Source organism: Cryptomeria japonica, chromosome 2 (assembly GCF_030272615.1).
Source record: "Cryptomeria japonica chromosome 2, Sugi_1.0, whole genome shotgun sequence".
Lineage (NCBI taxonomy): Eukaryota > Viridiplantae > Streptophyta > Pinopsida > Cupressales > Cupressaceae > Cryptomeria > Cryptomeria japonica.
In genome coordinates, this window is record NC_081406.1 from 243,266,969 (window position 1) to 243,411,147 (window position 144,179).

Here is a 144,179-nt window from a genome sequence, read left to right on the forward strand (position 1 = left end):
ATCATTTTGCTATTTCCTTAAGGGGTCTAAAAAAAATCTTAGGGGATTGAAACATTATGAAAACTAGATTGAAATCATTAGATTTGAAAAACTATCAACTGAGATATTAATGCCCATGTTGGGTGCTAACATCCAATCAAGGTAGGACATGAGTACCTCTATTGGGTGTTGGCAATATGTGTTGTCATTGATGTCAACTTGATGTTTGACAATATGTATTGCCACTAAGGAGATAATTGGAGTATGTGTGGAGGTCATTGATGCATTTAATAGTATGTGTGTATATGTTAAAGATGTTTGAGAGAAGTTGTGCTATTGATTAGAGATGTAGAAGATAGTCTAGAGAATCATCATATGACATTATATTGGTTCAAAGCATATGGTATATATTGGTTCACTTTACTCTTGACTTGATTATATATTGCAATCATTATAGTCAAAGTTCACAAGTTCAAGAAGTTTGTACTATGGTGTTTGAGTTTAATTTTATGTTCGGTTGCTTGAGGAAATTTATCTAAGTAGAGAATACCTTGTTTCCCTATTACAGTGTGTTAGTATTTTGCTCTGCATTCTTACACCCTACATATCTTGTGTGTGTGTCTCTACAATCATGCTATGAGGTGTGTCAAGCACCATTCTACCAATTTTTAGGATGCAACCATTTGCATAGAAAAAGTTTTGGAACTCCAGGTCACATGCTCTTTATTCTATCACAATGATTGTTTTATCTATGAGGTTTTGAAAGGATGTTGACAAAATATTGGTCAAGTGATATTATTTTTAGGGTTGTTGGTGCATCGGTTCATGGTATTCCTCATGATGACTTCATGTAGTTAGTTTGATCTGTACAATGCTTAATAGTTCAATAAACGTTCATCTGCCCTAACACTTAATGATTGATCTCTTTAGGAGAAGTTGTAGGAAGGTAGTAGATGGTATTCAATGCATTGATCTTGGTCTGCATGGTGTTTTGAGTTTCTCCCTAATGGTAAAAATGTAGCAGTGAGATATCTTGACAATACTTGTGATATTTGGTTGATCGGGTATGTTCCTTCAATTGCGATTGATCCAGACCTATTTCATTTGTGTTGAAGGATGTGTTATCATATGGTTAAGGTTTAGTTATGTGATAGGTTATTTTTTGGTTGATGTATATGCTTGGAGTTGACCTATTCTAGGTCATATGTTTCATTTTGTTGGGTCCTAATTGAGCCAACCTAGGCGATATTTTTGATAATATCAAGGATATATATAGAAGAAAAGACCATTTGTGGAAGTGTGCAATTTGATGTGAATTCTTATGATGTGTGAAATATATTAGTGATATCTCAAATGATTATAAAGTGTGTTTAATTTGTGCGACAAAATATTTTGGGCTCCAAACAGGAATGCACTATTGGCATTTGTTAGATACATCTTTTTCAATAGTTCATATTATGTACATTACTATAATCTCATTATACCTTGCTTTGGAGAAGTGATCTCAGACTGCAAGTATTATATCTTTCCCTAGGTAAATGCACCTTATCCCGCAAGTCCATTAAGGGAGCATTGAGCCTAAAACAAACTTTGTAACCAAGTTTTACTTTGATGTTGAAAGATAAGATTCTTCTGGAAGCAGATCTTGAGGTAATGGAACATGTTGAATGGGATATTGATATGTTTGATTGTGAGATAGATTTAGAAGGAGAAATTTGGCTTCTCTTGATGATTTGGATAATTCTAGAGTACAAAGTGAAGAGTACGAAAACAAATTCAATAAGATTGAAAGGATAATCATCAAGTTAAAAGCTCATATTTCAGAAAACAAGGAATGCAAGGACAAAATCAAGATGGCAGAACAAGAAATTACCAAGCTGAAGGATGAAGGAAGTAGAATCTATAATGATAATTTCAAAAAGGTAGAAAATGACATAGTAAATCTAAAGATTCAGGTTGAAGAAGGAAATAAGACTACAAATTGTATGGAAACCAAACTTAATGATAAGACAATAGAATGTACAAAACTTGAAGAAGAAATTGTAGCTCTGAAAAGGAATTGAAGGATGTAAAAGAACAAGTGGAGAAAAGTTTGAAACTCAAAGGAGGTAGTGACATGATTGATGGGATGCTCAGTTATCCGAAACCACAGAAGAAGAAGGGTGGCCTTTGCTTTGAAAAGGGAGAATGTTCTAAGGATAAGAAAGAAAAAGAAAAGTTTCAAGATGAACTAAGGAAACAAAGTATACATCCCTGTATGATTAATTGATTATTTGTTTAGTGCTTTATTTTTTAAGAGAATTGCATGGTAAAAAGAATATCCTTTGGAGAAAAGATGTTTTTGTTGGTTCTCAGATTAGGGAACATATGTATAATTTCTTGGATATAAAGACTAGTGATGTGACCTATGGGTTTTTTCAAAGTTTTTCAAAATGAGATGAGTAATAGATACAAAATATTGACATAGGTTGTAGAAACAAACAAAAAAGTAGTCACATTTATGGTAGACAAGGATAATTTCTATATGGAGGTTGTTGAGCCTAGAACTTCATGTATCCCCAAGTTACCATATGAGGTCCTCGAGCCTAAATGTATTGCATATTCAAACATACGAATTAAAACCCCAAAAGATCCCAGTGCATAAAGGTTTAGTTTCAATGATGAAATAACCAATAATTTGATGAAAAAGATAATAGATGAGAGAGTTGTGAAGATGAAGAGTGATCTAGAGAAGAAATTTGGCATTGGTGAGGCATCTGATGCCACACAATCTCTACCTTCACTTGGATAAACTGGAAGGTCTTCCACTACCACTACTACACTATCAACACCTTTCACAACCACACAAACACCTCCTAGTAGGAAGAGGTCTACCATGACTATTTTGGAGAAACCTATGACTCCTACTAAATAGAAGAAACCAAGGAAGAAGCAACAAACTAAGAGGGAAAATATATATTTTGATTAATATTGATGAAGAAGAAGTGGCCGAAGTAGAAGAAGTAAAAGACTCTGAACTAAAGAAGGAAAGAGAACAAGACCAAATTGAATGAATCAAAAGAAAATCAAGGAAGAAGGATAAGGGCAAAGGAAAATTGAAGTGTGAGCCAAAGAAATCTTACAAGACACCTCTAGGGTCCCTTGAGGAAGAAACTTATAAAGTAAATTAAATTTTGAATGCAATTGAATGTCATGGGGCACTACAAGAAACATCTTTGTTAGACTCGAATGCACTTATGTACAATTAAGAAATTATTGAGCATGCATTTATAATGTATACGATGAAGTGCATTATAACCTTAAGTGACATTATAGACAAACTTTTGGAGACCTTGACTGATGCATTAATAGAAAAGAGAGAGGATGTACTCAAGTTAGAGGCTAAGATAGGAAAAGAACCCATCAAATAGGTTGGCCCTACTTTGTCTGAATAAAAAATTGCAAAAATTACACAAAGATATGCACAAGAACTAAGAACAAAACAAAGGATACATAATCTAATAAGTGAAGAAGATAAAGAAAGAATCCAAAAGGTAACAAAAGAATACTACCAAGATTTTAAAGGAGATGAAGGAAGGAGAAGCATTTGTAGAAGAACAATCTCATCATGACTACAATGACTTGGAAGAAATTCCAATCATACAAGATATTGACATATTTGTTTTTGATCATCCTGTGATAGAGTGATGATAATATTGAACAGACCAAGGAGACTCATCCTCTGAAAAATTCCGATATTGATTCTCTTGTTGCTAAGAAAAGAAATGAGGAGCGTGTTCCTCCTTCAACTAATACGGATCAAAGTATAGAGAAAAACTCTCCAAAGACCACAAAAAATGCAAAGGATACATTTCTTGAAGTGAATCCTGATGTTGAAAGGAACATGGATGCCGAAGGAGAAGAAGAAAAGAAGAACATTGATGTAATAAACATTGGTGAAAAAGAAAAAGAAGAAAGCAATCCTGAGAGTGCTACTATAGAGAATGATCAAAATGTGATTGTAGAGAAAGACAAGAAGCAAGAAGATTCCTCTAGTAACACAAAATATGGAAAGGGATAGATTATGATTCCTTTAAAGACATGTTAGGTATTCAGATGCAATTTGAGCCTATGATAACCCCACAATTACTACATATACCAACTCGTGAGGGGCATATTGATTTGTCAAACATTTCTCCTCTTCATAAATTTTAGTTAGGAGATAGTGCATGCATCAACTAGGAAGGAGTTTTTGAATGAGCATGTAAAGAAAGTTAGTCTCATTGATGATGTAATTAAGATTATCCATGAAGGCTTACGAAAGTTGATAATGATGAATCTTGAGCTTAATACATTCATTTAACGACCATTTAGCAAATATTGAGAAGAAAGCAAAAGAGGAAGCCCTAAGGAGGTTCAATGATAAGAGGATGGTTGAGGTCTTTGACCAGTGTATTAATGCAGACATTTCATTGTAAAACAACTTGAAAAGGTTTAAGGACAATATTGAGGAGGTTGCAACATTATACCAATTTTCTCTAAGGTGGTCAAACCACACAAAAAGCATAAAGTTACAAATTAACTCAATTGAGTCACAAACTTTTCATTTTGTCAACACATATGATTTAGGAAAGGATAAAGATGGCTCCACCGAAGCCCAAATAGATCAACTTCATGTACAATTATTTTTTGCTACAATAGCAAAGAGATCAGATCAAAAAGCAATTTCATTTGCTAAGGGATGCAATAGAGATAAGGTTGGCTCCTTTGGTCAATGTTTTGGGGGATGCAGAGTAGGGAAAACATAAAATGAAAACTTTGGATAATATTGATATTGTTGAGGATTTACACATACAGTTTGAATGTCAACACCAAATACTCTCATTTGCACAGGCTACATGGGATAATGCTTTGGCTGAGCTCAAGATAAAATATAAAAGCATCCTACCTTCCAAGAAGGGCATAGTTAAGGTATGTCTTGGTTGTATAGATTTACAGTTATAGATATACTGTTGAACATCTTTGCATATAATATCAATTTTGGTAAGGGATCTCCATCTAAGGGGGAAGAATTTTCAGTTGATGCACATTGATTGGAGGACTATGTACAGTATCATTTTTGGTCAGGTAGATATTATGCCCTTTGTCCTTGATGTCAAAAGGGGAGAGATTGTGATTGTTCATATAGAAGAGATACTAGTGAAAGGGGGAGAGTTTGTAAATATATTTATTGTGTTGCCATCGATGACAAAAGGGGAGATTGTTGGAAATATGTGTTATCATTGATGCCAACCCGATGTTTGACAATATGTATTATTACTAAGGAGATAATTGTTGTATGTGCGAAGGTCATTGATGCATTTGATAGTGTGTGTATGTGTTGAAGATGTTTGAGAGTAGTTGTGCCACTGATAAAAAATGTAAAAGACAGTCTGGAGAATCATCTGATGACATGAAAGTTATATTAGTCTAGAGAAAATGGTACATATTGGTTCACTTGACTTGATTATATATTACTATGGTCAAAATTCACAGGTTTAGGAAGGTTGCACTGTGGTGTTTGAGTTAAGTTTTATGTCTGGTTGCCTGAGGAAATTTATCTAAGTAGAGAACAAATTGTTTTCCTATAACGATGTGCTAGTATTTTTCTTTGCATTCTTCCACCCTGCATGTCTTATGTGTGCGGTTTGCAATCATGCTATGAAGTGTATTAGGCACCATTCTACCAATTTTCAAGATGCAACCATTTGTATAGAAAAGGTTATAAGTGTTCCTGATTACAGTCTATTAGTTTAAGGTGCTTTAGTTGGCTCACCAAAATGCTCTACATTTTGCCGCAATGATGGTTTTGGCTATGCTATTTTGGGAGGATGCGGAGGACATCATTACTGGACAAGTGATATGAGTTTGAGGATTGTTGGTGCATTGGTGCATGGTATTCCTCACGATGGCTTCATGCAATCAATCCAGTTTGCACAATGCTTACCAATTTAATAATGATGTTCCTTTGCACTAACACTCAATGATTGATCTCTTTAAGAGATGTTGTAGGAAGGTAGGAGATAGTCTTCAGTGCATTGATCTTGGTCCGTATGATGTTTTGAGTTTCTCCCTAATGGTAAAAATGTAACATTGAGCTATGTTAACAATGGTTGTGATATTTGACCTACCAGATATGTTCCTTCAATTTTGGTTGCTCCAAACCTATTTCATTTGTGTTGAAGGAGTGTTATGATATGGTTAAGGTTCACTTATATGTTAGATTGATCCGCAACCTAATTTTATGGTTGATGTATATGCTTGGAGATAACCTAGTTTAGGTCACATGTTTCATTTTGTTAGGTCCTAATTGAGCCAACCTAAGTGATGTTTTTGATAATGCAAAGAACATAAATGGAAGAACAAATCATTTGTGGAAGCATGTGAGTTAATGTGAAGTTTTATGGTGCAAATTATATTAATGATATCTCAAACGATTAGACATTTCATTTGTGTTGGAGGATGTGTTATGATGTGGTTAAGGTTCACTTATGTTCTAGATTAATCCACAACCTAGTTTTGTAGTTGATGTATATGCTTGGAGCCGACCTATTTTGGGTCACATGTTTCATTTTGTTAGGTCCTAATTGAGCTGACCTAAGTGATGATTTCGATATGTGAAGGGCATATATGGAAGAACAAATCATTTGTGGAAGCGTGTGAGTTGATGTGAAGTCTTATGGTGCGAAATATGTCAATGATATCTCAAATGATTATGGTGTGTTGAATATGTATGACAAAATATTTTGAGCTACAAAGAGAACTGCACTACTAGCATTTGTCATATGCTTCTTCTTCAACAATTCACATTATGTATGTTATTGTAATTTCATTCTGCCTTGCTCTGGAGAAGTCCTTAGACTACAAGTATTGTATCTTGCCCTAGGGCAGTGTGCCTTAGCTTGCAAATCCATTCAGGGAGCAATGAGCTTCCTTGTCAGTGAGCCTAAAACAACTTTGAAACAACTTGTTTCATATATTGTGAGTTGATCCTCATTGTGGTTTTTCCCTCAGGTTTTTCACATAAAAATCTTGGTGTTCTTGTGTGGTGCATGCTATGTTTTATTCTACAGTTTTGGTTTAAAGGTTCCAAAATTAATGAATGGTTAAAAATTTGATTTATGTTGATTCACCCCCCCACACACTGCCCCCGCCCCCCTTGCCCACCCCTCCATGATTTGGTTGTGTTCAGCATTGGCTCTAGTGTCCAAAATCCAAACACTAGTGCCCTCGTTGGGAATTAGCGCTCTTTAAAACAAATGCCAAAATTCAAGATGGTGACTAATATCCCTCTAGCAAGTTATTGAGTTCTATTTCCGTAGCTTTTGTATTTTTGTATTATCTAATTTATGAAAAAATACAAGAAGTTTATTTAAAACAAGTACTTCTTTTCATGCACTACTTTCCTTCATGCACTTTACTAGAAAATAAACTTCTTGTATCTAAGAAGGACAATAGTTGTTTTTCTTTAGATTTAGCACCTATTTTAAGTGGATCAATAGGTTAATAGAAATGAGAACCATGAACTTTGATTGTCATATAAATTCAAATCACGCCATCAAACCTAATGTGAGAACTTTATGTAATCTTGACCTTGCTGACACAAATATGTTTGTAAGCACTTGGATAAATTATATCTAGAGGAATCAAATCAATACACATTATAACAGGATTAATCATCATATGTTGTTTAGATTTTCAAAATCATTTATGAATACAAGTGGTTTTGAAAACAATCAAACTAAGATTATAAACAAAATAGAGTCGTGTTAGACGTGAGTTAAAATTCACTATCATATCTACTTAATAAATAAAATGGAATGATTTTAAAATATGCTATTATAAAATGATTTTAATTATTTCCAGTTTGAATTATTTCATATAATGCTTTGAGAATACAAATGTACATACGATGGTTACTTAACTTCTAAAGTTAAATACATTGTACTAATAGTTGTATCTAGATAATGTCCAAGTAGTCATTTAAGATGGGATCCTATTGTATTCCCTTCCATTGTATAAGTAAAGCCATTGCCATAGGTGTTCCAATTCTAAATTACATTTTCCCACATGGACGTTTATCTCTTCCTTCAAAGTTCAAATCCCATTAAGGATTAAAGTATGATGCCTCATTTGTAGCACAGTTAAATGCCTCTTGCAAGGAGTACGTGGTAGTCCCATATTGCTATAAGCCACATAGACCAGTTAAGTGCCTTCCACAAGGAGTATGAGGTAGTTGCATATTGTTGTAAGCCATATAGCCTTGCATATAGACTGCATGGTATTGTAGGATATAAAAGATTTTTTCTTTCTTTTAGAAATCTTTGTCCAACTCCGAGCGGCTAATGATGGCAAAAAAAAGAAAGAAAGAAAAAAAAGAAAAAGAAGGAAAATAAAGAAGAAAGAAAATGTTTCAAACATTTCCCCACCCAACATTCATCTCTTAATAAACCATAGCCCAACTTCCCAATGGTTAATGATAGAAAAAATGTTTAAAAGGGAAAAACCTAAATGCAAAAAATTAACATTCAAAAATGTGCACATGCATCACCTGCACACACAACTCTACGGTTCTCGAATGCAAGTGCAATCTCAATTGTCACATTTCATTTACTTCATTAAATCTAAAACAAAATTATTGCTTATTATTATTAAATTTAAAAATTAGATTGTTAAGTTTATGAATACAAATTTAGTAATTTCTGTTAAATTTTAGTGATCAGATTAGATAGACAAGAATTCACACAATTGCATAGAGATTACCCTGGGAAAGCCTTCCTCTTGAAGGTGAAAAACCCAACAAAGAAGTTCCTTATTATTTTATTGATATCAAAGATGTCTTTACAATGAATTTGCTTCACTCCTTGAAGCTAACATCAACTCAGTTCAATCTACAACCTGTAAGGAATAAGTTCGATCTGCTATGAGTGCATTCCACTCAATGTCTATGATGCCACTGTTGTGTGACTATGAGATCTGTAGAAGATATATATATCATGACACAAGAAGGAACATGATCTGTATGTTGTATGTAAGATTCAAACTATTGAAGCTAATAGATTATTCGCTGAACAAGGAACACGATCTGCTTGAATGAGTTGAATCAATGCCTTTGAGAGAGAAATGCAACCCATAAATATACCGAACATAGGTTCCTTCAATCAACACGACTCCTCAAGAAAGTCGGCTTTTCTTTAGCAACATACCTCTTCACAAGTAGCGATTATATACTAATCAACACATTTATTTGTTAAGTATTAGTTACATCATAATGAACACGTTTTGTTCAAAGGTGGCGAGATATATGTGATATACACAATCAGTATATTAACAAATCGATACAACTAAATTGTCTAAGGCCAATAGGCCACTTAGACAATTTAGTTGTCTATGTTGGCCATGAAGGATACGACCGACGCTATTACATCAACACTCCCTCTTAGCTAGGGAGGAATCCTTCTCAATTATTGAGTCACATAGTGACATCCACCATGGCCACTCCCAGAGGGTGGGTCCATCATAGCTACTCCCATGAATGAAAACAAATAAACACAATTGAAATGTGATGTTGTCATCTCAACATGATGTTCACCGTAACTACTCCCAGAGGGTGAATAAACACAAGTGCTAAATCATGGAATTTCTCCCATGACATCCACCATGGCTACTCCCAGAGGGTGGATCCACCATATCTACTCATAGAGGGTGGAACAAGGGCTTTCACCTCAAACTTCTCTCTCACAGAGAATAATGCATTAACAAGGGATTGCACCTCAAATTTCTCTCATAGAGAAGAATGCATTAACAAGAGCTTGCACCTCAAACTTCTATCACAGAGAAGAATGCATTAAATACATCTCAATAAATCACTGATGCTGAGACTCCCTCTCAGCAAGGGCTTTAATCTCTACAACTCCATGCTTGTCTCGAAAAATGCACAAAATTCACTTTGGCAAGGGGCTTGGTGAGAATGTCAGTCGTCTGCTCCTCAGTACAAATGTATTTCAACTGAACAACATTCCTCTGTACCATATCTTTGATGTAGTTCAACTAAACAACATTCCTCTGTACCATATCTCTGATGTAGTGGTATTGGATATCAACATGCTTTGTTCTGTCATGGAACATAGGATTGATCGAAAGCTTCACACAACTTTGGTTATCACAATGAATGGTAATAGGCTCCAACGATTGTCCAAACAATTTTGCAAGGTGCTTCCAAAGCCACACTACTTCACGAGTTGCCAGACATGCTGCAATGTATTCTGCTTTTGCGATGCTCAATGCCATTGAAGACTACTTCCTGCTACACCAAGAAATCATAGCACATCCCAAACTAAAGCAACAACTAGAGGTGCTCTTCCGATCAGTAACACTCCCTGCCCAATCAAAATCAGAATAGCCTTCAAGAATCAGGTCCACACTGGAAGAACATTTCAAGTCATATCCAACTATGCCATGCAAGTATCTCAAGATATGCTTGGTTGCAACTAGATGTATCTGTCTCAATTCACACATGAACTGACTAAGTGCACTCACTGCATAGAAAATATCTGGTCTAGTGTTAACTAGATACATCAAGGATCCAATCAATTGCCTGAACATAGTATAATGCACAAGATCTAAACTGGTTGCAGCTTCCTTCAATTTCTTCAAGTTTGTTTCCATCGGTGTGGACATAGATTTGCAATCTAACATTCCAAATCTCTTCAAGATGTCAATGGTGTATTTTCCTTGACTTAGGATAATCTCATTGGGCCTCTGCCATACTTCCAAACCCAGAAAGAAGTGCATGAGTCCTAAGTCCTTCATCTCAAATTCTAAAGTCAACTCCTTCTTGCATCCATGGATGAGGTGATCTTCCTCGGTAACAAATAGGTCATCAACATATAGTACCAAGATCAACATTTCACCATTGAATACCTTGAAGTAAAGATTCGGGTTAGCATCATTCTTGCAGAAACCCAAACCCACTAAGTATTTGTCAATTCTTTCATACCAAGCACAAGGCACCTGCTTAAGACCATTTAGGATTTCTTCAGTTTGCATACATGAAACTCTTTCCCATGAATCACAAACCCCTCAGGTTGCTCGATGTAGACCTCTTCCTCAATCACACCATTGAGAAAAGTTGTCTTCACATCCATTTCATGTAATTTCCATCCCTTAGTTGTTGCAATGACAATGATGGTCCTGATGGAAGTATAGTGAACAACAGGAGAAAATTTTTCTTCATAGTCTATTCCCTCTTTCTGAGAGAAACCACGAGCCACAAATCTAGCCTTATACTTCTCAATGCTTCCATCAACTACATGCTTAATCTTGTATAACCACTTGGAAGATACAACAGACTTCCCTTCAAGTCTAGGAACAATGTCCCACACATCATTCTTGATAATGGATTGATACTCTTCATCCATTGCATCTTTCCATACTTGTTGTTTTGAGGCTTCCTTAACACTGGAAGGTTTTGTCTCAATAATATTACACATCAATGCAACATAGCTAGAGAATCTTTGTGGTCTTTTACTTTCTCTAAATGTGCCTCTAGGAGCTGCAAACTTTTCTGCCTCCTACATAGTGTCTCTTGCCCAAAGAGGTTTCTTTCGAGTCACAACAATATCTCTAGGCCCATCAGTAGGATCCAAAGGTTCAATTGGATCATCATCTGCTATAGGTTCAGTGGACTCCCTCTGAATCTTAGGAGCATGATCAACATCCATGTCTTGAGGAGTTTCATGATTTTCTTCATCTATATCCATGCAAGGCCCCTTTGAATTTCTGAAAGCAACATCTTCCTCAAATGTGACATCTCTGCTCACCTCTACATGCTTCTGACCAGGAATGTAAATTCAGTAGGCTTTGGAGGTTTCACTGTAGCCCACAAATATTCCTCTCTTGCCATAAGGTTCCAATTTGGTCCTCTTGTCCTTGGGAATATGAACATACACAGGACAACAAAAGATTCTCAAGTGACTGATATCAGGCTTAATCCCTGAAAAGGCTTCTTCTAGAGTCATATCCTGTAATATCCGATAAGGACATTTGTTCTGAACATAAACTGTTGTTCTAGAAGCTTCTGCCCATAGAAAAGTTTGAAGGTCTTGATCATGAATCATAGCTTTTGCCGCTTCAACAATGGATCTGTTCTTTCTTTCTACAACCCCATTTTGTTGAGGGTTGTAAGGGACACAAAACTCCCTCTTGATCCCTACCTCAATATAGAAATCATGAAAGCTACCAGAGGTGTATTCACCTCCATTATCAGACCTTAAAACTTTAATTCTTTTCCTAGATAAGTTTTCTACTTGAGCCTTAAAACTCTTTAAATCTACCTAGGACTTCATCAGACTCTTAAGACCTTGAGAAATAAATCCAAGTCTTCCTAGAGTAGTCATCTATGAAAGTTACATAATACAAAAATGCACTTAGGAATGGAATTGACACTGGAGCACATAAATCTGAATGTACAAGATCTAGAATTTCTTTAGACCTACTTTCACTGCTATGAAAAAGACACTTACTATTTTTACCCATAGCACAACCTCTACAAGTACCATCATGTACACGATTAAGTTTAGGAATACCTTTCACCATCTTTTCTAGTGATGGAAGAGCGTTGAAATGAAGATGCCCAAGTTTTCTATGCCAAAGTTCACTGGAACTGGAAGAATCATGAAGAAGAGCTTGGACTGGAAGAGTGGAGAGCTTATACAAACTCTCATGTCGATTCCTGATCACACGAGAAATCTTGATGCTGGAGTTCTTTGGCCATGCAAGAACTCTTCCTTCAGAAAATGCAATTTGATAGCCCTTATCCTCCAAGGCTAAAATAGACACAAGGTTTCTCTTGATTCCCGGTACAAACAAAACATCACTTAGATGAAGAGAGACTCCAGATTCTAGATTGAGTGATGTAGCACCAAACCTTCTTACTGCATAGCATGCATCATCTTCGATAATCACTTGGAGACTAGACTCCTTCTCCACCAAATCTGAAAGATGTTCCTGATAGCCGGTGATGTGTCTAGAGGCTCCACTATCAATCAACCAAGTATCACTATCTGTAGGAACATTGCTAGATAATGTTGATATGAATAGAAATCCATTACAGTTATCTTTTGCCTCCTCTTGAGATGAGACTTCGTTGATGTTAGCTGACTGTTGCTTAGGCCTTGTCAAACAATCCCTTGCATAGTGACCAAACTTGTCACATCTAAAACACTGAATGCGAGAGAGATGTTTCTTCTTCTTTGAATCCGGTGTGGAATCTGATCTCTGATCCCTATTCCTTTTGAAATTGCCCTTCTTCCAATTCTTTCCTTTCTTGGTAGATTGGGTGGCAAGAACATGAGTGTCTTCATTTTGAGAACCTTTGACAATACCCCTAGTTGTCAATCTTAATTCTTCTTGAATGCAATACGCACAAAGTCGATCAAACTTAGGTAATTTGGATCTCCCACTTATACTCTGAATAAATGGCTCCTATGAATCAGAGAGACCATTTAATGCCAACATGACAAGGTCTTTATCAATCACTAGGTCTCCAATTGCGCTTAGTTAATCTCTCAATTCTAAAATCTTCATGAAGAATAACATAACTGAGTCTCCTTTTGCTATTTTCACTTGATGAAGTTGTTGCCTCAAGGTGAGAGTCCTACTTGCATTGTTAATCTTATATAGACCTTCCAAGGTCTTTAACATGTCTCTCGCAGTTGTCATCTTGGAAATGAGAGGAACTAAGTGCCCTCATGAAGTCGATTAATATCTTCTTTGCCTTTATGGCATTCTTCTTGAATTGAAGCTTCTCCTCTTGATCTTCTGGCTTGGTTTAATCCTTTTCTTCCACAAACTGAAGAAGATCATTTTCTTCAAGTGCAATATGCACTGTAAACTTCCATGAGGTGAAGTTAGATGCACCTTCAAGCCTATCCTCGACTTTAAGACTCTTCAACATTTTCGAGACTTGAAGTTTCTTGCTGAGAGTGAGAGAGGAGAGGAAAACTTCCTAGTTGCAGGGAAATCTGATCACGATCTTTCTTTTCCATGCCTCTGATACCATGTTAAATTTTAGTGATCAGATTAGATAGACAAGAATTCACACAATTGCACAGAGATTACCCTGGGAAAACCTTCCTCTTGAAGGTGAAAAACCCAGCAAAGAAGTTCCTTATTATTTTATTGATATCCAAGATGTCTTTAAAATGAATTTGCTTCACTCTTTGAAGCTAGCATCAACTCAGTTCAATCTACAACCTGTAAGGAAAAAGTTCAATCTGCTATGAGTGCATTCCACTCGCTGTCTGTGATGCCACTGCTCCACTGCTGTGTGACTATGAGATCTGCAGAAGATAGATATACCACGACACAAGAAGGAACATGATCTATATGTTGTATGTAAGATTCGAACTGCTGAAGGTAATAGATTATTCACTAACAAGGAACACGATCTGCTTGAATGAATTGAATCGATGCCTTTGAGAGAGAAATGCAACCCATACATATACCGAACATAGGTTCCTTCAATCAGCACGACTCCTCAAGAAAGTCGGCTTTTCTTTAGCAACATACCTCTTAACAAGTAAAAGATTATATACTAATCAACACTTTTATCTGTTCAAGTGTTAGTTACATCATAATGAACACGTCTTGTTCAAAGGTGGCAGGATATATGTGATATACACAATCGATATATTAGCAAATCAATACAACTAAATTGTCTAAGGCCGATAGGCCACTTAGGCAATTTAGTTGTCTATGTTGGCCATGAAGGATACGACCGACGCTATTACATTAACAATTTCAAAGTACCATTTTAATCTTAACAAGTGTATTTTTAGTTACAATATGAACCACATTCTCTTTATGGGCGAAAATGTCAATTTAGTATATGTGAACTTAATTAGTTAATATCAATATTCTCATTTAAGTGGGAAATGCTATAACGTTAAAATTTGAAAACTATAAAGATCAAAGGAACCTTGCATTTCACTGTATCTTATTATTTTCTTAACGTTCATTTTAGGTGCATTGTGAATGCAGCCAATGTTTGCCTATAGCAATATCCAGCTACAATGTTTGAGCAAACCAATTGTGTCCACCATCTTAAGCTGAAAATCCTCCTAATGCTGAAAAGGATGTCGGCCAAATTACAGCAGATGCATAACAGTTTCTGCAATTCTGGCATGTAAATGAAATTGTAGAAAAGGTTACATTTGGACTGGCTAACATCTTGTGAAGGTATAAACAGACTAACCAACTTCAGTCTTTTTGTACCAGTAATTATACAGTAGAATGACCAGAGACAGATCACTGGAAAGGGATGTTCTGAAATTGGGTACAATAACACATCAAGAAGGTTATGAGTAAATTACACCATGAAAGATAAGTCACCCAGGAATGTGGGTAAGTGTATTGGCACAGGGTTCCCCCAACCAGAACTTTCCTAGTGACTAAACAGTACAACCAGTAACATAAGGCAAAAATGAGTAAATGCCCGATAAAACCTAAGAATAAGAATCAACAGAAGTGAGAAAAAACACACTGATGTCACATATTTTGGCTTCTAAAGGATTCTAAGGTGAGAGTTGTTAAGAACTGAAATTTATTGTCCAAAAAGCCTTCTCCCTAACCCTTGTATCAGTTCTGCCTTGCACAAAAGTATCACTGTGAGCTGCTCATTCTTGTGTGGATAGACAATTCTGGATCTTAGAACAAATCTATTTTTTTGTAGACATACTTCCAGCTTAAATCAAGCATGCAGCTTCTGCTCATCTATTCATGAATAAACTAGCCATTCCCTGCATATATTCTAACCTTTATTTCCCAAGAACTCCTTTGGAAATACTTGCTTATTGTTGAATGTCTGCAATTTTTGTGCTTCTGGATTTCCGTTCCATGGATAAAGGAGTACAGCTAAGATTGCTATAAAACCAAAACCTATAGCTCCAGCAAATGGATGCCCTGCGTATGCTCCTGTAAGCAAGCTAGGTGCATTCAAATTGAACTTAACAAAACCACCAGACTCGATGAAAAACATTGCAGCACTTAAGCCTGCATGCAAACCAATTGATGCAGAAAGGTTCCCATTACTTTTTGCCCTAGCTCCTGATAAAGCTACAGACAACATCCACAAACCAGGCATAACAGGCAGAGACCTGCAGGAAAACGAGAAATTTTATCAGAACAAAATACTTAAGAAGACAAGTGAATCTTCAATAACAACTCTATTAGCTAAAAGACTGCACATGGGAACAAGAAAATTCACTCATTTCCTTAAAGCATTTGCAGTGAAATAGTTATATAAGCCAGAACTATTTGGAAAGTTTGTAAGTGTCTTCCATTTAAGTAAATTATATTTATCTCCATAGCCAGAACTGGCAATTAATGGAATAGTTTTATATCTCTAAATCCAATAGCATGCAATCTACATGTCTTAGTAGTATAGAGGATATTAACTGTGTAAATGTTCATAAATGGAACAGTATTATCAAGTGCTAGAAAATAATATACCAGTGGACAGACGAAAACACAATGCCTGAAAGTATGACAGCTTTGTGAAACCCAAGGTCGCTTGCTATTTCTTCATGCAGCCATGACCTAAAAAGTAGTTCCTCAACTGTAGCCGTTGCCAAGCCCATTCCAAAGGCATGGACAACCAATCTTAAAACTCTGAAGCATGTTTTGATTGTAGAGATAAAACCCGTGGACATAAAGAACATAAATTCTGGTTTTAAAGCAAACACAGCATAGCCAAGGAAGATATGCGCTGAATATAGTGATATGACAAGTGTTAGACCAATTATCATACCCTTAATCAAATTGAGTATCTGCAAAACAATCACAAAATGATGTAACAAAAATAATAGTCAGTAATTATTGGAAAAAGAGAAAAAATTAGTCAGTAATACACAATAATTTATTCAAGTTTGAAATGTTAATGTATATTGCAGCCTAAATTAGCAATAAGCATTTCATATGAAATCACTCTTCATAAGGTTCAAAATCTCAAATGAATCATTTGATCTATGAAAAGTGAACCACATTCACAAAATAAGATACGTAAATCATAGAATTAAAATTCATAAATAGATAAATATATCTTTTACTTTAGTCTTTGAACCTTTTAATAGTAGAAGTAAACTTAAATTGCTAGGGAATGTAAAGCAGATTAAATAATAAAAAATCAATATATATAATTCAATATCACAGGAACCAATTAACCATCCGATTCAGAGCATTTAAAATTAGAAAACATTTATCTTTTAATCGCTGTGTTACAACTTGATACATTTGTTAAATGCTTCCTACCTCAAGGCAAAAATAATGGAATGCATGAAGCTTAGAGTAGGTGTTAACGTGTTAATCTTCTGGATTAAGAGCATTTAAAATTAGAAAACATTTAGCGTTTAGTCGCTATGTTACAACTTGATACATTTGTTAAAATGCTCCCTACCTCAAGGCATAAACAATGGAATGCATAAATTTCTCAGTTTAGTAGTTATGGCAGTTAAACTGATTTTCTCCCTATAATATAAGGATGTAAACATTTTCTTCAAATGTACTTCTGATATGCAATAATGTATCTGTTCTGCTCATCTTGGCCCTAACGAGAAGGTAGGGATATACATAATAGTCTAGTTATTATTGTTCCCGTGGTAATAAGATAAATACACAATTTTGGGAGAGTGTAATGGTAATCCCGTGGACATGATGGTTTCAGGCACTAACAATGGACATTATAAAATTGCATAATATGTTGGTTTTTTCAACAAATTAGGTTGGATTTAACAAGGAATTGATTATAGAATTTAATGACACACCTCTGAATTTGAAAAGATGGAAAGCCCGTACTGCTCTAATGGTTTCTCATAACCTCGAATCCTCTTGCCCCAAATTGTTACAAGTATGAAATGTGCTCCATAGAGTCCTATCGTAGAAGCAATTCCTGTAGCACCAAGAGAGGTGTGCAAGGACCAATGTTGTAGAAGTGTGGGAAGCAGAGGTACAACCACTGGAGACCAGAGCAGCAAGGCCATACAAGCAAATCCAAGAATCCTACAGTTTAAATTAATCATTAATATCTTTCATTGAACGAAAACATAAAAAACAATTGAGTTATTCATTGTATAGCAATTAAAACTGCAAACAAATACTCTACAATTGCATATAAAGATAAGAAAACTTATACATATTACTAAATGAAAGAAAACACAATCACAGACTCATCTCTCACCTCTGGTGCAAAGGCCGTTCAGCAATACGAAAGAACATTAAAAGCCTATCAGTTAAGCTCATAGCACCGCGCAAACCTCCCCAAAGCAGAGCCAATTTACCAACAAGCCTTAATGCACCACCTTTTTGCCCCAAATCAGCCAAAAAGGCAACAAGCCTGCTCCAAACAAAGACAATAAGCAAACAGCCAGCAAGACATCAAAGAATGCATACAAAATGAGAAGATATAAAAAGAATGAAAAGAAATGAGAATCCTAAATAAGGAAAGAAGCATTGTGCTTTTACCTTTCATGGTCCACTTCTCCATCTTTTTTGGTAGGAACCACAGGGGCAGCTACAGATATTGCTTTCTCTGCAAGACTGCTTACAATGTTTGGCTTTCCCTTTTCATGTTCAATTTCATCACAGTTCCTATCATCACATATAGGTTCTTGTCTTTGGCTCTTACTCTCAAGACTGGAATCAGTAGTAGGATTCATGTCTTTATTATCTTTTATTTTTAATAAGCCAGTAGTTTTCATCTGATGACTTGCAAGGGCTGCTGTTGCACCAAGAGCAACTGTCATTGCTCCCATCATGACTCTCCCATCATTTTCTCTCTCGTTCTCAGAATTGTTTACTTCTATATTTTGGTTTCTTTCATTGGGCAATGGTTTGTGTTGTTTCTCAATCTCCGTTGGATCAACTTTTCTATTAGAACTTTCTCTTGCATTGCTTTCTCTATATTCCCAACCTGGTGCTGTTTGAAAAACATCATTTCTAGTCTCAAAGAAGTCCTCATCTCCTGTAACCACAATGAAAATTGGCCGTAAAGCTACCAGGCTGGCACCAACAACAACCCCAAGTGGAAGAAGCCTATCCAATATGTAAGTCTCCCCCAAAACAGAAGAGATGGCACTCACAATAACCTCACCATGCAGAGGGCCAAACTTACCCACTTCTACCTCTCTACAATGTTTCAAGTGCTTGATATTTTCAGAGTCATTTGTCATAGCTTTACCAGACCTCTCAAGATCTTGTTTTACTGCTAGTGCTACTGCATTTGCCACATTTGACAGTTCTTTCTCTAGATTAAGCTGCACTGCCTTCATACGAGACATCCCCAGTCTTCTATTAACCTCTATCCTAAGACTATCAAAAACCAGGTTTTTGACCAAATTCAACATACCCTCTGCTTTTTGTGTTTTTTCTTCAATTTCCTGCACAGGACTGTTCTGCAGAATTCTCTCTTCCCAGGGGTCATCATAATCAATTGGTGTGTTCAGAATTACATATGACGGTTCAACAACATCCATTGAAATACCTTTTCCAGAACGTATATGATTCTTTGGTTCATTGATTTTCATTGTATCATGTATTGACTCATCCTCCAAAGAATCAGAAGTACTCTCCATTTTTTCCAAAAGCTTCCACTGACCTTCCTCTGGAACATATTCAAGAAAAAGATCATTTAGAGTTTCAGTATTTTCAAAGCCAGTTTCTGACTTGGTCAAAGTAGAATTTTTTACTGGGGGGTATCCTTCAAATGAAAGTCTTCCCAAATCTTTTAATGGAAACTTATCTCTGTACTTGATCCTGTTTGGGCTTACTGAAATAACTCCAGGATACTTTTCATCCTCTTTAGCATTAATATTTTGATTTTGCACATCTTGTGCATGAACACCATCTTCCACCTTGGATGTACTATGCTTTACCTTATCCATATCCTGCTGCTGCATTCGATTTGAGTTGAGAATGAGCTTCTCTTTGCTTTCAGCAACATTTGATTTCTGAGCAATGTCATAACATTCTCCAGAATTTGTTGAACTAGCGTTGATGTTAGTTGCAACAGCTGGAACTTGTTCCTGTTTTTCTGATCTATTTTCATCACCGCAATCTGGAGAGCTTTCCTGAGGTGGCAAAGGGTTCGAATCTTGGTTCTCATTTGCACTGGGCTTTATGTCTTCTGGCCTCTGCTGTTTTTCTTTCTCAAATTGATTAATCATATTTTCTATCACCCCAAACACATTTGTCACTGCCATTTGTGTCGAATCATCAAAACCAGCCAATGCATCGAATGCTTGTGTCATGCTAATTGAAGGAGACTGAATAGGAGATGAAGCATCTTGAGGAGGTAATGCACCTGCTTTGATGTCAGAACTTTGCCTGTTTTGTTCTTCTTGATTACCCACACTCATTTCATCATATTTCTTGTCACCTGTAGATTTTACATCAGATTCAACACTGGTTTCTTCTCCCTTGTTCTGCTCATCTGAATCCATACCAACTTGAAGAGACAGATCATCAATTTTAGCTCCAGAATTTTGCTTACCCTGATCTCCCTGACTATTGATACTTGTGCCATCATTTTTCTGATCAGGAGCTGAATCATTTTTTGGTGGCTGCTCAGATACAGATTTTATATCAGCTTCAGTAATGCTTTCTTTTCTTTTCTTCTGTTCATCTGCACATGCTTCATTTGCAGTCAAATTCTCACTATTTTGTTGATCATATTTTTTATCAGTACCTTCATTATCTTTACCTGCTTTCTCTTGTTCTAACTCGTTTTTCAGAGGAATCTGCTTCATGTCCTCTTTTGCCCTCTTACCCAGCGAGGAACTTCCAACAGCTTGTTCATTGATATTAGAATCCATGTGAGGAATCTGTAATTCTTCTACATCTTCTGACCTAACTCCTGTAAAATTCAAGACCATAAGAAATTGAGTTAGAAGGTTTCTCTTCAGTCTCTATTTTGATACCTATATTATGTAGTGTTTCCTGGCTTTGATACACACCTGAACCTTCTCCACTGGAGCTAGAATCCACCATTTCTTGCTGCTTTGTTTCTCTTTGAGAGGCTTTACCTTCAAGACTGGATGAACCGAAAAAATTATCTGTGGCAACGCCATTTACATTTCCCTTGGAAACTTCAGCAATCTTTTCTTGGATGTTCATATCCATTGGTAGGCTTGAGCTTGGTGAACCCTTTCTAAGTCCAGCTAGTTTTATATTTAATCCCCCAGTCTGAACTGCTCCAGTAACAGCGGCAGTTATCTTTCCACGGACTTCTTCAGGCACTGCACTTTGCAATGCTGTGATAAGCGTCTCTCCCCGTCCAACTGCATTTAACACCTGGAATTAAAGAAAGATAGCTATCAAAAGAAAATCAGGCTAGTGAGATACTATAGCATTTTGATCTCTCACGACATTCATGGTGAGCAAAGTGGTCACTCTTAGATCCAAAGACAAAGGACATGGTATGAAAAAGGATTGGAGCAGCTTATCCATTCATTGAGATGGAAAAAAAATTGTATTAAATAAAAGAACAATATTGATGAAAAGGCAATTATATTATATTAGAGAAGTGGTAATTATATACAGATGCTTGTGAGAAACACTGGGATCTGAGACAGCCTGTCTGCTGAAATAAGGCTACTTGATTACACAACAGTCAATAGAAAAAAATATATTTGAGCAGTGTCACAACCAGAAAAAATCATCTAACATTTAGAACATCATATTTACAGACAAAAAAAACTATAAGACATACCATCAACCAAAATATAAAAGTTGTTGGCTTTAGTGCAGCAGCATACACTATGAGTGAAGCGCAAGATCACTATTTTTGTGGACTGATTGTGGCGGTTACTCAGCTTCAGAAAGTGTGATTGTGTTTGTCTAGCAAAAATTTAGAACTGGAGAATCTCACCACATTTTCATGGGTTTTTTTTAAATGTCACCCTTTTATGCATGCAGAAAACAGGTAATCTTCATCTAGTGATATCTTTGATTATATCTGCTGTCAGATTTAAAGAACCAATGTTTAAAATGGTAATCTAACTTCTTGTTATATATTTCTCATGAATTTCCATAAAGTTTCAACACAAGAACAAAATTCCTCATGAAGAAATAGAACTATTGGCACATGGGAATTGGATGCTCCATTTCGTGGAAAAAAACTCATTCTTTTCAGTCCACTTGCTCTTATGGTTGTGATCTTTACAAAATAGTGTATAATTGTATAAGCATATTTAAATAGTCTTACCCTCCAAGAAAGACTCGGATTATACCACATTTACTTATCATTTGCACATAATTTATGCATGTACAAATTTATCCACTGGTTTAAATGAACCGTACAAGTTGATCTAACATAATGAATTTTTCCATTATATTTATGTGCAAATGATGTTTCATTTTGTGAATTAGGAACTATAAAGACAGTCATCGAAAGCAGTCTTGAACATGCTCTACATGATCAAGGCAAATTTGCTGTAACTCCAGAAGCACATTAAATGATTGAACTGGCACCCATATATTTTGGCTGGCATTGAGTGGCCTATGACAATATAAGTGTGAAATCAAGCCAAATTATACAAAATAAGTCATACAAAATTTTATAAAAATATTGCATTATTTCAGCGCAATTTTTATGTTTTGAGAATTAATTGGCCGTCTTTGATATGGCTTAAAATTGTAAAATTGTCTATTAAGTTCTGATCTTGGTGATACTACTTGTATTGAGAGTTAAAACAGCCTCTTCATGGGTATTAGAAATAATATAATTTGCTCAAGTTGTGCCTCAGAATATTTCACAACAAAGTCTTAGTTTCCTATCTTGATCTGATAGAAAATTCTTAAATCCAACACTCTTAACCTGAAAATTGATGTGTTACAGCTGCAAACAGCAATCTACAAATATTTGGATTCAATGTGTTCTTAACCCCCATCAAAAATGAAATCAAATAAGATTCCTTAAACAAGATTGATGTCCATAATTTGATTCTCTCTCTCTCTCTCTCAAAATGAATTGAAGTCCATGTGAACATTAATTTTTGGTCATAGTTTCACAGTTTCCCAATGAGAGTTGGGGGATAGTGGGGTGAGTATCAAGGATTGGGAAACTAAGGGCTTAAGCTTGGGGACGGCGTTAGGGAACAGCACAAATATACATATAGTACTTGAAAAATTAGTTATAAAAAGATGTGAAAAGAATAAGTATACGAATTACAAATTAAACTTTAGCATGCTAAGTAAACTAAATTCTAAATAGTAAAGTTAAAAACATTGCAATGATTGAATTGAACATTTTAACTTTTGAAGTGAACATCATCAATGAAAATGCCAAATTCAAAATTTATATTATATTCAAAACTTCATATGATGATTACAAATATAATGTTCAAAATGACAAAATGGCCTAAAGTGATGCCTCTAATTATCCCCAAACTCCTCATACTAGAACCACTAGACTCCACATGCTCGAGCTCTTCCAAACCAATACCAAGAAGCCTGTCTATGTAGCATCATCATCAACTTATATTGGGTCCTTTGGCTCTACATCCCATTGAGATGTTGGACTTTCCTTGTATTTATGTGTTGCAGTCATGAGATGCAAGGCCTATGTATAGCCACAAGCTTCTCTGCTCTCTTGGAGGTAAGCTTGTTCCTCTTAATGGAATGGATGAAGCTATAAGTAGAACAATTCAACTTAGTAGTAGAAGAACTAGAAACCTAGGATAACAAACGAATGGCTAAATAGGTGGTCAAAGAAGTAGGTCCATGCATAGTCCACCACAAAATTGGGTCCTCCTATGACAAAGTCTCTCTATCTATCTTGGCCTCTTCCGAATATACCCTAAGAGTGGCAAATTTTGTCCACTACATATGTATGATGCTAGCCATTGTAGAATCACGCATCATTTGAATGGCCTTCGTGAACCCTACCTTCACCCTAGCATCTTGTACAAGTGTAATTTTGCTAGGCCTTTGCATGTACCACTTTGAGTTCAATGCATAGGCAGCTAGGTCAGGGAAACGGGTTTCCAGGACTTTTTTTTTTGCCACTTTTGGGGAGGCGGGACAGTTATATAAAAAATAGGGAAAATTTCAAATATATAGTTAAATTTCAAATTTTCATATGATAACATTGATAAATCATACATCACATACATCATAGCAATTGAGTTGAATTGAGAGTTCAAATGAGAGTTGAAATTCATAAGTTCATATACATAATGTAATGTAATAGTTAATACATGAGAAGGCGTCCCCTACTGTCCCGCTGTCCTTGAGACGTTTCTGTTTCCAAGATGCCAGATTTTTTCGAGGAAACACACCCTCGGGTAACACTGATAGGCAACCATGTGCAAAGGATTGTTGGGCTTCTCTCATTTGTGATTGTAAACACCTAAAATTGTCCTAGTCTAATTAAATAAATATTTTATTCTAAGCCTTCTATTAATTAAATAGATTTTTATTTATTTAATTAATTCATTTATCCTTTTTTAGCATTTTCCTATTTAAATAAATATTTTATTTATTGAAAATTATCCTTTCCCTAAATTAAATATGTATTTTATTTATTTAATTGGTCCCACTTCCTCTATTAATTAAATAGATCTTCATTTATTTAATTAATTCATTAGCTTTTTCCCTCCATGACACTTGTCATTTATCTTTTCACTTATCCTAACTACCCCCTTCATATTTTAATTTTCCCTACCTACCCTTTAATCCTAGTCAACCATTTATCCATTTACCACTTAATCTTATCCCTCCATTTTCTAAGGTGTTCTCTATATAAGGGGATCCTTTTATCCTTTCACAACCCTAACTAATGTGTCTATCATTGTAATATTCCCCTTAATTTTTTTTTATTTTCAATAGCAAGATTACAATCACACCAATCACCCGTTAGGGTTAGAATAATGAAATCCAAACTGCTGAAAGGGAAACCTGCCACCTTTTGTTCACCGAGAGCCCAATCTGGGAGGGTGAGAGCATACGTGTGTTGGGGATCGTTAGCACCATAAATCAAACTGAAATTACAATGCACGGGCGACAAGTCAACCCCTTCTGCTTATCCAATAGGATAGAAACTAAACTCTTGGCGGTAAACCAGCCAAGGGAAATAACAAGAAACTGAAACTCAATCACTCTACCGCGTATTTCAGCGGGAGGACATTAAATTTAAGCTATCACTCTACCGCGTATTTCAGCGGGAGGACATTAAATTTAAGCTATCACTCTACCACATATTTCAGCGGGAGGACAATTGCATAAAACTTATCACTCGACCACTTATTTAGTGGGAGGACTGAGAACATAAACTGAATTACAAAGCAAGAAGGCAGCTAAGCCAGCCTCTTCCACTTATGCAGTGGGAATTACAAATAAGAACAGCAAGAATGATTGATTAGTACTACTGAAAAAATCTTACAAAATAGAGATATGAGATAAGATAAGAAGCTTAATGCCGATCTCAAACAATCCACTATCAAAATCACACCACGCTTGAACACTACTGCTATTCTAATTTTGCAAGCTAGAAAACACACTATCCAGCCACTACCGAAAACACCAAAACACTCATAACTTTCTCAAAACTAACCAGAATCACACCAAATAAAATGCGACTGACTAATATAACATAGGCAACCAATCCATTACCTCAAACTCGCAACTTGGAATCCCCAAATGTGTTGCATGCATCCCAAGGTAAGTCTGAAAATGGTGCTACAGCAGCAAACTTCGATTTGCAACCAGAAATTGTGATGACCACCAAAATCCACACCAAGATAGGAGAATGATTGTCTTTTCCCAATACGTTTCCAAAGAGCCGATACCCAGAACGATGCAATCTCTTGATCAAGATGTATGAGCAAAATATGATTTCAGCAACTCCGCGACCAGCAACAAGGAAACACCCCAAAATCCACACAAAACTCTCCACAATTTACAGAACACTCACGGACAGCACTAGAATTATAGGAACACAGCTAGGTACTATCTTCCAAGTACGAAACTGAGACTTAGTTAGGAAGCCACACTTCGAAGCTCAGATTTTCAATCGCCAAACCGGTAGCATAACAATGCAATTTCATAAGATATCCAAATGGGAGGCCAAGCACCTGTATTTATAGTTTTTTCCCTCTGAAATTCAAATGTAAATGCTCTCAAATTCACCTCCAAATTTCGTTTCATTTCACTATCATATGGCATCCAAATGACATTTCATTTCGTTTCCCAAGGTGGGTGCCCAAGTTGCATTTTTACCAATAATTTAAACAAGTTCGAACTTTCCTGAGTCTTCAATAATAACATAATGCATTCTTCAAATTTCAATGCCTAACTTAGGAGAATATAACATTGATATTAGATATAAAAATGTCTTTTCCTAAGTTGCCCAATATATCATTAATCAATAATAAAACAATTAAATACTAAACCTTAGGATAAGGAAATAATATTTAATTAAATCACTTATGACTCCAATACTGATTATCAACAAAATCCAGGATGAAGCTGAGCAATGAAGACCACTGAACTGCTACAGGATCAGGACCCTGTCCAAATTGCTAAAAATAGAATTGTTCAATACTGCCACTTACTAAAAATAGTAAGTCATGAAATACTTCTCCGAAAATCATGATCTTCGCACCCAGTGGAAGATCTTGGAAAGCTCAGTAAGACAACATCATCCAAATAGCCAAACCCTAACTTACTAGAAATAGTAAGTTCTCACTTCACCAAAGAATCCAATGCATGTTATGCTACCCTAGGGCTCATGAAAAACCCAAAAGGAAACCATAGATAGAACTGAAAAATTCCCTCTTGGTAAACCCTAAGAAGCTTGAGCAGAACTCCACAAAATTTGGAAACCCTAATTCTCCTTTCCAAATAGCCTACAGGTCTCCAGAATAGGCTAATGGACCACTGAACTAATCACTGCAAAGAAGGGGACATTACAATCAAGCCTACAAGCAATCAAGCGACTTCACAACCACAATTCGTTCTTTGTTGAGCTCTTGTGCACATAAAAAATCTGAGAGCAAATATATCAAACAAGATCAATGGAGATAGGAAACAATGGGGATAAAACCCTACCAAGCATGTGAATGGTATAATCTTTCTATTTTGTTGTGATTTACATGTTTTAGGTTCATCATTGGTGTATGGTGGATTCTTGATTATCATTTATGGTTTTACAATAGTTTTAATCTTCAAATTTCACCATATACAGTGATAAATGATTGGTTGGATATGTTTGTTGTAGAATTGCAATGTGGGGTCGTATTACACAACAACCTTCATTTGGTCAAGCATAATATTAATATGCTCATACACCTCTCCAAGGATAGGTGTATTGGCATCCCCATATCTAATCAATTTAAAGGTTGAAGTAATGATGGAGACTATGTTTTGCATCAACCCAAAGAACATCACTCTTCACCACATCTTTCACCCTCTTCCCTTGCTCTATTCTGAACTTGGACCACCAATTCCATTATCCTATCATAAACAGGATTCACAACGTCTTTTGCAACTAAAGAATCCTCTCCAGGAATAAAATATCATGCACATCTAATCTTTACAGGTTTCAAAAAATCCTTCTTGAGAAGATCTCGAAGAGTGCATGTAAAGTATGGTGGTTGTAAATAAACGTATGCATTTGTCTAACATCATTAACAATTGGTTTGATCCGACCAATTTTTCCTATGTCCTTGAGTGCGTTATTCATTGCATGCACACAACGAGTCCTCCAAATATGTCTATAGGCTATCTCAATTAACTTCCCTACAACTTTGCACACATGAGTCACATCTATCATTACTTGCACCACATTTTGTCACTCAACCTCCTCTATATCATCTATAAGAGTTTGAAATTGACGAACAAGATCCTTATGATGCCCTAAACAATCAATAGCCTAAGGAAATAAAGGTCCTCTGTACTTGTGTTGTGATGTTTTCACACATCGCCCCATTGCAAATGGGGACCCCCTCTTTTCGCTTTTGTTGTGCCTGTTCTTCTCTCTGCTTTTAGGGTTTTGAGTGAGTGAGTGAGTTGTCTGGGCTAGGGCTAAGCCTTAGGGGTTTCTTTTGGATATTTTTCAAGCTGAGTCCAGTCAAATTTTGAAAGTTATTAAGCGTCCTTTCGAGGGTTGATTATTGAAGTAAGATAAGTCTGTCAGGAAGTCAGATATGTCTCAGGTTAGGTCTAGTCACGGTTTTTTGAGGGAAAATTCAAATTTTGTTTAAGTGTTAGTATTTTGAAGATGAAATTGTATATTCTTGCCTAGGTAAATTTTGATCAAATTTTGGAGGCAAGATGATGCCTGAAACAGAGAAAGTGCTCCTGTCCTTCACTAGAGGCCCAAGGCGAATTTCATTCTAAGTGCAATTTCTTGTTTTGCGAGAGCTTGCTAACTGATTCCTGGCCTTGAAGATGGCCTAACTCTGCCTTGTGAAATGATTGGAGACCTAAATTTTGAATATTTTAGCCAAAAAGGACGAAAGTGCTCCCGTCCCTCACCAAGGGACCAGAGCACAAATGTTATTTTATGCATATTTGTCACTGACTTTTCTATTTTGTTTTGTGCAAGGTCTTCCGGAATGATAATTGGACATGACTTGATACTTTTGAAGATTTTGAAGGCACAAAAATGGTGAATTTTGAAGGTTGAAGGAAAAAGTGGTCCCGTCCCTCTCCAAGGGACCAAGGCAAAGTGCTCCCGTCCCTAACTAAAGGACAAAGGCGAAAAGACTTATTGGAGCCATTCCTGGCCTTGTTTGGTCAAATTGAAACATCAAAGGCATAGTGAAGGACGAAATGAACATGATAAAGCATCCAGACTTGATTGAAAGCAAAGAAATGATGAAGTTTTTGCCTAGAAGGTAAAAAGTGCTCCCGTCCCTCACTGAAGGACCAGAGCACTTTTCTTTATATGCACAATTTTAGACCTCTTTTGGACATTAACTTCTATTCATAGCATGAAGTAAGATGAAATCTTCCCCAGCAAAGAAATTTCGAGGTGAAAAGTGAGACAATTTGGCTTAGAATGCAAAAAAGTGCTCCCGTCCCTCACTGAAGGATCGTGCCACTTTTTTCAAATTTGCACTATCTTTGCAAGGTTAAGGTGATTTTATGATTTGAAGAGGTTAAGGGAAGCATGTTTTGTCCATTGAATATAATTTAAGCAGTCTACAAAGGAGAAAATCAACCCAAATGACAAAAAGTGCTCCCGTCCCTCACTGAAGGATCGTGCCACTTTTTCAAGTTTCTCTTCATTGTTCGATATTTTATGATAAAACTTGACTTGGATGGGAAAGACGAATGATGTTTTATGCCTTGGACGCAATTGAGAGGCTTAAAGAGCAAAAAGTATGCCAAAATGACAAAAAGTGCTCTCGTCCCTCACCAAGGGACCAAGACAAAGTGCTCCTGTCCCTCACTGAAGGACCATCCCACTTTTCTAAAAAAAAACGAATTTCTTGCAAAGGCAAGGCAAGTTGTGTGATTGAAATGAATGAGAGAAGGCAAGATTCATCCATTGAAGATAATTTCGAAGGCTAGCAAAGGGACAGATAAGCTTGTAATTGCAAAAGTGCTCCCGTCCCTCACTGAAGGACCATGCCACTTTTTCAAAGTGCTCCCGTCCCTCACTGAAGGACCATGCCACTTAATATGTTATCTTCCCTTTCTCACCAATTTTGGACAAATTGAGACCAAGGCGCAAGTTTGAAAAAGTGTTTAAAATGCCTTGAAGTTGAATTGAGATGCGAGAGTTGCAAATTTTGACGACAACTGGCAAAAGTGCTCCCGTCCCTCACTGAAGGACCGTGCCACTTTTTCCAAATATGACCTTTTACCTTGCATTTTGAAATAATATTTTTATTACCAAGGCTCAAGATGGTGTGAAATGTGATATTCTACGCCTTGATGGTAAATTGAAGATTAATATGATCAAGAATTCATGCAATGGACTCAAAAGTGCTCCCGTCCCTCACTGAAGGACCGTCCCACTTTTTTTTGAAAACAACAAATTCCCTCCGAGATTATGCTAAGGCAACGTTGTATGAGATGGGAAGAATCTTCTAAAGCATGGTGAACAAAGGTTTGACTCCAAACAATTGAGAATCCTAGCCTTATTCATCTTGACACCCTTATTCAAGGTTTGATTTTTTTAGACATTTTTTGGAAAAATCTAAGTATTACATGGTTAAATAGGAAATGATAACTAAGATTTATCATGAAGTTTCCTAATTAAAATCTTGAATCTTCCTTTTAAAGTTTAATTTTAGATTTCAAGATATATTACTAATTTTGAAATGTTGTGTAGGTATCAAGATGGCGACTCCCAAGCTCGAAAGATCTACAAGTCGGAAGACTCTCCTCAAGGAAAATCAAGCCAGATCAAGGATGGTCTCCTCCAAGAAGATCAAGCAAGGGCAAGGGCGATCTCCTCCAGCCTAACATCGACAAGGACGACCTTCTTTGATCCAGTATCATCAGGATAAGGGCGACCTCTTCCACTTCAGCATGTCCAGATTCAATGTACCTAACTCATGGAAGGTGGCACAAACTTCGATGTACCTACCTCGGCTATCCATTGGTTGAATTTTCCAGAGAGGACATGTGTCCAAGCAATACAATTTTATCATTGGTCAAGCATTAAATGTTATGTAATGGTTGTAACAAACCCTAATTAGGGTTTTCATTGTAAAATCTTGGCCATTGATCTCGTATTGATCTTAGCCATCGAATTGTATTGAGGGCACTATATAAGCCCTGGCATTTCATTTGTAAAGGCATATAGAAGCAGTTAATAGAAGATAGATAGAGAGTAGTTAGAAGGTGATTAGCTAGTTGATAGAATAGCAATTAGAGTAGAGTAGAGAGAGAAGGCAAAGATTGTTGCCAAGATGTTGTTGTAAAAGACTTGTAACTTCATTGAAGAAATGGTGAAATTTATGGGTCGATTCGACAATTTGCATGGTCTTTATACTTCTCATATTTGATTTCATGTTATTAAATGAGTGGAAGAAATGTGCTTGATTGATGGTGGAATTCGTATATCCAGACTACTAGCAATTTGTTGATTGCAGACTTGCCTTGCGTAGTCAACTGGAATCATTCAGCTTAAGCTTAACTTCAATTGTCGCTTCTTCATTGATATGCATCAACCTGATGGTGTCTATGCCTGCAGTGATGATTTGAACATCATAAAGCTTTCCTTCGAAGATCGCACTAACCTTGTGGAGATGGTCCTGGGATGTCAAAACAAGACTTAGTTAGAATTTCATCAAAGATCATCCATTGCTCTTACATTCTTAGTGTTAGGATTAGATCCTTTCCTCGCCCTCATCTTTTTTCCTTTTTCCAAATCTTAGGCAGTGAAATCCTGTGTTCCAGCAATATTCAAAGCAGATCAGACGTTCAATCATCAAATGTAAGTCCCCTTGTGATTCCAGCAAATCACATCATACCACAGAGAGCTTATCCACACGTAGAGACCCTAAATACAAGAACCTTGAAGTCATCCCGACTGATCCTTTTCGCGACATCTTTAGCATTCGGAGGCTTTATTCAAGAGAGGATAAGGTACCCTTGGGTATTTTATTCTGTGTTTAATAGTGTACAAAATACACGTCAACAACTTGTAAGCATGATATTGGTGAGTTGACAATGCCTATGTTTTGTCAAAAAATCCATGACTATACTACATCCACTTGTGATGTACGATTCCTTCATTTTCTCCATTTAAATATTAATCTTGGAATAGTTCTTATCTAAGATTGTTGTCCCCAATTTAGTCTCTCTTGGTGGCACATATGATGGTCCTAGTCTAATTATCTTCGCACCTCCTTATAATAAGGAGAGTGAGCCAAATGGAATAGAATGGTATTGGCAAAGAAGAATTTGCCAATAGCATCATTTGCTTCATCCTTCGATTGCACGTTGAGTAAATCTGCTAGTAGGTTTGAAGCATCACTAGTCACCCTTCCTTTCCCCTTACTTTGTTGCTCTTGAACTAGAGGAAATTGAATATGTGCATGTGACCTTTGCAAAGTAGAAGTAGAACTTTGATGACCCCTACCCCTTGGTGGCAAAGAAGCAGATGTAGATGCATTTTCTTCACTATCACCCTACAATTTAGTTATCTCAGCCCTATATTCGAGGTTTTATGTCAACTTTTTGCATACTTCTACACCTTTGCCTTGGATATGAAGGGGGTGGGCATCAACTTTGATGATGCTTCCCTCAAATTCAAACCTACAAAAATGATACTTGCACAACCTAATGCCCTAGATTCCCTATGCTTTGTATGTAACTTAATTGCAAATTGTTTTAAAGGGGGTTTAGGATTGAAGGGACCCTTAGCATATTTTTGTAACATTTTTAAAGGCCAACTAACACTTGCATTCCCAATGGAAGTAATGCCTTCACCACTATATGTTTTTGTACTTTCATCAGATACATAATCAGACTCAATTTCAACTTCTTCAACCTCTTGAGGCTCAATCTCATCCTCAACCCTATTGAAGAACTCAGTGACATTGCAATAAATGATATTAAATTTTGTAAGTTTTCAATTTAAACATTAAAATTATGCATAATACAAAGGATTAAGACACAAGGATTTTGTTTTTGTTTTTCTTACTGTAGGTTGTACGAAGTGCAGAAAAGAGGATACATAATTAGGAATCCTTGTTCTTAACCTTTGTCAAACAAAGATTTCACTTTTGTTACTCTTACTTTAGGTCACATGAAGTGCAAAAGCAGAGAATCCTAATTTGACAAAAAATTGAACATCTAACAAATAAAATATGGCTGTTATAAAAGTAATCAATTTAAAATTTGACCATTATTTATTTCTAAAACTAAAATAATAATTTGCAGTAATATAAATTGTGAACCTCTAAGCTAATAACTAAATTTATCAACTAAAATTAGGAAAGATGATTAGTTAATAAATTGAACCATGAAAAAAGAAGTAAAAAAATTCACAAAGAAAGCCTAACTTGAGGCTTGAATAAAGCTTTGAATCATTTGATTCAATGGTGGATCAGCATCAATCTTCATCTTGCTCTTCCTCTCACTAATCATCAATCCTTAAGCCTCCACTAGCATTTTTTTTCACTCCCATAGCTTATTGTTGCAACTTCCAACTTTGTTGATAAAATTTTGGTGTGAGATGTAATGAGGCTTAGAAGCCTATTTGGAATTTTTTTGTGATTGTTTAGGGTTTGGGTGTGAGGGCCTATGGCACACATTTCAAAAAAAGTGATTTAAAAAAAATTATTATGTTCTGCAGTCCTTTGCCACACGGGATGCTTGAGTCTCTCCAAGACGTTTGAGAGAATCTTGGGAATCCCTTGGATGTTCCAAAGTCCCCCACAAGTCTCCAGAGAAAGGGAATATCCTAAAAATGTCCCATCTACAAGAGGACATCCTAGAAACATCCTTGAAACTTAGGTGGTAGTGGTGAGATAACAAGGGGGCATCCTTGTCCCCAAAATAGGAGGATTTTGGCGGGGGAAGGCATCCCGTGGACACTGGTCAATTTCTTCACTATGTATTTCCTCATTAAGGATCCAAGCAAAGTATATGTATTTGCAAATATTTCTACCATGGTCCAGAATTGTCTTAATATGAGAGTTTGCCATGATCCTACAATATAAGTTGAAGATAATTAGCAAAACAAGGATTCTAAAATATATATAGGTGCTTCTCCAAGAGAAGTTTAACTACAACAACATAATTTTTTGCATTAATTGAAACAATCTAAACATTGTTTGCCTCACCCCCATTGGACATAACATCTTCAAAAAATCTGAGGAAATTTGCATTTTTTTACCTTCCCAAATGTATCAATGGATTTAAGAAAAATTGTACCACCTAACGAAGAGAAGGAAATTCAACAATGCCATGTTTCCCTTATCTATCCAACCATCAAACATGATGGTGCAACCTTTATTCAATTCTATCACATTGCTCACTAATAATGATCTTCACACTTGCCACCTTTTCACTTAGTATTGAACTCTTTATCTCTTCATCATGCTGAGCTTTGAACCACTCCCCAACCATAGAAATAGCATCTACTAGCTTTTGCTAGTAAGGAGACCTAAACAAAACAAAAAGAAATGTTCTAAAATTTCAAAAACACTTAAATTTTAAAATTCAAAAGACATAAAGATATCGAAAAAATGTATTTTAAAACAAAAAGGAACTAATTACTTGGTTGCATAAAATAAAATCGAACAATAGAATAAAAAATCTCCAACTAAACTTCTTGTTGCTTCGTGTCTATCTCTATACCAACCTATGCTCTCAAGAGATGGATGGGAAGTTGTAGAGTGCATGGTATAATATACGAATCCATTCTGATCCACAAACTCTAGGCCCAAATTGCCACTAATACTTGAAGTCAAAGGGAATGGCAAACTCACAAAAATATAGGAGTCTTCTTGACCTTGTCTTATGGCTACCATCTCTTTTCTTTGCCTATATTATAGGCCTAATATCTCCTCAAATAACTCTAACTAAGTTTTGACCTAGCACATATCATCAATTGGCACTTCTTACACAAATAAACATCTTAGCAAGGTATGTGTACAAATTGAAAATTGAAGCGATTAATGCCTCCCCTACAAATTTTAATTTGCTATAATTATAAATCAATTCCTTTTTCTTAGATCCTAGGGTGATATGTCTCTAACAAGGGTTCTTTGTAATTTGTGTTGACATTAACAATTCATCAATTGCAAGTACATCGCAAAAGCAAATTAAAGAAAAAATGATTAAAGATTTGGGTTTGCGGATAAAAAGGGAAAAAAAGAAAAAAAGATTGATTATGGAAACAAAATAGGAGAGAAAAATGAAAGAGAACTAGTTCTTTCCATTTCCCCCTCTTTGTTTCTAGTTCCATGAATCAAAATGGAGAAGAATAAAACAAATGTAGAAAACATACCAAATGAAAAGATTCAAAAGAAAACATACCTCTTAAAATTCGATGCTCGAAATAGACCACTGGCTGCTCCAGATTGATGCTGGTCTCCTCCAAATGCATCATGGGCTCCTTTAAATGCATTGTGAGCTACTACAAACTGCATGCACTCAATTTAATCAATGTTTGCTGCCCAACCCACTTGTTGCATTTTTGCTTCAATGGCAATATGAATGTTCTTGATGTGTTTTAGTTACTTCTATAATTTTACTTTTTTTAGCTTTTTCAAGTCATTTGTGCTGGTTGAGTCTTGGCATTGGGACTCAGAGAGCCCAGCCAGATTTATCACGTCTTGCCCTTGATTTCCCTAGCCTTGGGAGACCAAGCTAGCTTCAGGACTGAGTCTTTCCAGTACCCAGTGAGTCTTGGTACTGTGATTAGTACCAAAGGATATAACTTCAATAGTTGCAATGGCTGGACAAAACCATTTGCATAAACTAACCCTCTACAATAGTCATTTTAGAAGTCAAGTTCTCTTTCAAAAATGCACACAAAAATGTTTTTGTTTGTACACACATACGCGCATATGCACAAGCGTGTCTATATCTATGACATACACATGCATGTTCATATGCCCTGTTCAAAAACCTGACGAATTCACACCTAGCTAGTTTTAAAATAATCTACACCAAGAAATGACAAATCATACTAAACAAGGCATCCCACAATTTCAGAAAAACAAGCACTGTTGTAAGCATTGCAGCAAAAAATGTGTTTGCAGTAGAGAATTAAACTTAGGAAACTCAATTGCACAAAAGTAAACTACATCTCTCCAAACAAGAAGCAAAACCCATGCCTATAACAATAGCTCACAAACCTGTGCTTTTTGTTCATCTTCCAGAGTACCAGGCATGGTTACATCAAGCACTTTCATAATAGTTTCTGCTGTTTGCAAAACTTGACCCCTTTCAACTTCTTCCTCACTGCTCTCAGAATCTTCAACTTCATTCACTGTGTCTATTGAGGATCCTGTTTCTTGGGACAAATCCATGGGCTTTGCCTTTTGGACTTCTGCATCTGTAAACTGTTTGTGTCGTGGAACCATTTTATGACTAGTTGATTTGTTGTTCAACAAAAATCTATGACCCCCATCTTCATTTTTTGCATACAATCCACTACTATTATCAAATGCATTCATGTCTCTAGAACCAAGTGACTGTTCCGCACCAGCTGCAATTGTGTGCTTGGAAGAATTGATAATATATGAATCCATAACATGTTTCTGTGTTCCTCGTGAATTGATTATGACTGGATCATTTGCAGGCTTGACTGCAATATCAACATCTTTCAGAAGAGGATGACGGCCCTTTAAGAGGGCAAGCTCAACTGCTTCAAGCCACTGCATCCAAAAACAAAGACCATAAGGTAGTTTACAAATAATTCACCTGAAATTCAAGAAGAAAACACCGTTATGTGACCATCAAATAAAAATACTAAATTTGAGAAAAACCCACATGTCATGCATTAAAACCACCTAGTTCAAAATTTTCCATTCAGTATCTCAAGTTATAAATTACTTCTTATGTAGCATCAACCATGCATGTTAGAAGAATGAAATGTAATTTTGAAGCGTCTTGACAATTTGAAATCTTTTAAGATTGAACATGCGTTAAATACACATGATAAACAAGAAAACATGTTACTACAAGAGGTATACTATTATCCCCACACTATATGGTTAGGCATGGATCTAGGGGCAGTGAAGTGTCTGATCAGTGTGATACATCAATCACATTAATGGACACAGATGGAGAGTCCAAATTATTAGCCATCCTCTAGACCCTAACCATGGATGGTGGATCAAAGATCACTAACAATAATTTTGGTAGAACTATGACTGTATGAATGTTTTCCATAAAGATCATTGCTACTGACAACTGCACTAGCACTGAAAGGAAATTAAAACCCCAAAAAATGTGTACATTTATTTCACTTGTTCACCAGCACTTCTATAACAATCTTATCTTTAGCTTGAGAAGCACTGCAATAAAAAGGAGATTTATTCCCGATGCTATATATATATGGTTTCATGGCATTTGAAAGCAAGTGAAAAAGACTAGGATGGAGTAAAGGCATAGAAGGTAAGTGCTGCAACGAGGAAGCGAGGACTGGGAAACAAGGAGAGATAACAAGAGCATAATGTGAGGTATCATCTGAGAAACGAAAGCATGTAGAAATGAAGTTTGATACTGAATTAAAAGTAATTGTACTTGGGTTGTGGTGTGACCCATGTGTTAGGTCAGTGTGACCAATCTGTGTTGTTTTGTGTTGGAAATCATGATGTGGCTACTTTGCAGCAGATTGTAATGTGTTTTAAGGATTTAATATAAGTGGAAGAATCTTTAGGAGGCTAGGTTTTTCCCTCTAGTGGGTTTTCCCAAGATAACGAAGTTGTTCTTTGTAGAGTTTATTTCTGTTGCATGTTTCTATTGTGTGGGTCCATATTTAGACTATAGGTCTGTATCACAAAATATCTATTCTAAGATATGGGAAAAAACTCGCCAAATCTTTTGAGGATTCAGAATCTTAGCAAAAGACCATTCAAGGGATTTATAGACTCTATACTTCACCATATAAGTGTGATTTGGGGCATTACTCTAGCTATGGGTATGGGGGGCTAGTGGCATCCCTTGTAATGTGTTTAGGGGTGTAAGCCCCTAAGGATTTTCATGGGCCTTTATAGGTGGTTTTCTGGCCCATGCTTTTATACCCATTACATTGGAATACCATTTAATGGTTTCCTATACTGATGTGCCTATACCAGCACATGGATTAGGGTTAAGCACTAGTGTGAGATATTTTATTTTATTGTGAATGGATGAACGAATACAAGGAGATTTGTTTTTGCTGGGGATTTACACAAAAGGGTTTCCAAGAGTAAATTATCGTGTTATGCTGTGTGAACCATTATTCCTTTGTACTACATTTAAAAATTTGTTATCATTGCTTCTCTTGGCATAGGATATAAGCATTCTCTTCACAAACAAAGTAGGTTTGTGCTCACTTAATATCAAGCATACCCTAACAGAAAACTATAAATGGGTAAGGTTGTGTCATGTATTGTATACAAGCAATGGTGCAGTATGTGAAAGTGGCAATACCCATTGATCATACCAAAGCTTATGTCTAGCTTATTTCACTCTATGATATTGGTCTATTGTGATGCTTATGGTGAATGCTATGAAATGGAGTAGAGTGGATGAAGCAATTTCCTCAATTACCTTCAGTATAGCTAACTTGATCATGCACATTATCAGTTCTACATGTGCATGTGAATAATAGTTGCATCTTTGATCATAAGCATTGCTGTTTTCGAGAGTTGCAGTCAACTTTCCAATCCTATTGAACAACTGTGGTTTTCTGTTTATAAAGAAAGGAAACAACCCCAAACTGGGCACAATCCAAATTCCACATATAAAATCTTTACCTAAATCATTCTTTGAAATGCTAAACCTACATCTAACATCATTCCATCATGTTCCACACATCTAGACTCAGTTTAACTACTAACTAAATAAACAAAATGATTTTCTTGGATCTTAATAAAAACAAAATTCTATGTCAAATTTCAACGAACATGGATAACTCCAAGTAATACTTGTTTCTTAGAATTTCCAAAAAGAGTTCGATATATTCAAAATGGCACCAAATAAAAATTTGGATTAAATTGCTTACAGAGAAGTTGATTAATCACCTCTATTACAAGATTGTCACACCACTGTATAGTTGGATTCTGTCCATTTGCAGTGGTATACCCAGCTGACATTAAAGAACAAAGCAGAAGGCTTGTAAATGGATTATCTTCTATGGACTTCCGGGGAACAGAGAAGATTGGTGCAACAACATGATCATTCTGCATATCATATTTAACACTGTCAGAAACTGAAGCTTAACGAAGCCATACAATAATTTTGTATGTGGGCTCATATAAATCGATATCATAGCTTGAATAAACATAAGAAACATGCATGAATTTTTAATGGTACCATGTGCCATAAAATGTCCAAAAATATAAAGTGGGACCAGTTAATGGTTGATTCAGAACTCCTAGTCAAGATAATGGAATACAGACTTCAGCAGCCAAGGAAACCTTCATATGGTCCAGAGTCCAAACCTATTGTATCTTTAGGTGTTATTTTGGCACTTCAGCCTGAATTAAGGAGAGATTATTGTAACAATAAAAACAATTACTGGTCCAAGTTTCATGTAAAAGAACGTTATACCAGATTTGTGGATAAAAACCTATAGTAAGGAAGAAGCAAAGTAACCCAACTGATAAAACAAATAATCTAAATACCCTTAATCTAACCAAAATGCTTGTTGTAATTCTATTTTCAGTTTGAATTTTTTAATTGAACAAACCTTATACTTGACCAAAATATATGAGAATCAGTTCAGCTAAGTCGCCAAGTTGCAAGGAAAATGGTCACCTATGAAAGCTACCGTATGCATTGATTAAGGCTTAAATTAGGTCCTTCAAGTATTATTAATGAATAAAAATGTTAAGGTTTAACAGATGGTTGTGATCAACCCTATTAGGTTTTCCTTGTTTTTCAAACTTACATCTGGCTCCCCTTCCCCACCAATTGTGATCATTTCTTGTCAACTTCCTTTACTGCAATCCTATTGTCTCCATGTCATGGCTTTAACCTACTCACGCATCCCACTGTCCCTACTGCAATCATTGCTCTCATCTTTTTAATTGATGTCTAGCTTCTGTCTTGTGAATGCAATCAATAGACGACATATTTGGAAAGATTTCTATCTTTCTAAGCTCCCATGGCTGTTTTTGTGACATTTACCTCTATGTTGTTGATGGCTCAATGACAAAAAGAGGTTTTGGTGACAATGGCCCTATTCTAGCAAGCTCATTGACAAAGAGGAAGACTCTATGTGACTAGGCCGGCCATTCTTACAGTTTAACAAGGGCAGTTGCCTGTGGTTTCCCCTGCTTCAATGCTTTGTCAGATCTCCCGCTATTTCTTATAGAGTTTCCCTGCAGATGTTTCTTCCTACCTTTCTCTGTATATTACCTGTAAAGGAGTTCTCAACTCCAATTTCTAGTCTTTGATGGTGGATAAAAACTCTCTTCATTTTGTCAAAAACTCAGCCTCTAATCATTCTAGCAAAAGTATTGCTCAAATTGTGTTGTAAATTCTAAAAACTACCCCTAAATGACATGCCAAGGATTATTGTTAGAATATTTAATCTTTACTTGGAATCCCTACATGTAATTTGTCCTCTAGTACATGTGTGAGGACAAGTCATTTCTTTTATTTTCCTTTATTAAGGAATTTTAGATTTCCTCCTTAAGAGGATGTGGACACATGGCACACACATTTTATGAATTGTGGCATTCATAGATTTGGGAGTTACAAAGTAACTCCCCTCCTCATCTCTATTTAAGAGATGTCTTCTTAATAACAATATTGTAAAGAGCTTCTTGCTCCCTCTCTCTCTCATTTTAGGCATCGTCTCATTCATAATAACACAAGGGTTTTTTTTTGGCTTTTCCCCTTTCAAAGTTCTTGTGCCTCCTCCTTCACATTTGGGTGATTGCTCCAAGGTTTTTGCATTTCTCTTGGTAACATCTATTTCATCAATAAACTTACTTGGATTTTGTTTTTTTTTCCTTGCTCTTGTATTTCCTTTCATGGTATCAGAGCAGGTCCTAATCCTTGTTTCAAGTTGAGATTGATGAAGGTTACCATTCTGTGGAGTTCACCCTCTTGGAGGCATTCTTGAAAGGAGAAGAAGTTCTTTCTCTAATATTTTCTACTGTGCAGGTTTTTTGCTTTAAATCTGTATTTTTTTAATTTTTTTTTTGCTAACGTGCTTTGGAAGGCATGCCACCAAAGTTATTTCTTTGGTTTAAGTTTTTTGTGACTAGTTTGGAAGGTTTACTGCCAAACTCAGCCTCCTTAATCTGTTTGGTCGGCTTGCCGCCAAACCCATTTTATCTAACTTGTTTTGGAAGGCTTGCCGCCAAAACTGAATTATTATTAAATTCCATCTCTAATTTGCTTGCAAGTTCTAACATCTCGTGTTTGCAGGATTTTTTTTTAAATAAGTTTCATATTGTTCTCTAGTTTTACGTATTGCAAATTTTTGTTCCAGAAGTTTAAAATTATATCGTCTTTTGTTTGTATTGTTATCTCTACAAATTTAACCTCTGTGTCTATATCTCTGTGTTGATAGCACCTCGCCTTTGCTCTGTTTGACTCATTCTTGAGTATACCATTTTCTTCTTAAACCTATTTGAACCTACTGAAGTATCTTCCCTTGCATGGTCACTGCATCAACACCTGCATGGGCACTGCCTTTTCTACATTAAACGTTTTTTTGTAAGTGTTCATCCTCTGTGTATTGTCTCTGGTTTATTCTGCCCATATTTAGAAACCGTCAGGACTGAGGCCCATATTCTCTTTGAACATAACGTTGTTTTCCTACTATAACGTTTCATTTCCTTACCTTCCACGCTATCCAAGTTCATTTAGTTTATACGAGTAAAAGTTTATAAAGTTCCAAATTAAAAGCTCTTACTTCTGTTCTTTTCTTACGTATATTTCTTATATAAAAGTTTCAAACTTTTAAAAAGTTTATAAAGTTTTTTTTTAATCAAAAAGTTTATAATATTTATAGTCTTTTAATTAAGTTTCTTTAATTTAAAAATATATTTCATATATTAATAAGTTTTAAAAAAAGTATGTAAATTATTTTATAATAGAACTTTTTAAATATATGTTTTCAAAGAATCATTTTATTTTTATTATTAATAAAGTTTAAAAAATATATATATAAATATCTATGGAGCGTAGGAGGAGGTTAGGGTTTGCAGGTGGCGGTGGATTTCGAACGCGAGAGATGGAGAATGGCTCACGGTGTCTTGACAACCATCGGCCTTGGTTTCCACCTCATGCTACCCAGTTCCAACGTTATGGTTCAGATCAAAGAAGGGGGGATAGGGGCAGTTTTGACGATGCCTGAATTTCCTTTGAGCTAGACAAGAATAAATGGGGCCATTCCAGGATCTTGAACTTCCCTAAGTGGAGTTAAAAGAAGACTGAGGAGCGGTTTTGGAAGAAAAAACTAGCAGCTACCAAGAAACCCATCACTGTGGAGGCACTGGCGACGACGGAGAAGAGAACCATTAGCATCTGTATTGATTCACCGACTTGGAAGGAATCGGTTCAAGTTTTGTGCACTAGAGCCTTCTTCATGAAGTGGGGAGGAGATTGGCCTGCTTTTCCAAAGATAAGGAAATGGGTTGATGAGGAATGGGGGAGCCATTTCGAGATCAAAACCCTAACTAACGGCTTTTTCCTAATCATTGCTGGGTCAGAAGTGGAAAAAACCAGAATCATGTATAATGGGCCTTTTATGATGAAGGGAGTAGGGTTCTACATTAAAGATTGGATCCCCAACTTTGATCCCCGACAAGCCTCCATTGAGGAAATCCCAATATGGATTAGGTTATAGAACTTACCGCATGAGTATTGGAAGGAAGAAGTTTTCAAGACAATCGGTGAGAAGCTAGGGAGATTCATCAAATCGGATGAAGCCATTGATAAACTGGACTCATGCATGTATGCTCGAATCTGCATAATGTGGAAATCCCATCCCTTGCTCCCCAAGGCCGTTGAAATCCGCTCCCCTAAGGGCTTCTGGTGGCAAGAGTTAGAAGTTGAAGAGATCATGGTGAAATGTAAGTCCTGTAAAGAGTGGGGGCATGAGGAATTTGAATGTATGGCAGGTCAGAAAGGCAAAGGCAGGGCTGACAGAGCACTAGAGGACCAGTTGGTGGCATCAACGAAATCTGCAAAGGACGTGCCGGATGTCACGCTCACACAATCGACTCCTGCCACCGATTCTGCTGTTTGTCCGGGCGCAGCAAGCCTGAAATACGATGCTAGAAAGGATCAGCTGGTAGTGTCCACGGAAGTCACCAAAGATGCAATGGAGACTAAGTTGGCTGACCAATCTCCAGTCACTGTTTCTGCAGTAGGTTTAGATGCCGCATATCTGAAAGGCGTTGAAGGGGAGGCTACTTCGGCATGTGGATCGCTCCTAGCAGGATATGATGGGGGAGACCCACGTGGTTTCAACAAGTGGTGAAGCGCTTAGGGGCGGTCTCACTCCAACGATTGGATCGATCTTGGTGTCAGACCCAGTTTTTAAACCCCAGGCTGGGGTAGGCGGTGTGGGATTTCCTTTTCCTCCCCCGAGGCCTCCTCCCCTTAGGACTGGAAGGGAGGTACCTTTGGTTGGAATCATGGGGAGGCTACCAGCGACCCTAAATTCTGACACTCCTGTAGAGTTTGAAGAGTTAAAGGCGATCAGGCTCAAAGATATTCATGTCTCCATGGCCAAGGAGGACTATGAGAAATCCATGGAGATGGAATCTGGAGATGAAGATGACTTGAGTGATGATTCGTTGGGGATGTCTACGGAGTTAGGGGACACAGACACAAGGACCATCAAACAAACCAAATCAAAGCCCAATAAGGAGACTAAAGGGAGTATGAGGGGAAGGAAAAATAGACAGAAGTTGCTGGAGGAAGCAGGCAACATGAAGGGACGGACCAGACTTCTTAGATCCGAGAGAGACCTGTTCTCTCTTGGGCAGCAATGAAGTTCCTAAAGTGGAATGCTAGGGGCTGCAATGCTCCTGACAAGCGTCGCATGATCAAAAGAGGGTTTGATCAGGCGAAACCAGAGGTAATTTGCATTCTGGAAACAAAGTTAGGTAGTGAAGAGGCGGCTAGGATACTTGGTGTTAGACAGAGGTGGTCTGATTTTTTTGTTGGTCCGGAGGGGGCTTCAGGTGGCCTGGGAATCTTGTGGAACCCCCAATTAGTGAAAGTGGAAGCAGTCTCAAGCTCTAGATATTGGCAGATGGCAAAGGTAAGCTCACGGACTATTAATTTCTCAGGTTTCTTAATCAATGTTTATGGCCCTATTAAAACAACAGATAAATGCTAGCTCTGGGAGGAAATTACAGATGGCAAAGGTAAGATTGAAAGAGGAGTTTTTGGTTGTGATCCCACAATTAGTTACTAGGGAGGACAATCAGATGCTTGAGGAGCCAGTTTCTCTGAAGGAACTGAAAGCAGCTATTTTTGGTCTTGGTGGGGAGAAAGCGTCGAGCCCGGACGGCTTTCAAGCTTTCTTTTACCAGTATTTTTGGGATTTGTTAGGCAGTGAGTTGTTGGTGGTGGTTGAAGAGTCCAGGACTAGGGGATTTATCCTGAAAGAATTCAATAGTACTATGGTGGCGCTTATCCCAAAGAAAGATAAACCGGTGTGCTTTGAGGAATTCCAATCATTCTCGCTGTGCAATACTATTTACAAAATCATTTCAAAAGTTGCTGCCAATAGACTCAAATTGATCCTGGAAAAACTTATATCCTGTGAACAGAGCGGCTTCGCCCCTGGGAGGAACATTGTTGATGGGATTATTGTGGCTCATGAGGCGATACACACGGCCATGAAGAGCAGACAGAGAAGAATGATGCTGAAGCTCGACATCCGGAAAGCCTATGACAGAGTTGACAAGTCTTTTCTATTGGCTGTGCTTGCTAAGTTTGGTTTCAGTAATGGTTGGATTAAGTGGATTTCTAGTATGATTATGCAGTTCAATGTTTCGATATTAGTCAATGGCAGCCCCCAAGGTTTTTTTCCTACCTCGCGGGGTATTCGCCAGGGGGATCCCATCTCCCCCTTTCTATTCATCTTGTTGGCGAAAGTATTAGGCCGATCGATAGCAAGAAAGCGTTCTCAGAGGATGTGGAAAGGCATTGAGATTGCTAGAGGGGTGGAACCGACTACACATTCTCAGTTTGTTGATGATACTTGCCTTTTCGGAGTGGCTTCCATGCAAGAAGCAACGGTGATGAAACAAGTTCTTGACAAATTTAACTGGGCCACTGGACAAGAGGTCAATTGGCAAAAGTCGGAGATATTCTTTTTTCATACTGAGGTAGGCACTCAAAGGGTCATTGCCAGACTCTTTGGCATTAGAATTGGACATCTCCCGAGGAAGTTTCTTGGTACGCCACTCTTTGCTGGAGCTGGTACGACAAAGATTTGGAAAGGGCTAATTGACAGTTGTAAAGCAAAAATGGAGGGTTGGAAAAGCAAATGGCTCATGTTGGCCGGTCGCATTTTACTGTTGAAATCAGTAATCTCGGCAATGCCAATTTTTTCCATGGCTTGCTTCAAACTTCCAAGTATGATCATCAAGAACATTCAATAGAAAATGAGGAAACTCATGTGGAATAGTAACTAGGATCAGGACAAAATTCCTTTAATGGCTTGGGAAAGAGTTTGCAAACCGAAAGGGGGTGGTGGTGCGGGGCTCTGTGACTGAAAGTTAATCAATGAAGCTATGGGGGCGAAGTTGGTGTGGCAGATGTATAGTAAGCCGGAGCAAAGATGGGTACAAATTCTTCGGGCCAAGTACCTGGACAATGAAGATAGGGAGAGAATACTCACGGTTGAAAATCCCACTAGAGGATCTACCCTTTGGAACTTTCTAATGAATTGTAGAAGCCTGGTTACCAATCACCTGACATGGCGAATAGGAGATGGCCATAAGGCTAGTTTTTGGCAGGATTCTTGGGATGGTCGCCCAGCCTTGGATGTCAGGGTTCCTTAGCGGATTGTTCAAAAGACCATCCAACATTGGGGAGACAAAGTGAGCGATTTTCTGGTCCCAGAATCATTCGATCTGCGACAGAGAATGACTTGGAAGGATCCTAGCGATCTAGATTTGGGGGAGGATGATCAAAGGACGTTGAGGAATATCCTAGAAAAGTAGAGAGGTGACGGGTTCCAAGGAGCAAGATGAAATCATTTGGTGTGGTGCGAAGAGTGGAATTTATTTTGTCAAGCTGGGGTACACCTTGGAGGAAGATGTCAGGAACGTGGATTGGGAAGCAAAGATATGTTGGAACAACGCTTGTCTGCCCAAAGCAGGTGCGTTCTCATGGCTGGCGGGTAACAGTTGTATTTTGACAGGGGATAGACTTAAAAGAATGGGGTTTGCGGGTCCCTTTCATTGTGTGCTATGTAAGGAGGAGGAGGAAGATGTGGACCATCTTCTTCTGGGATGCGAGTTTGCCTAGGAAGCATGGCGATTCAGGTTGCAGAGGCTGAGTTGGAAGGGTCTGTTGGTAGGGAACCTCAAAGACTGGCTGGAATCGTGGCCGGTTTTGAACATTTCATCAACCTTCGCTGCAATTTGGAAGGTCATGCCATCAACAGTAATGTGGGAAGTTTGGAAAGAACGGAATCGACGGCTCTTTGAGGATAAAAAGAACCCATGGAGCGATTTTTGATCAGATTGGAGAGGGCGATTTCGGAATTAGTCTCTAATGCTGCGTCCTAGGTAAATCTGGCGAAGACCCCATTCACTCAATTTGATGCTGGTATCCTAGTGGGCTGGCCTTTGATCAAGTTCAGGCCTGCTAATGGGCTTTTGAGGGCTTATCCTCCTAGGGTTGTTGAAAAAAGTCATGTGTGGATGGCGCCAGACAGGGGATGGATCAAAATCAACTTTGATGGGGCATCCATGCGGAATCTCAGGACCTCCGGTGCCAGGGTCATTGCTCAAGATGAGAAAGGTAGTATTTTAGCATTTAGAGCAAAGAGATTGGTGGATGGCACTAACAATGAAGCTGAGTATCAGGCGGCAATCGAAGCAATTCTTATGGCGAAAAATTGGAGGTGAAAAAACTACACCTTGAAGGGGACTCCCAAATAGTGGTGAATGGCATAGCTAGGGGTAGGATGGATGCTTGGCACCTGGATAAACATATCAGAAGAATACATGACCTTCTAATTGGGTTCAAGGACTTTAAAGTATCACAAGTTCTAAGGGAAGTGAATGCAGAAGCTAATGTGCTCTCGAACGTAGGTGCAAATGGTTCCTTGGCTGAACATTTTAATATTTTTGAAGACTTAAGGGATTTGGATCCCTTAGAATTTGTATGAAGAAGCACTGAGTATGAAAGGTGAACCCAAGAAGTTGTGAAAAACTATGTGTGAACCCATTTTAGATATGAATGTTGAGGGGTGAGGAAGGCTTATGTGGATTGAGTACACTACAATGGCAGCAAGTTGAGAATGGCGGCATAGGTGCAATTATGACAGTGACTGGTACTTTGGTTTTGCTGGCGATGTGCGTTGTGAGGTGGTGCATGAGGAGTAATAAATGTAAGGGGTGGCAGCGTTTTGTGACATTATGGTCGGTTTTTGGCATCTCGAAGAGGGATTGCAATTTCCTTTGCAAGCGTTGTTTCTAGGCTGTGTGGCAGGGGAACGATGGAAGCGAATTTCTCGTTGTTCACTCCGAGCCAAATGTCTGCCTTTTGAGGCCCTATTTCAAGCCATCGTCTGAAGAATGTATTTAGGGTGGACGAGGAAGAATTTTGAAAGGCTGTTCATTTGATGTTTGGAGATGAATTCCTGAATAGTGACTATCGCCCATGAACTAATTTGGCCGTATCGTCCTTGTTTGTGGCACTGGCGCTGATGGTGGGAAGTTCAAGGGAGGAGGTGACGTGGGTGGGGTCTCTCGTTCTGAGACCAAAATGGTCGATTGGCCTGATGGAGTTGGTGGAACGTGCAGAGATTGGTGTGGGTTTGCGAATGGTGCAAGGGTCGTGGAGGCGCTTAGGCGGGCAGAATGATGCAGTGCAGCCTCTAGTGGTGTGGTCGGCCTCTCGCTCGGTTGAAGATCAGTTGGAAGATGCAAGGAAAGGGTGGCGGGATCTACTGGACTTTGTGCGGAAGATGGGTCCGACGGAGCGGGCGAAACTGTGCAGCAAGCAGACCCCAATGAAGTCGCAGGCTCCGATTGGTGAGGATGGGCGGCCGATGGTGCAACATCAAATCCCATGGAAGATTGCGAAGATCGTGGATCGCAGCGAGTTGCGAGGAGGTCAGTCGGGAACAATGACCAGTGTTGGGATGGTGCAGTCTAATGTAGGACCCAGTCATGCCACTCCCAATTCTCCAAGGAGGAGGCCCTTGGCTGGCTCCGGTAGGATGGTTTCGTGAGGAATTTTCTGTTAGTAGGCCGTTGGTTTTTTTGGTGGTTTTTCACTGATGTAAGGAATGTAACCTTAGTGGTTGGCATAGCTGGTGTTGTTTTTCTGTCTCAGGTTTCATTTGAGTTTTGTAGGGGCGAGACCTCATATAGTCTTATGATAGTGGAAAAGCTGCAGAGTACCTAAAAGCATGTAATTTTCTCCTTTCAATCAATACAAATTTTAAACCTGTTATCGATCAAAATATATATATATAATTTGTTTACTAAAAGTTAAGTTTGTTAAATTTAAATTTTTTTTTCAAACTTTGAAAGTAACATTTCTTCTTAAATTTTTTTTTTTTAAATTTGTTATTTTTAATTATTATTGAAATTCGGTTTATTATTTCAATCAAGGAGGTTAGTTTTCATTTTTTAATCAAAGGGGTAATTTTTCATAATTTGTCTTTTATTTTGTTATCATGTCTACTTTAATTCCAGAAATTAAATTAAATAGTTCTAATTATCATTCATGGAAAACACATATTTCCTTTATTTTTCGTTTCAAGCACCTTTTGGATGTTGCTACTGATAAAAGTTCAGAACCTGCTACAACTGCTCCTCAAGCCAACCAAGACAGGTGGAAGGCTCAAAATGAGGAAGCACTTGGTTTGATTGGAATTTCAATGGTTCCTGATTTGTATGTTCTGATTGGAAATTGTACAAAAGCATATGAGGCATGGGAAATTTTAAAAACAACTTATGATAGTTCAAACAAATCCAGAAAAATTCAGCTTCAAGATCAACTCGAAGATCTCAAGTATACGGATTTTAAAACCATGGATGAATTCTTGTTAAAGTTTGATTCTATTAATGGTCAATTAATTGGTTTAGGAGTTACACTAGCTGATATACGTTTAATTCATCTTATTCTTAAAAAATGTCTTCCTTGTCAATTTCAGCAATTTATTACTAATATTCATGCTCAGCTTGCTATTCTTAGTTTAGCTAGTCAATTAACTTATGATATTTTTCGTAATTTATTATGTCAAGAGGAAGCTAAATTAATTCAGTTTGGTACTCTTAAAAGTAGTGAACATGCTTTTATGTCTAAAAATCAAAATTATAATAACCATTTTATATCCAATAATAATAATCATAATAAATATTATTCTAATAATAAATTTCATTCTAAATCCTATAATAACAATTCTAATAATAATCCAAAGAATAATTATTCTAAGAGGCCCCATTGTACATATTGTGGTAAGGATGGTCATGTGACTAATACTTGTTTTAAGAAGCAAAACGGTAAAAAGCCCATGAACCAAAATAATTAAAATAATCAACAACATAAACATTGTTATAAGAAAGGTAATAATAATGGTAATTCATCTCGTCATGCATTTACATGTACTTATAATGTTTCTCAACCACTTGAGTGGATTATTGATTCTGGTGCATCTCATCATGTTACTTCTTATAAAGAATGTTTTGAATCTTTGCATCCTCATACTTCCAATATTCCTATCCAATCAACTAATAATCATAGTTGCAAAGTTGAAGCTATTGGTGATGTGAATGTCCCTAATGGGAAATTACATGATGTTCTTTATGATCTTGAATTAAAATCAAATTTGCTTTCAGTTCCTAAACTTTGTCAAGATTATAAGATTAACTTTTATAGGGGCATGTGTTATATCATTAATCCAGAAACTAATCATGTTATTGCTATTGCTAAAATGGATACTGATAACTTATTTAAGTTCTATGAATTTGCTCCTACAAAGTATTCCTTGCTTACTACTGTTGATTTTACTATATGGCATGAAAGACTTGGCCATCTCAATTCTGATTATATTTCATTGATGCAAAAAGAAAATATGGTTGATGGATTGCCTACTATTGTTCCTTCTCAAATTGTTTGCAATGGTTGCATGAGTGGTAAGATGCATAGGGAACCCTTTCCTCATGGTCAATCTTGGAGGGCATATACTATATTGCATCTAGTTCATAGTGATCTCTTGGGTCCCATGGAGAATCCCTCCATCCAAGGTTCAAGGTATGCTCTTACCTTTGTTGATGATTTTTCAAGGAGAACATGGATATATTTCCTTCATAGTAAGGATCAAGTGCTTGATGTGTTTACTGAATTTCATATGTTTGAAGAAAGGCAATTTGGTTCTAAAATTGAGATTCTTCGTATTGTGGAAATGGCAATATGTTTATTGCATGCAAAAAAATATGGATTACAAGTTTTGGGCTGAAACTATGGCTTGTGCAACTTATTTAATTAATAGAACACCTACCAAAGCCTTAAAGGATAAAGCTTCATTTAATTAATAGAACACCTACCAAAGCCTTAAAGGATAAAACTCCTGAAGAAGCTTGGTCTGGTAAAAAGCCCAATTCGCAGAATTTAAGAATTTTTGGTTCCACGGCTTATGCTCACAAACCTAAGGAGAAAAGACAAAAATTAGATGCTAAATCTTCTCCTTTTATTTTTGTTGGTTATGATGAAAATACTAAAGGTTATAGAGTTTACAATCCTATTACTAACAAGGTAAAAGTTGCAAGAGATGTTTGTAATGCAGAAAAAGGCATTCATGATTATTCTAAAGTGGAGGATGATGAACTTGCTCAAAGCAAAGTTGTGCTTGTGGAGGACCAACCTCCTTCTCTTAACCCTACTCCTAATGCATCTCTTTCTATTCCTTCTAGTGATAGTGATGATGATAATAATAACTCTACTCCTCATGACTCTTCTTCTAGTGATGAATCCATTACTTCTAAAAGAAGACCTAAATGGTTTAAATCTTTAATTCAAGATAGTGATGAATACTTAGCTAGAATGGATAGACTTCAAGCTAGAAGAGTTAATTATTGTAATTATGCTTTAATGTCTACTATTATGAATTCTAATGATCCTAAAACATTTGATCAAGCTAAAAATCAACCTCATTGGCAAAAAGCTATGAAAGAAGAGTATGATACTTTGCTTGCCAATCAAACTTGGGATTTAGTTCCTTTACCTCAAGGTAAAAATCTTGTTTCTTGTAAGTGGTTATATAAAACTAAATTGAATGCAAATAATGAAGTTACTAAGTTTAAAGCTAGATTAATTGCTAGAGGTTTTTTTCAAATTGAAGGCTTAGATTATACAGAAGCTTTTGCTCCTGTTGCTAAAATGCTTACTTTTGCTTCCGTTGCTAAAATGCCTACTATTAAACTTGTTCTTGCTTTAACTTCTAATATGAATTTGCCTATTCATCAAATGGATGTTAAAAGTGCTTTTCTAAATGGTGATTTAGATGAGGAAATTTATATGTCTCAACCTCTTGGTTTTGTTAAGGATGGTAATGAACATTTAGTTTGCAAGTTAAAGAAATCAATTTATGGTTTGAGGCAATCTCCTAGAGAATGGTATTATAAGATTAATGCATTCTTTCTTTCTCAAGGTTTCATTAGAAGTAAAAATGATCCAAATTTGTATATTAAACATAGTGAAGATGACATTGTGATTATTATTTTATATGTAGATGATTTCATTCTAACTTCAAGTTCCAATAATTTGATTTCTGAAATTAAGTTTCAATTCAATCAAAAATTTCAAAAGACTGATTTAGGACTTTTACATTATTTTTTGGGAATGCAAATTTGGCAAACAAGTAATGGTATTTTTCTATCTCAAAGTAAATATGCTCAAGATCTTTTAGACAAGTTTAAAATGAATGATGCTAACCATGTTTCAATTCTTATTGAATTAGGCACTAAGTTAATGCTTGATATGCAAACTCCACTTGTTGATCCTACTTTGTATAGACAATTAGTTGGAAGTTTAAATTATTTTACTCTTACTAGGCCAGATATTGCTTATAGTGTTGGTTTGGTTTCAAGATTCATGTCTAAACCTCAACAAACACACTTTAAAGTTGCTAAAAAAAATTTTTAGATATATTAAAGGAACTATTAATGTAGGTTTGTTTTATGATGCAAATTCTGATTTTACTTTAAAAGGTTTTACTGATTCCAATCTAGGTGGAGATCCCAATGATGGGAAATCTACTTGTGATTATTTTTTTTGTTGGTTCAAGAGAAATTTCTTGGAATAGTAAAAAGCAACAATCTACCTCTCTTGGATCCATTGAAGCTGAATACAAAGGATGCACTAATGCTTCCAAAGAAGCCTTGTGGCTTAGAAGACTACTTGAAGATTTGGGTCTACTTCGACACGAACCAACTCCATTGTATTGTGACAACCAAAGTGCCATTGCCTTGGCTAAAAATCCAATTTTCCATGCAAAGACAAAACACATTGCTCTCCAACACCACTTTATTAAAGAACAAATTGAAGACAAGCAAGTTTCACTCCTCTATTGCAAGGGGGAAGACCAAGTTGCAGATATTTTGACCAAGCCATTTTGTAAAGAGAAGTTCCAATTTCATTGTAAAAATCTTGGTTTGCAACCCATTGAAGGGTTTGATGTAAACTCCCCAAGTAAAGCTTAAGGGGGGGTGTTAGAATATTTAATCTTTACTTGGCTTAGGTTTATTTGTATTTAATTTAGAATATTCATTTGGAATCCCTACATGTAATTTGTCCTCTAGTACATGTGTGAGGACAAGTCATTTCTTTTATTTTCCTTTATTAAGGAATTTTAGATTTCCTCCTTTAGAGGATGTGAACACATGGCACACACATTTTATGAATTGTGGCATTCATAGATTTGGGAGTTACTGTGTAACTCCTCTCCTCATCTCTATTTAAGAGATGTCTTCTCTCTCATTTCTTCTTAATGACAATATTGTAAAGAGCTTCTTGCTCCCTCTCTCTCTCTCATTTTAGGCATTGCCTCATTCATAATAACACAAGGGGTTTTTCTTTGTTTTTCCCCTTTCAAAAGTTCTTGTGCCTCCTTCTTCACATTTGGGTGATTGCTCCAAGGTTTTTGCATTTCTCTTGGTAACATTTATTTCATCAATAAACTTACTTGGATTTTGTTTTTCTTTCCTTGCTCTTGTATTTCCTTTCAATTATATTACCGATTCTAACAAAAAATATTATCTACAAACTAAGAATCAATTTAAAAATTGGCTTGAGAAACAAAAATGTCTTGCTACAAATACTAAAGCTGTGAGCAGAATTCCCAAATACAGGAAGACTTGGGGTTGTGCCATACGTCCAAGACTCTTATTGCCATTAAAATCTCTCTCCCTTTCCTATCTATGATGGCTCTACAAACACTATAACCAGACATTCTTTTTTCTTTTTAATAAATGCTATTGCTATCACCTAATTACATGCCTCAATCATAGACTGTTTGTTGGGGACTTTGTTTTAGACGAGCTAAAGCCTACCATCATGAACTTGCTATTTTAAAAATTGTCCCAATATGCCTGGTCCTTCATCTAATATTCCTACTTCTACTGGCCAGACCGCCATTATTCTTCTTGCAGAATTTGAAAATGTGAAAAGGAAAATGCAAGCCCTTAAATATGTAATGTCCCAGGCCAAAACAAGAATCCAAGTCCGATTTTTACCCTTCTAGAAATACTCTTCTTTGAAATATTGATAATGGATTATAATATTTAAATCTTAAATTAAGTCTTAAATAACTCAGATTTAATTCACTGTTCACACATCATTGACATTAATCAGCAAACATCAAATAACATATATAACTCCCATTCTTTCTCTGCTTAACAATTACAACAACATTGAACTTTCATGTTCATACCAACAACAACAACAAATTAAACCAATACTTACTGAAATCTGCAATCAAATGAAGTTCCAATGCAACCTTTGAATGAGATCACTCTCTAGCCAAAGGGATTTCATCCTCTACTTTCAAAATAAAAGGGTTTTCGTCCTCCAATATCCATGCTTGAACATGATTGTTCAATTGATTTCTAGATAGGGGTTAGTATAAAGTAATAGATGATGTTTTTTGAATGGATGAATTCACCCTTTTATATCCACCACAACAATAACAAGTCAAAAGACAATGTGAATTTGCATCTTCCAATTTAAACAATAATTTTGGATGAAAAGATCCCACCTAGGAAAGTTATGGCACCAAAAGAGACCTTTAATGACATTATGATATGTGCTAGGAAATTGGAAAGAGAACATAGCTAAAGGTGGAAATATCAGGGTTTAAGGGTCGGAAATACCTTATGACTCATACCATAGGTTAGGGCATTGGAGGGTCAAACAGCAGGCATGCTAGTAAAGACAAGTCCAAAAGCCCGACAAATAAAAAGGAAAGAGTGGGGGACTGACGGAAGGTATGACAAGATGGATAAGTCTAAAACTCCAAGTAAAAGAAAGGAAAAATGTCAGAAGGAGAGACATATTCAAAAGAAACAAAGGGAGACACAAGAGACACAACAAAATAGGACCAAGGGAGACACAAGAGACAAAGAATAGACCTAATATCTATAGACTTAAATTAAATGAAAACAAGACATGACAAGTTTGCCCCGCTCAATATTGCTTGTCCTCGAGCAATTGCAAATTCAGATGCTCCAAAATCTGAAGGCCTTCCTATGTTGTAACTTCTACCGGGAGATCTTTCTATCGAACAAAATACTTCTTAGTGGTTCTATTTTTTAGCTTCCTTTCTCTCAGATCCATGATTGTTGCAAACAGGGAGATCTTTCTATTGAACCAAATACTTCTTAGTGGTTCTGTTTTTTAGCTTCCTTTCTCTCACATCCATGATTGCTTCTGGAATCAAAATCAACTAGCTTGCAGGTGAGATTACTTGGTATCCCATTTTCTATTAATCCTTCCCTTAAGTCAATGTGGGACTGAATTAAAGGTAAAATTGAAAACCAAATTTCCAAATGGAATAGGCACTATCTCTCTTTGGCTGGTAGAAAGCAATTTTGTCAGAAGATTTTGGCCTCTTATAGCTCGTACTATGCATTGGTTTAGAATATAGATATTTTGTAGTTATAGAGTCAATGAAACTCACAAAAGATTCAGGAAATTTCTTTGGTTTGATGGGAAAGGGAAGAGAAAAAGGTATGATGTCAAATGTAATTGGTGCTGTTTAGACAAAGGCAACGGTGGTATAGGTTTAAATGAACTGAAACTGCAAGGTATTGCTCTAGCTGCTAAAAGGATTATGAATTCCTCCATGGGTAATCAGCCTTGGAAGATCTTAATAAGGAAAAATATTCAATTGGCTATACCTAAACAAGCCAAGGTTTACAGACGCCTTCATCCTCATGACACTTTATTTGGAAAGATTACTTTTTCCCCATTTGGCTCTAATGTCTTTAAGAGTATCTAGAAAGTTTGGGAGCTTGTTAGAAGTTGGATTGAAGGTGCTAAGACTTACGTCAAGGATAGTAATAAAATCTGTGGCTTCAAATCTTTATAATGGAACCTAACTTTGGCCCTCATAGCTGTTTTACTAAGAGTTGGGATAGTAAAGGCATTAAAGACTTTGGCAGCATTTTATCTGATAATAAAATAAAATCTTGGGCACCTATTAGTGCTGAGTTCAATCTGCCTCCCTCTTAGAAAAGAACTTATTCAGTACTAATGAAAGACTATGATTTCTTTGAGTTTCATGTACTATTTATTTTTGAGACAGATTTATAATAACTTGAAATGGAAGGGTGGTACTCCCCTCCATAGACTGGACTCCAAAAGAATTTGTACCTCTCTCCCCAACTCTTGGGAGGTTTTCAAGCACCTTTACTTGTTGGCAACTTAACCTTAGACATGAGCAATGGTCTAAAATCCTCAACCATTCTTGCTCCCATGTGATTGAACCAAAGAAAGCCCGTTTCAAATGGTTACTCCTCTTAAAATCACTTCCTATTAATTTAAAATTGTAGTGTCCTAAATTGTACTCCCTTACAATTTCGACCGCATTTGAGCCCTCACCTTGGCATCGCGCTCTAAAGCCTGAATATGACCTAATTATGCTCTTTCTTTGCATGTTTATCATCATTTTCACTAAATACATCATTCTGCCCTCTAAATTTGGAGCCTGATTGGGCAGGACCAGGGCGTGGCACCCTGGTCCTCCAAATTAGGCCCCAAATTTGGGCCCCTTAACAATCATAAAATATGAGCAGGAAACCCATCTTTGTGTCGGCTCATGTCGGAAATTAGTTTGTTTTTCGAAGGGCAAGTATAAAAAGAGGTCTACCTCTCTCATTTCAAACATCACATTCAATCTGGCAACCATATTGATCAATCAATTCAAACAATCAAGCATTCAAGTTCAAGCAAGCAAGCAATCAGTCTTCTTTCAAGCATTAGAGTAGAGATAGAGTCAAGATTCAAGCATTGGAGTTGACATTCATGTTCTATGTTATGGAAGACTCCATGAAACCCTAATTTTGTGAGAAGATAAACAAAACTTCACAAGGAGCTATATCATTTGTCTTTTCTGTCATTATTTAGCATCTCCCTCAAAAGAACATTTCCTTTACTGCAATTCAATCAAATTTCATTTCTATTTCATGGTTAATTCCAAAACCGGGATTTGACCTAAGGCAAACCCCTATTCCCAGCCTATTTCCCTTCCCTGGTGTGTGCAAGAATAGGTACGGAGCTGTAATCTTCAGGATAAGCTTTATTTACAGAGATGAATCGATCCCCATTGGAGTGTGAAAAGTTAGGAGGACCAGAACGACCGTCGCTCCGGTCCCAACAAATCAGGAGCTCCTTCTGGGAACAGATCCGAATCCTCTTGCAATCCTCAAATCCAGGTTCGTGGCTCAATCCGACGACTGTAGCTTACTGTTTATGTAGTTTTACATCAATTTCCAGCACATTTACCCTAATTTCAGCAAATTCAATAAATCAATTCAATCTAACGGAAAGAAGAGGGCACATTGCAACAACCCCTTGGAATTAGATCAGCATTCAAACCTCTTATGTTTAGATCTATCTAATTCCTATCTTTCCCTAATGTAATGGTCCCCAAGTAATAAATTAGCAGTTTCTTCCTTCTATGGTGGGAACCCTAATTTGTTCACCATTACAAAAACATACTCAATCAAATGACAACCTACGTTCTATTTGGAGAATTCCTAAGACCATTAACCACCTTTCTTTTAATTGTAAAGAAATTTGGCTTTTATTTTGTGGTAACTGCGATGGGCGGGATAGTAAATGTAGCTTTACCTAGCAAGGCATCCTGTTTGATTATGTCAAAGGCTTATACAAAAAATCCAATCTCTTTTGGTTAGTCTTGTCTGCTAATATTCTTTGGTTCTTGTGGAAAGTGAGAAACAAGGACTGGAGTCTTCTCTATTGATATTCTTTAGTTCTTGTGGAGAGGTGAGAAACATGGACTATTTCCAAGGTAAAAAGATGCAACTTTTTGACTCTTATAAAAGACTCATTTTTCATTCCATTGCAATGCAGGTTCCACTTATGCTAGAGATGACTAAAGAGAAGTTTTGGGAGCTTCGTGATGTAGGTCAAGTCAATATTCAAAGATCTGAAGTTAAAAGTGCCAAATACAAGCCCTATGACAGAGAGAAATGGACAATTTGTAAAAAAATATTTGAAGTTTTAGGAAAAACATAAGAATTATACGTATGATATGCTGCTTAAGAAGATAGGGTTCAGTGAAAAGCACAAAGTTGTTGAGGATGATCAAAACTTGGAGGTTGTTAAATCAAATGATCATATTTCTGAAATCTATCCACCCAATGAGTTCTATGACATAGACAAATATAGTGAAAATTACAATGTTTAATCTGTTCCTAAACAATACTCTATCTTGCTTGTCTCTTCTGAGCAAAAAATTTTCGATGTAAATTGTTTTTCTATTAGTAAACTATAATCAATTTAAAAATTTTCTATTAGTAAACTATAATCAATTTAAAATAATTCGCATGCCTTCAAACAAGATTGTTTGTATGGCTGCAACCTCACAAACACCATGTCTCCATGTCTCTCATTCCTATGGTAGTTTGCTACATCTTTTTTTGATTTAGAGCATGTTGGAGATTATTCTTGAGTGAATTCAGAATGTATTATCTTTGTTTGATCAAATAACTCGCTCTTAGGACTCTAATGTTTGATAGAATAAAGTAAACAAAACTTTGAGCTTCAAAGTTGTAGAAAGCCATGAATGGTGTCATCTTAATTCTTAATTGACATGTGATAAGAGGTTTTATAACAATGCTACCCCAACTAGAGCCACTTGATCCATGTCTTCTACTAATCAACAATGTAATTTCTCAAATAACCTTATACCTAATTGTTCTACATATATATAGGATTTTAATATCCTATATTATAGGATCCGCTTCCTAATAATATGAGTTGTTCTAACAACTCACACACCTAAAATCTCCCGTACGACTATTAATATAAATTATCCTATTATAATATTCTAACAAACCCCACTAACATTATTATATCCTAACAATAATATAAAGTTGTTTGTCAACAACTTTATAACTAGCCTAAATATCTATGTGAACACTAATTTCCAACACCCCCCTTTAGTGTGAACATGGGGAGAAAGTACATCACAATACTAGAAATAGAATTGTATGCCTACACATACTTTTAGGTCTGCATACTGCTATCTCGATCTTGCTGCACATGGTCACCTACATCAAAGAACTTATCTCACTTTCACTTCCAGAACTCATCACTAACCAACCACACTTCCAAGAAGTCCAACAGTCAGAGGATCTTTGTAGTCAGCTGCTCTCCTATACAACTATTTACAACATCAACGATTTTCCTCATTCTCCAAATGGGGATAGTGGACCAACATTACATAATGTCCACATTTAGTAATTCATCATGTGATATGAGTAAAGACATACGCATCCACTCTTGACCAGCAATAGTGGAACTAGCCTCACTACGCTCATTGTACTTTCATCCAAGGACAAAAACAAACACATCTACCCATCGAACCAAGGATAAGGAGTAACACATCTATCTGAGGTCTTACATCAAGTTTGGATAGGGACAAACAAATCTATCCAACATCAATCATGAACAGGGACACACACATCTGCTCACAACAATTATGATTGGGGACAAACACATCGAATCATAATCACCAAAACTTGTGACTGGGGACAAACTCTTCCAATCACTTACAACATTTTGTGAATAGGGACAAACACATCCATTCACAAACAACCAGCAATAGTGATTGGGGGTGAACACATCCAATCCTAAGTTACTGGTTTGGGTTCGGGATTAGGTTTGAACTTATGAACCGGTTCATAAGTTCGGACAAATTTCTTTTGCCTTTGGGTTCATCGGTACATATATATACATACATACATACATAATATGTATATATACATATATATATATATATATATATATATGCAAAAATTTAAAGTAATATACAAAATTACAAATCTAAATACATTTAATAGTATGCTACTTCATCATTGATCAATGCCAAATGCCAATTGATAGTTCAGAATTTCAATAATATCATATTATGTCATATGCCATATAATATGTATCAATGTATCATAGATTCATATATGTCTAGGTTCACAATTCAAATGAAAATCATTACAATTACAAAATTGACAATCAAAAATAATAATTGTCTTCTATCTTTTCATCAATCATCAAAAGGATCTAGATCAAGATCATCATCATTTGCTCCAAGTTCAACTTCAAAATCATTTGAACCCAAACCAGTGCCACTCACACTAGGTGCATCAGTTGTAGGTATCTTATCATCATCATCCAAAGTGACTCTAACCAGATCATCAACAGTTGCATCCAAGTTGGTACACTCAGGGGTTACATCCCAATCCTTCATTGACCCTTCCTTGTATTGTTGGCCCTTATGTGTTAGCAGACGCAAATTGGAATGAATATAAACCAAGTCTTTTGCTCTTTCTAAAGCCAACCGGTTACGCTTCATTGAGTGGATAAAGGAGTATGTACTCCAATTCCGTTCAGCAATGGAAGAACTTGCAACCTATTGAAATTATAGAGAAAACCAACAAAACTTAAAATAAAAAAAATGCAAAATAAATTAAAGAATGTTAAAAACTTAAAAAGTTAAAAGCTAAAGTCTACAATACAAATGTTAAAATTTAAAAGTAAAAATACTTGTGATAGTATCTTGATTGCAAGAGGTTGGAGGAACATATAATCTTGACCATGGAGGTACCACCATGTAGTACCATCCATTTTGGATTGGTCATTAATGGCACAGGGACTATGATTTCTTCCCGAGATAAACAAACCAAACTCTTTCCTAACTCTTTCCACCACTTCAGGATCACTGTAGAGTCTAACAAATGCCTGCTTGTACCCAATAGCAACTTCAGAATCTCTATATGGTTTAGTTCTCCTTGGCAAAGAAAGTAGTTCATTGCTATAGTACATGGGAGATAAAGCGTGTGCAAGGAGGTGCAATGGCGTGGTCATCTTGTTCCACCAATGATGAATGATTTGTTCCACCTTTTTGAAAAATACTTCTTGGGGGTCCTTGTCTCTTTTTTGCTATTATGACTTTGATTTTTCCAATCATGGTGTCCATGCCATCATATACTTCCCCCAAACACGCTACATCTGTATTAGTACATCATACTCAAGATAGGCTCGGTGAAATTCAATACATATTCCATACTATCCCACCAAGTGAGATCCAAGATCAATGACCTAACCTTTAGGGCCCTCACTCAATTTAACTCCTTCCAAATACTCCATTGGTTACTAATAACCATGGCACTCAATTCCACTTTCACCTTCAAAACACGTCTCATCACTATTGTATGTGATGCAAATTGGGTCTCAACAACCTAGGTTCATGTAAAAAATATGTCAATAACACATTTTTTAAAAATTAAAAAAATATAACATAAAATTAAACATGGCATTAATAAAATTAAATAGATAAATTAAATTTACCTTTAGCAATTCCAACCTCGAGAAGCTCCTGAAAAGGGCTTGTGACACGTGGTAGTTTGTCATAAACATTTGGATCTCCTCACCATCTTGGTAAATATCCTTCACTCACTCTATTTGAGTGCCAATTGCTTGCATCAACAAGTTGAGGGAGTGTACGGTGCATGGTGTCCAAAAAAATGTGTGAATATCTTTGTTCAACCAAAGCACCTGCAGCCCTACAAACCTTTGCATTGTCTGTGATGACTTGGACAACATTTTCATGTCCCACCATATCTATGGAATCAAAGAGGATTCTGGAAATGTATTTTGCATCTTTGAGCTGCCCCTCACAATCAACTGCCCTAAAAAACATTGCCCATTTGGGGGACACTACAATAACACTTATCAATGGACGGTTTTTGCAATCCTTCCATCCATCAGAAACAATAGAAACACCCAATTCAATGCAAGAATCTCTAATCGGTTTCAATGATTGCTCTACAGAATTCTTCTCTTTTGCCAATAAGATGGTGTGCACCTTTTCATACCCAAGAGTTGTGAAACTAGTAGGTGCATTATTGATTGTCATCACCATCTCCCATCAATATGGTGATCTTACCAAGTTGAAAGGAAGATCATTGGCATAGAGGCAACATGCAATTTTTTGCTTTGCAATATCTCTTAATTCCATTTTGAATGCTTTGTCCAATGGGCCTCTATTGCGGGAAAGAAGGGAATTTTCTACTTTAACTTCATCTTGCATAGCCGGTATCTCCAAGAAAGGAGATGGGGGGCCTTTTCTAGTAATAATATATGATCATCAGGTAAAGTCATTGGTGTTTTGCTTGCAGATGGATTAGCTCTTAGTTTTTCTCTTGCTATAGCTTGATCAACGTCTTCTTGTTCTCTAATGAATGCTGCTATTTGTGTTGCAAACAACCCTTTCTCATCTGGCACTACACACATTTTAATCCCTTTCCCAACAAGGCCACAAAAGTGACGTTTCGCCCGATAATACGAGCACCTATAATTGGTTTTACAAAAATTACAAGTCCATTCATATCCCCCACCTCCTGGAAGTTGTTGATGCATTGTACTATAATTCCATAAATGAGATCCTCTATCAACTTTAAATTTTTGGTTTTGAGTCTTGTAACCCCCACCCACTGAACTCGAACTTGTTGCCATTTTGTGTTTTTTTGCTATTATAAGAAATTAAATTGAAAAAAAAAGAAAGATTACACAATGTAAAAGCTAATGGAAGTATGAAATTATTTTTATAAAAAATAGAACTTGTTTATCTTATTCTAAAAAAAAAATTGAAAAAACTCTTCAAAAACTTGAAAAAAATCATCAAAAGATCAAAGAATAAGGATAAATGCTTACTTTAAGTGCTTGAATCTCCTTTGTGCAAGCTCTCCACCTTCATCAAGCACTCCACGAACAATCTCTTGCCTTTCAAAATGCCAAAATGAAACCAAGAGAGAATAGATGAGCAAATGAAGTTGTTTTAGGTTTCAAATGTATTTAGCAAGGGGCGGATTAGGGTTTTTTGATTGAAAAAGGCAAAAAAATTATTTTTTTAATATTTAAAAGTCACTTTATGTGACTTGACCCAACTAGCGAACCTAGGTTCACCCGAGTTCACATCTGGGTTCCCCTGGGTCTGATTAGGGTTCACCCTAAGGGCCCTGGTTTCACTGTGGGTCCGTGAACTCAGGGCCCCTAGGGTGAACCCTATCCAGACCCGTTGCGAACCAAGACTCACGCAGACCTAGTTTGGGCTAGAGCCTTCAAACAAGCGAACTTGCTATCCCAGCTACCAACTAATAACTACCCACAAGCTAACAATTAAATAATACACAATCAGATACAAACACCTTCACAAACCATTATTATGTTATTTTATGCTTGCTACAATTGGCATGGTAAATAGTCTTCCTTCCCTTCCTCTAAATACTAATATAGGGATGTGTGTGTGTGTGTCATTTGAAAAAGGAAAAATCATGAGAACTCAATTTTCCTTCAGTTAGTAAATAGTGATTTTTAGGGTCCAACAATAATTCATTGTCTAAAGCTTTGTATGATCTCACTTTTAGTGATTATTTCTCACGATCCTTTCTTCAAGTTTTAGGAGTTTGTAAATACTATGTAGATAACAAATTGATAACAAGATCAACATTTTCTAAACTAATAATGGAAAAAATTGTTTATAACACTAACGATTTTTGCAACATGAGATTGTAAGAATCGTATCACTATACAGCTTAACAAAAGGGCATAACTCATTGGCGAAAAAGATCATAATGGAAAATGGCATAACTAATAGGTGAAAAAGAATATAATGGAAATTGCTAGGTGAATTCTTTGGGATGAAAATATAAATAATCTTTTTTATTACGAAATAGAAATCCATCTAAAGTTGTAAGCAATGTAACACTTTTAAACATGGGATGGTTACAATCCTTTTGTTGAAGTTTACATCTTGTTGATTGCAATATGTTGATTTCAATATTCATAGTAAAGAGGAACAAAACTACAATATAAAACTAGAATGTGTACATGTGTGTGTGTGTGTTTATTGGCCATAGTAAAGAAAGTATGGCATAGGCTTTATGATTCTTGTAAATGTTAAGAGATGCTAGTTTTAATGAAAATAAAAATAGCCTTTCAAGAAATTTTCCTTTCTTTTTTTTAACTAAAAAGGATGATAGTGAAATAAAAGACGTGCAAAAGGAAAATTATTGTAACAAAGAAATTGATACAGAAGGTAAATGTCAAAATGATAAGCTTCATGGCCAACATCTTATATGGGTTTAAGAACTCTAGATAATGCTAAGCAGATATTGATCAAAATAAATGTTGGTAGCTGTACCTTAGGCCACAGGAGTATTCTTGTTGGTAGCTGTACCTTTAACGCAACCAATCAAAGTTCTAAATCTCCTCTTCTTCTAATTCCAACCTTCTTGTAAAGTACTATTGTCATTAGCTCTTTTCAGAATTGAATTTAAAGCCTTTTTCAGAAACTTTATAGGCATAAGTTCTCTACAACCAAACTAATTTATATCCTAATGTATGAGGGAGATTTATATTTAAAAAAGTCGTCTCCAACCCAATCTATGATCTCAGAAAGACCACACCTCAACGGTTTCAACTTTATTGCTTGAACTTGAAAACCATCATTGCACAAGGTGTTCCCAACATGGAATTAATGCTCCTTCTATGCTAGCCAAGGTGATCTTTGTACTTGGAGATTCCTCAAGTTTCTTTGGCACAAGGAGATGAATTTGTTTGATCCTCTCACTAAATTTTCCAGCCCTTCACACTTCTGAATTTTATTCATCATCCTCTTCTTATCTCTTGCCATATACATCATCAAATAGCTTATTATGTAAATAACCAAAACAAGTTTCTGGAAGTTTGCAGGGCCCTATTCTGTCTTGAATGCATGCCAGATTTTTATTCCAGTTTTTAGACACTTCATTCTCAAACAGCTGCACCAATATTCTATGCTACTACAGTTTGGCCATACTTATATTGCTTATAAGCAGTTGACCTCTTCAATTTGTATCCATCCTTTACCACACTGTCCTCCATAATTTGCCCAGGAATCATAAATCCCTATCTGAAATTATTGCTTTAACGTTTATACAATCCAAAGTGCACCTAAACTTTAGCAAAGAATAAATTTGTTGCATAATTTATTAGAAATCTTACACAAAAGGACCAAGCACATTTAGCTTAATCAATCTGCTACCACCTAAGTCGCAAGGTTCTTCTTTGTGTTCATCAAGGGTCAGATTCCACTGAAATTGTGGAAAAATCATGAGTAAGGTTGAACAATAGAACATGCAATTTTTTATTATTTTAAATCTCTTAACAAAAAATCTAACACAAAGGTATGTCCAAACAAATAAATATTTATAAGTAGCCTCAGAATTTGTAAATTAATCTATCCAATTAACCAAATTTTAGACTTTAAAAGAAGCCCAAGTCATAGTAGTAAAACTATTTTTTCAAGAAGTGATAATTTTAAATATTTGAAAATAAGTCCTAAACCAATATGAGCTATGCCCTATTTGTTACATCAAAATGGTTCTAGATCATCGAGATCACTTGCTCAATATGGTCATCACTTGATTCATCATAATCAATGCTAAGATTATCGTCATCTTCTAAGTCCTATACAATTGAAGGGAAGTTACTTAAATTTAAACTTGCCTGTATGAATAATGTTGGGATCTTCACACTTGTTATAATTTCCCTAGAACTTGCTTTGGTATAGAATTCCTCTATTGTGTCAAAACCATGAGCAACTCTTGATATTGCCATTTCAAACTCCCTTACAGAAGTTGCCGACAGTGCACTTGCTACATTAAATCCTTTTCTCCTCCCTTGGAATAGAGCCTATGATCAAAGAGTATATTAGTCTCCCAAATAATAGAAAACAGATCTCCTGTTCAAAACAAGGAAAAAGACAATTTTAAAAACTGAAATATGCTACAAGTTTAATGGCCATTACAAACTTTCCTCCAATATAAAATATGAAAATAAAGAATGCTACCTCAACTCTTCCTAATAGAAACATTTCTAGTCTGGAAATGGAATCGAATCTTTACATAATGGACATGATAAGTCTAAAATATATTCTAACCTTATTAGAACGGAGGATATCTTTCAATCCCTCTGTGAGTTTCCTATCAAGAACTGAATGATGAAATGATGATCCTGTTGCTTCATTTAGGTCAAATGGATTCCCAATACATACAGCTGCTGTTAAAGGAGTCATCTCAGAAGTTTCACCAAGATATTTGGCTAACATATTTGCTCCATATCCCCAGCCTATACCCATCAAGGTAGTCCATGGCCTTAATCTAGTGATGAATTGTGCAGCAGCACAAATATCATCACTGTCTGCAGCTGTAAATAACCTGAGTAGCCAAGGAAACAATCCATCACTGCATTTGCATGAAAGGTTCCAGTAGTTTCAAAGAAATACAATATGCTTCCATTAACTTTATGGTTACAAAGAAACTTTAAGGATATATAAGCTAAATTCAATTTGTAAAGGAGAATAAGTGAAATAAGACAATAAAATCATTTTACAGAATTCTCTCTGACATGTCATGTTCTTGAAAAAGCTAACTCCAATCAATTATCAAGCAGTTTCAGAACCAAACAATGAAAAAGACATCAATATTTACTTTTAGTGTAAATATGTTTCTTCAAATGCTACATTTAGAACTAAATCATGGAAGCTGGTGATAGACTAACATCAATAAATGGGTGCATGCGTTTGTGAAAAAAGAAGGGATGCATATAAGAGCAATAGGTATTGTTCCACACCACAACACAAAAAAGGTTTGAAAGAACAGCCCACTAAAACTGCCAGCCAGAATCTTGAAATATTCAAACATATATAAGAAATTGCTTATACCTACATGAACATGAAAAAACCTTAAAAATGAAAAAGTTAAAGGCCACAGAAAGACAGTGCATTCTATAGAAAAACATAAACATATGAATTATAATGATTGTCAGCCAATGACCAGATCAATCACGTAATTTAAGAATACCAAGATTCAGAATCAAGGATAGAAACCATCAAAAAGATCAAAACGTAAAACTGAATAACAAGAAAATATGTTCGTTAGAATCTCATACAGTCCCTCCAAAGGAAATGACCTTTCAATCAAACATACAAGGAAAACATTAAAAATGCAGGAATAAATTGCTTATCAGCATAAAAATACCATTAAAATTCCTGCCCTAGACTTACAATTTTTTATTGCAAAATAGATTAGTTGATTACAAATTTTGTTTTGGTTTGAGTCTCTTTCCCTAAGCTATATGCATGGTTGTTTGGTTGCAAAATCTATTTCTGTATGAGTAACCATAACAGTAGACATACAACCATTTCAAAAATCACTATCTCCTATAAAATGTAAATATTAGTTGTTGAAACAACTTATGTACGCAAGCGATTGGAAAAGGAATTCTAGTGTATCAGTGGATGATGAAAATAGGCAGAGAGATTTTAGACTATTACTCGTTTGTAAGTAATGTTACGGGCAAAATTAAGTAATTTCTACCATATCTTAATAATTAGAACAAAATATTACGCAATTGCAATGTTCAAAAAATCAAGCAAAAAAAGGAATTAATTAATATCTTAGATTTTTCAACGTGTTATACAAGTAAGAAGTAAGAATACCTCTTTAAATAGAATCCTATTCATCATTTCTCCATATCTAATAGTCAGTAGTTAGCCAATCTTTTGAATATTGAAATCTAATTTTTCAAAAAATCTAAATATTGAGGTGTCCCTCCAACCAGTCCTACTTATGAGTAAGGGATACTCACTGGATTGAAGTCTTGGGTTTGATCTCCAATGGACTCACCTCACAAGCCTTATTGAGGTAAGGCAAGCTGTCATGGGACATTGCCTAGGATGGAATTAGAGCCAATTAATTCTTTAGGCACCCTTAGCAAAAAAAAAAGAATAATTTTGAAGTATTTAGGAAAATGCTGAGTAAGATTTTCAAAATTCTAAGTTGAAGCTTTGGGTTCAGGTTCAGGTTCGCCATATGGTCGATTTTTCCCCACGTATGGTATGGTGGGTACGGTTGTATATGTGTGTATGCAAATGTATATATATACACCCCTTAAACACCCCGATAGCTATAGGAACCTATGGGAGACATGGAGAAGAACGAAGAGAGCGAAAGAACCAAGAGTAATTGATTGGGTGGGATATAAGAAAGAGCATTGGATAGGCATTAAAAATTTTGTATTCCACCTTGGGCCAGCATACTGGAGTTGAGGTAGATCAATCCAATTACAACAATGAAACTACACTGATCCTTTGACTATTTCAATCTGCTAATTGATGTAAACAATTCCCCTCTATGTGGGGGGAACACATGATGGCACAAGACACATGTTGATAGGTAAGTACCCTAACCCTTAGAGGATTAGGTCTAATGGATACTTCTTTGATCTCGTGATTGGCCTCGAGACTTCCAAATGATTTACTTCCATGGTACTGTTGTCATTTTATGATACCCTTGGTCCATCAGTGAGAACCGATCAAAGATATGTTCTATGGACCAGCGCTGCCTCAGTTGAATCATGAAGTGTGAAGTGTTGTCTTGCCGAAACTCCGGAACCCCCAGGTTCCCAAGTTCCTAAGTCTTCTCTTCCTCAACCCTGGAACCCCCAGGTTCCCAAGTTCCTAAGTCTTCAACCCCGGAACTCCGGAACCCCCAAGTTCCCAAGTTTCTAAGTCTTCAACCCCGGAACTCCAGAACCCCCAAGTTCCCAAGTTCCTAAGTCCTTGACCCCAGAACTCCGGAACCCCCAGCTTCCCAAGTTCCTAAGTCCTTGACCCCAGAACTCCGGAACCCCCAAGTTCCCAAGTTCCTAAGTCTTCAACCCCGAAACTCCGGAACCCCCAGGTTCCCAAGTTCCCAAGTCTTCAATCTCGGAACTCTGGAACCCCCAGGTTCCCAAGTTCAGAAGTTCCCCCAACTTCGGTGACCGGGCCTCCGAAGTTCCCCCAACTACGGTGACCTGGGTCTCCGAAGTTCCCCCAACTTCGGTGACCCAAGTCTTCAAAGTTCCTAGGTCTTCTCTTCCTCAACCCTGGAACTCTGGAACCCCAAAGTTCCTAGGTTCCCAAGTCTTCCCAACTTTGGTGACCCAGGTCTCCAAAGTTCCCCCAACTTCGGTGACCCAGGTCCCCGAAGTTTTCCAAACTTCTTTCCGGCTGGCAACACTTCTGGAAGGCGTGATCGACACTCAAGGCTTTAAATGCTTCAACACCTTTTGTGACTTATGCACCTTCTTTTGTGGAGCCACAGGGGTGCATTTAATGTTTTTGGCAGGATTTCCATCAGGAGAGGTACGAGGCCATGCTTGTTGTGGTGACTTATGTCATGTCTACATGCTCTGACTTTGTAAGGTCTGTCAATCCACCCTTATCAGGGTTGCCTTTTCAGGGTATGGCTAGGTTGCTTGCATATACAGAAGTCAAGTGCATGCACTTCCCTGCACTCCCAGACTGACATACAGGGGTCATGATAACTCCTGTAACCAATTTTCTATATAAAGGCTGTTAAGCCTCATTGTAAAGGGTTCTCTCCCTGCTGCCTTGAGCTTTCCTATGCTCTTTCTCTTCTCTTGAAGATTTGTAATTATTTTTGCATTTCTGCAACTGTAAGTTTGGCCTTTGGCCTTTGAATGAATTGAAATTACATTCTTGCCTTCCTTCAACTTATGCATGTTGTGTATGTTTCCTTACCTTCATCGTAAGTGTATGTTTCATGGCTCTTCTCTCCATATATGTTGTGTTAACTTGTTTTTCTGAGTGTGACTTGTGGGAATCCTTCTCCCCTCTTGACACTTAGCAAATTCTAACCTCCATACATGTGTTTGGGTCACTCATGCAACTGAAGTTTGTGCATCTCTTGGGTATTTCAATTGATTCCTCGTGCCATTTCGGGTGGGAGAGGAACAATCTCTTATCTTGATGCATCACCTCCTTTCATTTTTAGCATTTCTCTCTTCCCTTTTCCTCTGTAAGCTGTTAGGGTAGGCTTAGGAGTAAAGTTTTGAAGTGTTGAGTTGGTTCAACACCTGCACCTAGATTGAGAAGGAAGTCGGCCTTCTCTGGAGATTCAACCCCTTGCGCAAGGTCCCACACTTTGGGGTTGTTTCCATGTTTCACAAGGTTGCTGAGTTGATAGCTCAGCAAGGGTGCGAGCTTTTGTGATAACATGTACATTGGAATAATGGTTTAGTCTAGCATTGTATATATATAATGCAAGGTCCAATTTTAGAAAATTGCACAAGTTGTTTAAAAGGGTGACTAAATAAGAAGGTTGGTTGATTCGGAGATAAGGAAGTAATGTAGCTAGAAAGAAGGGACAAGCAGTCTATGACAATCCTTCTCATTGCCTTCATTTATCCACTTTCCCTATCGACCAAGGGCAACCAAATTTAAATTCCAAAAAGTTGTCAATTCAAAACATGGCACAAATGAAACTTGCATTGCAATGCCCATGTCACTTCAATTGATCTTCTCCATGGCACTATTGGATGGTCCACAATTAGATGGAAAAACACAAATCTTTAAAACTATTTTTAGTTGTCCATCCATTATTTGCTATTTATATTATTAAGCTTTTGAGTAGGTGGATATTAACAGAAATAGTACATAAGGGGGAAAATGGCATACAAGTGCTTTCAATGGCTTCAAATTGCCCATGGAAATGAATTGACAGGAAAAAGAATCTAAATCTTATGAATCTTTCAAGCTCCACTTCAAGCCCTGCATTAAAAAATATATCAAAACATAGAGGCTTACAACATGAAAAGGGATCTAAATCTTAAGAATCTTTCAAGCTGCACTTCAAATGCTACATTAAAAAATACAACAAAATCAAAGGTTACCCCTTGGGACAAACCCACAAAGAACCCAAGGTGCTTGGGTTGGACCCTAGCCAAACCTAGGCCCATACTAGTCCATACTCACAACCAAACAATATTGTTTTCTACCAAACCCAAATTCATAGGCAAAATAACTCTTCTGACTCAATTTGGTTCCCTTGAAAATAATAGTATAGCTTAGATGTCAAAACCAAATCGAGTCAAAAGAGTTATTTTGCCTATAGACTTGAAATAGAAATCTATAGACTTGCACAAGGCAGTCTCTTTGCATGAGAAATATGTAAGAAAACTCAAATGACATTAAAACCAAGTCTGTCTATTAAGGGTATACAATAAGTTTAAATATTTTAAAATTCTTTATTTCTTACATTAACGCTGAATTTGAAACTAAAAGTTGGTCAATGAGATTGATTTTTTTTTCTCATTTCAGATAAATGGTGAAAGAGGTTTGGTGTGCTAAGGTACCAAATCTTCACAAGATTGAAATTCATGTCTTAGGACAACCATGAAATGCTTCAAGATGTGAGCACAATCGGAGTATGTTTGGGCACATTTACTCCAAGAAACAAAACAGTTTATCGATGCAAAAGTTAAATGATATTGTTTATGTTAATTACAACCTTTGCATTATCATAGACAAATCTTGGGCATACACTTATTGTAATGTCCCCTTTTGTAAAATGCCCTAGTTTGCCCTAGATTACAACTCTCGGCCAATAATAGGGTTAGAGGGGGAGTACCTTTATCTCCTTAATAGGGAAAACCAATTGATTACAAGGTCACTTAACTAAAGGAACCCCAATCATAGCAAGCTAGGATGGGTAACTTGATAGGGTGTCTTTACAACCGTTCCCCCTCCATCAAGCCACCACCTCCCACTGACATGATTCCATCCATCACCAAGGTAGAGAGGATAAGGATTTACCCCAATGGGGTGCCCTAAGTCTAACCCTCCTAAGCCCAAATGCAGAGTACCTTCACTCCCCTTTGGCCTTATGTGGACCCGGCCATACATATGAGGTGGTGTGCTTAGGGGTGACCCCAACACCGTTCCCCCTATTTGAGATCCCTCTCTTCTCTTACCATGACTGAGAACATTCAGAACATGTGAAAGTTCCAATATATTCAGACATTCTACGTATAACAAATAAAGTGCAGAAAAATCATTAGTCAGATACAATATATAATCAATTATAACAGCAGTGCATTGTAATCGTTAGTATGCAGAGATATATGTATGTTGATTCAGCATTTACCATATTATGCACAGGAGACTCATGCCAAACTGCAATATTCAGTCAAACTGCTGAGTGTTTATGAAATACCAAGTCTGATGTGATGCCTCCTTGGAGTGATAAGATTGTTGTATAAGTATCTTCTCCTTCACTGGTGAAGAGTCATGTCTACTTGTTCATAAAGTTATAACCCTCCTCTCAAAAGACATCTCTGTATCTTGTGTATCCCATCCTTTCATAACGACTGGGCCCCTTGGTGAAATCACACTTAATTGGTGATTGGTTAATATATCAATTTGGACACACTAATTGATGGATAAACCAGTTAGACATTAGTTAACATATTAATAGGATATTAATATCTTTTATGCAAGATCGCTGCCCTTGTTGTCATCTCAAGGGGGTCTCATGGAGAACATCCCTTAGTAAATCTGTTCCTCATAATTGGCATTAATCGGTTCATTCATTTCTTCCTGCTGTTGGTCTCAATGGGGGTTTCTTAAAGAAAATTGTGACATCTTGTGTCCAAGACAATTTTCTCCTAAGGGTGCGAGTATAGATATCTTGCAGTCTATATTAATAATACTACTAAATTCTGCATAAGAACATTATCAGGCTTCATATATTAAGCATACATATTAAGCACATCTCCATGCATAACACGAAGAACAAGGATGTTACTGCCTGTAACTTAATTCTGATCTGATCTGATCGATGGTAATTTCACTGGATGCTTTTGATTTCTTTCCTTTATATCTCTCAATGTGAGGGAGAGGTCACACCTCTTCATCATGTATGCCCTTTGGCAAGAGACACCCTTTCACCATTAGCAGCCTTTGAAAGAGTGCAACTCTTCATTATTTCTGCCCTTTGAAAGGGACACAACCTTTTACAATCAGATCTGCACTTCTTATTTAAATCAGATCTGCACATCTGATTCCCAAATTATCCCCCCCTTCAAATGAGTTCTCTTCTCCCTTTTATACCTCATATTTGGGAGAGTCACAACTTATCATTTCATGCCTTTTGACCATTTATTAACTTAATTAAATTTTAATTATATTCTTTTATATTTTCATTTAAATTTTAAATTAATATTTACCATTAGATTCTATTTCAAAATGGGCACATTACACTTATCTCCCATCACTTTATAGTGTTGTTTATAACTAGGGAGGCGGATTCCAATTGCCAATGGCAACATTGGAATCTGCTTTAGGGCTGGGCCCTTTCTCATGCCACACTTAAAAGATTGTGTGTTCCCTTCAAATAGGGCCGACCCTATAAAAGAATACGCCACACATTAGATGAAATAAAACATAAAATAGCGCCAAGTTTAAATTAAACCAAGCCGACTTAATAAAGGTCAAGCATCATACAAGTAAAGTACTTTTGGCAAGCATAAAATATAATCTTCATTCATTCAACCCTCAAGCGCATTAGCTCTGCAATCTAGTGCGAAATCTGATTGGAGAAGTAGGCAAATTCACCTATCTGCTGCAAGTTAATTCTGTGCAAATAAATCTGCACCTTGAAGGCGTAATACTTCTGTCATATGAAGGTGCACCTCATCCATTCATCTGCTGTGTATACCTGTCATTTATGTTGTGAAAAGTGTTGTAGAGCTAGGTCATCAAGACGCAGATCTGAAGATGACACTTCCATTGATTTGAACAGCAAAGAAGTGTTGTTTACCCTAGGTGTTTTCATCAAGCCACCTAAGAGATAAGTATTGTAATCAGAATATTGAATATAATCCATAATCGGATCTGAGGATCTTTTCTGGCTGGGTTTTTCCTCCTAGGAGGTTTTCCTAGGGTAATGGTGTCTTGTTTCATTTTGCTTATCTTCTATGTTTGTTCCTAAGTCTGAAAATCATTAATTCTAACTGCAAACAATCTAATTTAATAGTTAAATTCTGATTTCTCAGTCTTCCATTAATCTGAAAGTATAAAATTCAACATATAGGAAGTTTATTCCTAATCAAATTGGATCATTGAGGTTCAATATCCCATCTTCAACAAGGAAGACCATGCATGGGTTGATCTCATGGATCTAGAGGCAAAGATGGTAGACATGGTAGAAGAGGATAGAGCATGAGCAAACTCCTTAAATGTTGGTGTCAATGGAACACAAACAAATATCATGGTCACATCATCATCAGGGACCTATCTCAGACACCCAAGTAGGACTTCCAACTTGCTATACAGCTATAAATGTTGAGACAAGTGATGGAGGCCCCTCCAAGCCATGGACCTATATTTTTAGTTTTGACATTTGTTTTGATACCATGGATTTCATAATTCATGAGCATTGTTAATTTGTTACAACTGACAATATTTAAAATATATATATCTAAAAACTTAAAAAATGTTCCATATGCTCTCTATATCCCTGTGATTAATATGCCTTAAATTTAAAAAACAACAGGTTTTTATCCCTTTTCAGTGTTTCTCTGGTTTTTGCCTGATTAAATACCAATAATTTAAAAAGATCTTTTTCTTTTGGTCTGCTGACTTATTCCCAGGAACCATTTTTGCTGATCTAGTTTTTGGTGTTAATACAAAGAAAATTCATGAAATAGAGAAAATTGTAAGATGTATGGAACTTTTGGTGATTTAAACTTATTTTTTCAAAAACTAATCCAAATTTATCTAGAAAATTAACAATTTAAAATTTAGTTGGACTGGTTGATCAGCTGTATGTTTTGACATAGGAAACCAGAAAACTGTATCTGGCATGCTTTTGATTTCTTGAAAGAACTAAACAAGATAGGTGTTGATGTGTTTTTTAGGCACATGCAAACACAGAATAAAATACCTTAAGTATCTTATCTCTTGAATAAAATCTCTTGGATGCTAAAGATTAGCTTAAGGATCACCCAAAAAGACTCCAAGGTTCATATATGTAGGATCACTACGTGTGGATAAGCTTAGTTGGTCATTGTGATTGTTGTTTTATCAAGGGGCATTTATGGTTCGAAAAGATTTCATGAAGTGATAGGCAGATGATATGCAATGAAGTTTCTTCTTAAGACTACTAAATGATTATCAAAAAATGGCAAAAAGATGAGGGTTTAGAGAAATTCTAAGCTATTCTAAAATGAATGAATGAAGAAATGACACAAGTGAAACTCAACTAGTTATAGCATCGCCATAGCTTGAACAACTTCACTAGAACTAGTGCAATCTTCTAAGGATGTTTAGAGATTTTCAAATCACTACTAATCATAGACACCATTAGTTGAATGCATATCAATGATTGAGCAATAATCGAACTTAAACAATTTCAAGAGTTCCAATTAACCACATAAGGCTCGCTTACAATCAGCAAGAAAGCTAGTGGTATGGATAACGAGTTTCACAATATATCAAATGCAACATTCCATCATTTAATCAAAACACTAAAACTAACATCAAAGATTGACTTGAGATGACCAAAGAACCATGCAATAAGCTTCAAGGATTGAGCAAAAACACCATAACTTAATGTTTCATTGATCCAATAGCCAAACAACAACAATTCTTCAAGTCTTTCTCTTGCCAATATTCTAATACTATTACTCTCTTTTACTCTAGTGCTATTACTATCATCATTAACATTGCTATTAACCATTACAAATGAAATGAGTGGAGCTTATATAAGACTCCCTAATACAATGAAGGGTCGAGATTGAATGAAGATCAAGGGCCAAGACCTTGCCACCTAAACCCTAATTAGGGTTTAATATAAATGAAAACCCTATCAAGATAACCATCGTCATGAATCAACCAATGAGAAGGCAACATGTGCCGACACGAAAATCGAGAAAGCATCCTCCAATAGCGAAATGAAATGCCAAGTGGAATCATAACAAACTTTCCTCTAGAACTTTGTTTCCTTTCTCCTTCTCCTTTCTGGCATATTCAATGAATCTGGACGTCATACTTTCAACTTCAGAAATTGGAATCTCAGGTAGATTCTTCATATGTTCTTCTAGGTGGATTACTTCATCAAAGTTTGTAAGAAGCATTATCTCCCATCCATGCTCAGGTTCTTTTGTCTTATCAATAAGGAACATAGTGGCATGCATAAGATCCAACTGTTTTTCTGTGATCGGTCCACCTTCTCGCTGAAAGATAACTTTTATCCTGTCCGCCAATTCTTGAATGTCCACACATCTGTTTCAATTTCTGCCCTTTTGTCAAGAATGATGCACATCACCTCAATTATCTTGTCATGAATAGGATGGACGGTATCTTCAACTTGACTACATTTGTTACTAATGTCTTCAAAAAGGAGTTTCTTCATTTGAAGCAAGGTCGACCATTGTAACAAATTAGGAGTTGATTCTTTTCTAATCACCCCTTCTTGTGCCAGTATCTATCTAGGTGCTTTCCTTATTGCTTGCAATACTGGAATGGTGGCGTCCTTAGCATGAGTGAAGGCATCAACTGTCACCATGAGGTTATGAACTATCTCAAAAACTCGAATGGCTCTACCAAGTATTTTCATCATATTTCTTACAAACTCATTAGCCATTGTGAAGGATTTGTTGATCCATGCCTCTAGAAGTTGTGCTGAGTTTCTCATTTTCTCCACATGATCAACTGACTCTGCAAGAAGCAAGGGAGGTGGTGTGGCTGCTAGATTTTGATGTGTCAATGGTTGCTGAAATTGTTGGACATAGTTCCTCCATGCATTTACCTCATTTTCTAACCTTTTGTTCTTCTCTATTTCGGCCTTTAGCTTCTCATTGACCACCTTCACTGAGTCGGTTGCTTCCTCCATGGCTTGCTCAGAAGTGAGTGGACCTAAGTCAAATGTCTCCAAATCATATTCCTCTGCCATAATCTCATCCTCGTATTTATCTACCGTTGGAGTGGCAATCTGTATCTTTCTGGAGCCTGCATCATCTCTTATTATTTTAGACATCTTTGGAGCTTTCTTTCTCTCAATGACTTCTTGAGGTCCATTTAGAAGACTTTCTAAATCAAATGCTTGTTCTTCTTCTTCCTCTATTACCTCTTTGGTAAGCCTCTCTTTGAGCCATTCGGGGATAGAAGATCTTCCTTCTTTTACTTGCACTTCTTTGGGCAATGGTTCATTCTTGGGAGGGGAAGTTACTTCATTATCGTCTCCTTGTTCTTCATCATCACAAATCTAGATATGAAGGGCTGGATTTGATGATTCTTGAGGCATTTTCCCTTTATCTTGCCTATCATTCTTGTCATTTTGTATTGTAGACTCCATTGATTCATCTACTTCGTGAACCATGCCTTCATCTATTCTTTGATCTTTGCATTGATTCTCTTTCTCTTGTCTAGAAGAAGCGCTAGGAGGCTGATCGGAATTTGTCTTTTGCTTCTTCTTGGATGCTTCTTTCTTTCCTTGTTCATTCTTCCTTTTTGATCCTTTGGAATGAGAGGTGCTCTCATTGACACTTGCCCTTTCTTCTTCTTCTATCCTTGTCTCCAAATTGAATGTCATTGTCACATCTTGCTCCTTCAGTTTCTAATGTTGAATATCCACCCATCTTCGTGTGCAAGTTAAAACTTGATTCATCAATTCCCTCAAATATGTGACTTCCTTTTCATCCCAATTAATCTTTATTCCTTTATCCTCCATCTCATAAGTAGATTGGATATATCTACCACTATCTTGTGCTTGATCAGCAACTATATAGACTTTGCATTTCCTGATGAGATCAAGAGGCAGCCGAGAGTGCATCTTCTTCTTTATCTCGAAGTCATCTTGTGCGTTCATCCAAAAGTCTTCTACTTGAAACACATGCTTATGCTTTCTTCCATCCATTTCTTCTACATTACCATAGGGATCAAAATTATCTCTCGAAGCAAATGGTGTAAACAAATAGAGAGATAACTCTAGCTCGGCATATTTAGCTACTTGGAGGGAAGGACAAACTTCTATTGAATTCCCAAGTGAAATGGAATTAGTGATGACAGCTCCGTGTTTGTACCTCAATGACTTGGTACATGCTAACAATTGTCTTGTCACCTCGAGCAGCACTATCCTGTCTATGGGATAATGTGGCAACATATAAGGAGGAGAAGGACATCCTTGGATCCTTATATATGTGAATTTGGAAAATTGAATAAACCATGCACCATATTGTTTAACAAGTGCTTGTGCCTCCGGAGACAATCTTTGATGGATCCCACCTTGTAGTGTCCTGGTGATGTGCATTGCAAATGTATCACTGATTGTTCTATAGTGTTGTTTAGGTGGGTGCTGCAATATTTCATAAGAATCACAAACCCTCATCTCTTCGGGCCCTCTTCCAACTCTACCTCTGTGTGGTAGCCCCGCATATTCATAACTCCTTGCTAGAGAATATATGACATATGAGCTCATGTGGAATGACTTAGTAGGAATTAACCTTCTCAATTGTACATATAGGCAATTACTAATGATTCTTGCCCAATTGATCATTCCTTTCCCTTGAATAATTATTTGAATGAAAAAGAACATCCATTTATCAAAACAAAAGGCTTGAGGAGCACCTATAACTCAACCAAGCAAGGTGATTAAATCCATAAATTCCTCTTGGAACTCAATTCGGTGTGGCCCATTAGGTATCTTGTTCAGGCGAGGTCTACTCTTTTGCAGCCAATCCCTATTGATGATTGATAGGCATGCATCAGGATCATCATACATCGATTTGGCTCCTTCTAAACTTCTATAGATCATGTCCCTCTGTTTTGGTAGATGGAAGGCTTCACTTATGGCCTTTTCTGATAGGTAGGCAAGAACAGTTCCATCCTTGGCCACAATTGTCCTTGAGTGTGAATCATAGTGCTTGGAACATTCAATCATTAGTTCATGACATCTAACTACAGGAGGGAAGCCGACTGCCTTGATGATGCTGCTTTCTATTATTTTCTTGGCTATAGGTGATGGTTTGCCAATGTATGATGCCTCACGAAACTTCTTCACATTGAAGTTCCCAAGATTTGTATCTCCAATGTTGCTCCACCGGGACATAATCTTGGTCTCCAAGTCATCATTCTTTTGATCTTCTTTGATGAGAGCCTGCCTTGAGGTAGATCCGCTTGTCTTGGGCGTTGCCATTGTTCACCTATGAGAGATGCTCAAGTTAGGATCTTGACAAGGTTATGAAGATTAATGACTTTGAGCTTGCAAAACCTTAGAAATGAAGATGATGTACTGATTTAAACCAGTCCTACATTTTCATGATAATTGAATGTTTCATAAGACTGTCCTAACTTACACATGCATCCTAACTTGAATGAATTATGCCTTTCAACCTTTAATGCCATTCGCTCCAAGACCTTTCTAAGGTAAGTGTTGTCATTTTATGACACCCTTGGTCCATCAGTGAGAACCAATCAGAGATATGTTCCATGGACAAGGACCAGCGCTGCCCCAGTTGATCAAAGAGAAAGGCAGTGGAATTATGAAGTGTGAAATGTTGTCTTGTTTGGAGGAAGTTCCTTAGTCCTCAAACCTGGAACTTCGGACCCCGAAGTTCCCAGGTTGCTAAGCCTTCTTCTCTTCCCCGGAACTACGAAACCCCGAGGTTCTGAAGTTCTTTTCCTTTGCCTTCTTCTCTTCCCCGGAACTCCGGAACCTCGAGGTTCCGAAGTTCCTTCCTTGGTCTTCCCAACTTCAGCAACCTGTGCTTCTGAAGTCTTCCCAACTTCCTTTCAGCTTGCAACACTTCTAGATGGTGTGATCAACACTCAAGGTTTTTAATGCTCCAACAACTCTTGCAACCAATTTTCTATATAAGGCTGTTAGGCCTCATTGTAAAGGGTTCTCTCCTTGCTGGCTTGAGCTATTCTATGCTCTTTCACTTTTCTTAAAGACTTGTATATTTTGCATTTCTGCAACTGTAAGTTTGGCCATTGGCCTTTTAATGAATTGAAATCATCATTCTTGCCTTACTTCAACTTATGCATGTTGTGTATGTGTTCTTACTTTCATTGTAAGTGTATGTTTGTGGCTTTGTTTCACATATATGTTGTGTTAACCTATTTCTAGGTGTGACTTGTGGGAAACCTCCTCCCCTCTTGACATTCAGCAAGTTCTAACCTCCATACGTGCGTTGAGGTCATTCATGCAACTGAAGTTTGTGCATCTCCTAGGTATTTCAGTTGATTCTTTGTGCCATTTCGGGTGGGGAGAGAAACATCTCTTATCTTGGTGCATCACCTCCTTTCATTTTAAGCATTTCTCTCTTCCCTTTTCTTCTGCAAGTTGTTAGGATAGGCTTAGAAGTAAGATTTGAAGTGTTGAGTTGGTTCAACACCTACACTTGGATTGAGAAGGAAGACGACCTTCTCCAAAGATTCAACCCCCTTGCGCAAGGTCCCGCACTTCAGGGTTGCTTCCATGTTTCACAAGGTTGTTGAGTTGATAGCTCAACAAGGGTGCAAGCTTTTGTGACAACAGTAAGCTCAAATGATAAAGTTCGCTCTTATACCTTGGCAAGGTACGCTCATGATTCTAGACAAAGTTCGCTTTAAGACTTCTCCAAGATACACATATTCAAGTTCGCTCTGGACCCTCAGCAAGGACAAGGCATGAAGTTCGCTCTATGTCCCTTGGAAGGACAAGGTCAAGGTAGGGATTTTCGCTCCATGTCCTTTGGAAGGATGGGACCTATAATGGGATTTTCGCTCCAAGACCTTGGCAAGGACAGGACCCATAATGGAATTCGTTCTATGTCCCTTGGAAGGACAAGGTCAAGCTGGGAAGTTTGCTCCATGTCCTTTGGAAGGACAAGACTTGAAGAAAAAATTTGCTCTATGTCCTCTCCAAGGACATCAATTCAACATCCGTCTTAGGACCTATCCAAAGACATGACTTGGAATTAACCACTTTCTTTTACTTCATCGATTTGAGCCTTAAGTTTTCCAATCTCTTCACATGAAAGCATCATCAATTCAACCCTTAAGAACACCCATAGAGGAAATCCGCTCTGTGACCTTCGGAAGGACGGGACCTAAAACAAAATTTTGCTCTAGGACCTAAGCAATGTACGGGGTCAAGGAATTTAAGCAAATTTCGCTCTGACAGTTTTTGATGCATTGTTTTGCTCTCAAATTGTGGCAAGGCAGGGGACCTTATGGATGATTCTTCTTTATTTCTTTCACCTAACTTTGCTTAGCTTATAGAATCTTGAGTCCTTCATCTACTAATCAATTCTTTGCAACACTTGATGATCTATTCCACTCCACTCACTAGGAGAGAGCAAAGAGAGACTAATCCTAGAGAGGCAAAACCTTAAAAAAAAAAGAAGGGGGGCGGGTACCCATCTTGATGGGGTGATGTGTGATGTGGTCACAACAATAGGTTTCTAAAGTTGGTTTTAGAATAGATGGAACAAGTGTACATGGCTTTTGAAATAATTTCGTCCACATCACTAAAAGAAACTGTCTAAAGTTACGACTTTGCTCGTGAAAACCATCGATGATAGTTTCACTGCAGTGGACAATGGCATCATGAAGCAAGGTCATCACAAATGTAATGCACCTCCCGTCTACTTCTCTAAATTGCATACTTATTTATGTGGACTTGGCTTTGTGCCATGGATCATATCTCTTGCAATTTGGATGTGGATCATTTTGTCATGCTTGATCTTGCTTTGGACTCTTCATTGTTGCATGTATGTGATTTTGAGTGTTATGTTATGCTCAATTAGGATATATGTTCAGATCTTTCTAAACCAATGATGTTATGGATTGCTTCATGGTGATTTGATTATGTTGTTGCATTGAGATGCATATTTGCTTCTTTGTGCTTGGTTGTGAGAAACATTGCATGATTGATTGGGATACTCGACTCATTGGATGGATTGCTACGACATAATTCAGACCTATTGTGCTTTGATGATTGAGATAGACCTATTTCGTGATTTGGTATTATCATATGTGAAATGTTGATTTAAGTAATGATTAATATGAGGTAAGTGATGTTGATTGGATTAATTAATTAAAAGTTATGAATTATATTTTATGTTATTTTGATTTGATGAGATACCATGTTACTAACAATGTTATGATGTTGATCCTATTTGGGGAATATAGCTATATGCTCGGTGTTGTAGAGGAATAATATTGATGATTCTATTTATGCAGGTAATTAGATGAAATTATTATTAGAAAAGTTTAATTAGTATTTAGAAGTGAAAGGGATGATATCATATCATTCCATTATATGAGAATGCATACGATGTTAAAATTCCCTTCAACGATCTAAGTTAATTTGATTATTTAATTATATATGCATGAGCAGCTACACTTGATGTGTGAATGTTTCAATGACTATAGGTACAGGGCATTGACTCCACCTAGATCCACAAGTCTGAGCGTGCCCGCATCCCCAACAGTGGTTAACAAGAGATAGCACACTGGCCAAATACCCGAGCCAAAACCCGTCATCCTTAATTAGGGCAATTCCCTTGATTTTACTATTTTAATTATTTTATTGTATTGAGCCCCGACTACCACAGTTGGTATCTTTTGGAAACCCATTTGTCATGTTGAGTCGGCCTATAATGATTGTTTGTGCATAATCAATCAACTTAGGTATGTCGTCATCTTATTGCATGCATTAATGGTAATTCAATTTATATGAGAAATATGTCCTATATGCATTTGATTTATCGAGGTTTGAATGATTAATCATGGGGGTCTTTTGGGAGTTATTAGATAATTGGATTTTAGATTGTTTTTTATTATTATAATATTCCTCACTCCTAAAAGTGAGTTTATATTTTGTAATTGAGCTCATCTACCTAACACTCAGTGTATTATTCATGCCTTCTCTCAAAACCCTCTTCATGGCCATTTTGGGATTGTTGAGATGCTGAGTTTCTTGAAGTAGAATTTTGTGGGTAGGGTGTTGATAGATATGAATTGAGGAGGCTATGTTGCTGTTTGACTCTTGAAGCCATTGGTGGAGAGTGTGGATTGCTGTTTGTGAATGAAGTTTCTCTCCAAGTTGAGGTAGGAGACTTCAATCTCCTTCTTGTCTTTCAATTTGATCTCTTTGAATGCTTGCATGTGTTGTAATGTGGATTTGAAACCTTGTTGAGCAATGAAAACCAATTCTCTTATGTGTTTGATGGATTGCTTGGTTGTTTTGATTGTGGGTTTAGGAAATCAATGTGAAAATGGGGTTCTCATGGGATAATGCTGCCCAACTCTCATGAGATCTTTGTATGGGCATTGTAATTGTGTTTTAGGTATGTTTTGAGGTAGTTCTCAAATTGGGTTGGTCTCCAATTTGGCCTCCCATACCTTGTTTTTGTAATTTGATTCCCTAGTTGGTTTCCCGGAGCAAAATCACATAATTGCTTCCAGATTTACACATGTTCTTATAGAATCATGCAATTGAAGCTGGAATCACGCAATTGATGACAATATCATGCAATTGCTGAAGGAATTACGCATTTGCTTCCAAGGTTACGCATTTTTCTGTCCTAATCTGATTATGGGGTTTTCAACCTTCTTCGTGGGTTTGATGAGTTGTCCCACTTACTTGTCTTGGTGTGTGGGTCCAATTGGCTTGCGGTATGATGAATTGTGATGTCAAGGCATGCTTCCATGAGATGCCAAAAAGAATTTGCATTTATACTTTTGGATTCGAGAATTTGCATTTATATTTTTGGATTCCAACACATGATCAATGATACATCACATGTTATACAAATGATTACATTTAGAGAGAGAGAGAGAGAGAGAGAGAGAGAGAGAGAAGAATCTAGTACTGAGGAAATAGGTAAAATCCATCAATCAAATCATGAACCAAGTCCTCCGGTCCCCAACATATATATATAGGAGATGGATGTAATAACTATTACTGGATATGTATTGGTATTGCTTTACATGCACTGGTGTTGGAATCGAGCATGAAGCATGATCTTGTATGCTTCTATGTTCTTGATGTGTCATGATGTTAGCTTAGGAAGATTTCATTTGGAGTTTTAAAATGAACATATATATGTATGGTTTAGTGTTGGAGGTTGATTCAATCATCTCCTAGTGGGTCATGAGATATTGATCCAGTCTTGGATGCGTTGCTTAGGTAAAGACGTCAGGGGACCCTTAGAGGTGACTTGAGTTATCTCGGATGGAGTTCCAAGAGTTTTGACTTCCACATGTGCATAGTTGGTTAATTTATAGTTGGCCTTATCTTGAGGTTGGGTGTTAATTACTTCAAAGAAAAAAAATTCCATGCTTTTCTTATATATTTTGCTCTTATCCTCTAGGGTTCCTTGGCGGGGTGTTACAACAATGTCGACCAAAATTGTTCCACATATAGACAAAACAGCAGAATCCAAACTATCAAAGGGAGTTAAATCTGTTTCTCTTCTGTCTCTTGCTATAGAATGTTGTTCATACCTTCTTTTCAACTCTTTTTCCCATTACATCTAATAGATACATACTCATTTGGGTCTTGTAAGACCATTCAGAGATCTTATTTCTTTTGGGTCAGTTCTTGACGAAGTGGGAAGATCCAAGGTCAAGAGTCAAGAGTGTTTAAGGAAGTTCTTTTGATAGGAGATGTTAGAATCCCCTATTTGACCCCTAGAGAGGCAGTAGGCTTGTAAAAATATATATTGATGATTGAGAAAAAAAAAGATTTCTCTCTTTTGTGGCTGATTCATTGCTTGCTTATTCAGTTATATAAAAATTGTACTATTACTCAAGCTTTTAGAAAACATTTAATGGTTATATTCAGTTGGTTACAGGCTTAGTTCTTGATTAATTAAGCAAATGAATGTTTAATTAATCTTTTTGTAACTTAAGGAAGAAGCGTATGCTTATATGTTGCACAATTGTATCAGTCAGATTGGAAGTGACATGCAAATATTAACATAAAAAGCATATGAATTAATTATCAAACAATGAATGAAGGCCTGTTGGAGAATGTCAGCCAGCTGCACAAATGGATATTTGATGCAGATGGCAACAATGGAGCTGTGTTAGCATCATTTTAAGCCCTTTGTTGATCTAATAAGAACAAAACATAGAAACAACACACAAGAAAAATACATATCCATTCTTGATTATTGTACTTTGAAATATCAATGCCAATTACAGCTGTAATAAGAAAGCTGTGATAAATTCCCTATGAGATTACAAATAACCTGTTGATTTTTCCACAGAACAAATGGTTATATATAGTACAAATATTTTAAAACATATCACAAATTATGCATTTATGGTTTACATTCATCAAATAGAAATAGATTCATTGTAAATGAAAAGCTGAGCTGCTTACAAGAACGACTGAAATGTTCAAAAGATGTGAGTTTGTCAACAAAACAATTGGTTATACACAACACGAATGATGTAAAGCATAAAGGATGAGTAATAATAGTATGTATATGTCATAAAGGGATAGATTTAATGTAAATAACAGCTAAGCTGCTTACAACAATGATAAAGGTTACATAGCCTGCTAAGTTTGGCCATGGTTGCTAGATAATAGCATATACGTTTTAGAGCATTAAAAAGAGTATTCCTGGTTTACATATGTCATGTACATATAACTTTTGATGTAAATAGAAGCTAAGTTTCTTGGAGCAATTATGTGAATGCCATATAAGCTGCAGAAATCGTGTGTAGAGACTATTACAATTTATTCCATTCAGGTTGCACTAGGATATCAATAAAGATATTCAATTATATTCTAATTCTATCTTAAGATGCAATCTTAGAAAAACGAACAGAACTGCCAAGGAAAACTTACCTTGGTGTGGTCAAAGGTGAGCCTGCACATCCACGTGGATTCATCACAACAGGAAAATAACCATGCTGAAGCACTTTACAAACAAAACCCCTGACAACGACAATGAAATTGAAAAATTTATTACTGTTATGCCCTTCTCAGAAGACAGCATAAAATTTATAAAAAAGCCCTCAGAGCAACATGATATAGAAGAAATGTGGCCAGAGCTTTAAGTTGTTCAATTGCATTAACTAAATAGATGTATTCTGGCTGAGTAAGGTCAAGCACACATATAAAGCTATAGTTTTGAACTGAATTACAAAGATTAAAATATTTATCAGTAAATTTCATCAATTATCGTGCAAGGGAGATTTACAAGGTTGCATACATAATTTACGCCATCATGATCATTACAGATTAACCATTTTGAACTTTCAAAACTTCTTAAAATCAGCTTTATATGCATTTGATGTTTCTTCAGAGCATCATTATCCTGTATAGTACTTCTGCAGCGCATCATTATTCAATACTGTGCTTCTGATGTACATCATTATTCTATACTGTGCCTCTGCAGTGCATCACTATTCAATACTGGGCTTCTGCAGTACATCATTATTCAATATTGTGCTCCCACAGTACATATTCAATATTGATACACATCATTATTGAATATTGTGTTGCAGTACTGCATCAAGTTCACCTTTTATATGCTCAGAAGGTTGAGGCATCGGGGCTGAAACTAACGAAATGAACCATCCCATATTTTCAATCATCACTGCCAGGAAACACAATACTAAAACTGATGGAACTGTAGAAACAACAAATGCATGTAAATGAAAGACCTAAGGAGCTCCACAAATGAATGGTTGCACAATATTTGTTAAACAAGCGGAGCAGCAGGTTGAGAGCGCTTGCTTGTGTGGAAAGCTCTATGCGTATAAATGAAAGAGCTACAGAGATCTAGAAGTGTATGCTTGCACACTACTTGTTGAAGGTTTCGCAAATGGGGCAACAAATTGAGAGGGCTTGATTGTGTGGAAAACTCTATTATGGTTAAGCATGCTTTGATTGTGTGAAGAATCTCTTTGACAAGGCTTGAGCCATAACAATACTTGTATACAGAACTTCCTGAGAAATCCTGGCTATATCATCAATTTCACTAGTTCAGCTTCACTCAATGGTAAAAATGTGGTTGGTTCCCATCAACTATATTTAATTATTTCCTCAAATATAAAATTCCTAGTTCCATGGGAGAAGGCAAAGTCAGAAGATTGTTTACGTTGTTCATCTAATTATGTTTAAGTAGATGTTTCAATGTTACTTGCAGGCTTGAGCAATAAAGCATACTTGACAATATCGTCATTGCTTCCCTCTGCTGTTCCGGGGATGAGCAAAACCGCAGTATCAAGCCCCTGCTCTCCCGCCAAGTCCAAACTTGCAGGCCAATCCAAAGATATTACACCTCCATCCTGCGCACTAAGGCACATTCTCTGATAAAAGAATTCTCCTTCACCAACCTCATCAACAGCATCACTAAACCTTGATTCCCTTACTTTATTCGGTATCTTTCCCTTACAAGAATATCCTGACAACTCTGCTCCACTGGACAGTTTAACAAAGTGCACGTTATCTTTCGTCAGTCTTTCATTAACATCTTCCAGGCCGTCACGAAACGAAATTGAGGGGCAGCGCAGCACCACAAATCGATTAAACGGCGTGGGAGTCGTGAACAGAACCCAGTCCCCTGCAAATCGTGACCCTCCTACAGTAGCCAATTGCGGCCAAAGCCTCTCAAAGCTTGCCACGTAGGCCGCCAATCCTGCTAGAAACCCTAGAGCCCCTACAAATAAATCAAAAGAATTAACCGAATTCATAAAATTTGCAGCAAAATCGTCCAAGTTGGAGGCCGCAGACTCCTCCGCCGACGGAATTATGGACTCCGACGAAAGCTTCAAATTATTCAGCAGCTGAAACCCGGTGTCCAACAGAGAATCAATCGGTCCCGCTTTCGAGACCGCCAGAGGCCGACTAGACGACCGATGAAAAAGAACACTGCTACTCTGTACATGCACCAAATTCGTAGCACACGAAGAAGCATGTTTTGATATAAATATCCTTACAGAAGCCCTTGAGAAGCCATAACTGCATTTCCTATGCAACACTGTAGCTTTCAACTTGCCATAAGCCGGATGCACATCAATGACCGCCATAGCTAAGCTAGGTTAATCTATCCCTCCCCTTTCATCCCTCTGCCTTTATAGCTCCTTTTCTGCCGAATTGAAACGCGGAGCTCGAATTCTTGCCTGACAGGCGGCAAAGTCGCCGTTGGCAAAACAAAATATGCTCATTTAGCTGGTATGAGAGGGAATTACAGAAGGGCAATTGGGAATCGAACTCTGAACATGCGCTTTGGAAAGTTCTGGAGTGAAACGGAGAAGAATGTGGACACCGTATCTCCGGTCTTATCATTATTCAGCACTACAAGTGTGAACAGAGATGACCTGGATGGACTACGACCTGCAACGTGTACGATGTGTCATCTACGACGATCCAAAGTCAGTACGTTCGCACATTTCATTGACATTAAAAAATGTATGATCGTGATTCGTGAAGCAGATTGAACGCCAGATGTCTTGGTCAAAAACAGCGCTGCAAATTTCCCGTCAGGAATTTTTGTAGGGGACGGTGTGCATGGACTCCGAGCCCCCTGGAATGCTAAAAAGGTTTTGACGACAGAATAATAAAGCTGCTGTCCTTTATGAGGAGAAATGAACGGATGAAAAAGCTCGACTTTTGTCGATTTTGCCCACTTTGCTCATGGGAGGACGGTGTGCATGGACTCCGAGCCCCATGGAATGCTAAAAAGGTTCTTTCGACGACAGACTAATAAAGCTTCTGTCCTTTTTGAGGATAAATGAACGGATGAAAAAGCTCGACTTTTGTCGATTTTGCCCACTTTGCTTATGGGACCTATGAGTATGAATTATGTATCGATAGTTTGGGCAATGATCAATAGAAGAATCTTTTCAATAACAAAAGACTTCCCAAAACGAACCCAAAACTTTAATATACTTTTACATACGTATCTACATCACACAGGAAGTACAATTTCAAGTATAACGAATTCACTTTTGAAATGTAAATTTACACGGTACTTTTAATATTTTTATGAGGATTTTATTATTTATAAAGATTTTTACTTATTTAGTTATTCATTTCTAAATTTTTAAGTTGAAATCTTTTCATCTAAGAATTAAGGATTGAGGGGTATTTGAACTCCAAAATTCATGTGATTGTGATGCATGGTCACGAGTTCATCTCTTATGAATTTGCACTCAACAAGACTTGATCTCTCATGTACTCATTCAAACCATTGAACTTCACTAGTATAACTAGTATATCGGGGGCTCATTAACCCTTATAATACTTTTATTGTTTGCTCACTTGAATAAATAAAATGGGTTCCCCTTTCATTTATGTTGTCGCAACTTGTTTAAGTATAAGATGGATATGATGATTTAAGCTAAATGATAATGGTTGAAGGTAAAATGGTGAAAAAGCGCCGCACAGAGTTTAATTTCACCGTCACATTTTTACACTTAGCACATAACATCCAAATTATTAAATGATTTAAGCTAAATGATAATGGTTGAAGGTAAAATGGTGAAAAAGCGCCGCACAGAGTTTAATTTCACCGTCACATTTTTACACTTAGCACATAACATCCAAATTATTAAATGATTTATTTACTATCCCTTTGGTCATGTCTAATGAAAAATAATGTCTCATCCGATATTATGGGTTATCATAATAAGATCTATGACGAATGGTGGAACTTCCAAACCCAAAGGTGAATATTGTTTTGTTTTATCATTTTGTCTCACACATGACATTTGAACAAGTAATTTTATTCTACATAATTTTTTTACAATAGTTTTTGTCTATTAACTTTTGTTTATGATTCAAATGAAAGTTTTTAATGGCATCTACAAGATCAGGCAGTTTATGAGTCTTATGAGTTGAATTGTGCCAAAAGCAACAAAAATTCTAGCTCACATACTACAACCACTATCTTTGACTACCCCCTATTTCTTTGTTGATATTTGCTCTTATGTTATGGATTTTGATCAAGTAATATGTCATTTTCACTATATGTTTTGCAAACAAAGTTGTTAAAAATTGTACTTTTTTTAGTATTAGCATAATTGATTTGTGTATCATCATATACCATACACTCTATGATGGAATGTCATTTTGTTTCCACTTATACTAATACACAAAAGATGACAAACCATGTTAACCCACTCCTCCTCTTTGGATGTTTGACTCCTAAGATGGTGTGAACCAATTCTTAACTAATCTATTTACATTTTAACTTTTCATTCCATATCCACTATTATATGGTGCTTTTCCTCGTGGTCATTTATGGGATTAAATTTGTTGGCATAATATTCTCTTTTTCACCTAACTTATTTTGTCTACACCATTGCTTTGACTTCCTCTCTCATATACCTCTTAATTTATGTATTTGGATTGGGCACGCTTGCATGTTAATTTCTCATATATTCATTCACCTAGTATTTTATTTCATATACATGTTATTTCTTCTATTCAACTTTTCCTCTGTTGCTATTTTGAGTAAACAATGTCTTTCCTTATTTTTAATTATATTCAAATATCCTAGCAACCAACTCATTGTTATAGCTTTAGCTAGAAAGGCTCCATCCTTGGTTAAGATGATCTCATATGGGATCATGGCTTTTATTTGAAACTACTTGCCATTAAAAGTCTTTATAATCTTTATATTTTTCTCCATTTTGATATTAACGTATTGCTACCCCAAGCTTCACAACCATACAACACCATTGATATAACAAGCAACCCAAATAATGCCTTCCTTGTTTTCCAATCCCACAACTCAATTAATCTACATCTATTTTGAAGCATATATAAATTTTTCAATCCCTCTTGTATCCTTTTTTTCTCTTATAAGGTTCTCAACTAGGGTTGTTGTGAAAATCAAGGCTTGGGTATTTGTATTCATTTACCACTTGTAAGGGACTTCCCTTGGACTCAAAATTTCTTCTTAAGGTAAATATCGTGACCTTTTCTTCTTAAGGTAAAGATAATGACCTTTTTTTTTTTAATGTTCACTTGAATTCCCACCTTCCAATGGAACAGTTCTAGGAATCTCATGTATTCTTGTAGACAATATGTCATTTTTATCATTAGAATGAGGTCATATGTTGGATATTGTTGGCGCTAGGATATGTTGTTGTCATTGATGTCAACATATTCCTGTGTTTCGGTGTTGCAAAGACCTTTTTGGTGCTCTGGTGATTGCATTGAGTTGATATGGTTGGTTTATCTTCTCGGGATGTTGAATCAACTAGAGATATCTTATTCCTTACTGATTCCATGATGATATGTGGTGATTTGGTCAAGTTGTGGATTTCGGTATGAAGATTGTTCATGTGTTCAGTGGTTGGTAGAGTTTGGTATTTGATCTGATGTGCTCTGGTATGATCATATCTTTGGTTGTGGATTTGGGAGAATGTTTTGGATGTTCATTTGTATCTTCATTTCAAATGGTTTGTGATTTGGTACTTTGCAAGTTATCTTTCTATTTCGAATTGTTGTTGTTAAGTGTTCTTGAGAGTTAGTGTGTTGATCGATGAAGATTTGAATAAGTGGTGTTGGTGCAGCTATTGTGAATGGTTCTAACATGCTTGTTGGTGTTTCCTAATCATGTCCTATTTGTTTTGCTGGTCCACATTGATCCTTGTGCGCAGTATTGGTGATTTTGTTGATTTGGTGATATTCTTCATGTTATGTAGTATTTTTGGTGGTGTAGCATGTTGCGGTTGATCTTGGAGAGATTTTCAGTGATGATGCATGTTCGAGGATTTGGTTTAGGTCCATGCTATGTCATTTGTGGCATTACATTGGTCTGGTAGTTTGTTTATGTATCGTGTGATATAATTTTGTAATTAAGGGTTGAGGGTTTGACCGACCTTGTAGCCAAGGTTGATGAATTGTATAAATAGGTGTTAAATTCATGTAATTTGGGTGTTAGTATGGTGTTTGCATTATCAGAGAGTGGTGTATGTGCACACAAGCAAATCTATCTTTTGATATGGTGTATTGAGCAGAGATTGTTGCAGGGTAGACAAATGTGCTTAACTGGAACTGTCATTAGGCATTAGCATATGCTATTCTTGTTGTTCATGTAATCCGAATTGAATTTTGATCATTATTTTAAGGTAGTGAACCTTCCCTGAGGGTTGGAGCCTTTTGGGTCATTATATCTTGAGCAATGATCTCTAGGCAGTGTGCCTGAATGCATGTGCATTCCCCATTGTAATATTTACACATACTACTACAGAGTATCATCTTATTGTGGGTAGGTAGCCACCATGATTTTTCCCTTAACCGGGTTTTCCATGTCAAAATCTTGGTGTTATGTGTGTTGTTGTTATTGTGTTTATCTTTATTCTTACTTTAGTTGATTGAAATATGAGATTGTGCTTAACTGGTCTAATCCGGTGAAAACTGATTCCCCCCCCCCCCCCCCTCTCAGTTTTCCTTCATTGTTGTTGCCAACATCATCTACATATAGTTAAAAAATGTGGCTAGGTGAACCCCTCCCCACTACCTCACTTGTCTATCCACTCCTCTAATTTGTCTATTTAAAGAACAAAAAATATGAGGGACAATGAGAACCCTTAATTGACTTCAAAGTCACAAAAAAAATTTTGATAGTCCATTCTTTGTTTCAATTTTGTCTTGAACACGACAAGAAAGCCTATGGATTGTTACCTTCCATTTTTATTATATTCCCAACTCTTCCATTCTACCCTTTGCTTCTAGGCACCATGTCAAATGCTTTTGAAATAGATAAAAAAAGATATAAAAAAAACCTCTTCCCCCTATTTTTCATAAACCTTTTTAATCAAACATTCGTCACTCGGATGATGCTATCTGAACATAGAATTAAATTTATCACAAGTGTGGCTAGGTGAACTCTCCCACCACCTAACTTGCCTATCCACTCATCTAATGTGTCTATGTATAGCCCAAACAATGTGGGGGACAATGGACACCCCTATTTGACTCTAATGTCACTCCCAAAACATTCTAATAAGATGTCTTTAGTTTTGATTTTGACTTGAACCCAATCATAAAGCCTATAGACCACTACCTTGTATTTTTCTAATATTCCCAACTCTTCCATTCTACCCCAATTCTAGGTATCATGTCAAATGCTTTCTTGAAATTGATAATAAAGAAACTCTTCCCCTATTTTTCCTAAACCTTTTCAATAAAATGTTTGAGTTATGGAGTGGTCAATAGTAGAGTGCCTTGGCCTAAACAATGCTTGTCCTTTCACCCTCTTACTATCATTAATTTGGTCTTTCCCTCTATATAACCACACCTTGTTTCTTGCATTTCTTATTTTTTATAAATTTCTCATGTTGCTTCTTTCATTCTTGTAAATGTGATGGGTTTATGTGAGAATTTGCCAAGATCTAGAGGCAATGGAAAGCACAAATAAGAGAGAACAAAATAGATGATAGGAATAAACTATTCTATCAAGAAAATATTGATCAACTGGATCATCAATCATTGTTGTTTTTTACAATGTAGATGAGCTTGCTTATATAGGAAAGGGTATATGGATATGTGAGCACACAAACATGACATGTGGCTCAATAAGAAACAAGGGTAGGTAGGAAATAGGTGTGGGTAGGTAGGAGAAACAATAAAATATTCCACATGAGGTGGAATGTAACAACAAGATAAGATCAACACCATATAGGTGGAAATTCTCCTACACACACTATCCCGATGTGGCACAAACACTCAAGTGTCTCATACCCAAACTACTATGAAATGCATTATCCTAAGTAAACTTAAGTAAGGTGTAATAAAATCCAAGATGAATAATTATTTACACCAACACCCCCCCTTAAGTGCAACTTAGGGGAATGCACTTAAGTCTACAATGCAACTAAGCAATGCAAGATGGGTCCCGGCTACGAGGCCATGTTAGGTACCCATGAACAAATGCAAATGCATGCAATGCAATCTCTCACAAAGAGGGGAAAGAGAGAAAAACCCAATGGGAAAAAACCCTCCCGCAAAAGAGAGATGAAAACTATACAAGATAAGTCTCATAGAAGTATGTGAGGAACAAACCCCATGTGAGGAAAAAGTCCCCCCCACATGAGAGAAAAGGAGACCATGAAGCCCCCCCTCAATATCGAATCTCCTGCAAAGATGGTCCAATGATGTTGACCAAAATACCGCCCTGATGCACCAATAATGTCAAAAGTGTGACAAAACCAGGTACCAAGTCGACGACAATGAATCACTCGCTGCAACAAAATAAAGATCAGGCATGGAGACAACCTGCTTTGAGCATCATCTGGATACTCATAAATGGCAAAAATATTGGTACAATCTAAGTCTCACGGGAGCCATGCACAAATGTGTACAATCTAAGTCTCACATGCACCAAGTCTCACAAGATATTCCTAATCTATGTGTACAAGAAGATTACATCAAATATGTAAACAAAAACAAGGTACAAAGAGGTGTGGCACTTTATGATAGTGCAAGTACAACATTGCTCATGCAAGAGCATACAACATGAAGTAGTGTAAATCTGGAAACATGAAGATGATGCCACCAAAGAAGCCTTGTAGAATATTGCAGAAAAAGATGCCTTCGATTGGGATGTGGCCAAGAGATATAAAGGAGCAAATCAACCCCCCTCTTGACTGTCGGTTGGAAGCACTGCAAGACAAGTATGAAGTGACAAGAAAAAATTGTGTTCCAATTTGATTTATTCCATGATATTTTTGTTTTTTAAAGATTTTAAAAATCTAAATAAAAACAATTTATTATATGCCCCAAAAAAAACTTTATTAAAAAATAAAGATTTTTTTTTAAAAAGGCAAACATTTTTTTTTAAATGAAAAAAAACTTTAATAAAAATTTATTAAAGACCAAAAAAACTTTAAAAGTTTATTTTTTATTATTATTAAAAAAATAAGAAAAAGTTTTTTTTTTAAATTTAAAAAAACTTTAAAAAAAAAAAGTGTGCCCTCCCCACACAGGGAGGGGCCCGCAGGTACACTGCGGGACCGCAGTGCCTACGAACACCCGCAAGTACACTATGGGGCTGCCTGCGGTTACCCGCAGTGCCTGCGAGACCGCAGGTACACTGCAATGTACCCGCAGTACCGTGGGTACCCCCAAAGATTTTTTATTTTTTATTTTTAATAAAACAAAACAAAAAATGCCTCCCCCTAATAATATAAAAAAAATTGGATTTTAATTAAAAAAAAAATTAATTCTCCAAAAAAATAATTAACAGAAAATAAAAAAACCTCAGACCTGTACCTGCAAGTCTGTATGACGGGCCAGGAGGGGAAATTTTTTCAACTCGAGGTAACGGAGGCCGATTTCGATGAATTGATAGTCGATCTTGGGGTTTTTGGACCTTTTGAGCGCAATGGCGATGACAGATTTGGCCAAAAATGCTCCAAAATTGCAAATCGCTATCAGGACAAGTCACCACCCTCCACCTTCAAACGGCTCTAGATTTGGCCTCAGATGTCGGATTTGGATGAAACAAAAGGTGATTCTAACTTTCTCAAACCACCTCAATCCAATGGTTACCTCAGATTTAACCCAACAAGCTCCAATAATAACCTACAATAAAAAGCTCCAAAATGGAAAACCCCAAATTTCTCTCAATTGGTAAACCAATGACACTCTAATGGCTCTAATACCATGTGAGAATTTGCCAATATCTAGAGGCAATGGACAATACAAATAAGAGAGAACAAAATAGATGATAGGAATAAACTGTATTCTATCAAGAAAATACTGATCAACTGGATCATCAATCGTTGTTGTTTTTTACAATGTAGATGAGCCTGCTTATACAGGCAAGGTTATATGGATATGTGAGCACACAAACATGACATGTGGCTCAATAAGAAACAAGGTTAGGTAGGAGAAACAATAAAATATTCCACATGAGGTGGATTGTAACAACAAGATAAGATCAACACCATAAAAGGTGGAAATTCTCCTACACACACTATCCCAATGTGGCACAAACACCCAAATGTCTCATACCCAAAATACTATGAAATGAATTATCCTAAGGAAAATTAATTAAGGTGTAATAATATCCAAGATGAATAATTATTTACACCAATAGTTTAGATCTTCATCTATATAAAATTTTGTGTCTTCGGGAACCTTTTATTTTTTAGTACTTTAATCTTATCTTCTACAATTTCAAGGTTAATCTTATATTTCTATTCCTTTCTCCCCTTGTCATTGTTCCCATTCTATTTTTTTGGATGATGTGTCTTGCTCATTGGAATTTATGTAATAAGAAATCTCTTACTTGATTAGTAATGTTTTCTCCTTCTCTGTGTTCTTTCAACCCTTCAATTATTATATCTATTGCTATATCATATCATCCTTTCCATCCTACATTTGTGTAGCATCATAAATTGTAACCCTGTACAATTTAAGCAACTTTTTGTGCCCCTACCTTCTTGTGACCCATTTGTTCTCTCATCCAAGCCTATTTCCAACATTTTACCTTGAAATCGATGTCATATGTTCACACAATGGTTCAAACTTTTGTCTTGGTCTATGCGTACACCCTTTCGGCTTGTTCATTATCTTTTGGGTTGACAATGATGTTTGGGGTCCCCTTGTCTTGGACAGTGGCACCTAAGGTGCCATTGTCCCAGATAGTGGTGTCTGGGGCACCATTGTCCTCCCAAACTGAGCCCAAATTTGAATGGGTCGATGCACATTTCCCGCCTATTGGTTTTGAAACATAATGTCTCAATTTGACCATTGGAGGTTGTCTTAATCGGGAAAATACCTTGAGAACCCTATCTAAGAGCACTTATCTAGTTCATTTTCAAATCCACAATTTATCATCACAATCATTAAATGCTAAGCACTTCAATCATCAAGAACTCATGGAAGATCAAGGTGACATTTCATACCACCATATCCTTCAAGCATTCTTTAAGATATGTACATCATTCTTAAAAAATATTACATCATGGAGCATCAAATTACATCAATATTCATGCAATCATGTGTGTTTGATGTTGAACATACTTTAGGACTGAAAGGGGGAGTAAATCAGGCCAAACCTTAAAACACTTTAGCTTTATTCCTTTAACCTTCAAAACATAATCAACAATAATGAAACATAAAACCATAAAACACAATGCACCAGAGAACACCAAAATTAATGTGGAAAACCTTAAATAGGGAAAAACCACGATGAGAATCAACTCACAATATATATAAAATCATTACAATTTTTTTAAGACAAACACTTCTAAGGAAACACATTGCCACCTAGATGACTTAGAGGTTGAGCTACAATATCTCAGGGAAAGATACATGAACAAAAAAAATCAACAAAACAAAGTCATTCTCCAACTGTGAATTTTTCCTTGAATCTTTGTTACAAGCAACAAACTCCATCAACAATCATTGCCACATTCATTGTCTTTGCATCACAACACTAAGCAATTGATATGATCATGAAATAATTTGCACATCATCTTCCCCACAAATAATTACCATCAGAGATATCACACAGATTTGGTCTTCTATATATATACCATCTTCATCTTTACATATACCAACTAGGTCAGCCAGAACAAGGGACAAGCATAGCTCCTATCAAGTCGGCCACCAAAAATAATTGTGGTGATTACAGTCCAAACTAGGAGATAAAGATGATAAATACATCATATTACATATCTCTAAGCAACTCCAAACTATATACACACTGGTGCACATCATTCAAGGTCGACAACAAGGTAATGTGTAGATAAACCATGTAGCACACAACCAATCGACCAAAATTATATCATCCAATTGAAATGACTCAATGTTAATCCTCACATGTCATCAATGAAACCCAAACACAATAAAAAACCTCCTCTAGTTTCAACACATATCATCAAGACTTAAGCACAGACTGGAAAACAAACTTTTGTTAGCCAAATGACCACAATTACCTAGAAACACAACATCAGACACAATGTAGCACCAAACAAATCATCCAATATCATGTGGAGCACATAAGTACATTCAAAAAATATCTAACAACACTTTTGAACACTTCTTTCTTACTGTCACATCAATAAAGACTTGTACAACCCAAACATATATAGAAAACTTCATCACCAAATTGTCAGGAAACATAGTCCTAAACATAACATTAAAAAAAATTCTTGCCAAAACACAACAAAACTTGAAATTGGAACTAAGACAACACACAAATATTATAACCATGTCTTTCAAGTATCAACACCTGAAACATCAAAGCGGAGAAATGTAGAGAATTTTTTGAACCTGTCAAACCACTTATGACAAGGCGGCTAAACTATTAGCATACAACCATCAAAAACATCCTCAGTTGCAACAACAAGAACCTGAAAAAGATAATAGTGAAATATCCACAGTACACCAACATTAAGTACAAATCCACAAGACCAAACTCTTAACAACTGGGGAATGTAGAGCCTTCTTCCAACCAGACATTAAATACTCTCTCTCATATTCCATCTCAATAAACTACAAAACCTTTTAGAAACATTAATAACCTGACCAAGAGTGTCAGCACCATTAAAAACAAATCCTCAACCATCATCAATAGTCTCCATCCAAAATATATCTTCATTATTCCATCACAATAATATTTCCAATAGAAAACCAACATCTTAGAGTGTATACATTAGACACTAGAAGATGTGGGCATCCACAACTACAACCATTAACCATCTTTATTGTATAACATCTTTTCCATTAATAATATGGCAGCACAAACTCTACGTACCACCAACAATCTTCACATCATCAACAACAACATCATCAGTATCATCAACAACATCATCGATAACATTAGAAATATCAATGACCAAACACACAACTACCCAAACATCATCAAGGACAATACATATTGTTAGACATCATGTTGAAATCAATGGCAATATATATTTCCAACATTGTCCCCCTTTGTCATTGATGCCAACACAACTGCATCTACATAAAAAATCCCCCTATTAGTAACTTTATCTCCCCCTTTGACATTGAGGACAAAGGAAACATACTTCTCTCTCTTTCAAATATCTCTCCCCCTTTGTCACGAACCAAAATATTCAACTACCAACTAACCATCTTCTCCCCCTGAGAACAACACACAACATCAGTTCAAGATAGTATATATATCTTGAAATTCTCCCCTTAGATAGATGCACTACCATAGATAATTACTTACAAGGAGGAGAGGAAATAAACCCTAACTTCTGCCAAAGATACTCGAAAGTATCCTTTGAGAGCGATTTAGCAAAAATGTATGCAAACTAATCCAAGTAGTAGGCACATATTCTAGTTTGAAAACCTTCTCCATGACTTTATCCCTCGAGTTGTGATGTCTAATAGAGATATGTTCATTCTTGAATACATCACATGATTCTTTGAAATATTAGTTGTAATTGTATTATCACACATAATAGGAATGGGCTCATCATAAACTACCTTGATATCCTTCAAAGTTTGTTTCATCCAAATCACCTAAGTGCAGAAGGATGCTACAACAATATACTCTACCTTTGCAGTAGATAAAGATACTAAATATTATTTCTTGTTGAACCAGGAGACCAATCTATCTCCCAAGAAAAATACACTTCCACTAATACTTATTTTGTCATTGGCACAACTATCCCAATCAACATCTGTGTAAGCCATGAGAGATAAATCACCTTCCTTCTTGTACCATAGGCCATAATTTGGAGTCCCCTTCAAATATCTAAATATTCATTTGGCAACTACATCATGAGATTTCTTAGGATTTGCCTAATATCCATGCACCATACAAACTACTTGTATAATATTCGGTCTGGAAGTAGTAAAGTACAAAAACCCACCAATCATAGATCTATACTAAGTTTGATCAACATCCACAGATTCTTCATCCTTACTCAAATTACAACTAGTAGCCAAGGGGGTGTTCATTGGTTTATAACTATCCATACCAAAATTCTTCAACATTTCTTTAACATATTTTTCTTGAGAAATAAAGATTACATCATTTAGTTGAGCAACTTGAAGACCAAGAAATAAATTCAACTCACCAATCATTTACATTTCAAATTCCTTTTGCATTTCCTCTACAAACTTCTTGCATGCCTTTTCTTCATCTCTAAAGATAATATAATCCATATACACTACTACTATTAACAAATTATCATTCTCACTTCTAAAATAAAGATTGCTATCATTTGTACCTTTCTTGGATCCTTGTTGTAGTAGATACCTATCCAATCTAGCATACCAGGCCCCCATGACTTGTTGAGACCATGCAATGCTTTCTTCAATTTACACAGTTGGATCATTTCCCAACTGAAATCCATCAAGTTGTTCTATGTAGACTTCTTCTTCTAATTATCCATTCAAAAAAGTTGACATAACATCCATCTAATATACTTTAAAAAATTTGTGAGTAGCAAAAGCTAAAAACATTTGGATAGCCTCCATCCTCACTACTAGAGAAAAAGTCTCCTCAAAATCAATGCCTTCAACTTGAGAGTATCCCTTACATACCAGTCTTACCTTGTTTCTTGTTACTTTACCTTCTTCATTCAACTTGTTCTAGAAAACCCACTTAGTTCCAATCACATTCTTGTTTATAGCTCTAGGAACAAGTTCTTATGTTTGGTTCTTTTCAATCTAATCAAATTATTCTTCCATAGATTTAATCCAACCTTCATCCTTTCATGCATCAGAAAAAAAATTCGGCTCAACATCAAATAAGAGACAAATGTTTACTTGTTGACTTGCCTTGGGAAGTCTCCTCCTGGTCTGCACACTTTCATTCTTGTCACCAATAATTTAAACTTTAGAGTGATTCTCCTAAACACATCTTGTTGGAGTCTTGAGGGGTCTTCTCTGATTCCTTCTCTTACATGTTTACTTTTCTTCTTATCCATTTTCTTCACCTAATTCTTCAGTACAAGGAGCAACATCAAGTTTTAAAACTTGTAGAATAGAGGTAGGTCGCTACCAATACTCATCCACTCTAAAATTATCACTTTCAACTATATTTCTATGTCTTTTGTTGTAACATTTGTAAGCCTTTCTTCTTATAGAGTACCCAAGAAAGATTCCTTCATCAACCCTTGCATCAAACTTTCCAAGATCATCTTCATCTCTCTTGATATATCATTTATTTCCAAAAAATTTGAAATACTTGATAGTAGCAAGTCTTACCAAAACTCATAAGGAGTCTTAGAATGATTTACTCTCACCTTCACCCTACTAATAATGTATGCACCAACATGCACAACTTACTTCCAATATACATCTGGTAGATTTTCTTCCTTCAACATTGTCCTAGCTATCTCTTGAATAGACCTATTCTTTCTTTCAACAATTCCATTATATTGTGGTGTCTACGATGGTGAAAATATAAGGGTTTCCGCAATTAGATGTATGAAAACCGCTAATATTTAGGCTTAGGCACCATTACATTAAAAGAGGAGAGTAAACCCAATGGATCTAGCCACAAACTAGCAAGGATAAGGGCTAAGAATTCTATTAGATTTATTGGGGTTGGAATTTATTGCCATCTTTTGAGCTGAATTATGAAAATGTTGAAATTGGGGTAAATGTGTTGGAATTGATGTAAAAATGTGTAAATAGTAAGCTACAATCATCAGATCGAGCCACAAACCTAGATTTGAGGATTGTAAGAGTATTCAAACTTGTTCCCAGAAGGAGCTCCTGATTTGTTGTGACCAGGATGGTGGTTGCTCTGGTCCTCCAAACTTTTCGCACTCTAATGGAGGATTAATTCGTCACTATAAATAAAGTCAATTCTAAAGATTAGGGCTCCATACTTGTTCCTACGCAAAGTAGAGAAGGGAAATAGATTGGGAATAGGGGTTTGCCTAAGTCAAACCCCGGTTTAGGAATTAACCTTGAAATAAAAATGAAATATGATTGAATTGCAGTAATGGAAATGTTCTCCTTTTGAGGGAGATGTTGAATAATGATTGAAAACACAAAAGTTATACCTCCTTGTGAAGTTTTGTTTCTCTCCACGTACAATTAGGGTTTCATGAAGTCTTCAATAACATAGAACATGAATGTCAACTCCAATTCTTGAAAGAAGACTTCTTGCTTGTTCACTTGACTTGAATGCTTGATTGATGCATGTGTATGCTCAATTAAATTTAATTTGTATCAAAATGATAGGGGTGGACCTCCTTTTATACTTTTCCATAAAAAAAACAACCTAATCTTTCAACATGAGCCAACATGGGGTTAGGATTCCCGCCCAAATCTTATGTCAGTTAAGGGGCCCAAAAATAAAGGGTAACATGAAATGCAAGGTAAAAAATATGACAAATATGCATGGTATGAGCAGAATCAGGTCTATGATCAAACCTTGGGACACGAATGCCAAGATGAGGGCCCAAATGAGGACAAAAATTGTAAGGGAGTACAATTTAGGATGCTACATTTAGCCCCCACTTTAGCAGGAGTATGAGACTAAGCATACTCTCGGTAAAGTACAAAGGTTTGCATTGAAAACTTTCATCAAGATGCTAAGGAGGCAAGACACACCAAGCCCCCAGTGGACTTTAGGTATCTTGAAACTTCAAGATCAAGATAAAAGGGACATAATAAAAGAAAGAAAGAGAACCATGACTACTAACTTAGTAAGTCATGAAAAGAAAAATACCAAAATTACAAAGCAAAAGGCTAAGTTTGCAAAGTAACTTGAGTATCAAGATATGCGAAAGAGAGAAACATTGAGTAGAGTGTATTCCCCCATGTCAAAGAGATTGCATATGCCACAATGAGAGAAATTGATTTAAGGTAGTATAAATTCATCCAAAAGACAAGCACATTATCACAATGAGATGATCCCAAGAAAGGAAAAATCAAAGGATAATGATAAAAAACACAAAGCAGATAAGGGTTCTACTTAACTGTGGGGTCAATATGCTCTTATGATAAATAATGTATATCATGTATATATTTGCATTAAATCGTCCTCATCCCCCAAAGAAAGCAAAACCACAATAGTAAAAGGGCTCATGTGTCTTTTGAGTCAACATGGGAGAGACCAAAATAGATCTCAACACTTTGCCATCGTCCTCAAGTAAACAACACTGGGGACAACAATAGAAGAATTGAGAGACAAATAGAAGAAGGTTACAAACAAGCAAGAGAGGAGAGAGAGAGAGAGATAGAATCTATGACACAAATGAAGCTAATCAAGCAAGTCACCCGCCTCCCAATCTTGCTCAACATTATTTTGGGAAGGTGGACAATATGCAAGAGGATAAACTTTAAGCACAATAGATGGAGCTACTACAAGTTCCAAACAAGGATCATGCTCTAATGATGGATTACTTTTCTTGTTACTAGGAGCTAGGATTAATGCTCATGAAAATTATTTAGATAAATCATTTTCAACATCAACATATTCATATTCATCATTGGAATCATTAGCATCAACATCATTTTCATCCATTTCTTCATCAAGATTAATAAAAATAGGATCTTTAATTAGAATAGAATATGAACCATTATTTTTCTTAAGCATTTTATGTCTTGGAGATTTAGGTTTAACTTCCTCCCTAGGGTTAGGCAAAGGCTGCAAAAGTGGGATCATATCAACATTTGGAGTCTTCGGGGAGGAAATTGGTTAAGAAGCAAGTTTGCGAGCCTTAGCATGATGTCTCCATCAACCTTCTCTCACACAACAATTTATTTTAGTTTTAGCTGAGGGTTGTGAGGGTTTAGGATCAATATGCATAATATTTGTCTCTTCCTTTAAAGAAGGATGCACGAGAGAAGGTTTTTTAGGTTGAAAGATAGGAGATGTTGGAGGCTTCCCTTTGTAAGATGTAGGAGGTGGAACTGCATCATATAAAGGAGGAATAGAGGGTGTAGGAAGGAGACTAGGTCCATCATGAGGAGGAGGAATAGGTCTATCATTAAGAAGAGGAATGGGTTTAGGATCTCTAGGCTTACTCAAGGATAAAATCATCTCATTATTCCACTTTTGATTGGAGAGAGTGAGAGCATCCCTTCGAGGTTTAAGAGGCTGAAATTGTTTAGACAAAAAATAATCAAGATTAACATCTCCATGCCTCATCGTGGGTTTTTACATGCTACAATTAATTGTTATGATTTTGTTATTAATAGTTAATTTCAAACACTTATGAACAATAGAAGGAATCCCTTTCATGGAAGAGATCCAAGGAAGTCCCAACTTCACATTAAATTGATTTGATGTAGGAATGACAACAAAAATGAAATCTAAGCACTTGGTACCAACCTAAACCGAAAGAGTAATAGAGCCAATAGAGGGACAAGAGAAACCATCAAATATTTTAATCATCACATCATATTTATCATACATTACTTAATGCAATTGTAAAGTATAAAGATATTCTTCAGTTGAGAACCCCTCGTGAGAGTATGTCTTTGATCCTCGCAGTGATATATAGTGGGCCATTAGGTGCTTCAATAGTTTCACTAGGATCAAAGGTAATGTATGGGCCCTTAGGAGGTGTAGGTTTATCAATGAGATTCACCACATTATTAGACTCGAGGCCAAGATCAATAGGAGAGAAGGAAATATGCTCAGACTCAATCACATTAGTAGAATGAGAAGGCAAAGGACTAGTAAATATTTTGAGGTTTTTATTTGGAGGAGCTATGGATTTATTTCCTTTGTCATTCACACCAGCTACATATATGATATTGTTATCAATAAGGTCTTGAATCCTACTCCCTAGGAAATAACATTTTTTAGTGTCATGGCTAGGTTGACGATGATATTGGCAAAAAGCTTTGGCATCATGATATGGTGGCAAAGGTTTGGATGTGTCAATTGGTTTGATGGGAGGAAGTTTCAACATATTTTTGTTCAATGATTGTGTCATAATGCTATGCAAAGGTTTAGAAAGAGGAGTAAATTATTTTCTAAAATACTTGGATAGAGGAAGCACACCTGTTGTTGTAGCTACTACTTGAGTATTGTTGTTATCATTGAACTTGATGAATCCCTTGTTCAGTTTAAACTTCACAAAAGGTTGTTGAGCACTTTCATTCTTATCAATCATAGCCATTGAAGGAGATTGGTCAAATTGGCTCAGTTGAAGCTGATAGTTATGAAGTACCCCACACAACTGTGTAAAGAAAGTAAACTAAGAAAAGAGAAGCTTATCCCTAATGTCTTTTCGCAAATTAGAAATAAAATATTAGGGTTTCTACAATTAGATGTATGAAAACCGCTAATATTTAGGCTTAGGCACCATTACATTAAAAGAGGGGAGTAAACCCAATGGATCTATCCATAAACCAGCAAGGATAAGGGTTGGGAATTCTATTGTATTTACTAGGGTTGGAATTGATTGCCCTCTTTTAAATTGAATTGTGAAAATGTTGAAATTGGGGTAAATGTGCTAGAATTGATGTAAAAATGTGTAAACAGTAATCTACAATCATTGGATCGAGCCACAAACCTGGATTTGAGGATTGCAAGAGTATTCAAACCTATACCTAGAAGGAGCTCTTGATTTGTCAGGACCAAGATGGTGGTCACTCTGGTCCTCCGCACTTTTCACACTCTAATGGGGGATTGATTCATCATTGTAAATAAAGCCAATTCTAAAGATCACAACTCCAGACCTATTCCTACGTACAATAGAGAAGGAAATAGGTTGGGAATAGGGGTTTGCCTAAGTCAAACCTTGGTTTAGGAATTAACCTTGAAATAAAAATGAAATATGATTGAATTGCAGTAATGGAAATGTTCTCCTTTTGAGGGAAATGCTGAATAATGATTGAAAACACAAATGTTATACCTCCTTGTGAAGTTTTGTTTGTCTTCACATGGAATTAGGGTTTCATGAAGTCTTTAATAATATAGAACATGAATATCAACTCCAATGCTTGAATCTTGACCTTATCTCTGCTCCAATGCTTGAAAGAAGACTATTTACTTGCTTGCTCGACTTGAATTCTTGATTGATGCACGTGTATGCTGAATTGAATTGAATGTGTATCAAAATGAGAGGGGTAGACCTCCTTTTATACTTGCCTGTCGAAAAAACAACTTAATTTTTCAACATGAGCCAACATGGGGTCAAGATTCCCGCTCAAATCTCATGACCGTTAAGGGGCCCAAAAATGGGTTCTAGTTGGGAGGACCAAGGCGCTAGCGCCTGGTCCTAACCAATCGGACACCAAAAATAAAGGACAACATAAAGTGCAAGGTCAAAAATATGACAAATATGCATGGTATGAGTAGAATCGGGTCTTCGATCAGGCCTCGGGACATGAACTCCAAGGTGAGGGCCCAAATGAGAACACAATTTTTAAGGGAGTACAATTTAGGACATTACAATGTCCTAGGAGAAAACAAATTTCTCCTAATACCATGTTCTTCACAAAACTTTTCAAACTTATTTGATGTAGATTATCCTCCTCTATCATACCTTAAGAATTTGATCTTAGCATCCATTTGATTCTCAACCATAGACTTAAATATCTTAAATCTATCTAAATCTTGATTTTTCTCTTAGAAAAGTAACCCATGTCATTCTTGTATTATCATCAATAAGTACCATAAAATGCCTTTTCACCATTGAGTGCTCTTAAAGGTTCACATAAATCAATATGCACCAACTCCAAATGTTTTGAAGTAGAAAATATGTTGCTCTTGAATATTGTCCCTGTATGTTTCCCCAACTGACATTCCCTGCATAAAGTGTTATCAGACTTGGCAATCTTCAACAAGCCTTTTACAACTTATGTTGAACTAATCTTTACCATAATGTCAAAATTTATATGTCCTAGCCTCTTGTGCCACAACCAACTCTCATAGCTTTGAGCATTAGACAATTGTTATCTTTAGCTTCCTTTAGGTAGTATGGGTAAAAGCACAATGTTGTGTCACACTTTTATAAAGGCACCAACCAACATAGCTAAAACTGTTTAACTTCGACAACATAAAAGTGACATTTCTAAATTGAATTTTGAAATGATGTATACTAATCAAATGTAGAAATATTAATGAAATTTAAGTCAATTATTTTTTAATTTTTTTAAGAAAAAAATTGATATTTTTTTTTAATAAATTCAAAGATAGATTTTTCATTGCTAACAAGTGCTAAAAATCAGGGGTTCTAGTCGGCATCACCAAAAAAATTAAAATGGACTTATTTTTTTCAGATTTTTTTTCCAAATAGAGAACATATATATGCAGTGTTAAAAAAAATATTTAATTTTGATGTATATTTTTCTTGTTATAATATTTTGAAGTCCAACATAGCTAAATTTGATAGTTTTTGTTTAGCATCACCTTTTGACTAATAAATTTATCATTAACCAAACAAAAAATTACCCTTTTCGAGAAGATTCTCTCATCTAGTGAAAAATAATTTTTTTTTTTTTTTTAATTTCTAATCAACCTCTTTTTAAACATTAAAAAGATACTCGCAATGTTTAATAAATAAAAAATATTAAAAATTATCAAAATAGTAAAAAAATTATATGACCGGATTCGTGACTTCGATCTCTACAAAAGGGTATTTTTCGTTTTTTGTAAAAAAAAACTCATATGATGAAAAATTGGCTAGTAGTTCAATCTGGTGAAAATACAGAGCAAATGGCCATTTTGGTGCCACATGGTAGGCCACATTGGCTAGTCCGGCCAGACCTAGTTCGATAGGAGACTGATCGGACTCTTGCCCGCCAAACTTGGTCCCCCAACCGACCAAGGGACAAAAATAGATTTTTTAAATTTATTTTTGTTTTATTTGTGAAGTCAACTAGCTAGAATATCAGGGTCAATTTGACGACCATTTGGACGTATTGTTGACGACTTTTACAAGGTATTTTTTTATTCAATTTGATATTTTTGATGTTAATTTTAATTTATTAATATTTTAATATTAAAATTACATGTATAATTTGAGTTTTTACCCATTTTTCATTTAAATACTATTAGAAAGTTTGTCTACATGTCTATTTGTTTTTCCTTTCTAGTTTAATTAGGCTCACATCTTTATTCCATTTTGGGGTTAATTAACTTGTTTTGAGGTGTTTTATGCCTTTGGCATGCTTTGTGTTTAGATAGAACCCTAAAGATGATAACAAAATTATCTGAACTCCCCTCATCTTCCATTGGACATTGGGTGTAAGAGAAATTGTTATCATCTTCTTTTTAGGTAGAAGGGCATGCCCTCCCGAGAAGCCCATAAGGCTGGTGAGAGGGGAACGACCCAAGCGGTACTTTCTTTTGCCCACTATATAAATTAATATGTTAGGCGGAAGCTGCGACGCCTTGGTGATGTGTATCTACATCGACGATACTCCCTAGTATCTGCACTATGTGTGTGCACTTGTGTGGAGAATGAGGAGTGGGTTCTTGAATGAGTTGTAGCCGCATGGGTAGACACCAAAGTCCGAAGAAGTTCTCCCACTAAACACCTTAGAGTAGTGGCCCATGCTTTTTTTGTCTAAACATTGTGATAGCTTCAGTGCAAGGGGATAGATGCTTTTCCCCCCAAGACACTCACCATAACACTCCTGTGGGATGAGACATAAATCCTTGGCTTAGCATAAGCTACTGGTAGCTTTCTGAGGAGAGAGTGATAGGGTCATCCTTCCAAATCTAGAGACCCCTATCTGTTCACTCAGAAAAAAGGCAAAATTAGTGAATACATCCCTCAAGGTGTCCCTACACCTGAGCTGATGAAGATTCCAATTTGTGGGCTGAAGTTACCGCCTAATGCAACCATAACCGATAAAAACCCTCAAAAGAGTCAACTGGATTATGCAGTGAGAGAGATACAACAAAAGCAACAAGAAAACATAACAAATTAACATAAACAGATCATATTAAATCCATAGAACTTCCGACAATCATCCTATAATTATATTATCATCAAAGAACATCTGATAATTAACCGGTTACATGCAGGCCTCAAGCCATATACAATCCAACCGGGACTCTAAGAATCAACCAAATCATAACATGCAAATATCAATCCTTATTCTAAGTTCTACTTCCTCTACCCTCACAAATGATTACCTAGCATCATATTTATACCCATCAGAACACATCCACCAATGCAGGAAAATGAAACGCGTAATTAGGTCAACCCTAAGAATTAGATAAATCTTTCTAAAAAATAACAACCAAGTGATGCGGTTTAGCAGGAAGGTCACCCACATGCCAAAGAACATCAGACAAGACCCAAGATGGATCCACACGCCAAGAATCGCGCTGGTAATGAAGGAAAACCAACCAATAAGCACAAGAACTGTCCCAGAACCAAGGAACAATCAACCGAAAGCGACAAATGACCAGAAAAGAATCCAAATAAACTAAAAATTTGTAATCAAGCACATGAAACTATTTGGAAACCAAAAATACGATTTGCCATGAAGAACAAGCAACTACCAGTATATACCGATAAGAACACAGAAAACTGCACAAATAACTAAACAAGAACAAAAACTGAAAGGAAATATTTTTTGGTTGATGCAAGAATGCTCATCGACCAGGGATGCTTCGGCATCAGACAACCCAGGTAGAAAAAGATGTTCCATGAGAGGCAACTCATGAACATCTAAAAGGATTCAGAATGAAGATCACATGCTCATTTATGATCCAAACATCTTCCTTATCTGCCAACCTCTGCTTTAGCTCCTCTGGTGCCTCAACCGACTTCTCTAACCTCTGACTCTCTTTGTCACTCTTTCCTTGCTTTAGGTCTGCACATTGTTTCTATTTCTGTAACTCTAATTTGATTCTACCATAGGACTTCATCCGATTTGTCACCATAAGCTCTCTATTGACCGGTTCCATCTGTCCATCAGACTCAACTATCAGATCCCTCTGCAAACCCATGTCATCCTCCAGTATAACCTCTGCAACTGGTTCTATCAAACCTTTTGGTATAGCCCCTACCACTGGTTTCTCAATAGTGCAACTTCTCTCAGGACTCAGTTTCTTCACCTTCTTCTCTTTCTCCTTTAAATTAATCAACGTGAACTTATGCCCATCCTTTTCAATAGTAACTAGGTTTCTTCTATAGTCATAAATAGCTCCTCTATCATACTACCAAGGCTTTCCCAATAAGACATGTCAAACACTCATAGACACAATATCACATAAAACTTAATCTCTGAAAGGCCCAATATTGAAACTCACCAAACACTGCTCCTTTATCTCTATCTTTTGATCATCTTGCAACCAACTCACCTCATAAGGACAAGGATGCTTAAGCCTCTCCAGTCCAAGATTTACAACCATTTCTTCAAATACTAAATTATTAGTACTTCCACTATCCACAATGACCTTGCAACACTTACCACCTGATTTGTATACAGTCTGGAAAAGACTCTTCCTTCGAGTAGATCTGGTATCCTTTCTTCTAAACATAAGAGATTCTCCATGCTCCGGTGCACATTTAGATTTGGTACCATCTGGTTCTTCACTTGCCACAAAACATCTTGCCATTCCCTGCTTACATTCATAGGATCTATGTCTAGTTTCTCCACACTTGAAACATTTTCTAGGGAATTCCCTACCGGTACTCTTGCTACCTTTCCTCGGTGTCTTATGTTCCAGTTCTTTACTCCACTTAGGTTTTGACTCCTCTTCTTCAACCGGTTTCTTCATACTATCACTCATCTTGAATTTCTCCTTTCCCTTATTTGGTTGTCTTCTTCTTACCTTTTCCTTATCCTTTAAAGCATACTGGTAAGCTTCTTCAATTGTGGAAACCTTCAACATACTCATCTCATCTTGGATGTTAAAAGAAAATCCATTGATGTACCTCACCACCTTTTCTCTGCCCATCTCTCTATGTCCAGATCTAATTACCACCTTATAGTATTCCTTAGTATATTCCTTCACAGTAATGTTTCTCTATTTTAGGATCTCTAACTTCTTGAACAACTCCAATTCATAGTCTCCTGGTATGAACTTGGCCTTCAATCTTGCAACCATCTGTCTCCACTGGGTGATCTTCAATTCACCATTCTCCACTATGTCTTTCTGCAATTCTTTCCACCATAAGGAAACATGCCCTTTCAAATTGGTCATTGCCAACCGGACTCTCTGTGGGTCCTTGATATCCTCAAACTCAAAGTATTCCTCTAACTCTCTTATCCAATCAATTAGATCCTTCGGGTTCTGCGTTCTAGAAAAGTTAGAAACCTCACTTTATGCACTTTACTCGCTTGTGCCACCACTCTGAGGAATCTTTCCTCTCTTTCATCTTCTGGTCCTTTAGCTTCCTTAATCTCTTCACTGACTTCCTCATATTTATCCTCAGAATTAGGGTTTCTTCGCAAGCCAGCCAAAGCATTTCAAATTTCATTCCTCACTTCATTCTTGAAGTCTTCCATCATCTGCTCTATCCTCCAGGGGTTTGTCCTCCTCGACGACATCTCTTCTTCCACTCCGATGAACTACCTCAGCTTAGAGATCTGACTACCAATTTCAATTGCCTCCCCTCGGCGATCTATTGAACACACACACAGCCTGCCTCCAATCGGCGGTATGTCCACCCCAAGGAATGCCTCAATGTTTGCAAATGATTCTTCCACCAACCAGTCCATAACCAGCTCTGATACCACTTAATGCAACCATAACCGGTAAAAACCCTCAAAAGACTCAACCGACTTATACAATGAGAGAGACACAATGAAAGCAACAAGAAAATATAACAAATTCACATAAACAGATCATATTAAAGCCATAGAACTTTTGGCAATCATCTGGTAATTATATTATCATAAAAAAACATCTGGTAATTAATCGGTTACATTCAGGCCTCAAACTAGATACAATCCAATTGGAACTCTAAGAATCAACCGAATCACAACATGTGAATCTCAATCCTTCTTCTAAGTTCTACTTCCTCTACCCTCACAAATGATTACCTTTTATACCCGCCGGAACACATCGGGGTCGGCCTCATAAGATTACATTCACCAATGCAGGAAAATGGAATATGTAATTAGGTCAATCCTAAGAATTAGATAAAACTTTCCAGAAATAACAACCAAGTGATGCAGTTCAACATGAAGGTTGGCCACATGCCAAAGAACATCAGACAAGACCCAAGATGGATCCACACGCCAAGAAGCACGCCGGTAATGAAGGAAAACCAACCGGTAAGCACAATAACTATCCCAGAACCCAGGAACAGTCAACCAGAAGCGACAAGTGACTAGAAAAGAATCCAAATGAACTGAAAAATATGGAATCAAGCACATGAAACCGTCTAGAAACCGAAAATAAGATCTGCCACGAAGAGCAAGCAACTACTGGTACATACCAGTAAGAACACATAAAACTGTACAAAGAACTAAACAAGAACAAAAACTGAAAGGAAATATTTTTTGGATGATACAAGATTGCTCATCGACCAAGGATGCTCTTGCATCATCGCCATGAGAACATTGACCTTAGGATAAGAAGGTGTTTGATGTTTTTTTTATTATGTTTAGACCCGTGGAAATTGGGTGAATTTGGCTTATGAACATACACATTGGTCACATTAATTTTTATAGTATCACTCGTTGTAATTATCATTGTCTTCTTGTTTGCGATGTTTGATCTAAATGGATACAAAAAAATTATGTATATATGTTTCTAAATATGTATATATGTGTACATGTATGTGTTTATGTGCATGCATGCATGCATGTGTGTATGAGTACATGTGTGTATGTGTATGTGCATATGTGTGTATGTGTATGTCTTTGTATGTGTATACATGTATGTTTGTACATATAAATGTGCACACATGCATGTGTATATGTGTGTGTTTGTACATATGTGTATGTGTGTATGTACAAGTATGTGTAGATATATATGTGCATGAGTATATGTGTATGTGTGTATGCATGTGTGTATGTATGTCTGTATGTGCATGTGCATGTGCATGTACATGTGTGTGAATGTGTGAGTATGTATGTGTGTGTATGTGTATGTATGTCTACATGTGTGTGTGTGTGTGTGTGTGTGTGTGTGTGTGTGTGTGTGTGTGTGTGTGTGTGTGTGTGTGTGTGAGTATGTGTGTATGTATATTTATGTGTATGTGTGAGTATGTATGTGTACATGTGTATATGTGTATGTGTGTATGTGTGTATGTGTGTATATGTGAGTGTATGAGTATATGTGTATGTGAGTGTATGTGTATGTATAAGTATGTGTGTATGAGTGTATGTGTGTGTATTTTTGTGTGAATGTGTGCATGTGTGTGTGTGTGTGTGTACATGTATGTATGTGCACGCACATGCGTGTGTGTATGTGTATGTATGTGTATGTATGTGTATGTGTGAGTGTGTTTGTGTATGTGTGTATGTTTGTGTGTATGTATGTATATGTGAGTGTATGAGTGTATGTGTATGTATGAGTATGTGTGTGTATGTATGTGTGAATATGTGCATGTATGTGTGTATGTGTGTGTATGTACGTGTGTGTGTGTGTGTGTGTGTGTGTGTGTGTGTGTGTGTGTGTGTGTGTGTGTGTGTGTGTGTGTGTGTGTGTGTGTGAATGTGTGCATGTATGGGTGTGTATTTGTGTATGTGAGTATGTGCGTGTATGTACGTGTGTGTATGTATATGTGTGTTAATATGTATACATGTATGTGTGTATGTATGTGTGTATGTATGTATGTATGTGTGTGTGCATGTGTGTATGTATGTGTGTGTACATGTGTATCTATGTATGTACATGTGTGTATGTATATATGTGTATGTGAGTGTATGTGTATGTATGAGTATGTGTGTATGTGTGTGTATGAGTGTATGTGTGAATGTGTGCATGTGTGTGTGTGTGTACATGTGTGTATGTATGTGTGTCTGAATGTGTGCATGTATGGGTGTGTATGTGTATATGTGTGTATGTGTGTGTATGTACGTGTGTGTGTGTATGTATGTGTGTGTATGTACGTGTGTGTGTGTGTATGTATGTGTGTGTGAATGTGTGTATGTATGCGTGTATGTATGTATGTGTACATGTGTGTAGGTATGGGTATGTATGTATGTATGTGTGTGTGTGTATGCATGTGTGTGTATGTGTATGTGTGTGTATGTATGTGTATGTATGTGCTGACATATATGCATGTGTATGTATGTGTGTGTATGTGTGAATGTGTGCATGTATGGGTGTGTATGTGTGTGTGTAAGTGTGTGTGTGTGTATGTGTATGCATGTGTGTATGCATGTGTATGTGTAAGTGTGTGTATGTGTGAGTATATATGTGCACGAGTATATATGTGTATGTGTGTGTATGTACATGTACATGTATGTGTATGTGTATTTGTATGTGTATGTGTATGTGTATGTGTATGTGTATGTGTATGTGTATGTGTGCGTACATGTGTGTGTGAATGTGTGAGTATGTGTGTATGTATATATGTATGTATGTATGTATGTGTATGTGTGTGAGTATGTGTGTATGTATGTGTGTATGTGTGTGTATGTGTGTGTATGTATGTATGTTTGTGTATGTGTGTATGTGTATGTGTGAGAATGTATGTGTATGTGTGTATGTGTATGTGTGTATGAATGTATGTGTGTGTATGTATGTGTATGTGAGTGTATGAATGTATGTGTATGTGTGTGTATGTATGTGTGAATGTGTGTGTATGTACGTGTGTGTGTATGTATGTGTGTGTGAATGTGTGTACACGTATGTGTGTATGTATGTATGTGTGCATGTGTGTATCTATGTGTGTGTGCATGTGTATCTATGTATGTATGTGTGTATGTATGTATGTATATGTGAGTGTATGAGTGTATGTGTATGTATGAGTGTATGTGTGTGTATGTATGTGTGAATGTATTTGTGTATGTGTGTGTATGTAAGTGTGTGTGTATGTATGTGTGTGTGAATGTGTGAATGTATGGGTGTGTATGTGAGTATGTGTGTGTATGTACGTGTGTGTGTGTGTGTGTGTGTGTGTGTGTGTGTGTGTGTGTGTGTGTGTGTGTGAATGTGTGCATGTGTGTATGCATATGTGTGCATGTGTATCTATGTATGTATGTGTATGTGTACGTGTGTGTGTATGTGTATGAGTGTATGTGTGTGTGTGTATGTATGTGTGAATGTGTGTAGGTATAGGTGTGTATGTGTATGTGCATGTGTATGTGTATGTGTATATGTATGTGTGCGTGTATGTGTGTGTGTGTGTATATTGTGTATGTATGTGTACGTGTATGTGTATGTATGTATGTGTGTGTATGTGTGTCTATGTATGTGTATGTATATGTGTATGTTTATGTATATACTGTGTATATGTATATGTATGTATGTGTGTGTGTGTTTGTATGTATGTATTTGCATGTATGTTTCTATGTTTGCATGTATGTGTCTATGTGTGTCTGTATGTATGTGTATATTTATATTTAAAGTTGGGTCCAATTGACTTGACATATATGTGCTTGTGGGCATGTGTATTTAGGGGTTTGTAGATTTGGATTGCTTCTCAATAGCAATTTGTCCAATGGGCAATAAAGGGACTAGATTACAGAAGTATGATTGAATAAAAGAGACAAAAAAAGGGATACAACACCTGCTCAAGAACAAGTTCCCATTGATGATGAAGTGGTCATGATTTAGGAAAGAGAATAAATTGGTCCTAGTCAATCCAGAAATTTTTTCTTTGGTATGTCCAATTTGATGGAGATGGATGAAGATGCTCTTTTCAATGAGATTTCAGTTGAGGATATGGTGCCAAAAAACACAATAAAGCTACACAACAAAAAAAATTGGGATGAATATTTTCAAGATAAATCTCTAATTGGAAGAGCACAATTGTTTGCAAAGTTATTTAGGGGAAAATAAATGACCCCCATTTTGGAGTTATTGGGTGTTGATAACAAGAAGAAATCATTAGAGGGATCAGTAAATTAGACAGTGGTTAAAAATTTGCAAGAAGCTCTGAAATGTATCGAGAGCACAAGTCGAATTGTTGATCTAAGTGTTGCATGAAGAGCATTAATGACTATGATTTCTAGTAAGAAATTATCACAGAGAAGACAAATTCAAGCAATTGCCCAATTATTGGATGTCTCTAGAAGAACTATGAAAAGATATATTAGGAAAATAAATAGGTTGGATGAGAATATTGAAAAGAATTGGGTCAATATTTGCAGGGTTCCTCGAAAAGATAGAATTGTTGAAGATGTAAAAAGACTTGTTATTGAATATTGGACCAATCACTCTCGTGTTTCTTCCAATAGAAGAGACACTATACAAATTAGAGATGAAGATGGTACAAAAATTGCACATCCAAAACAATTTATAGACACAACACAAAGCGAACTGTTTGAAGCATTCAAACAAGAATTTCCAGATATCAAGATATGTTAAAGAATGTTTGAGGGATTATGACCATGTTTTGTACGTATCAATAAGGTACGTGAAACTTCTTGTTTTCGAAATCATGTTGAATTTCAGTTGTGCCTTCAGTAATATAAAAAAGACAATGGCATAAACTAATCCAAATGTAGTCATCCCTGCAAGTGCAACATAGTTTGTGAAGTCTATTTTATGTGACAGATTAGAAGGTTCAGATGAGTACAATGTACAATGTATAAAAAATACATGTGTTGACTATGGAGATTTGAAGAAATTTGTACAAATTGAGAACATTGATCTTTCAGTGCAAGTTCTATGGAAGATATTTGAATATGAAAAATATCAGACAAAGTCAGGAGTTGAATCGAAAAAAATTATGTTAAAAGAGAGTGAATTGCCTTACAAAGAGTTTATGTGTAGATTTCACAATATGATTTTGTGACTGAAATGTGGGGATGCCTGCACATGCAAGAAAACACAAATCACACACACACACACACACATGAGACATTACGTTAGTGAAATCAAGAAATCAAAAATACAAACTAATCTAATTGTTAGTCCAAGAAGTCTCAAGATTGCTAAGCTCGTCCCATGCTCCTCTATCTCTAAAGATCTCTAAGATTCAAGGTGGCCCTCACTTGGAAGAGCACTTGATCCTCAAGATGACAACCTAGAGAATGAGTTATGAATGATGATTCTAGGATCAAAATGCATACAACTAAGATCCTAGCTAAGATGAGATGATGGATGGAGATGCAAGATGCAAGATGAAGATATGAAATGAGTTCCAAATTGAAAGATTAAGTGAAATAATTAAGCTAATATGAGGATGAGATATGAGAATGCTATGAAAATGATACTGTATATGGTGAAAATGGATAACAATAATAACAAGATTGAAAGGCTAAATGAATTCAACCACAAAACCCTAGCCTAACAACAACAAAGATCCACCATAACATATGAAGATTACCTAAGACAATGCAAATCAAACAAAATTACAAAGATTATACCATTACATGTCCAATAGGGTTTTGATCTCCATTCTTCCTATCTCCATTGATCTTGCTTGATATATTTGCTCTCAGATTTTATGTGCACAAGAGCTCAACAAAGAACGGAATGTGGTTGTAAGTAGGATCGTAGTGTAGCCAAAAATGATCATTAGGGTTTGATAATGAAGAAGGCATCTCTTTAAATAGAAGACACAATAAGAAATGGAGGGATAAGATTGAGAGGTGCAAAAAAGGAGGTCGGCTAGGATTAGAGGGTAGGTAGAAGAAATAGTAAAATAATGAAAGAGGTAGGTAGTGTAGGAATTAAGAGATGAATGACATGTGTCATGTGTAGAAAAAGCTAATGAATTAATTAAATAAATAAAGATTTATTTAATTAATAGAGGAAATGGGATAATTAAATAAATAGGAATATTTATTTAATTTAGGAAAAGGATAATTTAAATAAATAAATGTATTTATTTAAATGAGAAATAAGGCTAGAAGAGGATAAATGAATTAATTAAATAAATAAAGATTTATTGAATTAATAGAAGAATTAGGCTAAAGTAATTAAATAAATAAAATATTTATTTAATTAGACTGGACAATTTTGGGTGTCTACATTTTACCCCTCTTTGAGACAATGCGGCTTGTCGCATTGTTTCAAAGAAGATAATATGAACTGATACAGAGTTGCCCCAAGATGGGAATGATATGCCCCCTCGAGAGATTGGATGAAAATGTCTGAAAAGATTGCAGACAATCTCTCGATAAGAAAGAAAGGTGAGAATGGACTGACCGGATAAAGTGACAAAGTCATGGGATAATGAAGACTGACTCAGGAAATGAAGGCTAAGGCTAGGGTAGGCTATAAGATAGACCACATGAAAAAGACATCCTCATTGTCATCTACACATCCACGAGAGCAGAGTGTAGAGCGAAAATAGAGCAGTAGCAGTCAGCAGCGATGACTTTCGTTCACAGATTCGACCGTGTTCGCCGATTTCAGAGGCCAGCAGAGGCAGGAGAGCCGGTAAGTACCACCAAACCTCCTTGTACTTTGACGCATTTAATTTTGTCATTAATGCATGCTAGGTAATGTAATAAATGCACGTTTATGTCAAGAAAACGTGTTTGTGTCCAAAAATGTGAATTTTTGTCTTCTAGGTCAAATCGACAGTTCTGTGATGAACATACGCTATCGATTCAATAAGCTGCTGAGAGGATACACTCAAGCAGGTCCTCTAGGGAAGACTAGGATAGATCGAGGAACTTTGTGATGAACAGTGAGTACCAAAATATAGTACTTTGTGATGAATAGGGAGTACTAAAATATGAGTAGCACTTTGTGATGAACAGGGAGTGCAAATGTGAGCAGCACTTTGTGATGAACAGGGAGTGCCAAACACATAGTACTTTGTGATGAACAGGGAGTACCACTAGGATAGAAGCAACACTTTGTGATGAAAGTGAGTGTCACTAGGACTGAGATGATTGATTTGTGTGACTGCAGGAGTATTTGCCTATGCTAGAGTCATGGGAGAGATTCCCATCGACTTAGAGGTTGCGACCTGAGTTGATAGCCGAGGACCGAGCTGCGATTGAGGCTATGGGATTGAGACATATTCTGTATGTGCTTGAGTTTCAGGCGAACATGGGACTGCTGACTGCACTGGCAGAGAGGTGGCACTCTGAGACTTGCACTTTTCATTTGCCGATGGGTGAGATGACAGTCACCCTGGAGGATGTATACAGGATTTTGTGGATACCGATAGATGGGGAGCTAATTCCGTACGATCGCGACGGAGACATGGATTCCTTGAGATGAGTGTTCTAGGATCCAAGACTGGAGATGAGGGTGGGACATGTGGCATGGGATACCATGACATGGACAGGATTAGCACTACCAACAGTGTTGGCAGGAGTTATCAGTGGGTTCCGCTGTCCTGATAGGGTGACACGAGGGGTGGCTGCAGGGGACACAGGGGCCAGGAGAGATGATCTTGGGGCGGGTCCTTCTAGGGCTCAGACTTCGTCGAGGCCAGCCGGCTCTGAGGAAGGGAATTCATCATAGCCATAGAGGGCTCCCTATGTATCAGTATTGTACCATTTTGTATGATGATGTAGACACCTACGGGTGATTGTAGCCATATGATTTTGACATCATTGTATCATGACACTTTATATATATATATGAGATGATTCATCTTTGCAGAAGCTATATGCATGCATACCTATGTGATGTATGTTTCTATGTGATGCTTATGATATGGATGCAAATATGTATATGATGCAATGCAATATATTTTTTTGTTCTTTGTTCGTTTATGTTTTATATGCAAATGTGAATGTAAGTAATGCAGATGAATATGATAATGCAAATATAAATTGTGCTAACAGGTGTTGTGTGCAGGATGTGATGCAGTTGTGATATCTATATGTATGTATGAAATACTTAATATGTGGTAATGTAGGTGAAACTACATGAAATGAAAATGTTTTTGGCGTGTCATTATACTCAGTCATGTGATAGCAGGCTACGCAGACTCGAGAAGGACGGTGGAAGTCAATCAAGAAAGGAAGATGGAAGACAGAAGATATGAAAGTGAAAGAGCTTCTTGTGCGTTATCATCATTGAACTTTATTATGGAAAGTAGGTTATTACAATCGAGGCATGTGTTCGACCCAGAAAGTCATTATACCTGTTTGCATGGAGATAAGACAGTCACAAACAAGGAATGCCCCAATTCATACTAGACTCACAGTGTTCTCATATCCTTGGACAAGTCATAGCATTACTAAAAGACAATCCACAGACAGCAAATACAAAATAGGTGACAATACCCCATCCTCGCCTTTCTAGTCAAAGACATCCTGGAGATAGAATCTCTAGTCAAAGACATCTTGAAAAAGCTAAAAGACATGTCACTTAAAGATAAAATCAAAAGAAAACCAAGACTCGACACCAACATCCACTGTAGTCCTCAAGTTTAGTGTCTCTTGTCACTTGTATAAGTCTTATTTGATTGTGGTCACAATGTTTACTTTCACAAAAAGGATAGATAGCACTGAACCATATGTTGTCTGAGTCTATTGAAAGATTTGATTTTGTTGAGACCTATTGTTGTTGTTGTCTCATCTGAAACTGATACTTTATTGCGAAGAAGATGAAACTTTATTGCAGACTGGCGATGCAGATGTTGCTTTATTGCAGATTATGCGCGGATAGACTGAAGGAAGTTGGAAGAAACTGTACTCCTCGAAACATGTGATGTTCTCAGTTCCACACCCATCACTAGACGTAGGATTTGCCGTAGCCACATATAGGATCTGATTTATTATGGATGGAAAGGGATGAAAAGGAAGGTTTATTATGAATGGCTAACCAATCTTAGGTAGATCAATAACAAGCTATGGTGGGAATGGGTAAGTTTATTATGAACGAATAGGTTGTGAGTGTGTGCAAAGTGAAAGGATGAAAGTGAATCCTGAAAGAGGGAGGAGCAATGTCTCTACGCATGGTGCTGGTGACCCAGTTCTCACCATGGTACTTGCCCAGGGCGCCACCAACGTGGTTTTCACCATTGGACGAAATTATTTCTCTTTACTTTTTTCGATTTTTCAATTTTTTTTGTGTCACAAGGCGCCTGTTTGCCAGGGTTTCACCAAGTAACGATTTTTTTTTTGTTTTATAATTTTTTTTTTGTATTTTTGAAATTTTTGAATTTTTTTGTATTTTTTGAATTAGGATACTCTGAATAGCTATGTGTAGAACCTGCGAAGGTGCATGTTGTTGATAGGATCCTCCAAAGGTTCACCTTCTGTAGTTGAGAGCTGATATGCACTAGATCCATATGCTGCTGTGATGATGTAAGGACCAAGCTAGTTTGGTTCGAACTTACCCTTCTTCTCTCTGTCTTGTTGATTCTTGGGGTTTTCTCAGAGAACCAAGTCACCTACCTCAAATGTGTGAGGTTTGACTTTGTGATTGTAGTTGCGACTCATTCGTTGTTGGTAAGCCTTGAGATGATTAAAAGCAGTTTGTCTCCGTTCATCCAGCAGTTCCAGTTCTTGTAAGCGAGAGACCCTATAATCTTCATCACTGATGATGTTTTGCAAAGAGACCCGTAAAGAGGGTAACTTGAACTCAATAGGCAAGATGGCTTCAGCGCCATAGACAAGTGAATAGGGTGTAGCTCTTGTAGGTGTGCGGACACTTGTGCGGTAGGCCCAAAGTGCAGGATTGAGTTGGATATGCCAATTACGGCCAACATCGTCGACTGTCTTCTTAAGGATTTTAAGGATCATTTTATTAGATGCCTCAACTTGGCCATTACCTTGGGGGTATTATGGTGTGGAGAAACGATGGGAAATATGGAAGTGGTCACAGAGTTCACGAACATCCTGATTTTTGAAGGGACACTCATTATGAGTGATAATGGAAACATGAATATCGTATCGACAAATGATACAGTTAAGGATGAATGTAGCAATCTATTTTCCAGTGACTTGTGTGAGAGGCACGGCTTCAATCCACTTTGTGAAATACTCTGTGGCAGTGATAATGAATTTATGACCATTGGAAGAAGGAGGGTGAATCTTGCCTATGAGATCGAGTCCCCACTGACAAAAGGGCCAAGGAGACGCAAGTGGTTGTAGTTCTTGTGCTGGCGCATGTATGAGGTCTCCATGAATTTGACATTGCTTACATTTCTTGACAAACTGATATGAGTCTTTTTCCATATTGGGGCAGTAATATCCAGTCCTAATGAGTTTCTTGGCCAAGGTAGGACCACTAGCATGTGGACCACATATCCCTTCATGCACTTCACGTAACGCTATCTGGGCTTCTCGCTTTCTAAACATCTAAGAAGAGTTCCATCTAGACCTCACCGGTATAGGATATCAGCTAAAATGACATATCGAGAGGATTGGCGAATGAAGGTGCGATGTTGGTTATTTGATAGATCAGGCGGTAAGGTATTGTCACGAAGGTATGTAAAGACAGAACCATATAACTGGGACTCAGGACTGACAACACATATTGTTTCGGTAGGAGTGATCTCATATGAAGGAACCAAAAGGTTATCCACCAAGAACTCATAGCGGGTCTCATTTGGAGGTAAATCGATCAATGAAGCAATTGTAGCCATGGCGTCTGCGGCATGATTCTGCTCTCTTGGTATCTGCTCAAAATCTATCCTTGTGAAGTGTTGTTTCAGGTCATCCACCATTTGTTTGTAAGGCATTAATTTTTCGTCTTTTGTTTGGTAATCATCAGTTGCTTGACGGATGACAAGTTGAGAATCCCCAAAAACACGAAGTTCCTGGATCTTCCACTGAACTGCAATCCGTAATCCAGTTGTTAATGCCTCATATTCCGCTATATTGTTAGTGCAAGGGAATGATAAGCGGTATGATTTTGGTATAGAATCCCCTTGAGGAGTTATAAAGAGAATACCAGCTCCTGCCCCATGCTGTGTGTATGAGCCATCAAAGTACAGTTGCCATGGCTTTGCATGTGATATTGTTAAAATGGATTCATCTGGAAATTCTAAATTTAGAGGAACATCATCAATCATGGGGGCATCTGCTAACTGATCTACGATGGCTTGTCCTTTTATTGCTTTTCTGTCCACATACTCGATGTTGAATTCACTTAGGATCATTACCCATTTGGCTAGTCGCCCAGTAAGTGTTGCTTTATTGAGAAGGTATTTTAATGGATCAATTCTTGCAACCAACTTAGTCTTATGAGTGAGCATGTAATGTCGTAATTTCTGTGAAGCAAAGACCACGGCAAGACATGCACACTCGATTGGTGTGTAGTTTAGCTCATATCCCACCAATGTGCGACTAATATAGTATACAGCCTTTTCCTTGCCCCCAACAATTTGTTGTGCTAAGATTGCTCCCAGTGCTGTTGGAGTAGCTGATATGTATAGTAGCAAAGGCTGATCTGGAACTGGTGGCATCAGAACGGGAAGATTCAAGAGATAATCCTTGAGCATCTGGAAAGCTTGTTGACAATTATCATCCCATTTGAATTTGATATTTTTATGTAGTAGGTGTTGAAAAGGATTACACTTATCTGCAAGTTGTGCTATGAATCTTCGTATAGACTGGAGTCTCCCTTGTAAGGATCAAAGTTGACTGATATTTCTGGGTGGTGGCATGTCCAAGATAGCCTTGACCTTTGCTGGATCGGCTTCGATTCCTCTTTTGGACACAATGAATCCTAGGAACTTCCTAGAGGTTACTCCAAAGACACATTTCTTGGGGTTTAATCTTACTTTGTATTTTTCCAACCGATCAAAGACGACTGAAAGTATGTCCAAATGTGTATCTCTGTCTACTGATTTACCCAAGAGATCATCAACATAATCTTCCACAGTTATGTGCATGAGATCATGAAAGATAGTAGTCATTGCTCTTTGATATGTAGCACCTGCATTTTTTAGTCTGAAGGGCATGACATTCCAGCAAAAAGTTCCCCAAGGACAAGTGAATGATGTTTTGTGTTGATCCTCAGGTGTGATCCTGATTTGATTATAACCAGAAAATCCATCCATCAATGATAACATTTCATGGCCCGCTGTGAGATCAACGATCAAGTCAATATTTGGTAATGGGAAGTCATCTTTTGGACAAGCTTTATTGATATCTCTGAAATCTGTACATATTCTGATGCTGCGATCTGGTTTACTGACAGGTACTAAATTGGAGATCCATTTAGGATAATTAATTGGGCGTATGAATCTGACATCCAATAACTTCTCTAGCTCTGCTTTGACTAGTAATGCCACTTGTGGATGCATTTTTCTTAATTTCTGTTTCACTGGCTTTGCCCCCAGTTTGACTGTCAAATGATGCATTACCAAATCTGGATCTAGTCCAGGCATATCAGCGTATGACCATGCAAAGTTGATTTGTCATTCTTTGAAGAAGCTTATGAATTGTGACCTTTCGGACTCTGTGAATGATTTAGCCAGGAATATGTTATGTGGAACCTCTTCCGTACCAATGTTTGTTTTGATAGTCTCCTCTACCAACATGGATGACTTTTCCTCATACGAGGCTGGGAGAATGTCGAGCCTTCCATCTTCGGGTGCCCAAAGAGGTTTTCGCCCTCAGATACGTCCTTTCTTTTTACTTTTTTGGGATTAGATAGCGCCACAGTGTGGTTTTCACCATAAGACCCTTGATTTGTTCTTATTTTCACATTTTTGCGACTGGAAGGTCCGACACTCTCACCAAAATATGCCATGTTGTTGAGTTCTATAGTGTATCCTGCTTTATGGTTCCTAGGAGGGAGATCATCTCGTATGCCAAGATAGTCAATAACAGCTTCATCATTTTGGAATGTGTCAAACTGTGTTGGTCCTTCATAATCCCAGTCAATGAGTTGGTGGTGAACAAGGGGAAGGCCTTTAATGTCTTCAGAGTTTGCGGGGCTAAGAGTGAAGATGTGGTTATATTTGGGTATGTCAAGGTAATTATCAAGGTCATCGATGGCACTCTCCTCATCAGTCTCGATCGCGAGCGAATCCAAATTGTCATCACTAGTAGCGCATTCTGGGATAGGTGTTCTCATCCTATGTGATTTCGACCTAGAACCTTGAGACGAAGACTGTGCGAAATCCTCATGGGTTGTTTCTTGACCAACTCTAAACTTTTTATAAAATTCCTCTTCTTTTATGGGTTCATCTGGCTCTCTGAATGTCTTGGTGAGTTCATAATCACTGGAGCATTTGTCTGAACCCCATTCCCATTCGTTGGCGTCTGTGGAATAGCGATCCTCTTGTTGAACTTTGGCAGCTTTGATTTGTAATGCTTCTTCTATCCTTTTAGTGTGGATCTTGGAAGTCATAAAACCAAGTCCCTTCGAGCATTTCTTTTTGAAAGTCAATTCAGGTTGTAAAGGTTCAATGATGCCTTCCCTTCATAACCCAAGAGGGCTTTTTCCATCATACCCGAATTTTTGTAGAATCTTGAAGCCTTTGCCATATTTTTCACAGAGTATATTGATGTGATCTTGTGTGTCATCTTCAATGTCTTTGTAAAGCATTTTGTATAGATCTTCCTCTTCCAATCTGCCCCATCTTTGAAAGATAGTAGGGTCCCATTCGAGTATCATGATGGATACTTGTTTGTTAGGATGTGGTCTTCCATATTCTTTTGGAGAACTCATGACTTGTCGTAAGTACATGGTCTGATTTAAAGTGTACTCTCCCATGCCTTTGTCCTGAAATTTGCCTTTAAGCTCATCTTGTTTTGATGTCGAAGGTTTCAATGACTCAGGATCAACGTATGCGGAAGAAGGAACAACTTCACGATTACTGGGAATGACGGTCTCAGTATGTGATCTCAGGTTATTGCAATATATGAACGGATTAGGATCACCGTTAACTGTTACCTCGACTCCATTGTGAGGAAACTTAATGCATTGGTGATAAGTCGATGGGACTGCCCTCATTTCATGAATCCAAGGACGTCCTAGCAATATATTATAAGTGAGGTCTAGATCTAGGACTTGACAAACCACATCCTTTGTAACTGGCCCGATTCTTAGAGGTAAGGTGACTGTGCCTTTGGATGAGCGCTCTTCATCATCATATGCCTTGATGGTGATTTGATTTGTTGAATTCATAGCTTTATGAGAATATCCCAATTGTTTAATGGTGCTCAATGTACAAATGTTTAGACCAGCTCCTCCATCTATCAGGACTCGCTTTTTTCTATGGTTGTGTATGAAGGCTTCAATGTTTAGTGGTGCATTATGAGGCTGACTTACAGAGGCATCATCGGCTTCTGTGAATGTAAGGGAATGTGGAATGGAAAGGTATCCCACCATGGCTTGAAACTGGTCCACGTTCAGATCAGTAGGAACGACGGTGTCTCTCAAGATTTTGTCAAGAATAGCTTTATGAGTGGGGGATATGCGTAAGAGCTCAAGTATGGAGATGAGAGCGGGTGTCTTCCCTAACTGTTCTACAAGGTCATACTCAGGTTTGGTTGATGAAGAAGCGGTGTTTTTAGTTGAAGCACCTGGCAAAGTAATTTTACCTCGATGGGTTGTAACATGACACTCAGAGGTAGGCTCGGAAGAAGATCCAACACCTCTTAGGACAATCTTTGGTCTCTGAGGAGGATTCTCAGGGTTTTTGTCCTTGATGATAATAGTAGAGACATGATTGTCCATCGAGATGTGATTGATAGTTGAATCATAGTTGTAAGGTGCTCTAGTATAGTTGGCTTGATCATCTGTGACTTTAGCTTTTCCCTTGTCATGCTTTGGGAATGGTTCCTTAAACATCTCATGTTCTTGGTTGGATGAGTGTCCCTCAATCTCAATGTCACCTCTATCAATGAGATCTTGTACGATGTTCTTCAGTCGGTGACAATTTCCTGTCTTATGACCCTTGCTCTTATGAAATTCACAATACTCATCATCATTCCACCAATTGGGTTTAACCTTTGGTTCATACGGAGGAAAATCTGGAACTGTGATTACTTTGTTTGCCACTAGCTTCTTGAAAACTGACTCAAGTGGTTCTCCCAATGGGGTGTACTTCCTTCATGATCTTGAAGTTGTTTGAGTATTCACTTGCTTGTTTGTAGAACTTGATCCTGAAAAGATGAATTTGGGTCGCACTGTATTGGCATCAACAGCACCATCATTGACTGTGTTCTTGTTTTTATTCCAAAATCTTGGCTTGTCTTTTCCTTTAAAGTCATCTTTGTTTTCCTTGAATATCTTAATGACTCCTTGTTCAATTAGGACCTTCTCTGTTGCTAAACCTTTTTCAATAACGTCCTTGAAAGTGGACAAACAAGCTTTCCTTAGATCATAGCCAATGTCTTTGTTAACATTTTGTGTGAACATCCCTACCATTTGTTTTTGTGGAATTTCACAAGAGCATCTGTTGGCTAGATTTCTCCATCTTTGTAAAAATGATGCAAAAGACTCTCCCTCTTTTTGCTTGGTGTTGCATAAAGTAGTGACTGATATGTCTATCTCTATATTGTAGGAGAAATGTTGAATAAATGCCTCTGCTAAGTCACCCCATGACTTAATACCAGGTGGGAGTTGGGAGAACCATTCCATAGCTTGATCACCTAAGCTTTGTGGGAATAATCTCATCAAATATGTCTCTTCTGAAGCTACTTCAATGCAAGCTGTGAAAAATTGTCTTATGTGTGCCTTAGGATCCCCTTTTCCTCTATACTTATCAAATTTAGGCGTCACAAAGTGTGTAGGAAATGGAGGCATTGGGATGCTCTTGTCAAATGGATAAGGACATATGTCTCTCATTGTGTATGTTGGCTTCGGTGTATTTATGTCCTCCATTTTCTTTTGTAAGTCCTTGATTTGTTGTTCCAAATTGCTCTTAGGTGGAGATCGACTTCTTGGACCGTACCCCATGTTTGAGGCACCAATTTGAGGAGGAGCATGTTGCATATATGGATGATATTGATCATACACATGTTCATATGGAGGAGGTCTATAGTGATGTGGCATATATGGAGCACTTGGTATAGATTCATGTTGAGGAACACCATATTTATTTTGTGCATGTATACCATACTCTACAGGCATGCCATGTTCTATTGTGTTGCCCCCAAATTTGACACGGGGTTTCCTTGTGTCCAAATTTTGAACATGCCTTTGAATATCCAATTGTTTTGGTTGATCCGTAGCTGGAGCATATCTATCTGCATAAGACTTCCATGATGGTCTGCGAAGGTGAGTATCGTATGCTTAACCATGTGTATGTGGGACCTCTGGTTTTCAAAGCAAAGACGATGGTGATTCAGGCACCATATATGGTCCTCTATTTCCTCCACTATTAGGTCTCCTTTGATCCATATTAGAGTGAGTTTGTTGCAAAGGTCTATGTTCCATTATTTGAGACATGTCAAAATCAGGAGGTATCTTGGCTCCACTTTGTGCCATCATGTGTAAGAAGTATTGTCTATCCCTCCTCATTATTTCCTCAACCAATCAATTGAAATGGGGATTCATAATGGATTCTTCCACATCTGCTGAATGTATTGATAAGTTGTCCAAATTGTCATTGTGTGTAACATTGTTGTTTGTAGTGCCTGTGTTTTCAACATTTGGAATGTTTCTATAGACATCCATGTCAGGTAACGTAGTGTGATCAGTATTGAAAAAGATGTCATTCTCATACTCATAAGAACTCATGTTTGCGAACTCTTGAGCTTCTTTAGTTTCTCTCCTAGATTTTTGAAGACGGGTTTCAACCATGAACTAGGTATTGACCAAGATGTGTGAGACTAGATGAAAATGTAAAAAGTATGGAAGACCAAGAGTTGGATGGAGTGTAAATGAATCTGAGGTGTACTTGCAATGTCCAAAGTGTAAGACCAAGTATGTATGTAGTAGAGTAGGTGTGACTTCCAAAGAGAGGATAGTTTCTCTTGATGAGGTACGCTGACCTTAACCCTAAGTAAGACCAAATGAGACCCAAAGGTAAGAAACCTTGATGAGGGACCACCTAGCAAAGTGCTGTTGTATGTAATGTGTTGACAAAGTATAGTGAGGACAAGCAAGTGACCTTTTGACTCAAGTTTAGACAAGTGTGAATGTAAATCAAGATGTAAAGCAATGATGGATTTTGTGAGACCCAAAGACAAGTTGAATGCTAGATGAAACCTGGAGAAATGACCTAGGAAGCTCAAGTATTCTGAAACTGATTTCTTTTTGTTTGCTGGACTGTAAAATTTTCTTGCAATTTTGAACACAGACGTGCCTATATACTGCACAGACGTGGTTACCCGACACAGACGTGTTTCTATTCAACACAGACGCTGTTATAAACAAGACACTATTCTGCCCTTCACAGACGCGTTTAGACGACACAGACGCGGTTAAAACAGACACAGACGCGTTTCTGTAAAATTTGTGCAATTTTTTCCAATCTGTGAAGTCATTTTGTTGTGACCAAATCTGACTGTTTGACTGTTTTTTGTGACAAGAGGACACAATGTTGATGAGGACTCAATGTTTGCAAGTGTTTAGACTCAAAAAATGACTCCAAGAAAAGTGTGTTGTTTGATGTAAAAAAATGTTTTGCATACACTTGAAGACACAAAAGATACAATTTTTTGTTGTTTGGTTTTGAATGTTTGAATGTTTAAAATAAGTCAAGCACAATTCTTATGGCTGGCCAAGACAATAGTTGTTGATCCCACATGGGGTTTTACCCCCGAGGCTACGCTATTCAGAGCGAATACTTAGATGCTTGACCTCACTGGCTCCACCCTCGGCACTCACTTCTCAAGTCAGCCAAGCATCAGTCCCCATGAAAACTCCCCATGGCGAACTTTGTATCTCTACTAAGAACCGTATGTGTGTGGGCCGCTACCAGAGGTCCGACCTCCTGCCCCAACAACTAGAAGGATTTGGGCTTCTAAAACAAAAAGGTGCTAGTAAGGGCATCCGCTCGTGTGGCCATACATGCGACACTTTCAGCTCTGTAAATACAGAAGGCTCCCAGCCGGTAGGGGTTACGCCCTACAACTGATCAAATAAATTTGATCAAATGGGTTTATGGGGAGACATAGTGTCGGTATGAACTAATCAGCACACGTTATTCATAGTTTTCACCATGAATACATTTGATTATAGTGGTTCGGAAGAGGTGGGTTTTCCTCACTACCACTTGGGTTGTTCTCTTCTCACTAGTAGTCCTAATGACCACACGGGAAGACAGACCCTCTAAAGATTAAACAAAAAGAGCCTATTGCTCAAGACACAAAAGACAATGATTCAATTTTAGTGCACCAATGGAAGTGTTTGCTAGTCTATGAAAACAAGGCACACAATAAAAATCAAAAACTCTTGCCAAGGACCTGCGACAAAGAGTAGTTAGTAGTTTGGGTTGTTTGAAATAATCACCCCTTCCTGTAAACACACAAGTTAGGTAAATTTTAAAACCTAAAAGACTTTGTGAAAATAGGGGCCTTCAACCAAACGATTTTGCTTCTAAGACAAGCTACACCAATTTTGTTAGCTAGATCTGAAAATGTTAGCTCAAAATAAACCAGATCTGAAACCCTAAATGCAAAATCCAAAAACTGAATCAATAAAATTTCAAAATTTTGAAACAGGCAATACACAGATGCGATTATCGTCGACGCAGACGCGTCTCTGCTACACAAACGCGGTTCTGTGAGACACAAACGCGATTAAAAACTACAGACGTGCTTTCTGTACGCAGACGCGGGTGAAAATGACACAGACGCGTTTCAGTAACACAGACGCGCCTCCCTGGAACCTGCAAAATGAAAATATTGCCAAAACACAGACGCGGATCCAGCTGTCTCAGACGTGCCAAAAAATCAAAAACGCGATCTGAAAGTGCGTAGATGCGAAAATACCAAAAATGCTGCGAAAAATGTCTGATCTGCAACTTCAAAAACACAAGATCTGCAACAAGGAGGTTAAATGCAAAGGGACAAGGGTCCCACCGGGCATGCCAAAATGTATATGGTGAAAATGGATAACAATAATAACAAGATTGAAAGGCTAAATGAATTCAACCACAAAACCCTAGCCTAACAACAACAAAGATCCACCATAACATATGAAGATTACCTAAGACAATGCAAATCAAACAAAATCATAAAGATTATACCATCACATGTCCAATAGGGTTTTGATCTCCATTCTTCCTATCTCCATTGATCTTGCTTGATATATTTGCTCTCAGATTTTATGCGCACAAGAGCTCAACAAAGAACGGAATGTGGTTGTAAGTAGGATCGTAGTGTAGCCAAAAATGATCATTAGGGTTTGATAATGAAGAAGGCATCTCTTTAAATAGAAGACACAATAAGAAATGGAGGGATAAGATTGAGAGGTGCAAAAAAGGAGGTCAGCTAGGATTAGAGGGTAGGTAGAAGAAATAGTAAAATAATGAAAGAGGTAGGTAGTGTAGGAATTAAGAGATGAATGACATGTGTCATGTGTAGAAAAAGCTAATGAATTAATTAAATAAATAAAGATTTATTTAATTAATAGAGGAAATGGGATAATTAAATAAATAGGAATATTTATTTAATTTAGGAAAAGGATAATTTAAATAAATAAATGTATTTATTTAAATGAGAAATAAGGCTAGAAGAGGATAAATGAATTAATTAAATAAATAAAGATTTATTTAATTAATAGAAGAATTAGGCTAAAGTAATTAAATAAATAAAATATTTATTTAATTAGACTGGACAATTTTGGGTGTCTACAGATACGAATTAAGCTAGCAAGATATTCTAAACATGTGCTAAAAAAACTAAGCTATAATGCAATTAAGATGGCCTAAATACTCGGTGATGGGGATTGAGCTCCTTGATAACCCGCACAACCCAATTAGACTATAGATTGGATGCAATAGAAATGGAATTTGAGAATGAGGAATGAGAGCTCTATTTATAGGGAAAATAGGGCAATGGATGGTTGAGATTGAGCAATCTCAACAAGGGCTAGGATTGAAAGTTATCAATCCATGTGAGGGATTCAATCCAATCCCAAGTTGAAAAATGTCATCTTGAGAGGGCTTGAGAGATGCTAAGCAAGCATTAGATGCTAATTGAGCATTAGGGAAGGCTTCAAGGGGTGACATCATTGGATAATGTTTTTATCCAAGGAAGCAAGCTATTGTCCAAGAGGTAAACTCTTGTGCAAGGATAAAAGATGGCCAAATGGACAACCATCATGGGTTAGGGGTGTGGGCTTGTAAGAGACTTAGATGGTCTTTGAATACTTTAGGTGTTAACTTCTCCCAAGAAGAAAAGCACTAGTGGTCTAGGGGACAAATTTGTAAGAGCCTTACAAATTTGGGGGTATTCAACAAGTTACCTTGTTGAAAGGAGAATGTCTTAAATGCATTTTGAAGACTTTCTCCAAATTTGGGGAAGTGACTCCCCCAAATTTAGGGATTGAACATGATGAGGAGAATTAGGCTAATTAATGGAGGATTAGAGGGATTCTAGAAGAAATTAGGAGGGTAAGTGGGAAATGTAGGATTTGGCAAGTGGGTGAGGGAAAATAGGAATTTTAGTAAATTAAAAAGATTTAATTTAGCCAAAAGAGGATGCAACTTGTATTTGATGGATTTTGCAAGTTGGGGGGGGATTTAATTAAATGGAAAAGAGGATTTTAATTAAATAAACAAGATTTATTTAATTAAATGGCTAAGGGTATTTAATCAAACTTTAGTTTAATTAATGGATTAGGTTTTTGAAGAAAAGGGTTTAATCAAATCTTTAATTTGATTAATAGGCTAATTAGAAGAATAGGGATATTAATTAAATCTTCATTTAATTAATTGGAAGAATTAGGGATAATTAAATGAATAAAATTCACTTAATTTATTGTGTCACTTTTAGGTGTCTACAATGATATATCCACATATCCTACATTGTCATGGTGCAAGATGGCAAGAAAAACAATTTTGTATCTCAAAAAATTGCTTTCCTTCGAGTTGTATTATTTCAATAGTAGACTTATTTGAGAACTATACGTTCAGTCCTCACACATAGATTCAAATTCAATACTGTCATTCTAAGCAAGTTGCCATTTTTGTACAAGTTTTGTATAGACATGCAGAGTTTCATGTGGACGGTGTAGAATCTGGTGAAGATGAATGCATTATCATTAAAGAAATTCATTTTTATATCAATGATGATACTTGTCATGACAAGAGTTATGTAACACATTATTTTGAGATTTTTTTTTAAAATATCATACATCGTCAGATAAATGCTTCACAACATTAGATTTGGTATGACGGATGTGCTAGTAAGCAAAAAAATTGATTAAATTTCTTGTAGTCTTTTAATTATTTAGTATAATTAAGTTTTGTAAACTAATATAATAGATTTGATTGTAACTTCATAACACAATTTAAATCTACAAAAGCGTTCAATTGGTTGTCACAATAACACGCTAAACGTGGTCTAAAGTTTTTGTGGAACATTTTTTAGAGTGGACATGGAAAAGGAGAGCATGATGGAGCAAGAGCCTGTGTGAAGTGTGCACTTCGCCAATATGAACTTTGAGGTAGCATCATACAAAATTCAAGTGAGATAGTAGAATGGTGCAAAAATCATTTTAGGGCACGTGACACGACATACAACAAACACTATTTTTGGGAAGTTAAAGACATTGATTGATCCAATCCTTATAATTGCCAACCAATTAATGGCATTAGAAGTTTGAATCAAGTGATGACTACAGGATATAGCAAACCTCTTGTGATTCAGTTTAGAGAAAAATCATGTTTTTGTGTTGATTGCATTGAAAACAATGCAAATATTCAACAATTTCAGAATATTAGAGATGGATTTGTTTCACAATGGGAGATGAAACAATTTGTCGCAATGACTCCTTTTGAAGAAAGTGACATTGTAGATATTCATGATCCTATATATTCAGTTGATTATGAACGTGTTTCCGATTTAGTTGTGCCAAGTACACTTGCATTTTATTTAAACATCCTTACGCATTTTCATGTACTTTGTTTAAATTTTATTTAAATTTAGTTCTTTTTACATTCTACCATACACTTTATAATTTAATTGTTTGTAATTTGTCATGTACATATGATATTTTTGTTTTGCTTGCAGATCTTGACAATGTAGAAGGTGTTGACTATTACTACTACGATGCACAAAACCAAAATGTAAATTGTCAGAATCAGTAGAAGATGCTGATGGGCAACAATATCCCACTGGATCAGTCGTTGTTGAAGGTACTTATTATCAACAAACGAAGATAGATAACAATGGTCTTACATTTACTGAATACATGCTCGACCAAATTTTTTTGCATTATAGTCATTTAGTTATAGCAACAAGATTACATTTTGAAACTTTACAAAAAAGAGGTCGTGGCCCCTAAAAGTGGAGGTTTCCTATCGAAGATCATGAAAGGATATTAGAGATAGTAAAAGATAGAGAGGATCCAGATTTTATGTACCATGAGCTCACTTAATTTATTAGAACAAGTGAACTCATGTATTTTTTTGTCCATGATACATGTCTATATATGCATATATATGTATATGTATACATATGTATACATATGTATACATACATATGTATACATACGTATACATACGTATACATACGTATACATATGTATACATATATATATGTATATATATCTATATATATATATATATATATATATATATATATATATATATATATATATATATATATATATATATATATATATATGCATATATATGTATGTACTTTTTTTAACTTTTTTTTGGATTGTCATACATATGTACATATGTGCATTCGAGATAGTTTTTGGATCGCTATACATATATACATATGTACACACATGTACATTTGAGTTATTTTTTGCAGCATATGTACACATATACATTCGAGTTATTTTAAATTGCAATATATATACATATGTACACATGTACATTTGAGTTTATTTGTTGCAACTGCTTTGAAATCAAAATTTGCACAATTTGAGTTAATTTGTTGCATGCTATCTTATAATGATTTGAATCACTTAGTTGACTTGAATTAATTAATTGATTTGAATTGATTCAATTAATTAATTTGATTTAATTTGATTAAATCATTGGATGTATTTGAATCACTTAATTGAATTGATGAATACTTAATTCATTGGATTGATTTGAATCACTTAATTAATTGATTAATTCGTTGGATTGATTAATTCATTGGATTGATTAATTGATTTGAATTAGTTTGATTAATTCATCGAATTGGTTTGAATTGATTTGATTAATTGATTTGAATTAGTTTGAATTGATTTGAATTACTTTGATTAATTTAGTGAATTCATTTGATTAATTCATTGAATTGAATTGAATTGATTTGAATTGATTTGATTAATTTAATAATTAAATCAATAATTCAACTAACTAATTGATTTAATAATTCATTGAATTAGTTTGAATTGATTTGATTAATTGATTTGAATTGATTTGATTAATTGATTTGAATTAATTTGATTAATTCAGTGAATTCATTTGATTAATTGATTTGAATTGATTTGATTAATTTAATAATTAAATCAACAATTCAACTAACTAATTGATTTAATAATTCAATTTATTAAATCAACAATTCAATTAACTAAATATCAAGATTTATCATCTAAAATAACATGATCAATTCTATGTAACTTGAACTTATTATAAAAAAATAACATAGACACATAGACACGTGTAATAAAAAAACAATTAATCTCATCAAACAAGTGTGTCTGATACGTATATAATGTCATCAAACATGTACAAGTGTCTGATATGTACAAGTGTCAGATACATAAATAAACATGTACAAGTGTTTGATATGTATATAATCTCATCAAACAAGTGTTAGATACATATATGTAAAAAAAAGTACATGCACTACATACATATAATCTCATCAAACAATGACAATGTATAAATTAAGTCGGTCGACACTCCACTGATCCATGTCCTGAATGTTGTCCCTACACAAGAAATTACATGTAAGCACACGTATATATAAGCACATGCAAATATTATCTAACTATAATTATGCAAATTTTACCTAGTTTGATCCATTATCTGCACCACCAGAATGTGCATGGGCCACATGTATCCGAGATGAAGAACTCAAACGTAGTCCACGAACCTGGATCAAATATAATTCAAAATTAAAATTGTGTTAACTAACAATTTTGAAGTTGAAATCCACTATTTAAAATCAATTAAATAATGTGTACCTGACTATGATCATGTGCAGAAGCAGAAAGATGTTGCAAATCTCCTAATGTCTCCAATGTAATAGGACACTGCATATAAGTCAAAATTCAAAATGTGTTAACAATTTTGAAGCTCAAATCCACTATTTAAAACCAAATAAATAATATGACCTTACAGAAAAAAAAATAATATATACCTCAGGAGATTCGAAGGCTCTCCCGATCTTGCTGACCTTAGATGATGGAAGGACACATGGTCAACATCTATATCTAGTGATCCATCCTCTAAACCATTAATAATAAGACTGGTATAGTGACCATGAGGTTGAGTAGGAGGTGTAAAAGTAATTGATGATAATAGTGTAGGACGTGGTGGCTCAAGTGTTAGATTGCCTGGTGTAGGCTGAGGAGGAGGCATGGGATCAATTGATGTATGTGGTGGAGGGGTTGTAGGATGCACTAGAATTCCCTCCTCTCTCCCCATATCACACTAAGATGATATACCTCTATGTACATGTTGTCTCAGTGCTGGTACATCCTCGAGTGGGATCCCAAGAATCAAAGAAATAAGTGTATACGAATCCAATAATTCATTGGACAACAATGCACTCATCCACTGCAATGGATCAACCTCTGTCAACCATGCAACGTCAAGTGGAGATGGTATGTCTACACGGGTGTAAGGATTAGTGCCACTACTAGATGTCACATCTATAGCCTATGGAATGGTACCCTGCAATCGCAACAGATATCTCCCAACACGATCAGATATCATCTGGTCGACCTGAGTGGCAATATGTGCAATGTTAGAGTAGATATGTTGCCTGACATCATCAGTTGTTGCATTTGTTGCCTGTGATAACTCTGAACGTTTTGGTAGAACCAAAAGGTTTGGACCAACTAATGCTCATTTATTAACGAGCGTTGGTGCATTAGGTCATCTAAATTTATCATTAAGCCTCCCTCTCCCTTGTCCAACATTCGCTGGTATAGATGTATAATCAACATCTAAGCCCATATGAAACTCTGCAAACAATTATTTGTAGAAATAAAGTGGCAACTCATCCTTCTGTGGCCACATATGATGAGCTGCCAACCATCTAGGATATATAAAAGGTGCCAAAAGTGGATCAGTTCATCTCGTAACTAAATATCTTCTAATCTTACGCGGTCCCAAACCTTGATAATGGGGGAACATAGTATGGACCTATGTAGAAGATACATCCCTACTCACGGTTTCCCATTTCACTGTGCCAATTACATTATGAGAAAGGGAGATATAGAAAGAATCGACAGACATTTCATCATAAGGATTATATGTCTGAATAGTGTCAATCATGTGTAGCAACTCATCCCTAATAATCTCTGCCCTTTCCTTATTAGGTCAGGCAATGGCAGAATCTAATGTGGATACAAGATGGTCTAGAGAACGTTGTAGGGCCTGAGTGGTTTTGGAAAAAAGCCGAGCCTTGACATCACTATCACTAGAAGGCATTTGACCAAACTGTTTAGATGTCTGGTTAATGCCCTCGCGATGAACACTACCATCTGATGCCTGATCAACCATGTGAAAAATATATGTATGTTCATAATTACAAAAACAAAGATTTTTAAAAATAATTATTCAAAAGTATTTTAAATAATTCAAACTAATTCTGAAAACTATTTTAAACTAATTCAAACATATTTCAAAATGATATACAATTGTAATTTAAAGTACAATTTGAAGTAATTGAAACATTTGATACAAATTACTTTAAAGAAACATTAAATTTAAATACATGTGTACATACACATACACATACACATACACATACACGTACATGTACACGTACATGTACACATACACATACACATACGCATACACACACATACTATACCTACATACATACACACATACACACATGCACACATAAACTCACATATGTATATACATATATACATGTACACACACATACACCCACATACACACATACACACATACACACATACACATACGCATGTGCATGCATGAATACATACACATACGCACATGTGTGCACATGCATACAGACATACACACATATGTACACACATACATACACACGTACATGTATGTGTGTGTGTACATATGCATGTATGCATGTGTACATGTGTACGCATGTGTATGTATTCATGTGTATGTGCATGTGGGTGTATGCTTGTGTGTATGTATGTATGTGTATATGTATATGTATGTGTGTTTGTGTATGTATGTATGTGTATATGTATATGTATGTGTGTTTATGTGTGCATGTGTGTATGTGGGTGTATGTGTGTGTGTGTATGTATGTGTTTATGTATATGTATGTATGTTTGTGTGTTTGTGTGTGTGTATGTGTATATGTATATGTATGTGTGTTTATGTGTATGTGTATATGTATGTGTGTTTATGAGAAAATAATTTGTTTTTAGTTATTTAACAGGTATATGTGCATATATTTTTAATAGTTTTCTAATGTTTTGATTCTAAATTTTTTTTAATAGATTTCTAATGAATTTTTTAATTTTGCTAGGTTTAATTTTTTTTAAATTTTTTTCAAATATTTTCATTCTAAAATTTTTGAAAAAATTGATAAACTATTCAATAAAAGTAATTATAGCAATAAATATATAATTTTTTAAAATTACAAATACAAAACAAAAAAAAAGGGAAAAAAATAAACCTACTTGGAAAAATGGGGGCTGGAAATAAGCTCCTTGTGAGTCTGGTCGAACTCCCAAAGTTCCTTAGGGTGCAAATGGGGGTCGGTGGGGAAAAAATCAGTTTATATAACTGATAGTCTAGTCGAACTCCTGGCGCCATTTCAGCGCCACGCGGCCTGGTTGTAGTCTAACCGAACTACCCATAGTTGGTCGAAAGTGTGACACAGGTTCATGCATTTACCTGTACATATTTCCATTAGTTCTTGTTCCTTCTACAATCACTCTTCTAGAGTTTTCCTTTCTGATCTCATGGCTTTTATCATCAAAAGTAAGCCTATACCCTTTGTTGCACATCTGACTAACATTGAGAAGATTGTGCCTTAAACCCTTAACATACAAAACATTTTTTTTCTCGATCTTTCCATCAATGAATATTTGTCCCTTTGCCACAAACTTGAGTAGTCCCCACACCACCACACTTAACCGAGTCTCCATTCTTATCCTCCAAGTTGATGAACTTCTTTCTTTCATTAGTCATATGATTTAAGCTCAACCATTTTCAATCACCCCAACATTTGGTTATGCTTTAGCATGCAGAGCATACCAAACAATTAGATATTTTTCCTTGTTCTCAACAAGTTGTCAGACATTGATTTCCTCATCATTATGAAGCAAAACCATAAACAAAGTCTCTTCACTAGAGTCATCATCATACTCATCTTTAGATGAATGGCTACTATCTTTGGAGTAATTTTTTTTCTTAGGCTTATATTCTCTATCATCTATTTTCATGCCTTATCATCTTTTCTTCTATTGCTTTCTTCTCTATAAGGGTCCATCTAGCTCAGTAAAATGGCCAATCCCACCACAATTGAAACTTTTCAAAGGTAACTTGTCTTTGTATTTTTCTATATCATTCTTTAGTCTTCTTACAAAGTTTTCTTCTACATCATCAATATTTTCATCCAGTTCAGCATCATCTTCCTTCTCACTTTCTTTGAATGCAACTTCTTTCTTCGAATTAGCTAGCTCAACATTCCTCATCTCATAAGAAAACATAGTTCCATATAGTTGATCCATTGTATAGTTATCCAAATCTTGTCTTTCTTCAATGGTTGACACCTTGGGAATAAAATATTTAAGGAGAGTCTGAAGTACCTTTCTTACAACTTCATCATCTTTCATTTCTCACGAACACCTCTAATTCTAGTGACAAATTAAATTACTTGGTGTATGTAGCTATCAATATTTACATCTTCAAACATCCTCAGGTTCTCAAACTTGTTCTTCAGATTCTATAAATTGACCTGCTTTATCTTCTTGTCTCCTTCATAAATGTTGCTAAGCTTCTCCCAAACTACCTTGGCAAATTTACAATCCATCACCTTCAAAAGTTCAATATCTGATAGTCCACTTATAATTGCATTTCTTGCCTTCCCATTATTCACATGCACTCTAATTTCATCTGGAGTAGATATAGGATGATTGGGATTAGTATAACCATCCACAATGGAGTCCCAATTTCCATAATCCATAGAGTTCAATTATGATTCCATCCCCATCTTCTAGAAAGAGTAGTTTGTCCCATCAATCTTGGGAATCTTGCAGGATCCTTCTTGTGTCTTCCTAGATCTTCCTCAAGTTATTAAGATTCTTCCAGAGGAACTTGTCTCTAATACCAATTTTTGAACACACTTTAGGACTGAGAGGGGGGGTGAATCAATCCCGACCTTAAAAGACTTTAAATTTAATCCTTTAATCTTCAAAATATAATTAGTAGTAATGAAACATAAAACTGCAAAACACAATCCATGAGAGAACACAAGATTTATGTGGAAAACCCTAAATAGGGAGAAACCATGGTGAGAGTCAACCCACAATATATAAATTCATTACAATCTATTTTAGGTAAACATTGCCAAGGAAGAACACTGGCACCTCGAAGACTTGCAGGTTGAGATGCACTATCTCAGGGAAAAATACAAAGGACCTATAGGATGAAGCTCACTACTCCATGGCAAGATACATGATCATAAAAAATTATGAATCAACAAAACAAAGTCATTCTCCAATTGTAAATTTATCCTTGAATCTCTCTTACAAGTAACAAACTCCATCAACAATCACCACCACGTTCACTATCCTCACATCACAACACTCTAGAATTGATATGATCATGAAATAATTCACACATCATCTTACCCATAGACATTTAACACTGAATACATACCATTACACTGATTTGATCTTCTATATATATACCATCTTCATCTTTGCAAACATCAACTAGGTCGGCCAGAACAAGGGACAAGCATAGGTCCTATCAAGTTGGCCAACAAACATAATTACGATATTTTGGGTCCAATACAAGAGATAAAGAGGACCTAAATACATCATATTACATATCTTTAAGTAGTTCCAAATCATATACACATTGGCACACATCATCCAAGATTGACAACAAGGTAACATGTAGATAAAACATGTAGCACACAACCAGTCAGCCTAAAATATATCATCCAACTAAAATAACTTAATAAAGATACTAACAGACCTTTGGTGAGACCCAAACATAACACAACACCTTCTCCAATGTCAACACATATCATCAAGACTTAAGCATAGGCAGGAAAACAAACTTTTGTTAGTCAAATGACCGTACTTACCCAAAAAAATAACATTAGACACAATGCAACACCAAATAGATCATCCAATATCATGTGGAGCACAAAAGGACATTCATAGAACATCCAACAACACTTCTTAACACTTCTTTCTTACTGTCACATCAATACAAGCTAGCACAACCCAGACAGATATAGAGCACTTCATCACCAAACTGTTAGGAAACATAGTTTTGAACATAACATTAAAAACCTTTCTTATAGAACACATCAACACTTAAAATTAGAATTGAGACAACACACAAACATTATAACCATGTCCTCCAAGTCACAACACTAGAAACATCAAAGTGGAGAAATGCAGAGCATTTTTTGAACTAATCAAACCACTTTTGATAGACAACCAAACTCTCAGCAAACAACCATCACAAACATCCTCAACTACAACAATAGGAACCTATAAGGATAATAGTGCAATGTCCACAAAAAACCAACATTAAGTCCAAATCCAGAAGACAAAACTCTTAACAATGGAGGAATGCAGAGCATTCTTCCAACTAGACATTAAATACTCTTTCTTGCATATTCCATCTCAACAAACTGCAAAACCTTCCAGAAACATTAGTAACCTGACCAAGAGTGTCAAGACCAATGATAACACATCCTCAACCATCATCAATAGTCTTCATCCAAAATATATCTTCATCATACCATCACAATATCATTTCCAATAGCAAACCAACATCTCATAGTGTAGACATCAGACATCAGACATCAGACACCAAAAGATGTGAACAACCACAACAACAATCATTAACCATCTTTACTACAGAACATCTTCTTCATCAATACCATAGCAACATAAACTCTACATACCACCAACAATATCCACATTTTCATCAACATCATCAGTAACATCAATAACATCATTAGTAACAAATTAACAACATGAACAACGTCATCAAGAACATCATCAACATCATGAGTCACATCAACAACATCATTAGTAACATCAATAACATCAATGACAAAACATGTCACTACCCAAACATATCAAGGATAATACAAATTGTTAGACACCAGGTTGACATCAATGGCAACATATATTTCCAACATTTGGTTAGGTCACCATGTCTTGTCTTGTTATGTCATGTTATTACATCAACACTTGTGATCATATTCGTAGAGCATTGTATCATTAACCTACAATTATCTACAATAGATCTAAGATATATCATTTAGCATTTTACTTCTATATTTTAATTCATTTCAAGGGTTAATTCCAAACCCGGGGTTTGACTTAGGAGAACCCCTATTCCCAACATCTTACTTCTTTTTCTATGTGCAAGTGATGAGTTTAGGAGCTATAAATCTAGAATCAAACATTATAAGACATAAACACTTAGATCTAGATTTGTAGGCGCAAAAAGCAAAGAACAATTTCACTCCAAGATAAAATGTTTGACAAATTTACCATGAAAATTTTGGGGTAAATTTTGTGCAACATTTTAGTTTCAAAATAATTTATTTCACTAGCATCTGACATTCCCAGGGTAGATTCACCCGAAGCTACTCTGTCTTGAGTTTTCAAGCCCAATTTCTTTTTACAAGTTCTAATCACCTTTCTCATCTCTTCTCTGTGATTACAACTTCATATATGATCTGCTATTACCTTTTTATGTTCATTTATGTCAATTTTCCATTTTTAGGACTAGATCTAGCATTCCTTTTCATATTTTAGTATCCAATTCAATCCCCACAAAGGGAGCCATCTGAAATCAATCAACATTCATCTCCTAGGGAGTGAATCTATTGATTCTAATCTCACTTCAATGTAAGTGGCCCGATGAAATAGGTGTATTCCTTGTTTGCACAGTTGAACTAGTGAATCCCTATTTCACCACCTTACATTTTTGGTGATCTTGACAATTTTGCATATTTCCAATTTGGTGTTTTCGGATCTAATTTTTCATAATGAAATTTGCAAAATTTGATCATTTTGATATTTTACACGTGATTACATTACTTATTAGTTATTTTTATCAAAATCATTTGTTGGATAACAAATTTTATTTCACGTTCCTTCATTCATTCATACAACTTTAATGTATTGCATTATAAGCGTTTTAAATTTTTTTCTTTCATTTAAATCATTTCTCAAAGAATTCATTCATATTTCATGTTGCTATATGATGATATTTTTAAAGAAATTAATTGAATATCTATATTTCATAAAAGCTTTGGTAGATGTTTCAAATGAAACCCTAGCTAATCTTAGAGATGACATTGAAATGAATCACACTTGTAGCACTCCTAGAGTATCTTTTATCAACGAGGAGAGAATAAATACTCCTATCAATGATCACTCCAATGGAGATATGCAAAATTTGAGAGTAACATTGAGTCATCCTCCTATCACAAAGATACTGTAATGACAACCCCTAATTTTTTTTTTAAAACACTAAAGTTTCTACCTTGTTGTTCTTTTAATTTAATAAACTATGTTATGAAATATTTTCTTTGTGTTCTTTCAAACTAGATAGAAGATGCATGAGGGATTTCATATTTTATTTCATTCATTATGTTTGAGATATAAGAAACCCAATGCATATTCAATGAGGTAATTTCTCTTTCATAAGGCAAACATAACACAAATTAAGCAAATCATAAAGTAGTCTAAAATTCAGACCTGAATGTGCAAATCAAACTTGGTACATTCACCCAATGATAGATTTTTAGGTCTATAAAATAGTAGACCCGATTTGTACAATAACCCACAATTGGCACAACTCCCTAAGAGGGACTAGTTACTCTAGGAAATCAAATCTTCACCAAAAGACACAAATGAATACTCAAAAGATGGCACTCAACTGTAAGGAGTCTTTTGGAACAATACCAAGAACCAAACTTCACTCACCAATGGAGCTACAAACAAAATAATACTTCCAGCCACAATAAAGAGTGATTTTTCATAATAATAAAAACATATCAGACCTTTGAAAATGTGTGCAAACACCTTCAAACAAAAACCTAAATGAAACAATGTGTCAATCACACCAAAACCTCCTAGCCCAAATTGAAATATGAAGAAAATATGCATCTCCAAACCCCCAAATGATGAAAAATCAGAACTTTGTGAATGCAAATGTGATCCTTGAAGTAGAATCACTCCTTTCAACTACAGTGGATCTCTCACCACCGAAACTAGCAAGCAAATTGAGGGTTTTTGTCCTCAACTAGCAGAAGATAAAACCCTAGAAGCAATCCAACAACATCCTATTATGTTTTCAAAGGATGCATACAAAAATGAGAGCTCAAATATGAATTAATAGGTATCTTTTTTTGGTTTCAACC

The 144,179-nt window shown here is 36.5% G+C and overlaps 1 protein-coding gene across 1 annotated transcript; it reads right to left on the reverse strand.

Moving 5' to 3' along the window:
• Positions 1–14,961: 14,961 nt before the first annotated feature.
• On the reverse strand, positions 14,962–87,814 carry LOC131063286 (uncharacterized). Its single transcript, XM_057997070.2, has 12 exons — positions 86,646–87,814; positions 85,320–85,409; positions 65,564–65,840; positions 65,131–65,316; positions 38,700–38,858; positions 35,823–36,344; positions 21,006–21,342; positions 18,517–20,905; positions 18,233–18,388; positions 17,820–18,054; positions 16,510–16,826; positions 14,962–16,154 (listed from the first exon to the last, which is right to left on the reverse strand). Exons 1-12 carry the CDS (start codon positions 87,506–87,508, stop codon positions 15,809–15,811), a joined length of 5,877 nt encoding a protein of 1,958 aa, XP_057853053.2. The 5' UTR covers positions 87,509–87,814; the 3' UTR covers positions 14,962–15,808.
• Between the last annotated feature and the right edge of the window lie 56,365 nt (positions 87,815–144,179).

Excerpts from the sequence above, each read along its gene's own strand:
- LOC131063286 (XM_057997070.2), bottom strand. The coding sequence starts at position 87,508 with ATGGCGGTCATTGATGTGCATCCGGCTTATGGCAAGTTGAAAGCTACA. Across the intron at positions 36,345-38,699 it reads GTGACAATCTTGTAATAGAG|TGGCTTGAAGCAGTTGAGCT; the intron begins GTGATTAATCAA and ends TTTTGGATGCAG. Across the intron at positions 20,906-21,005 it reads CTCCAGTGGAGAAGGTTCAG|GAGTTAGGTCAGAAGATGTA; the intron begins GTGTGTATCAAA and ends TGAATTTTACAG.